The 138,758-nt window shown below is 36.5% G+C and overlaps 19 protein-coding genes across 34 annotated transcripts; 15 read left to right on the top strand and 4 right to left on the bottom strand.

Moving 5' to 3' along the window:
- Positions 1–2,887: 2,887 nt before the first annotated feature.
- On the top strand, positions 2,888–4,091 carry LOC113711003 (protein PHOSPHATE-INDUCED 1-like). The gene has a single exon (XM_027234119.2). It carries the CDS (start codon positions 3,003–3,005, stop codon positions 3,963–3,965), a length of 963 nt encoding a protein of 320 aa, XP_027089920.1. The 5' UTR covers positions 2,888–3,002; the 3' UTR covers positions 3,966–4,091.
- A 3,053-nt stretch (positions 4,092–7,144) lies between these two features.
- Positions 7,145–8,385, top strand: LOC113711646 (protein PHOSPHATE-INDUCED 1-like). The gene has a single exon (XM_027234809.2). It carries the CDS (start codon positions 7,290–7,292, stop codon positions 8,265–8,267), a length of 978 nt encoding a protein of 325 aa, XP_027090610.1. The 5' UTR covers positions 7,145–7,289; the 3' UTR covers positions 8,268–8,385.
- Positions 8,386–13,128: 4,743 nt separating this feature from the next.
- LOC113712056 (protein PHOSPHATE-INDUCED 1-like) lies at positions 13,129–14,347 on the top strand. Its single transcript, XM_027235337.2, has one exon. The coding sequence runs from the start codon at positions 13,219–13,221 to the stop codon at positions 14,176–14,178; it is 960 nt and encodes a 319-aa protein (XP_027091138.1). The 5' UTR covers positions 13,129–13,218; the 3' UTR covers positions 14,179–14,347.
- A 2,173-nt stretch (positions 14,348–16,520) lies between these two features.
- On the top strand, positions 16,521–17,730 carry LOC113711780 (protein PHOSPHATE-INDUCED 1-like). Its single transcript, XM_027234979.2, has one exon. It carries the CDS (start codon positions 16,632–16,634, stop codon positions 17,577–17,579), a length of 948 nt encoding a protein of 315 aa, XP_027090780.1. The 5' UTR covers positions 16,521–16,631; the 3' UTR covers positions 17,580–17,730.
- A 2,708-nt stretch (positions 17,731–20,438) lies between these two features.
- LOC113712053 (protein PHOSPHATE-INDUCED 1-like) lies at positions 20,439–21,660 on the top strand. The gene has a single exon (XM_027235330.2). The coding sequence runs from the start codon at positions 20,550–20,552 to the stop codon at positions 21,498–21,500; it is 951 nt and encodes a 316-aa protein (XP_027091131.1). The 5' UTR covers positions 20,439–20,549; the 3' UTR covers positions 21,501–21,660.
- Positions 21,661–24,207: 2,547 nt separating this feature from the next.
- LOC113711886 (protein PHOSPHATE-INDUCED 1-like) lies at positions 24,208–25,397 on the top strand. The gene has a single exon (XM_027235120.2). The coding sequence runs from the start codon at positions 24,318–24,320 to the stop codon at positions 25,287–25,289; it is 972 nt and encodes a 323-aa protein (XP_027090921.1). The 5' UTR covers positions 24,208–24,317; the 3' UTR covers positions 25,290–25,397.
- A 3,283-nt stretch (positions 25,398–28,680) lies between these two features.
- LOC113711107 (protein EXORDIUM-like 2) lies at positions 28,681–30,183 on the top strand. Its single transcript, XM_027234266.2, has one exon. The coding sequence runs from the start codon at positions 28,950–28,952 to the stop codon at positions 29,874–29,876; it is 927 nt and encodes a 308-aa protein (XP_027090067.2). The 5' UTR covers positions 28,681–28,949; the 3' UTR covers positions 29,877–30,183.
- An 8,030-nt stretch (positions 30,184–38,213) lies between these two features.
- LOC113711020 (F-box protein FBW2-like) lies at positions 38,214–40,816 on the top strand. 8 transcript variants are annotated; one of them, XM_027234154.2, is made up of 3 exons: positions 38,214–38,388; positions 39,341–39,654; positions 40,060–40,816. In XM_027234154.2, exons 2-3 carry the CDS (start codon positions 39,350–39,352, stop codon positions 40,661–40,663), a joined length of 909 nt encoding a protein of 302 aa, XP_027089955.2. In that variant the 5' UTR covers positions 38,214–38,388; positions 39,341–39,349; the 3' UTR covers positions 40,664–40,816. The 8 variants fall into 8 exon arrangements, with proteins under 8 accessions (XP_027089955.2, XP_027089954.2, XP_027089952.2 ...); XM_027234153.2 differs by having other exon boundaries at positions 38,215–38,384; XM_027234151.2 differs by having other exon boundaries at positions 38,215–38,384; positions 39,257–39,654.
- Positions 40,817–47,220: 6,404 nt separating this feature from the next.
- On the top strand, positions 47,221–51,048 carry LOC113712182 (phospho-2-dehydro-3-deoxyheptonate aldolase 1, chloroplastic-like). The gene is made up of 5 exons (XM_027235478.2): positions 47,221–47,934; positions 48,367–48,644; positions 48,983–49,259; positions 49,398–49,643; positions 50,600–51,048. The coding sequence occupies exons 1-5, from the start codon at positions 47,383–47,385 to the stop codon at positions 50,855–50,857; spliced, it is 1,611 nt and encodes a 536-aa protein (XP_027091279.1). The 5' UTR covers positions 47,221–47,382; the 3' UTR covers positions 50,858–51,048.
- A 4,050-nt stretch (positions 51,049–55,098) lies between these two features.
- LOC113712801 (lysine-specific demethylase JMJ21) lies at positions 55,099–63,708 on the top strand. The gene is made up of 16 exons (XM_027236383.2): positions 55,099–55,423; positions 56,036–56,146; positions 56,254–56,309; positions 56,391–56,533; positions 56,983–57,180; positions 57,255–57,454; positions 58,312–58,411; positions 58,542–59,078; positions 59,504–59,626; positions 60,178–60,258; positions 60,354–60,688; positions 60,807–61,064; positions 61,818–61,902; positions 62,048–62,264; positions 63,042–63,195; positions 63,517–63,708. Exons 1-16 carry the CDS (start codon positions 55,230–55,232, stop codon positions 63,656–63,658), a joined length of 2,934 nt encoding a protein of 977 aa, XP_027092184.2. The 5' UTR covers positions 55,099–55,229; the 3' UTR covers positions 63,659–63,708.
- A 5,435-nt stretch (positions 63,709–69,143) lies between these two features.
- On the top strand, positions 69,144–70,771 carry LOC113712014 (purine permease 1). The gene is made up of 2 exons (XM_027235291.2): positions 69,144–70,022; positions 70,130–70,771. The coding sequence occupies exons 1-2, from the start codon at positions 69,276–69,278 to the stop codon at positions 70,460–70,462; spliced, it is 1,080 nt and encodes a 359-aa protein (XP_027091092.1). The 5' UTR covers positions 69,144–69,275; the 3' UTR covers positions 70,463–70,771.
- Positions 70,772–73,803: 3,032 nt separating this feature from the next.
- On the bottom strand, positions 73,804–78,565 carry LOC113712749 (serine/threonine-protein kinase SAPK2). Of its 2 annotated transcripts, none has more exons than XM_027236300.2 (9): positions 78,042–78,565; positions 77,852–77,926; positions 77,164–77,265; positions 75,349–75,402; positions 75,167–75,259; positions 74,986–75,078; positions 74,784–74,888; positions 74,577–74,675; positions 73,804–74,196 (listed from the first exon to the last, which is right to left on the bottom strand). In XM_027236300.2, the coding sequence occupies exons 1-9, from the start codon at positions 78,159–78,161 to the stop codon at positions 73,927–73,929; spliced, it is 1,011 nt and encodes a 336-aa protein (XP_027092101.1). In that variant the 5' UTR covers positions 78,162–78,565; the 3' UTR covers positions 73,804–73,926. The 2 variants fall into 2 exon arrangements, with proteins under 2 accessions (XP_027092101.1, XP_071923854.1); XM_072067753.1 differs by having other exon boundaries at positions 74,577–74,711; positions 78,042–78,306.
- A 3,095-nt stretch (positions 78,566–81,660) lies between these two features.
- LOC113712285 (14-3-3-like protein B) lies at positions 81,661–83,989 on the top strand. The gene is made up of 4 exons (XM_027235627.2): positions 81,661–82,289; positions 83,238–83,360; positions 83,450–83,566; positions 83,685–83,989. The coding sequence occupies exons 1-4, from the start codon at positions 81,804–81,806 to the stop codon at positions 83,739–83,741; spliced, it is 783 nt and encodes a 260-aa protein (XP_027091428.1). The 5' UTR covers positions 81,661–81,803; the 3' UTR covers positions 83,742–83,989.
- Positions 83,990–87,842: 3,853 nt separating this feature from the next.
- LOC113712903 (VQ motif-containing protein 9-like) lies at positions 87,843–89,336 on the bottom strand. Its single transcript, XM_027236535.2, has one exon. The coding sequence runs from the start codon at positions 89,174–89,176 to the stop codon at positions 88,190–88,192; it is 987 nt and encodes a 328-aa protein (XP_027092336.1). The 5' UTR covers positions 89,177–89,336; the 3' UTR covers positions 87,843–88,189.
- A 9,620-nt stretch (positions 89,337–98,956) lies between these two features.
- On the top strand, positions 98,957–102,521 carry LOC113710997 (alcohol dehydrogenase-like 1). 4 transcript variants are annotated; one of them, XM_027234104.2, is made up of 10 exons: positions 98,957–99,108; positions 99,220–99,359; positions 99,450–99,496; positions 99,595–99,917; positions 100,215–100,297; positions 100,585–100,660; positions 100,755–100,819; positions 100,909–101,004; positions 101,677–101,838; positions 102,220–102,521. In XM_027234104.2, the coding sequence occupies exons 1-10, from the start codon at positions 99,057–99,059 to the stop codon at positions 102,334–102,336; spliced, it is 1,161 nt and encodes a 386-aa protein (XP_027089905.1). In that variant the 5' UTR covers positions 98,957–99,056; the 3' UTR covers positions 102,337–102,521. The 4 variants fall into 4 exon arrangements, with proteins under 4 accessions (XP_027089905.1, XP_027089907.1, XP_027089906.1 ...); XM_027234103.2 differs by having other exon boundaries at positions 98,984–99,108; positions 99,194–99,359; XM_027234106.2 differs by having other exon boundaries at positions 98,968–99,108; positions 99,189–99,359; positions 99,472–99,917.
- A 1,453-nt stretch (positions 102,522–103,974) lies between these two features.
- LOC113712919 (uncharacterized) lies at positions 103,975–107,682 on the top strand. Its single transcript, XM_027236557.2, has 5 exons — positions 103,975–104,151; positions 106,211–106,534; positions 106,627–106,709; positions 106,840–106,921; positions 107,281–107,682. Exons 1-5 carry the CDS (start codon positions 104,110–104,112, stop codon positions 107,332–107,334), a joined length of 585 nt encoding a protein of 194 aa, XP_027092358.1. The 5' UTR covers positions 103,975–104,109; the 3' UTR covers positions 107,335–107,682.
- A 1,008-nt stretch (positions 107,683–108,690) lies between these two features.
- LOC113712192 (serine--tRNA ligase, chloroplastic/mitochondrial-like) lies at positions 108,691–112,951 on the top strand. 3 transcript variants are annotated; one of them, XM_027235506.2, is made up of 10 exons: positions 108,691–109,064; positions 109,169–109,317; positions 109,672–109,765; positions 109,842–109,990; positions 110,081–110,173; positions 110,974–111,153; positions 111,315–111,481; positions 112,014–112,148; positions 112,262–112,355; positions 112,505–112,721. In XM_027235506.2, exons 1-10 carry the CDS (start codon positions 108,824–108,826, stop codon positions 112,517–112,519), a joined length of 1,317 nt encoding a protein of 438 aa, XP_027091307.1. In that variant the 5' UTR covers positions 108,691–108,823; the 3' UTR covers positions 112,520–112,721. The 3 variants fall into 3 exon arrangements, with proteins under 3 accessions (XP_027091307.1, XP_027091306.1, XP_027091308.1); XM_027235505.2 differs by having other exon boundaries at positions 108,695–109,064; positions 112,540–112,951; XM_027235507.2 differs by lacking the exon at positions 108,691–109,064 and having other exon boundaries at positions 109,177–109,317; positions 109,665–109,765; positions 112,540–112,951.
- A 275-nt stretch (positions 112,952–113,226) lies between these two features.
- LOC113712193 (thylakoid lumenal 29 kDa protein, chloroplastic-like) lies at positions 113,227–117,900 on the bottom strand. 2 transcript variants are annotated; one of them, XM_027235508.2, is made up of 11 exons: positions 117,619–117,900; positions 117,096–117,191; positions 116,678–116,762; positions 116,538–116,572; positions 116,371–116,436; positions 116,247–116,287; positions 115,741–115,871; positions 115,146–115,252; positions 114,427–114,564; positions 113,901–114,035; positions 113,227–113,544 (listed from the first exon to the last, which is right to left on the bottom strand). In XM_027235508.2, the coding sequence occupies exons 1-11, from the start codon at positions 117,883–117,885 to the stop codon at positions 113,434–113,436; spliced, it is 1,212 nt and encodes a 403-aa protein (XP_027091309.1). In that variant the 5' UTR covers positions 117,886–117,900; the 3' UTR covers positions 113,227–113,433. The 2 variants fall into 2 exon arrangements, with proteins under 2 accessions (XP_027091309.1, XP_027091310.1); XM_027235509.2 differs by lacking the exon at positions 117,619–117,900 and having other exon boundaries at positions 116,678–116,779.
- Positions 117,901–118,554: 654 nt separating this feature from the next.
- LOC113713006 (O-fucosyltransferase 7-like) lies at positions 118,555–123,803 on the bottom strand. 2 transcript variants are annotated; one of them, XM_027236692.2, is made up of 12 exons: positions 123,233–123,803; positions 122,679–122,774; positions 122,338–122,437; positions 122,150–122,217; positions 121,216–121,304; positions 120,879–121,059; positions 120,671–120,799; positions 120,452–120,585; positions 120,151–120,364; positions 119,653–119,837; positions 119,464–119,559; positions 118,555–119,134 (listed from the first exon to the last, which is right to left on the bottom strand). In XM_027236692.2, the coding sequence occupies exons 1-12, from the start codon at positions 123,374–123,376 to the stop codon at positions 118,981–118,983; spliced, it is 1,590 nt and encodes a 529-aa protein (XP_027092493.1). In that variant the 5' UTR covers positions 123,377–123,803; the 3' UTR covers positions 118,555–118,980. The 2 variants fall into 2 exon arrangements, with proteins under 2 accessions (XP_027092493.1, XP_027092495.1); XM_027236694.2 differs by lacking the exon at positions 123,233–123,803 and adding an exon at positions 122,862–122,977.
- Positions 123,804–138,758: the final 14,955 nt, after the last annotated feature.

The raw sequence follows: 138,758 nt of genomic DNA, 5'->3' as shown, positions 1-138,758 counted from the left end.
CGAAACAAAAGGATCGTAACTGGTTGTAAATCTAGATTAGGAAGGTGCAATTTATTGTAGGTAAGTAGGCAACACTTAGGCAGCTCTATTTGAAAGAGGATTGGATGAATGAGTACGGGCCAGCAGCATACCAGACTAGGTGTGTTTAGCTACAAAATTATTTCAAATACCATTTTACTTACCATGAATACGTTTGCTGATTAACCCATTTTTTTATATTTTGAATAATCATTTTTATGTCAGATATATCATGTAACCAAACGTGCTATATTAATTATTTTAAATAATTAATATATTATATCATAAAAAATACACTGTATTAATTATTTTAAATAATATTTCAAATAATACACCATCTAGACATACTCCATATTTGTTAGCAATGGTTGTGACCTCATCAAACCTTTAAAGACACTACTAGGAGAGGGAAGAGGTTCGGAATCATTGAAACACAGTTGTAATTTGAAGGTGTCCGACACCATTGAAATAAAGAAACAGCTCATGATGGGGAACCTTAAAGCATGCAAAGCCTAGATTCGATAGGCCTCGTCTCGCAATTCGCAAAACGCAGAGAGGAATAGAAAATTTCATCGATTATCTCTTGTGTTTGCGAATAATGAAGCAAGGCCTGACGCAGCAACTATATCCAGCGCTAAAACTACCCATCAGACCCGCTCGCTAAATTATTCATGCACATCTATCGGGGTTTTTGAGCATTGCAGGGGGACGTATTACCACCCAACATTATTAATTTATTGGATGTAGCATTAGCTTGCACAAACTACTAAGCTAATCCAAAAATATTCATTTGCCAATCCAAAGGCTTCATTAAAATTATGAGTGAATGCTTGCCTCATGGTGCATGCATGGCTCGATTTGGATATTTGTAGGAAACGAGACACTTGGGCCCGTTAATTTGCCTCTCCAATGCCAGCCATGATGACCTCACCTCTTGCAGCTCCCTGGAAAATTTTTCTTAAATTGTTTCTTTGAGATTTCAATAAAAATTGGAGCTAGGATCTCCTATGATAATTGGTTGAAGAATAATTTTTCTGAGATGCATCATCATTCATGGAATCACAGAAATATGTGAAACCATCTCAAACAATTGGATGACAAATGTTCAATCATCTGCGGAGTAAAGTGAAAAAGTGAGTTAGTTATATATTGACCTCTTGCTCATAACACCCCATCAGCAATTTAGCAGGGAGGTGTCTTTTAAGTTTAGAAAATCTTGGGAGGAAATATTTATTGTTAAAGGATCTACTTCAAAAATTTTCTAAAACTCATCAACTTCCATTTTAATGACTTCCACGTTAATGACAAAGTTAGTTATGCGTAAAATGTAATGCACAATAAGCATAAACCCACTGCCACATTCCCAAATAAACAATGAAAGGAAATTACAGAAATTCAAAATACTATATTTTAATTCAAATTAAATGCCATATACTCGAAAGGATAATTCAAATTAACACCACATACCGAAAAGGGCAAATGATAGAATTCCTATAATCTAATCTAAGCTAATCTAGCCTAATCTAGGAGGAGGGGAAAAGTGAGGGGGATCGATATGAATACAGACTCCATCGAAAAAAATCAATTAAAATCGTCACGTATTATGACAAATTTTAGTGGAAGGCATCGAGTTTGGAGGGGTAGGGGGAGGGGGACTTGATATGAATACAAACTTCATCGAAAAAAATCAATTAAGACCATCACACATATTATGACAAATTTTAGTGGAAGGCACCGAGTTTTGATTGAACCTTTGACCTTCTACACCACCAAGTTGGTGGTGACCATCAGGCCAAAGGCCTCGTGGCACTTGAGGAATATTCTATTACTATTACAGTGGTTTGTTTGGATAGTGTATTATTTGAAATATTATTTGGAATAATTACTATAGCACTTTTTGTGATATGATGTATGTGAGATAAAAAGGTGATTTGAAATATAAAAAGATAGGTTAGAAAATGTGTTTGTGATGCAAGCGAAATATTATTTGAAATAATTTTGATATTCAAACACTTATTTTAGTACTTTGTATACCCCTTCACTTTGCTTTATTTATACCTACTCTCCGAATTGGTTTATAGTTTATACACGCCCTTAGAATAGATTGATTGCCCGGGCGCGGCGGAGAGAAGCGCAAGACAGTTGTCACGTGAGAGCTTGATCCAGCTGGTGAATCTTAAATTCACGAGTAATTTGGGCGATGAGTAATATCCAAGCTGGAGCGTCCCCTTCACGCTCCTAGGATACCTTCCGCCTCACACATCTCAATACTGCCACCTCCCACCGTCGCTGACCCGCCAACTGTACTGTCCCTCTTACGCTTCCCCAAAACACTACTCCGCTGGCCATTTCCCCCATCCAGCCTGTAAACTCCGCTCCATTTTCCAAAAACACCCCTACCTTTCCAAAAAAATTCCTACCATTCACGATCCGTCCCATTCAATTCATCATTTCCCGCCTGTCCTATCCTATGGTCTTTATAGTAAATTTACAAACCCCCCATCCCCACAATTGATTTAGTAGTCCAACTTTTGTAAGTCTGGAGGACTGGACCAAAGCTGTAATCCCCTCTGTTCTGTTCTGTAGACTGTAGCTTAAAATTGGAAATCAAAAGCAATGAAAGTCCTGAACGCGTTTGAGGTAGCCGTTGGACCTCTCTCTTCTTTACCCTTTTTCCTGAACCAAATGCCCTTTTCTACTATTACAGATTCTCCTCACAAACACGCAAAATATTTATTAAACCTAACTAGGTTTGAACATGACCATGCACAATGTCGTATAATTGCATGTTTGAAATTTTTGGATTTCTTTAATGCTGGTCCAAATGGAACCCCCTTTCCCTTACTATAAATACCCACTTCTCAAGTCCACAACAATTCATCCATCCATCCATCCATCCATCCAAACAGCTCTTCTCAGTTCTCATTATTCTTTCCTTCCTAGCAGAAGCAAGTGCTGACATCTACAAAAATTAAGCTAGAAAAATGGCCTCTTTTGCTTCATCCCTCCGCATCCTAAAGCTCTTTGTTCTGATTTCTCTCTTCAGTTCATGTTTTGGTTCAAGAATCATTGGCAGAACATTGGGCCAAGACAATCAATTCCAGCTCCTGCATTACCACAAAGGTGCACTTCTCAGTGGAAGGATTTCTGTCAACTTAATATGGTATGGCAAATTCAAGCCATCCCAAAGGGCTATCATAGCTGATTTCATAACCTCACTTTCTTCATCCTCCGCCCCGCCTCAAACCCAGCCGTCCGTGGCATCCTGGTGGAAAACCACTGAAAAATACTACCACCTCGCGAATTCCAAAAAGCCCTCTTCGCTATCCCTCTATTTAGGCAAACAAATCTTGGACGAGAATTACTCCCTGGGGAAATCACTCACCAGGAAACAAATCGTGGAGTTGGCATCCAAGGGTGAACAGAGAAATGCCATCAACGTTGTTTTGACTGCAGCTGACGTTATCGTGGATGGGTTTTGCCAGAATACTTGCGGGTCGCACGGATCGTCCAAGGGGGCTGCAATTCAGGGGAAAACTTACAAATTTGCATACATCTGGGTTGGGAATTCAGAAACTCAGTGCCCAGGATACTGCGCTTGGCCGTTCCATCAACCCACATACGGGCCACAAAATCCACCATTGGTTGCACCGAATAATGATGTGGGCATGGATGGAATGGTGATCAATTTGGGTAGTCTCATGGCCGGTACTGCAACAAATCCTTTTGGCAATGGATACTTTCAGGGTCCAGCTGAAGCACCATTGGAGGCTGCCTCAGCCTGTCCTGGGGTTTATGCTAAGGGGGCTTATCCGGGCTATCCTGGGAACTTGTTGGTGGATCGCACGACTGGTGCAAGCTACAATGCACATGGTACCAACGGCAGGAAATATGTGCTACCTGCACTGTATGATCCATCAACTACCTCATGCTCGACTCTGGTCTGAGAGTTTAGGATGTACAAGATGAAGCTGTCATCTTAGGAGAATCAGTAAAATTATTGTAATTCATTGATTCATTTATTTATTCGATACATCCACTAATCAGAACAGCAAATTTCTTTGGTTTGCTAATTCGATGTATAAGCAGTCTACATTTTATTTATAAGCCTATACCCAATATATATATATATATATATATATATATATATAAAAGAGCTAAGCAGTCAGATTTTGAAGCATGAGCCTTGAAAATAAACATATTAGTGAGACTAAACTTTAAATTACTTTTAGTTAAGCGACCATGATTTTCTTAGTTTTGACTCTCAAAACTTTTCCCCTTTCTTCCTTCCTTCTTACTTCCTTCGTCCCCAAATTTTAGTCATATTTTGAAATTTTAATTTTTTATCAATAATATTTTAATTGTGATATATCGACTTTTTTTTTTCAATCTTACCTTTCAAAATTAAAATTTTAAATTTGAATATAATGTGTATTTAATTAAAAATTGGGACATTATTTTAAACAGATCAAATATTTTAGAATATTTAAAAGTAGAAAGTAATACTAAAATTTTAAAATGGAGGGGGAGGGCGTATAAGATTTGAAGTCTCTAGTTGGAGTGTTGGACAACTTAAAAAAAAAAAAAAAGGGTAACATACTCAAAATAAACAAAAGCTGGATATTTGCATTTGGGACATTTTGGACCAAATGCTGGCATCCAGCATTACACTCAATTCTGAACTGGCTGGAAAGCACCTTAGTTGCCAAAAATTCTGTACAAAAGCTGAATGCCCACTTGGGGACTAGGCCAATTGAGGAGCATCGCAAGAAACCTGCAAACAACGCCACTATAAATTAAACATCGCGTTGCCTAGCTGCCAATCATACTACTCATCATCAAAATCAAGTGCCTCAGGTCAATTTTCTTCTTCTAGGAACCATGCTACTTTGTATACCTCTAGAGTATATAAATATATAAAGGCCATCCACATGTAGAAAATCACTAACAAGATCCTCTATTTTCTAGGCAATTACTAAAGTATTGAATCAGTTCTCCAATTAGTTTCTTTTGGTAAATAGTGCTATTGTTTGGATAGGAAATTATTTGAAATAATTACTATAGCATTTTTTATAATGTGATGTATGTGAAATAAAAAAAAAATGATTGAAAAGATCCAAAACTTCTAAAGTTTGAGCTCCTTGCATATGAGATTTCACTGATATTTACGGAGTATTTGACTAGCTAGCTAATCTGAAGCAGGTTCCTGTACGTTGACAACAAACTAGATGCCAAATAATTCTGTTCATCTTTCAACCCCCCCAATCCATCTTATTTGGCAGAGGGGGAGGAAGCCAATGTGGTAAAGCAAAGGCCAGTAGCAATAAGTCCTCCCTACAAACAAAGCGTTCACCCTCGTAGGCAATTAGCCTCGTGTTTCTTTTCTTCAGCATGACAGCAGAAGATTTTCTCTCCCATTCTAAAATACGAAACTAGTGGATTGAAGGGATGGAACCCCATTCGAACCACGTACTTATCAGGTTGTGGATCATGGAGATAATGCTAGACAGGAATAGCCCATATTGCATCCTGCAGGTCAAGCTGAATCCTATACATTAGATTAGGCTCGGTTCTTTTTTCTTTTTTTTTTTTTTTTAGCGAAAATCACTTCATCACGTCCCCCCAGCTTTCCAGCTTTCTACCAAGTGCGCATACACCAAAACCTGGAATTCTATCATCATCCACAGCACATTGCAGAATTCCCATACTCAATTGAGACAAACTGGGAAAATGATTTGTTCTCCCAAATGAAGGTAACCAAATCAACTGGATGTGAGACTGATCCCTGTCTGGATTATTGGCAATCAAGCAACTCCTCATTAAGCTAGGATCAGAACTAAGCCAGGAACAAGATTATATCAAGAGCATATCAAGATTGAATTCTTTCCAGAATCCTTGTTTTGAAGTGTAAGTCTTAACCATCTGGGATTTCCAATTGGATTTTCCAGGTTCAACACAATATGGCAGGACCACCATGAAATCGATGTCGAATTCGCTGGAAGGAAATCCAGGAGGTCCCAATTCACCACCAATTAATGGACCAAGGCAGGCTTTCGGGAATGAGATGCACTGCCGCGTAACTGGATTAAGGACACGAAAATTGGAAGAGTTGATGTAAAGAATAAGACCATTGGAATTAATGCATTGAACAGGTCCTGCTAACGTAGGCATAAAAACCTGATGGTGATCCAGACCCGATTGAACGGTGGTTGGTCATGGTAAGGGAAGAGTCTCTCCTCTTTGTGATTTCTTTGTATAGTTTTACAAAATTTTCGTGTATTTTTATATTATACTAATAAATTTTCCTACATTTTACAAAGCATTAGCAACTAGTTTGGTCTCAATAATATAATTTAGGACTACGTTTGTTTCAATCGCGACATTAAAAATTAATTTAGTCGAAATTGAATATTTTAGGTAGGTAGGTACCCTTTTTTTTTAAGGTTGAGAACTAGAAATAGTAATTTATTTTAACTTTTAAATCTTGAGAACTAAAAGTGCATTTTTTTTTTCAGTTTGGTAAAATATGACGACTTTGTAAAGTTTAACACCTGCTTGAGAGGAAAAGTAAACACAGATGGTTTACTCAGGAATAGAAAAATAATGACAAGTTGGACAACAGAAAAGAACATTACAATGTACTATGTGTCTAGCTTGTGTACAGAATACAGTCTTGATCCAATTGTGATCCATGCCACTTAGACTAAGCAATAACTGTTAAAACTTCAAATTCATTCACAAAATGTAATAAGGTCTCCAAAAGAGAGAATGGCAAAGACTTTGAGAAGTTCCATTTGCAGTGGGCAAAGACTTGACGTACTCAAACTAAACAAAGCTGGATATTTGGAACTTTCTTGACTTTAGGCTGCCCATCCAGCGTTACTACTCAATTCTGCACAGACTGGAAGCCACCTCAATTGCCATAAATTCCATACAAAAGGTCAATGTCCACTTTGGGGACCAGGCCAGTTAAGAAGCACCCAAATAATGAAAGCACCACACCCATCCACTAATTTAACGTCGCGTTATCAAGCTGGCATATTGCCCATGAATTCTTCATCTTCTTAGCCAGGAACCTTCTTGTCTCGTTCTCACTCGGCCAAGTATAAAAAGACATTCCCAATGCTGATGTCCTCGCTCAAATCCAAAGCTATCTGATCATATACTAGCATATAAATTAACCCCCGCTTCAATTCTTCTCTAGAATTTCACCTTACGATTTTCATACTAGGGATTTCTTCCAGTTAGTATTATTACCAAAATCTAAACCAATGGCCTATACAGGGTATGCTACCCCAATCAAGATCTCCATCTGTATCTTACTTCTTTCATTATTGCTCAATTTTGCTTCTGCGGGGAGGCTGCTTAGTAAGACAGGCCAAGGCCAAGAACAAGATCCTATGGTCTTCAAATACCACAATGGCCCTCTTCTCACAGGAAAGATCTCAATCAACCTTATTTGGTATGGAAGATTCAATCCCTCCCAAAAGGCCATCGTAACTGATTTCATCACCTCACTGTCCTCCCCTTCCCTGTCCTCCCAAGTCCAACCATCAGTTGCCACGTGGTGGAAAAACATCGAGAAGTATTACACCAAAATCAAATCCAAGAAATCCTCCTCACTCCATCTCTTTCTGGGCAACCAAAATTTGGATGAAAATTACTCTCTGGGCAAATCCCTGAAGATGCAACAGATTGAACAATTGGCAGCAAATGGCGATCAAATGAATGCCATCAACGTAGTCTTGACTTCATCCGATGTCGTGGTCGATGGGTTTTGCTCTAGCAAATGTGGCACCCATAGCTCTCTCCGTTCGAGGGCCGCAATCAAGGGCAAGTACCCAAGATTTGCTTACATTTGGGTTGGAAATTCTGAGACTCAGTGCCCAGGTCAATGTGCCTGGCCATTCCACCAGCCTGTTTATGGACCACAGAGCCCACCATTGATTGCACCAAACAATGACGTGGGTGTTGATGGGATGATTATCAATTTGGCTAGTCTTTTGGCTGGGGTAGTTACCAATCCTTTTGGAAATGGGTATTTTCAGGGACCAGCTGTTGCACCGCTCGAGGCCGCTGCTGCTTGTCCTGGAATATATGGCAAAGGAGCTTACCCGGGCTATGCAGGAGATTTGCTGGTTGATGCTACAACTGGTGCTAGCTATAATGCACATGGCAGCAATGGGAGAAAGTATTTGCTTCCTGCGCTGTATGATCCTTCAACTTCTACTTGTTCCACTTTGGTGTGAGGGGAAAAAAAAAAACAAAAAAACAAAGTTATTGTACTGAACGATAGAGACACTGATATATAGGTGCTGTAGAATTGATTCATTCATTCTTTAATATCAAAATATTATACAAGCGAAACTACTCTACCACAGATTTTTTCAGCTTCTTTTGTCAATTTTGGTGCATGATCCTGGCTTTCAAAATCAACCAAAAAAATGATACAGAAAGAATAAATTGATCTTGGTCAGCCAAGTTCCTAGATAACTTCGACATGACTTGGCTAGGAATGCAAATAACTATTGCGGAATACTGGTCAAAATATGGTCTGATGGCTTGAAATTGCCAAGCTCATTCGGCGTTACATTTAATTTTTGGAGTAATACATGATTAAATGAGATTGAAATACTTTTTACACGGTTTCCATATTTGATGTTGCTGTAGATCAAGTGCCTGAAAGGACCTTGTATTACAAAGACAATTTAAGGGGGGGATCAAATTAAGAAAATGAAGGAAATGAGATCGTCCGTTTCTTTTTCTTTTCTTTTTAAATATGCAGATGGCCTTCCCTATGCTGTAATGTTCCAAACTTTTTTGGTACTTAATTAGCAACAAAAAGAACAACTCAAGGATGATTGGAAAAAAAAAGAAAAGTGAAAGAAGAAAAGCAAAAGAAATAAATGAAAATCAACTCAACCGAATGGAAGCTGGGGAAATTTATGTGTATTTTACGGATTAATTTTTTCTACATTAACAGTATACACTGTCAATATTGAATGAATGACAACTATGCAAAATTTGAATTTAAAATTCAACTTTTACACATATGTTATGGATTCAATGGTGATAGTATATATACTATTAGTGTATATAAAATTTAGAACAAATTATCTGGCTGGCCATTAAACTTTTGCAATCGTCGAGTTTTGGTCACTCAACTATTAAAAGTATGGTTTTGGCCACTAAAATGTATAAAGTTAAAACTCGTGGCTATTCTGTTAGATTTAGCCGTTAAATTTGTCGATCTGTCTGTTTACATGATTTCCAAAACAAAATTCAGGGTCAATTTAGGAAGTTAAAAATAGCACTTGCATCTCTTCTTCCTTTCCTATGCATCTGTTCTTTGTCCTCCTTTTGTTTTTGCGTAAACCCAGACATCAAACATTTGAGAAATGAACAAAAACGGTTCTTGGTGATTCATGGAACCACTCACAGCACCATTGCCAGTGGGAAGGAGTCACTTGTGGTACTCGACACCAAAGGGTCATTGCCTTGACTTTGAGGAGTAAGCAGTTGTCTGGAACTATATCTCCTTAGGTCAGAAATCTAAGCTTCATGAGGTTCATCCAACTTGGGGAGAATCAATTCCATGGTAGGATTCCCCAAGAATTCGTTCGCCTCCTCAGGTTAAGAGTCTTGAACTTGTCGAGTAATGCACTCAGTGGAAAAATCCCAGAAAATCTGAGCCACTGCGCAGAGATGATAGCTATTGACCTAACCAGTAACAAGCTAGAAGGGAAGACTCCAATCGATCAGCTAAGCAATTTGAAGAAGCTTAAACGGTTATATTTTACCAAAAGCAATCTGACAGGAGATATTCCCTCTCCCATTGGGATCTTATCATCATCATTGATCGGACTTGGCCTTGACTTCAACAATCTGGAGGGAATTTGCCTCTGGAGATGGGGCTTTTGAAAAGATTGGTTCAATTATTTCTCGAATGAACGGGGATTCAATCCACTGAGGCTTCTCTCGAAATGGATGTGAAGGCTCAGACTTCTTGCTATCTTCCCAAGCCAGTTAGTGGATCGAGAGAGCTCTGCCCAAAGAGTGCCTACAGCCCGTGCTAGCCCAAGATCCATCTAAGCATCCCACAGGTGATGAAATAGTACCGGCAACTGGTGGAGCTTTGACAGGTTGTCAGCCTATGCAATAATAAAAACATGCTCAAACTAAAAGTGATTTCTGTAGATAGCGGTAAGCAGGGTCGAATCCACAGGGACTGGGAGTAATTGTTCCTTTTCAAATTCACAATGACAAGGGGGTTTTTTATATTAGGAGTGACAATTAAAGAGATTCAAATAAAATCTAGGAAGTTACTAAAAATTAAATAACAAATTACTAAAATAAAATGGGTGATAGTTAAGGATCTAGCCAAGAAATAACTTCAGCAATGGTTCACCTAATTGATCATCGAAACAAAGGCAATTCCAATTATTTACCAATAAATAGGTTATAACTGCCAAACAAGCGATGACAGTCAACCCCTCCTTACTGTGTCAGTGATTAAGGTACGCCCGTTAATCACTGCTCTAATTGAGAAATAATCCTAGGTACGCCCATAAGATTTAATCCCTCAATTATCTTACGTATTAGAGGAGCCCTATTCTAATCAAATAACACACTACCAGGGTTATTTCAGATTAGCCTGCGTATCCCCCTAACACGAATCTAATCGTGCCAGTTGTCACTATTTCAGGACAATTAAACAATTACGAATTTAACGTCCCAATTGACAATAGATTATCAAATTAACTAATTATCCGGATCCAAAACAATCAATTAATTAAACAATCATAAGCACTGTAACCAGGGAATATGCGAATACCAATAAATAAAAGCAAAAGATAAAATTAAATCGATCTCACAATTTTAGGTGATCCAAAGCATCCGTTGTCCCTTGACTAGACAAAGAGATTTAATTCATCCCTTGTCTATTCCTACCGAAAAGAAAAGAAACACAACTGAAGATGAAAGAAAAAGTCAAAGGCTACAAAGAATACCCAATTACTTTCCTTTGCCTCCACATCCGATGGAAACAAAGGCACAATAAGACGAAAAGAGGAAAAGTCAAAAAGGAAGAAGAACTCCCCAAGAAAGTCTCCATCCTCTGCTATCTATCCCTCCCTCCGTTTTATGCCTAATCTAATTCCTATCTAAGGCCTCTTTTGAGAAGCTCTGCGCAGCGGCTCACACCAGGAAAAGGAAGCCCTATTTCCTGCTCTTTTCTTTTGAATTACCAAAATGGGCAAAAGTCTTTCTTTGCCAATAATGCCTCTGGGATAAGCTCTGTTATTTGGGCTCTGTTCTTGTTAAATTGACACTTGTTATCATATTTTCGTTCTACTTCCTGAAATAAATGCAAAATATCAAAAGTGAGTAGAATCTAGCAATTAATCCACATTAGGTTAGGTAATAGAGGAAATTAATAATAAAATAAATGATAAAATTGCAACCTATCAAGCTTCTAGGATCAGATCTACAGCTCCTTCTGTAACAGCTTAGGGTGGATTGGTTTGAATAGCCCTATTGACCAGGAGAGTCAGCATTCCGGCAGCTTTGACTCTGTTGCAGCAAGGACTACTTGGAGTTCCATACCATGACTTCCATGGCAATCTCCCAATTGATATGGGTCTCACCCTACCAAATCTGAAACTATTAGCTGTTACGGAAAACAATTTCTCTGGAATCTTTCCCACTTCAATCACCAATGCTTCTGGGCTTGAGGAAGGAACTTGAGGAACTTGCCCTAAGGAAGAAGATGCTATTTTTAACTTCCTAAATTGACCCTGCATTTTGTGTTGAAAATCGTGCGGACAGACAGATTGGTGAACTCAACGGCTAAATCTAACAGAATGTCCCTGAGTTTTAACTTTATGCATTTTAGTGGCCAAAACCAGACTTTTAATAGTTGAATGACCAAAACTCGTTGATTGCAAAAGTTTAGTGGCCAACTAGATAATTTGCTCTAAAATTTACTCATATTTTATGTGGTTAAATCTAACTATGAAATGACAGACTTTTAAACTGATAATTGTCCAGAAAAAGTTCTAATACTTAGAAAATTTTCGCTCTAGCAATATTGTCAGCCTTAATTATTTATCATCAAGTTTCTCTCTGTCTTCTTTTTTTTTTTTTTTAATGAATAAAAGGAAGTCTCCCTTTCTGCTCTTAGAGCTAGTTATCATCAAGTCCCAAAACTGGTTCAAATAAATTCAAGTTAATTTTAGACCAAAAGTTTGTCTGAACAAAAGAGGAAAAGAAACAAAAAACTTGCGTTAGTTATTTTGAATCAAGAATCAACTGAGACCTGTCATTTTCCCTTTTTGTTTTCCATTATGACCAATCTTTTAACTTTATCAGCTTCTGTTTTGTATGTAAAGTTTAGGTTGTTTTTTTTGTTTTTGCTCTTATTTTATAATAGCTTACTACCATAATCTCTCTTTGCACCCTTGCATGGCCAGACCGCCGGAATAGACAAATTTCTGAAGACAAAACAAAACTTAGAATTGGTACTTTCACTTCTTATTAAAAATTGATTGACCGGAGAAATGAGCGACATACTTGTATCAACCAACCCAACTTAATTAAAGCCATTGATTACATTTTAATACTATTTGACAATTCTAAATTGCCTCCAAAATTATTCATGTATATAAATGTCTTAATCAAGTCAAAAGTGGACAGTAAGGGAACATGCACAAAATTAAAAACAAGAAAACAAATTCAAATCACTAAGCAGCCAGAAAGAAACTGCCCGGATGAACCCAGGTGCATGCGGTCCCCTTGGATTCCACAAGTCGGCTGTTTCTCTTACTCAAATTCAAGAGGAAAGGATAAAGGATGAAGCTGATAGCATAACAATTATAGCCTTCAAGACCCCTGGCCCTCCTCAAATGTGCACTGGCAAAAGGCAAATTCATGTTGTTTTCCCGTGTAGCAGTCAACTATAGCAAAGATACAACCAGGCTTAACAAGTGTGTCATTAAACTAACAACGCGTTCTAATGCTGGCACTTCACTAAGGTTGAAAGCTCTAGAAACTCAAATCAATCAACTATATAAGGGCCTAATGGCCACATCCCAATTCATATCAACTTCTACCTCAGAAAGCAAATTACACAAATTTTATCTCTTTCAACTCCTATAAGGTTTCCATATTGGTCTAGCAGAGTTTGAATTGCAGAAATTACTTATGGCCTATACAAACATCCAAACCAGAGTGCTAATGCAAGTATTGTTGGCACTGGCCTTTCTAAGTGTAGCTTCAGCAGGGAGGGTACTGAATGGTAAGGAACAAGATATTGTGCTTTTCCAATACCATAATGGTCCTCTCCTTAATGGAAAAATCTCTATCAATCTTATTTGGTATGGCCAATTCAAGTCATCCCAAAAGGCCATCGTAGCCGATTTCATCACCTCTCTCATTTCATTATCACAACCTCAAGTCCAGCCTTCTGTAGCAATGTGGTTCAAGAACATTGACAAGTATTACACAGCAATCAAATCCAAGAAATCCTCTTCACTCCAGCTCTCTTTGGGTCACCAAATCTCTCTTCAAGACTACCCTTTGGGAAAATCCCTCAAAGTGCAGCAAATTGAACAGTTAGCAGCAAAGGGTGATCAAATGAATGCCATCAATGTTATCTTGACTTCATCGGACGTGGCAGTTGAAGGATTTTGCTCTAGCAAATGTGGAACGCATGGTTCTTTCCATTCGAAGACCTCCACTGTCAAAGGCAAGAGCCCAAGGTTCGCTTACATTTGGGTTGGAAACTCAGAGACTCAATGCCCAGGTCAATGTGCCTGGCCATTCCATCAGCCAATTTATGGACCACAAAACCCACCTTTAGTGGCACCCAACAATGATGTAGGATTGGATGGAATGGTGATCAACTTAGCTAGTCTCTTGGCAGGGACTATAACCAATCCTTTTGGAAATGGTTATTATCAGGGACCAGCTGATGCACCGCTTGAAGCTGCCTCAGCTTGTACTGGGATTTATGGCAAGGGGGCTTACCCAGGTTATGCTGGGGATTTGTTGGTAGACCTTACCAGTGGAGCAAGCTACAACGCACATGGTACCAATGGAAGAAAGTATCTCCTTCCTGCATTATATGATCCTTCCACTTCTACCTGTTCAACTTTAGTTTAGGCCTCTAGGGAAGTGGGCTGAGCCTGTGCTTTCTTAGTTTGATGATATATTCTAGTATTGATAGAATAGTCATGGTATTGTTTTATATTAAAAAAAATGTATATGGTATTGTAAACCATGTAGAGAAATAGCTTGGTTCGTTACTTTAATAATAATTTCTTCGTCGCAACTTCCATTTTCAAGTAGCTCTTGATAGAAAATGACGAAAGATTGATGGCTTAATTGTTTTATTTGGTTAGCTATCATTTCCTGCTCTCAACTGCAACCAATGGCAGTGAATAATAAACATGCGTATTAAGAAGAAAATTGAACTAACGTTAAAGATATGAAATGGCTATTTGCCGCCCGTAAGGTTAAGCTGCTTCTCTTCCTTGCTAACTGCAATTGCGCTTGTACTCCAAAGCTCATGGAGAATGAAAGGATTGTTGCCAAGAAATCACTCCTAATTAGTGACAGAGCCAAGACCTATGAATAGGGGGAGCAACAATTACTTGAGCCAATAATATATGAGTTAAGTTTGAATACTTGTTAGACAGAAGAAAAATTAGACAGGTTATTCTTATCTCATTTGTGCTTAGTTTCAAAAGCCTTCACATTCTTATCCGTTCAAGTGGTTTTTTTTTTTTTCACTTTTCAAATAGAATAGTAAATAATTTTTATATATTTAGGGAGGAAATACGAGAGTAAAAGAAAATTTTATAAAATTTAGGGGAGAGCATAGGAGGTTCAATTCAAAAGTTGTCAATTGCAAAAATTTTCAATCCTTCCCAAAGTCCCGTGTTTGAAGAATTCAAAATTACAATTGTCAGAACGAATTTTTGTTTGTGCAATGGGTACAACCACCTTGAAATCATTATCAAAATTCTAGTATACTTCTCTAGCAGCTTGATGGGTAGCCAATACCGAAACAGGGTTTAGGGAGCAAGGAAACATTCTCAGGATATTGGCTGGGAGGAAGAAATCCAGGAGAAGCTGATACTGCAAAATAATATTGAGCACTTCCATTTCGCCATACGAGTTTAAGAAGCAGGGTGTTCGAAGTGAAAACGATTGCCTCAAGATGGGATTAAAGACGTGGAAATCTGATACTTCCCGCAAAGAACAAGACCATTTGACGGACATCGAAGCCGACGGAATATCCTGGCAAAAATCAAGTCTAGTTACAAAGAGATCATCTCTTTTCTGGATACTATTGGTGGGCAGAAACGCAATATCCCAAACGAAATCGACAGGATCTCCTTGGGACAATGTCACGCGCAGGAAGGGAAATTGGAACCCCTGATTTCTTTTGCCAGGAGATGTAAGCCCGGCAAAACAAAGATCCCCGGGAGGATGCGACCCCATGTTTTGGAGATGCACTTGAATCTGACAATAAATTTTAGAGGGCATAGGAATAGAATTGAGATAATCAATCATCAGGCAAGTTTTCTTGGCTGCTGCTGGCAGCCTTTACGGTTGCTTCTTTTGCCTCCCATGTACACGAAAATTAAATTGACAAGTATTTACCAAGGCATTAATTTGTACTTCTGCTGTATTGGCATTACAGGAAAAGTAATGCTGAAATTTGCTTCCCTGTATAAAATTGGAGTCTTTTAGCTTAATCCCTGTGAATTTGTCAATGGAGATGGGAGCCGACTACAGTCCATAAAACCTACCTTGGAGAACTAGCATTTGAGGATTCCACGTGTCGACAAACATTGAAGTCTAACAGCGCTCAATCATTAAATTGGAGGCAGGCCCATACTGTATAATATTAAATGAAGTCCCCTTTTGACCTTTTCTTTTTCTTTTTGTTTTGTGTTGGAAGTTGGTAGGTGGTACTCTGTCGACAAATATGTCAGTCTTCTACTAAGCTCCAGGTGTTCGCAGAAACCATCAAAGCCAGTGGATTCTGGGGAATGAAAATTGTTAATTCAGTCACAGCCAAATTCTAGGCTATGGGTGGATTACAACTTGCTTAGTTGCTCGTACAATAGTTGTTTTTAGGGCATTAATTTTTTTATTTGAGCTTTCCAATTGAAAGTTGAAGGGCTTCTTTTAGTCAATCAAGTGTAGAGAAACATGCTATAGTCCAAGTGAAGAATATTATAAGTATTGCCTAAAACTAAAAGCCCATCCCCTTCAAATGTTTCTTTCTCTTAGTCAAAGGCCATCTCAGTTGGGGTCGACTGGAGCCTTTGAGTCTCTTATAGTCACAGCTGCCATTTATAAAAACCGTGTTGCAAAAGCTGGCTCTTTAGTGTTTCCTCGCAACTTGGGGATCTGCTTCAACATTTTCACCCTTTCCTGGACCCTTCTCAGCTCCCAGCAAACTCTTGGTATATAAACATCACCCCATCCCTTAAGTTCTTCACACCAAACCACAAAACCAATTCCTCATCTCCTCTTCCAGAATACTTCAAAAACTTTTGTTCAACATCTCACTTGCTAATATCCAATTTCAATCATATATTATGGCCAGTGTTAGTGTTCCCTCCAAAATCACCCTGCAATTCCTTCTCCTAGCAATGTCTCTCAATCTTGTTTTTGCGGGAAGAGTTCTCCAGGAACAAGAAACTATGCTTTTTCAGTATCACAAAGGTCCTCTACTCATGGGAAAGATTACCATTAATCTAATTTGGTATGGAAATTTCAGGCCATCCCAAAGAGCTATTGTATCTGATTTCATTACCGCGCTGTCATCTCCACGGTCTCAAGTCCAGCCCTCAGTGGCAACCTGGTTTAGTTCCACGCAGAAATACTACAACCTGATCAAGGCCACGAATTCAGTCAAGCTCGTAGCTGGCAGCCAAGTTCTGGATGAACAATACTCTCTAGGCAAATCCCTCAAAATGCAGCAGATCGAACAACTGGCAGCAAAGGGTGATCAATTGAACGCCATCAATGTTGTCTTGACTTCATCAGATGTAGCAGTTGAAGGGTTTTGTACAAGCAAATGTGGGACTCATGGTTCTCTACATTCAAAAAGCACTGTTGCAAAGGGCAGCAACAATCAAAAGTTTGCTTATATTTGGGTTGGGAACTCAGAAACTCAGTGCCCGGGTCAATGTGCCTGGCCATTCCACCAGCCCCTCTATGGACCACAAAGCCCACCATTGGTTGCACCAAACAATGACGTGGGTATGGATGGAATGGTGATCAACCTGGCTAGCCTTTTGGCCGGGACGGTCACCAACCCTTTTGGAAATGGCTACTATCAAGGACCAGCAACTGCACCACTTGAGGCTGCATCAGCCTGTCCTGGAATTTATGCTAAAGGGGCTTATCCGGGCTATGCTGGGAACTTGCTAGTGGATTCTGCAACTGGTGCCAGCTACAACGCAAATGGTGTAAATAGCAGGAAATACCTACTTCCTGCCCTTTATGATCCTACTAGCAATTCGTGTTCCACTTTGGTTTAAGAATTCGTGGTAGTTCAGTAATCTCGTAAGTATATACAATTTGGCTAGTGAGGACGGAAAATGGAATGTACATGCGTATATGATGGTATTTCATTCATTGATTTGAGATTATGCAGTTAATAATTATAATATTATGAGAGTTTCGTTTGCATATTTTCAGTCATCTAGGCCTCAGCACATAAACCTGTGCGAGAATTTTGATGACAGATTTTCATAGTCAAATGTTGCGTATACATTTTTAATGTGATCAGTCTATGGCGTTTGAAAATGCAAATAATTGTGAACTCTTCAAAGCTGGACATTAATTAATTACCAGTAACCTTTTCAGCAAATGAAGAACAAAACCATCATGTATGATTAACAATAAAAGCAGATAACAGCATCTCCAAAATAAATTTAATACTGCACATCAATCAGATCAATGGTCTTATCGAGAGGATGTAAATGCATATGCGTGCCGTGTGTATAGCACTTGATTTTACTGATTTTAAGCGACATTATCAAGGCCTAAACTAACATAATGATGAACTAAAAATTAAAAAAGGGTATGAAGGAATGAAAAGAGACCCAAAGCAATGAAGACACACCGCTGTAGTGTTTCCATTCTGTGTAAAACTTATGGCAACGACAGTGCATGCTAGCTAGAGTGATTGCTACTTCTATTCTTGAATCCCAGCAATGCCTTTGCAGACGTAGTTAAAATTTGGCTCTCATTACCTGAATGAATTTTAATAAATTCTTGAAACAGGCAACAAACTCAGAAAATTGAAACATCCAAAGCGTTCTTACTTAGAATATGTATCATTTGATTAACAAGTAAAAGATGATTTTACCACATTATTGAATGCATCAGCAAGGGAAAGAAGAAAACAAAAGTAGAGCTTCCAATGCTCCAAAATAACAAGTACAAGCAATAAGTAGTGGATTCAGAGGAAAGCCTAGCGAACTTTGTGCAAATAATGGTCCAAGAGGCTACACTCTGACTGTCCCATTGTCAAATACAGCATATTTAGATCCGCATGGTAGGTAAGAATCCACTCTTCTGGCCTAACCACTTCATCATATCGTGCTAGTGTTCTAGGAAGAATAGATATTGCAAATTCTGAAAAATCATCTTCATCCACTGCACATTGCAGAAGCCCGTCTCTAGTTTGGCACAGATCATGGGAGGGACAACGAGATGTAAGATATGTATACGTAGTTGGTTTAGGTAAGCTAATCAATAGCAAACGATCATTAGTCCTGTCTGGATCATATGCTACTATTAAGACATCCTGCATATATATGATGATTTGTATTCTAAAACAAATTTCTGGTTGACATCCGAGGGTCATCTTATTATTATTAAAGAAAACGAGAATACTACAAGACAAGGAACAAAGTTGAACCTACGAGCTTGGAAGATTTTTTAAATAATAAAAGAAAAAGAAAAAGGATTTTGACTTTAATAACTTGACTTTTCCCCAAATCAAATAGTACGTCTTTTTTTTTTTTTCCCCCAAATTGGATTAGCCAACATCACACATTCACATGCCAGTGGAGTGGAGATGGAGAAATCAGAAAACACTTCTTGAGCTGTTTTATTTTGGGGTCAAAGCCATAGCCATGATCAGCTCAGCACCCATCAGCATTCAGCCGCTGGTCGGTTTCTTGCCAACAAGAAACCATTAAAAAGTAACGCGTCGAGAAAAGAAAACAGGTGGATCTTTTCTCACAATTTCAGGTGTGGTGTCCACAGCTATTCACTTTCCTCAGTTTCCCCGACCCTTCACTCTTGCTTTTCTTCCATACTCCACAGTTTCTAATTCTTGTTCCACTTTGGTTTGAACCTTTTTGTAATTTGTAAGGTTTAGCTTGTATATAGAAATTGGGGATAACCCGAGAGATCCCTGTGACAATTTCACTTGGTTTTCCTGTGGTTGCAAATATTATGCTTACCAATACCGCCCATATTTTGAACCCATGTCCGTCAACACTTCATATAAAATGCTAAAAAGTATCTTGATGCTTGAAAATAGTTAAGGTCACAAGAATAAAGAAATTACAAATTCTACTTTTAAAGGACTTGAAATTATAATTAAAAGAGAGAGAGAGAGAGAGAGAGAGAAGGAATAGAGGTACTCCCTATTAGCAATAATAAAATAGGTCATATTATCACACCTTTTTTTTTTTGTAAGTTACACTATCAAACTTTAAAAAATCTAAAAATTAATACCTTAATATTACGAGCAAAATTTGATATTTTTCTTCAGTATTTCTTTGCACAAAATTTTGGATATTTTCTTTTGTCAATGATTTTGTTACGATGTTAGCCGGAAATAATTTTGTAAGGAACAACAACATTTCTTTTCTCTTTTTTTTTTTTTTGGAAAGAAACAAGAAACAACATTGAACCTAGGAACTTGGAAGCTGGAAAAGGAATTTCCATGAACCCACGTATGGGTGTGTATTATCTAATACTCAGATTATTAAAGAAATTGAATTTTGACTTTGATGAGTGCACTTTTTCCTTGATCCAAAACGTCGTTCCCTGGAATTGGATCGCCCATCCTCACATCTCAACTGGCCAGTAGAGTAGAGGAAATCAGAAACCACTTGAGCACCTTTTTTTGTGGTCAAATGGCCATGATCAACGCCCAGCCGCTGGTCGGTTGGAGAGACCATTGAAAACTTGCCAACAGGATATCGTTAAAATGTAACGCGTCAAAGGAAGGTTGGATCTTTTCTCACAATTTCAGGTGCTTGACAGTCCACAACAATTCAGTTTCTTCGACCCTTCCTTCTGGCTTTTTTCATACTCCACAGCTAGCTGCTGCTACTATATAAATGCCTCCCAATCCCACAACTTCGCAACAACAAACACCTACTTTCACTAGTACCTCTAACCCCGATCTTTCATTAATACAAATCCTCGTTCAGCATCAAAGTTTTTTTTTTTTTTTTTTTGTGAGTCTCCTCCAAGTTTAAAACATGGCCTCTAAGATTTTCTCTCAGATCACAATGCAACTGCTGATGCTTGCATTGGTTTTCAATGTTGTTTTCGCTGGAAGAGTCCTCCTCCAAGAAAATATGCTTTTTCAATACCACAAGGGCCCTCTCCTTACTGGGAAAGTCTCAATTAATCTCATTTGGTATGGACAATTCAAGCCATCCCAAAGAGCTGTTATATCTGATTTCATTACCTCCCTCTCATCGCCCCAATCGCAAGTCCAGCCCTCAGTTGCAGCTTGGATCAAGTCCACTGATAAATACTACAGCCTGATCAAGTCCAAGAATCCAGTCGAGCTCGCACTTGGCACCCAAATTCTGGACGAGAAATATTCTTTAGGCAAACCCCTGAAAATGCAGCAAATTGAACAGCTGGCTGCCAAGAATGGCCAAGTCAATGCCATCAATGTAGTCCTGACTTCGTCCGACGTAGCTGTTGAAGGGTTCTGCTCTAGCAAATGCGGGACTCATGGTTCTCTCCCTTCCGAACAAACTACAATTGTTCAGAAGAACAAAAGTAATGCTCAAAAGTTTACTTATATTTGGGTTGGAAATTCAGAAACTCAGTGCCCGGGTCAATGCGCCTGGCCATTCCACCAGCCCCTCTACGGACCACAGAGCCCACCGTTGGTTGCACCAAACAATGATGTGGGTATGGATGGAATGGTGATCAATCTGGCTAGCCTTTTGGCCGGGACTGTCACCAACCCTTTTGGGAATGGCTACTATCAGGGACCAGCAACTGCACCACTTGAGGCTGCATCGGCATGTCCCGGAATTTATGCTAAAGGGGCTTATCCGGGCTATGCCGGGAACTTGCTTGTGGACTCTGCAACTGGCGCTAGCTACAACTGCAATGGTGTCAACGGGAGGAAGTACTTGCTTCCTGCTCTTTTTGATCCCACCTCAAATTCGTGTTCCACTTTGGTTTGAACTTCTTAATTATAGGTGTGGCTTGTACATAGAAATTACGATATGTGAGGATGGCCAAAAAAAAATCACTTGTAGTTCATAGGTTAAAGAATATATTAATTCATTCGTTTATTTGGTTATGCAGTTAATACAACTTCAGTTATATTTTTTTCAAGTCAAATGGTTCCAGATTTTACAATTTAGCACCATCTTTGATGTATTAGTAATTTAGTATTACCGTCCGCGTTGTTACATTGAATGTTGTTCGTTAGTTTGGTGAAAGCCTTGAACTTTAAAAGCATTTAAAAGCTTGACGCTTTGCTTCTTGCAAGTACACCATTGAATAGTGGATTGAGTATACAATTTGGATGATAAGTGAGAAATGGATACGAAAATTGGGAACAGAAGGGAATCAAATTTTCAAAATTTTTTTGTAACTTCGCTTTTAATGGATAAAATTGACAGGTAAGGAAGGAAATGGCTTGAATTTTCATAAAATTTATTTATTCCTGGTTTCGGCTTGAAAGAAAATACGGCTATACTATGCTGATAATCACAAGGGGTCAACTGCAATCTATTGTAATCTAATACAACTGAAAATGTTTGTCTTTTATTGTAGGAAAAACCGAGCCAGAGAGTATATCACCGTGCTCTTCTGCCTCATTTTCCTCAGTTTTCGCTTAACTGTCCTTCTCCTTGGAGCTATATGTTTTCTTTCTAATCAGTCCCTTTGATTAAAAAAAAAAAACTTGTGCGAAGCATTCTAGATAGCTTTAATGTTCTCAACTTGTTCAAGAAGATCTATTTAAATTTCTTGTTTCAAGAAATAAGACAATTTTCATTCCAGGAAACCTGAAAACAAAAAGAGGTTCAAAAATTTCCGTTGGTGGTGCTTTTATGCTGGTACTTTCTAAGGATTAAATGAACGACCCTTATCACAGGAAATAAAGGAAAGGGAGAATGCAGCCCACAAGAGTTTAAAAAATTTTGAAATCCTCCCCATAATTTTAGTTGTCAATTAAAATTATATTACTTTGACTCCCCTAAACATAGTTATCAATAAGTCTTTCTCTTATTTTGTTTAATTTATTCTGATAAAGTGTCCTTTACCTAACTAACAATTAGTTTTCTTGTAAAGTATAACATACATCACATCATAAAAGTGTTACAGTAAAAATATTTCAAATAACTTACAATTCAAACAAGCAGAGTGTCTACATTATCATATGATTAGTACTATTTTTAAATAACAAATAGTATAAAAACAAATGTATTTCTTAGTTTTTTTTATTACTATAACTTTAAGACAGCAACTAAGGTAACATTGTACATTATACATAGGAAATTAAAGACAAAGAAAACAAAAAATATGTCTTTTAACTATCATACAAATTGAAAAAGTTTCAATCACGCTTTTGAACACTTCACAGTGATAGTAACTAAAATGATATAAAATCAAATTTTCACGTTTTTCTTTGTACTTTGTCTTTATTTTGTCATCTTTGCCTTACCAAAACTAAGGTTTAATGGTAGAAAATTCTTGATTTCCTACCAAAACATATAATTAGGTGTTTTAGATTCAATAGGTCAACAATGAGATTGCCTTGCCTCACACATTGAATGCATTTTCTACCATTATGCCTCAGAAAAGTAATAAAAAAATTCAGAAACTATCTAGTAACCTACAAATTACTAGGGGAGAGATGAATTGAGCGTTACGAGGGATGAAAACGTAAATGAGAGTTTTCGGATTTGAGACCTTTCATACACCAAAAAAAAAACTACAAATTGCTGAAATACAAGTTTTTATTTTCTTCAATGGGCTTTATAATTGATCAGGTACTCATCGAAACAGCAATTGTAGTGGAGAGCAACAAAACCATTTTTATTTTTGCTCATAGATGCTGCACCTTATACGTCCAATTACCTGGAAAGGTCGGGTGTAAGATTTGTGCTATTTACTCAAAGTCCTAGAAATTTGGAAGGAATGATTCTCTTTTTGCCCTTTGTTTAGGTTAGAGGGGATGAATTTGTGAAGCGAATATAAAGAATTAACCAAAACAATTAGTAAAATAAAGAAAGTGACTCAGATCTTTAGGCAAAGGAAGCACGATGTTCTTGACTGCAGCCATGTGAGCCATTCAACTGGATTAAAGTATCCTAAGCAATATGCCCTGGCAGGCATGACCCATTTTAAAAAGCTAAAAAACAAAAATAAAAACATAAAATATAAGGAAGAGAGAAGAAAGAGAACAAGAGCAAGAACTGCTTCGTTTTAGAAAAATCAGTTCATGTCTAGCTAGCACTGAAGAATGAGAGAAAAAGAGAACAAGGACAAGAACTTCAATTATGAAAATGAGTTCATCATGTCTACCTAGCACTGAAGAATGGACTTTTGTCACCATTTAGAATCCTCCCTCGAGTCTTGACTGACCGAATAAAACATCCCCTAAATCCTTTGCTTTTCTAGTACGCTGGCACATTCCTGTCCTGTCCAGCAAGTGCCCTTCGGCATTAGCTGTAATAACGCTGTGATCCGAGTGTAGATTCTTTGGCATGGGAGAGCCTACCCCAGCTCCCAAGTTCCCATGTCCCAATACAACACGTTATCATGCAGCTGTATCTTACTTTTTTGCTTTCGTGCACCTTCCTCCGGCCTTCTCCCCGGTGGAGTTTCGCCATTCCAAGCAACTTTTCAGCACTATATATATCAAACCAACGACGACTTCTTCTTCACACCAAGACTGCTTCACGTTCCTCGAGAACTCAAGCCAATAACCAAAACCCAATTGTCCTTTCATTCCTCTTCTTCGAAAATTTCAAGAACTATTCATTAAAATGGCTTTCTTTCACAGCCATCTATTTTTCCAACTCGCCATAATCGTTTCATTAGTCCATTTCGCAATGGCTGGCAGGCAAGTCCCCAAGCCCACCCAAGATGACCAAAACACGATGGTCTTTCAATACCACAATGGCCCTCTTCTTAGTGGCAAAATCTCAATTAACTTGATCTGGTATGGCAAATTCAACCCTTCAGAAAGAGCTATAATTGCAGATTTCGTTACCTCATTGTCCACCTCCTCTTCAAACCCCACAACCAACGAGCCATCTGTCGCCACGTGGTGGAAGGCCACTGAGAAATACTACCATTTGCTCAGATCCAAGAAAGCCTCTCCCCTGATCCTCTCACTGGGTACCCAAGTTATCGACGAGAGCTGTTCTTTGGGTAAATCTCTTACCAGGAATCAAATTGAAGAACTGGCAGCCAAGGGTGAACAAAAGAATGCCATCAACGTTGTACTAACAGCTTCAGATGTTGCAGTTGATGGGTTCTGCTCAAGCACCTGCGGGACCCATGGTTCACTGTTAAGTTCCAAGATTGCCTCTGCCAAGGGAAAGATTTACAAGTTTGCTTACATCTGGGTTGGAAACTCAGCGACCCAATGCCCTGGTCAATGTGCATGGCCATTCTACCAACCCATGTACGGACCTCAGGCTCCACCACTGGTTGCACCCAACAACAATGTGGGTTTGGACGGAATGGTCATCAATGTTGCTACCCTTTTGGCTGGGACAGCGACCAACCCCTTCGGAAATGGCTACTTCCAAGGACCTGCAAATGCACCGCTTGAGGCTGCCTCGGCTTGTACTGGGGTTTATGGGCGTGGGGCTTACCCAGGATATCCTGGGAAGCTCTTGGTCGACCCTACAACCGGTGCAAGCTATAATGCACATGGTACAAATGGCAAGAAATACCTTCTTCCAGCCTTCGTTGATCCTTCAACATCCTCATGTTCTACATTGGTCTGAAACACTAAATGTAATCGTACACAAGTCTAGGAGATGGAGATGTAGTCATGTCACAAATTCTTTGATTCTTTTTTGAGATCGAATATTAAAACACAATTTATATTTTTATACCCTTTATTTCCTTGTATTATATATCGTACTAATTTGGTTTACAGATCAGACGACTTCTTTATCACTCCTGACACGCTCTCTAACTTGCTTATATTTATTTTACAACAATGATGGGTGCGGTTTTTGTAACTAGTGTCACTGGGCATGTTTTCGGGATTATAGAACACCAATTCTTACAAATCATTCGATTTTTAGAATTTTTTTTTTTTTGGTAACTCGGAATTGAACTACAGTCCCATGCAGGAACTGCAGTCCCATGCAGCGGTTCCGGACGAGTCACAGAGGTGCAAATTTTCAAACCTAAAATCTTAAGAGCCACTTATTTGCTGGACCACCCATGTGAGGGCCACAATTTTTAGATTGATAGCAAAATTTGAGTATATAATTTTTTGTGAAAAAAAAAGTGATTCGCTCGTACCAACTGAAAAAAGTGTCCTTCTTGTCTGTCAAAAAAAAAAAGTAGCGTTTTTCTTTGCTGGTAGTTTCTCTTAGAAGGAGAGAGAAGGCTGGAAGAAGGATACAGGCAAAACGAGATCGTCGCTTAAAATGAGGAACGAAGGTGCTTTACTAATTGGCTATGTTCAATCCTAAGAAATGTTTATTGGAACAAATAATTAGTACCAAAAAAAAAAAAGAAACAAATAATATGAGTGGTACATTTTTCTTTCTAATAATAAAGTAGTGCAAGATATTATTATTGTTGCAAAACCTAACTTCTTTAAGTCCAGCGTAGAAGTTTTCTAGTCTTCAAGGGAAGATCACAATATTCATCATCTGCTGGTCCCTTTTTTGGGCAGGACGGCTTCTTTTGTTTGCAAGCGGATGTAACCGGACGAGAAAATCAAGTATTTCCTCCGAATCAAAGAAAATCAATCATTAAATGTGAATTTGAATTCCAATTGAGGATGAACAATAATCAGATACTAATGAAATGACCCAAGACATACTTTTTTTGATGAAATTACAAGAAACTCGTAATGATGAGAAGAAGAAACTCACATCTAGTGAAACACTAAGACTTGAACTTGGAATTTCTAATTTTGCCGCCACAAGATCGTGGGATATACTTTAAACCAGTATTAATGTAACAATATATACTGTAATAAATATACTAAACAACTTTTTTTTTTTTTTTTTTTTGGAAATGACTACTATAAAGATTTTAATTTAGCTTGTACCTATCTTCAAAACTAATTGTCATTTTCATGTTATTAGATTAAATCTTCAACTTCATCAACAAAAGGCAAATGCGAAATAAGTAAGCCGCCAAAGTAGCAATGTGTTGTATGCTTGCCAACATGTTGCTCCACTTTCACTAATTTTATCTTAATTTCAATGGAAGTAACAACCAACCTTCATTGACTTGGTGTTTGCCAAAAGGACAAATCTAATGTGGGGCTTAATTTGTTGGCAAGACAATATAATGCATTAACACAATAAACCAACGGAAAGGCATTTAACACTGGATTGATATACGTGAGTGAATTGGCTCACTCAACAATATCACGATCATGGTTCATCAATACAACCATGTGGATCTCAACTACGGGCTTTTCTTGCATCTGTTCAACTTAAATTTTGCCAACTAAAAGCTTTTAGTCCAATCTTGGAAATGTGGGGTTATTGTGATTGATTGCCAATTGAAGCCAGGACAAACGGATCTGAAAACAAATACTATATACTTTTGCTGTGTGAATTTGCATGTTTTTCAATGCCTTTCTATTTGAATTTCTTCTTTCTTTTCTTCTAGTGCTGTTAGTGTAGAAAGGCTGGGTTTGGCTACACGCATACAAGAATGGCGCGCGGAAAAGGGAAGGGGGTTCCATTCCCATTATGGCATCAAGAACGTCAGAAAAATTGAGAAACCTCATAATCTGATATGGTATGAAGAAGATGTGATGACTTCTCAGGCACTAAGGACAGTTTACCAATTTTTACTTGCCAAAAAAGATATTTAAAATAATGCACATTTTGATTTTGGAATTCCAGAAGAATAAAAAAAAAAAATCAATGGTACACCCAAGAGATAGCTGTATTGTTTTGTAGATCCCGTCCAGTAACGTCCTTAAGGAGTCTGATATTTTAGTTGAATGATATTGAGAAGTTCTATCAAGAAATGTCAGTTTCAGACTGGAATAACCATAAAAAGGGTCCCCCTTAGAAAGGTCAGAAGTGAAAAAATTCTCGGAAATAGAGTGTCGAGTAAATCAAGCTCGTGATTGACGCACCAAAATGTTCAAGCAAAATTGATAGTAAAATGTAGTACAAACTGCAAACTGTTCTCCAATTGTGGACTTCCAGATTTCCAGAAACGCTGATCCAACCGAACCCTAATGAAACCTTACCAGAAAAGAGAAGAATTGAGCTTTGATATAAAATATGCTTTTGCTCGTCAAGGTGATTTTTCATTTTATGTCACCAAAAGGATTACTGCTTAATTATTTTCTTGATTATTTGATTGTTAACTATTAGCAATAACCTTAAACTTCTTACGCTTGGCTTTCTTCCTTTGATTGCTGATAAACGAAGAAAGAAATGTAAGCATAACTGACTTGTTAAAAGTCCAATAAATTCCTTCACATCAGAAACATAAAGTTAAGATTTAATGCGACATTAATTAGAGAGCAGGACCACACAGCATTCTTAAACTAATCCAGTGTTTCGTGGAAGTTAATGAACTATATCACAGGCTGCGTTTGGATTGAACGATTTGACAAAAGATTTGAAATTCTCTCAAACCCTTCTTATTGTTTAGATTATTTAAGAGGTATTAGAATTTTATGAATCACAAATTATTATAACAAGAAGGTGTTTAAAATATATTTCAAATGCTTTTTAAATAACCTAAAACAATTAGGGTAATTTGGGTGGATATGATCATAATCGCATCAATTCTTATCCGCTGCAAGAGCTTTCGCAGCCCCTGCTGTCTCTTAGCTGCTTCCCTCTCTAGCAAATTGCGACTGCATGCACCAATAAAGCATCAAGGTTCACATTGCGAAAACGAAAGAAATGTATTAAATCTAACAACATGATTACAATGATGCTAACCACAATCTTATCAAGATTAGGAATCATCATTAGAATAGCTCCCCAATTGGCAGAAAAAATAAAAGCAAGTGAAACAGCTTATTCGATACGTTCCCTGAAAAAGACCTCCCTCTAGCTATTATACAATTATGTAATCCCATTACATAACCTTCCTAACCAGTCTAAAACCACCAACAACGCTTTTAATGGCCTTATGAAGTCAACTCCAAATTAAAACCTTAACTCCTAACGCGTATTCCTTTCCAACTCTATGGGACATGGCAATCACTAACTTTTAACAAGTTCACAACACCCCCGAAAACACCCCGAAAAAATGGCCTATATATATACATGCACGTACATTTTCCAACCAAACCAACATCCTACGATTTGCAGTCTGCAAATTCCTTAAGTTCTGTCAAACATTGTACAGTAGAAAGGAAATAAAAAAAAAAAAAAAAAAAACAACAACCAACCTTTCTTGAGAACTTTTGGTGTTCAAATTTCAGACAACCAAAAATGGTTGCTAACGTTCGTTTCGTTACCATTACTTTTTCTTTGTTCGTGCTCTTAGCAATATTGCCAGGTTCCTTCTCGGCGATACCAAGAAAACTGGCTTTGGTTAAGCCAGAACCAATTGTGCTCAAGTACCACAAAGGTGAGCTCTTGAAAGGCAATACGACAGTGAACCTCTTGTGGTACGGCAAGTTCACCCCTAGCCAACGTGCTATAGTTGTCGATTTTCTAAAATCCCTCAGCCCCACAGGCCGCCGCGGCCCACCGCCACAGACGGTGGCTTCATGGTGGAGTACCACCCAGAAGTACCTTGGAAGTCCATCCACCATCGCCGTCGGGAAACAGGTTTCATTGAATTACCCTCTTGGAAAGGAGCTGAAAGATTCGCAGATTCAAGCCTTGACCTCCAAATTTAGTCACGTCAATACCGTTAACCTGGTCCTGACGGCGTCCGACGTGGCAGTTGAAGACTTCTGCATGAACTCGTGTGGGACCCACGGGTGGACCCGGGGGAGCAAGGGGCAAAAGTATGCCTATGCCTGGGTGGGTAACGCCGTCAGTCAGTGCCCCGGCGAGTGTGCTTGGCCTTTCCACCGGCCAATCGTCGGGCCGCAAACGCCGCCGTTAGTGGCACCTAACGGAGACGTTGGGATTGACGGATTGGTGATTAATCTGGCAACGGTTTTGGCTGGGGCTGTTACGAATCCGTTTGATGGGGGTTACTTTCAGGGCCCTCCCACCGCGCCGTTAGAGGCCGTTTCGGCTTGTACTGGAATATTTGGATCGGGTGCCTATCCGGGATTTCCGGGTACGGTTTTGGTTGATAAGACCACCGGGGCGAGCTACAATGCTCGCGGGGCGAATGGCCGTGAATATCTGCTGCCGGCCATGTGGGATCCCAAAACGTCGACGTGCAAGCCACTCGCGTGAGACGAAACCTCCTGAGCAAAATAAAATACTATATATATATATATATTATATACTGACCTCAAGCAATTTCAATTTTTATAATTTTCCTGCTGCTGTTGATTAAACGCTTTGCAGAAGTCGTGAAGACCTGTTTGATTAATTTATGTTTCCGTTGATTTTCATTTTCGTTTATCTGACTAGATCTCAGACAATGCATTGTGTATTTTGATCCTGTCCAATGTTGTGAAATTTCACTTGTAACTTTCAAGCATTACAAGTTGTTCTTTAAAAAAAAAAAAAGAAGATACAATTTTTAAAAAGTTGTTCATGTTCTTTCTTCTTCTTTTTTTTTTGTTTTTTAATTCCATAGGTCATCAAGTGTAGTAAAATTTCTATAAATTAATACTCGATAAATTAATAGCATCTATTGAATAATAATTTTTTTTTATCCTGACTTGAGCTAACAAGTTAAAAATAATTTTGATAAAATAATAAGATAATAATTTTTTTGAAAATCTTATGTAATCCTTTGATCCAATTCATGTCACAAATTAATTATTCACTAAAATTACATACCATATTTTCTAAAATATATGAGTCTATTCTTTTTCTCTTAAAATTTAAATCTGCCTCTCTAACTTTTCTTATCGCATCTAAAAATTTTGGACTTGAATTCTCATCTTGTAATAGGAACTTATGAAGAGTTATTGCAAATCAAGTGCATATGGATTAGTTTATATTCTTTAAACTTTTAGCCTCGTTTTATTAATAAAATAATTCACATTTTTATAAAATAAAATGAAATTTTAGTTGGTTAAATGAGCATTTTTTTAATTGTAAGTATATTCGATAAATTAATAAATTATTAATTTATCGATTAATTAATACGTCCTTAACTTAATAGAATTTGTATGATTCTACAATTATTAATTTATAGAGATTTTACTGTAGTATAATTATATATATATTTTGTACAAAATTATGAGTGTTTTAATTGGGCCCCCAATAAAAATATGCAAATGGAAAGCCATTTATTTAGACCCGTCCACGACGTCACGGAAGTAGCCAAAACCGAACTCTTTTTTGCAGTTGCGAAAATTCTCTGTGTTTGCACCTTGCAGGATTGCAACTCCTATTCGTTATTTTGTTCTTGCCTTTTTCATCTAAGTTTCAAATATTCCATTTCTCCCTTATCTTCTTCTTTCCTTAAAATCGAATACGATAACTTCTTATTACCTCCTACCAACAGATATCTCCATTTTTATGAATAAACTCACGTACGTAATATTAGTTTGCCAAAAGCACCGGCTAAAGATAGAAGAAGAACCAGCCGGAGGATGCTTTCACTTTGAAGCAAAAGACAAGTCCTCAAAATTAAGAAGCAACCAACCGAGAAAGTAGTAACAAATTTGAGAATGAAGAAGTAACAGATGCTAGTTTAGACCTATATGCATTTCCAAAAGAAAGCTGTGTATTTATGGCTAATGGAAGAAGAAAATCTGTGCTGAACTTTAAAAATGTTCCAACTAGGCCACTATATTTTTCTCTGTGTTGTCCAACTCACTGAACCGGGCCATTTTGTCTAAAACCTCTCACACAAATCATTTATCTCTTCCATCAAAGTGGGATTATTTGCTTCCAAAGTTTCTGGAGTTTCCTAAGGCTTTTCTCCGAATGTAATCACTAACTGCTTCCCAAATATAATCGATGAAGAAACTCTGGTAAAATACGTAAATTTCTCTGAACCTTATGAAAACCTTGGGGGCAAATAATCTTGTTTCATATTTAGGTTGAAGGAAGAGTTAATCAACTGGTGAGAGGGGTTTTTATGGGAAAAGATGTAAATCTGCTTGCAAAATAGGAAAGCACGTCACATGAAATTTGTATCAGCATGTTTAGAAGTTTAATCGGTCGGGTGAAGCTTTTAGATGGTTTGCGACCTTACAGTTAGGGATGTAAGCGAGCTCAGCTACTCACGAGTAGCTTGGTCAATGGCTTGGCTTAAACTGAATTCGAGCCGAGTCTTGAGCTACTCAAGTACACATTCGAGTCGAGTTCGAGTCAGAATTTAAATAATATATATGTATTATAATTATAAAATGACCGTTATAGGTATAATTTATACTGAATTTACAAGTAAGATATCGAGTCAAAAAGCTTGATTACTCGACTCGATAAGACTTGACTAAATGTCAAGTTTTATCGAGTCGAGTCTCGAGCTTTTAAAGATTTTCTCGAGTCAAGCTCGAGTTTGAGATTTTTCGACTCTATCAAGTTCGAGTCAAGGTCGAGCCAAGTTATTTATAGGTCGAGTTGAGCTCGAGTATAACAATACTCGAGCTCGACTTGGCTCGATTACATACCTACTTACAGTAGTATAATAATAATAAAGGGTGTGTTTGGATCCCTTGTTTTTGGGGCTGTTTTTGAAAAACTGTTTTTCACATTTCAAATGCTATAGTAAATGTGTATTTCCAAAACAACTCCAAAAACACCATATCCAAATATTATATCAAAAACAACTACATATGTATATTTCAATTATGTATATTATATTATATTAATATAAATTGAAGTATACAAAATGAAAATTATATATATGATATATTATATAAATATTTATATAAATTAATATTATACATAATATTGTATATTATACATAATATAATATAATATACATAATATGTAATATTGTATACATAAATGTGCAAATATTTATACATAATATATTATGTACATTATATTATAATATATACATTATTAATGTATAATATTATTATGTACATTATTGTGTATAATAATGTATAATAATGTTATGTATAATATATAATATACATAATATGTAATAATGTAATAATGTATATTATGTATAATATATTATATTATGTAAATTATATTATATATATACAATATTATGTATATTACACAAATTGAAAATTATATATTATATGAATATTTATATAATGAAATATACAACAAATATTACAAATTGAAATATTATATAAACACCATATTTATAATATTATAATATTTATAATTAATATTAATGTATATTATATATTTTAAATATTTATATATTTATTTATACATATTATAAATATTTTTATATATTTGCATAAATATTATATATTATATAAATTATATATAATATAACATATATTATATATTATATATATTATACATTTATATAAATGTACATTTATACATAATATATATATATATATATATTAATGTATATTTGTAATATACATTTATATTATGTATTATATATAATATAATACATTTATACATTTATATTAATATACATAATATTAATTTTATATTTATACATAATATTAATACATTTGTACATTTATATTAATTATATTAATACATTTATACTTAATATTAATATATATTAATAAAATTATAATTTATACATTTCTATAATATTCATTTGTAATTTATACATTTATAATAATATAGACTTATACGTTTATAAATATATTTATATTATGTATTATATATAATATAATACATTTATATATTTTTATATAAATACATAAATATATTTTTAAATATTTATAAATGTATTATAAATGCATAAATGTATATTTATATAAAAATATATAATTTATAATTTATAATTTATACATTTATATAATATTCATTTATAATTTATACATTTACAATAATATAAACTTATACATTTATAAATATATTTATATTATGTATTATATATAATATAATAAATTTATAATACATTTATATATTTTTATGTAAATATATAATTATATTTATTTATAAATATTTATAAATCTATTATAAATGCATAAATGTATATTTATATAAAAATTATAAATTATAAATTGTAATTTATAAATTTATATAATATTCATTTATAATTTATACATTTATAATAATATACACTTATATATTTATAAATATATTTATATTATGTATTATATATAATATAATACATTTATATATTTTTTAGCGAATATATAAATATATTTATTTATAAATATTTATAAATGTATTATAAATGCATAAATGTATATAAAAATTATAAATTATAAAAATACCCAAAAATATGTTTTAAAAATTCCTCTAAAAACAATCCAAAAAACATTTACAGTAAAAGTTTTTCATATAGTTTTTGAAAAACAACTCCAAAAATAACTAATCCAAACGGACTTGTATTTAAAAAACAAAATGCTACAGTGCTGTTTTTGAAAACAACCCCAAAAACAGCTAATCTAAACGGAGCCAAAGATTTTTGTAACGAGCTCATTAATATATTTAGTATTCACCTAACCTATCACACACACACACACACACACACACACACATATATATACTAACAATTATTATTCTCTCTTGTATTTATGTACTTTTTCTATTTAATTTTGCTTACCTTCCGTTATATTTATTTATTTTTTAATTATTTTTTATTTTTAAAAATATAACACCTGAAATACATTTTAACGAGTGTCACCAGTTAGATAAACTGTAATAATAATAATAAACTAACAACAAAATGGCCTAAAAAATGGAGAAGTGATAAAGAAATATTTTCACTGGCAAGTTGAAAAGAAATGGATGAAAGCCCATTGATAGACAAAGGAATACGGGGCTGGATGGACAATTAGACATACAAGTAGAGACCAACATTAAACTGGACCTTGTTTGGCAGGCAAATTTTTTGTCAAGTTTGTCTACTACAAATTTTTTAAAAACTTTAACTACAGTCACTTCAAAAATTTATACACTTCAAAATTTTTTTTAAAAAAACTTCTACAGTAAACTACAGTAAAATTTTAGACAAACACTCAAAAACTCACTTGCCAAATGGGGAATTGGGACAGGTTAAATTCATATATGTTTACAAATGCAATTGCAGTTTTGTACTAACTTGATATACATAAATAAACATTCATGAGCATAATAAAATTATATAAAAAAATATACTACTGTATATTACCTATAAAGTAAAATACTACTGAATAATTGTATTAAAATTCAGATATCACCTGGTCATCTTTAAAGTTTAACCTAGTTGCTGGTGGTGGTGGAGAATTTCAAAAATGGACCCACAAATTGATATGCTACAAGGCCAAATATCTTGACTTTAGAGGCTGTCGTAGAATTATTGATCTCACCTTTTTCTCAATGACCTCATACTTTCCTTGTCACTGGCCTGTCCTTTGTTGCCCAAATTGTTGACAATAGTACACGCCTATTCATACTAGGATGTTACGGAAGAAAGGAAAACAGGGACCATTATCATCGTTGTGTTTCTAGCTTCGCCAGGTTAAACATTCCATTATTTTTAGCCCTGCCACAATTTGTCGAGGCCCCAAATGATGGTTCAACGGGGCTAATCAAGGCTCCAATAAGCACAAAATTGCCTGCAACTCCAAGAAAACAAACACAAGATTTTGTAACTGTTTCTCCTAAACATGAGTTTACAGCTTTAATCCAGTTTAGCCACAAGCAGAAGCAAGAATAATCATCAAATCCCTCGAGACAAAAAGGGGGAAGAGAAAAGGCGTGTAATTAATTACCCTCTGCACATGTTCCGGAGTTTAAACCAACTCTGGTACTATTTGATCGTCTCCTCCAACAAGACAGCCAGAAACGAAAGGTCGCCGAATTACTTTTGGAGAGGACTAAAATTAAAATGTCTGTAAAAAATATTTGCACCTGGACGACAGAAAGTCATTACAGTCAATGCAATTGATGATTCCCAAGAACAGCAACTAGGGGTGGCGGTTGGGCGGGGGATCCCCCAGCCCCAGCCCAGCCCGGCCCGGCCCGGCCCGTCTCCCCCGTCCTGTTTCGTTTTTCGTGGGATTTAAAAAATTATTAGAATTAAATTTAAGTAAATAATCAAATATTAAAATATATCATTAAATTATTATTTATTATAATTTTACAATTGAAATTCATAAAAATAATTAAATAAAAGTTATTTGAATATAATCTAATATGATAAAATAAATATAATTAAAATAATCAAATTTTTACTTTTGATATAAATACAATCACTAAATTATTATTATATTTTTTTTAGAAAAAAGTGTTATTGTATTAAGTATAGTTAGAAATTTAATATAAATGTATTAATAAATTTAGTATAAATAATTAATAATTTTTATTAATAGACATGTATAATTAGTAATATAATTGATAATTATCATTATATATATAATTATGCACATATATATATATATCTTTTTTTTTCTAAACAGGTGACCCTTCATTTTTCACCGTCAATAAGCCAATTGCCAATTGTGCGAGCAGCTGAAGTCGTTTGAATGTAACGGGAACATTTTAATCTTATCCCACTGATAGGATAGGGTGCACATTAGTTAACAAATTTGCGAATATTATTTTATAATTTTGGCCAAATATTGTATTAATTAATAAATTTTACTCATATTTGATTACGTATGTTAATTATAGAAAAGTTAAGCAAAAAAAAAAATTAAAAGCGATAATTTTTCAAAAGACTCTGAATCAATTTGCCGTGGTCTCACCTAAATCCAACCCTAACTTAGAAGCTTGTTTCCTTACCTAAGATGACTGATTTTCCTTGTTTTCAATTTGTAATAAGAAACAAACTTAGCTTATCTGCTGGCATCGGAGGGAATCTCCTCTATTTAGGTAAATTAGGCAGCGCTAGTTGGTTAGGAAAGTAAGAGACGTGGGGAAAAGGGGCTTTTGTCGTTGGCTTTAAGAATCCGTCTTTGTTTGTGGAGATGGATTGATTGGTCTCGAACAAAAAAATGACGAGCTTTTCTCTTCGCTCTTTCTTTTCTTTCTTATCATCGGACTTTCATGCGACTTTCATCAGCGAAATTGTCCTCAGCGATAACAACTAATTTTTTATTCTAATTAAGGGATAACTCAATGATGAGCAACTAATTTCTTATTCTAATGATGAGTAACTGTGATATCGAATTGTTTTTATTTGTTTTTTTATTCGTTAATATTCGTATATTTTCTGATTTAATTTTTTATAATTATTTTTTTATTTCAATATCATGGACCCAATATTTGAATTTGTTATGCTTATTTTGTTATCCGTTAATATTCATATGTTTTCTGATTTAACTTCTTATGATTATTTTGTTATTTCATTATCACGGACCCGATATTTGAATTAATCTAATAATCTACTGTCATATTAATCAATTAAATTCCTAATTATTTGATTAGTTGATATTAGTGACGATTAGTGTGATTGGGTTCATTTTTTTTTTGTTGCAAAAGGAATCAATTAAATTCGTAATTGTTTGATAGTTAATATTAGCGGCGGTTAGTGTAATCGGATTCATGTTAGGAAAATATATAATCTAATTTAAATAAACTTTGGTAGTGTGCTTATTGATTAAAACAGAATTTTTCTAGTTTTTTAACGCAATCAAAAAATTAATTTCTATGAACATGATTAGAATTATTTCTTGGTTAAAGAAGTAATTAACGGGTGCATTTTAACTATGGATACACATGGATATAGTAAGTAAAAACTGATTTTCATTGCTTGTTTGACAATTATAACTTATTTATTAATGAATAGATAAAATAATTATTGAACCAATGAACGGTTGTGTGAACCACTTTTAAAATTTCCTTCTTGGCTAAAGTTTGCTTATTATTGATTTAATTTTAATTCTCTTCCGTTTGACATTTTTTTATGTTGATTATTTATTTTAATTTTCCAAAACTCCCACTTAATTCTTGCTTGAAAGGAAATAAATTATTCAATTTTTACGGAGACAGTCTTACTCACCTACCGCTACACTAGCATCTAAGTTTTTAGAGTAAGAATTTTTTAATTTTGGTAATTTGACTTCCATCGCCACCGACAAGAATGACCCCAGAAAGAAAAGATAATTGTACTACTACCACAATTTGAACATTTTTTCGAGACGAATAATTTATAAACTAGGCATACAAGTAAAATATCTTCACCTGAACCTCATCAAAATAACCAGCTTTATCTCAGTGGCCACCATCTCTCCTGGTGGGGTGGGAGGTCAGGGTTCAACCTTGCCTTCCACTAAATTATCTATCTCTTATGGACAACTCGATTAATCTCAACAAGCCTCTTTAAGAACTGATGTTCCGTCAGCAAAAAAAAAAAAAAAAAAAAAAAAAAAAACCTCATCAAAATAGTGAAATCAATGCGGTTAAATGCTTTTCAAGAAAAAAGAACTCAACTTTTGTGATTTGACCATCAATAACTGTTGGCTCTCTTGGTAAGCCAAACTTTTCCTAATTACAATGAAACCACCGTCCACATGTCCTACTATTGTCATATTGCTTAAAGTTATTTTCACTGCCAGACACATGTTCCTACTGCACTAGTACATCATAGTATACAGAAGAGATGCAATATACAATACAAATAATCACACATTGTGGACTGTAGTAGAGTAGATTTGTGGCTTTTAGTCTTGTCTTCACTTGTTATTCTTGAATCTTTGCTTTCTTTTCTATCTTTTTCGTTGCAGATGGTGGGTGCATTACCTCTCTGAGCTGGTAGGTAGGCCTAGTTATTTCTTGCTTTCTCTTTTTTATTGGTGCATCCTTTTCTTTTCTTCTTAACCTCTGATGCCTACTTTTTCCTTTACCCCCTTTTTTCCTGCCGGATAAATCGGTGCCTCTTTTGTGGGATTTTTCTGTCTGAGGTTTTGCAGAGGTTTGGTGCTTCGTTTGGATTCTGGTAACTCAAATGACATTTTTATGTATATTGCTAGGAACCCTTATAAGATTATGTCTGAATGCTTAGCATTTGAGTTTTGGTAGCATTTGGAGTCCATATAACTGGCTGCCAAAATGTGTCCATTTCCCTTTCAAAATAAACGACTGTATAAATGAGAAGGTGATGTTGTTGTGGGGGGAACCCCATTGTAGTTGATTATCTTTCACTTAGTATTTTGGGGGTCTTATGTCTTTGAATTTGATTAATGTTTCTTCACAAATTTCTCTCTTACTCTCGCATGTGGAATTGAAGAAGAAACTGATTCTGTTACTGGCATTTCTGAGAATCAAGATTGCTACTTTGAAGTGAAAAAAGACCTGTTCTTGCCTTTTTTTTTCTCCTTTAGTGTAGGTTTATGCTCAACAAAGGGAATTTAAGGGAATGTTAATTTGAAAACAGTAGTGTTCTTGGTTTCTTATTTGGGGATTAAAAATAAAAATTTAAATAAACCTCTGCTTGAAGCCCTGTTTCCTGTTAAATAATTCTTTCCTACTATGCGACGGCTTATGGATGCCAAAATGTCTTTTATCTTCTCAAAGAACTATTCACAGCGGTTGAGATCTTGTACTTAATCTAGATTCTATTGCATGTCACATTCTTTTCAATTTACTGTGCCAACATGCATATGGAAATAAGATCTTCTCTTCAGGTTCTTGAGCAGAATTTCTGAAATTCACGGTGGTGATGTAGAAGAGTTAAACCTGTAATTAAGAAATCTATTTGTTTTGTGAAGAGTACTCCGATGGAAGGAACTGATTCTCGGCACTGGGAAGATCTTCTACCAGATGCACTTGGCCTAATCTTCCACAACCTCTCTCTCCAGGAGAAATTAACTGTGATACCTAGAGTATGTAAACCATGGAGCAAAGCAGTGATGGGCCCTTACTGCTGGCAAGAGATAGACATTGAGGAGTGGAGCAATCGATCTGAGTCGGTTGATGTTGATCGAATGCTACGAATGTTGATTACAACGAGCTCCGGTTCTCTGCGAAAGCTGTGTGTCTCTGGACTACAGAAAGAGAATGTCTTTGATTTCATTGCTGAACAGTAAGAACTGCAGCCCTTCATTAAATTATCTATCATCGCCAATATCATGTGTGCATAAGCAGATTTTCTGTGGAATTGTCTGTTCAATATGGATTATGTTGTTATTAGGAACTAGCATGCGTTTTAGGTTGTCTCGGGACATGGATCATCTAAAGAGGGATTAGATGACTTCATACTTGATAAGTGATTGTTCCTCTCTATTCCAATTTTTGACTAAATTTTTTTTTTGTTTTCAGATAGAAACCCTTTAGATTGTTCCTCTCTATAGCAAGGGTATTTTGATCTAAAATATCATTGATTGACTTAACCGAATTGCCCTTGTGTAAGATTACGAACATCTTAAGTAGACTGACATGTTATCCTTGCAGAGATTTGATTCAGACAATGTATTTTTGGTTTTGCTAGCGCTCGTTCTCTGCAGACCTTGAGACTTCCCAGAAGCGAAATGTGTGATTCAACAATGGAAAAGATTGCTGGGAGACTTTCTATTCTAACTTTCTTGGATTTGAGCTACTGCAGTAAAATTGGTCCGCGCGCTTTGGAGGCCATTGGAAAGAACTGCAAATTTCTCGAAAGACTGCGCCGAAACATGCATCCACTGGATGTCGAGGGTAAGCTTTTGCAGAACAATGAGGCTTATGCCATTGCAGCCACTATGCCAAAGCTCAAGCATCTTGAAATAGCATATCATGTTGTCGATACGATAGGTGTTCTAGAGATAATCACTAGCTGCCGCAAGCTCGAATTTCTGGACTTGAGAGGATGTTGGGATGTGAAATTTGATGAGAAGTATCTCAAAGACAAGTTCCCGAAGCTGAACGTTTTGGGGCCTCATGTGGTGGACCAGTATGAGAAAAATGCTTGGGAAGATTGCTCAGACTACTCAGATTCATTATATGATGATTATGAGAGTTCAGATGGGATGTGGGATGATGAAGAAAGCCTAGAACTGCGGTTTTATGGAGGATATGATGAAGCCTCTGTTTATGGATGGCCTCCATCTCCTTGAGCTCTCATACAGAAAAACTAGCTTGCTGCTTATCTGCCCTTCAAAGTATGTGTTGGAATATAAAGATGTCTGCTTGTTGGATGTATGATGGTATATTTGTCTTGTGAACTATACATTCCTAGTGAGTCCAGTACTGCTTATGCGCTCTTCTAATTCTTGATCATTGCAATAATTAGGGTTAATAACAAAAAAGCCTCCCTGGTATATCTAATACACTGAAAAGCTCTCGTGGTTTCAAAACACACAAAACGATACCTCGTGTTTTGAACTAAATTATAAACTAACAGAATTCGTTAAATTTAACGAAAATGATGGTTTTGGCTGTTTAACTTATCGGATTTCATTAAATTTATCGAATTTTGTTAAGTTATTCGTTAAGTTTATTGAATTCTGTTAATTTACAATTTAGTTTAAAACGTGAGATGTCATTTTGTATGTTTTGAAATCACGGGAAATTTTTCTGTGTATTAGGTATACTACAAGAGGTTTTTTTATTTTTAACCCCAATAATTATTTCAAAAGAGGGAGAGGAGGAGAGAATCAATTAGCACCATTTTTGGCTGAGTGCCTCTCAACCATTGCATGGATTTCCTTGTTTTCGCTCTTCTCCTTTCTAGTTAATCAAGACTGCAGTTCGATGATAAGTAAGATGATCTCTCCATAAAAGCAGAAATGCCCGATGAATGATGGAAGTTTTCCGAAAAAAAAATTTGTACGTTTCTTGTGGAACGCATTTTTCAATAATTTTTTTTTATTTTACACACATTACATATTTCTTTTATAAAACCCAGTCATGTTCGTTTTATTTAGATCGACATAATTAATTCTTGTCCACTTCTCAAAACGAAAAGGAAAAAAAAAAAAACCCCCCTTGTCCTCTTTGGCGGTGGTTAACGAATTGCTGCTGCACAGACCATTAATTGCTCTGCTCTGTGATGTAGAGCATGAAGGTTAAGTGTAGGGAACTAGGAATACAGACCCGGTATCTCTGTCCTCTAGTTTCATAGGCATAGCGACTAGGCTCATTTCCAGTGTTTCACCAGGTTGGATGTCCAAAGTATCTTTAATATGCGATCCAATGTGGACCATGACCCCAAGTGCCAAAATTTGGTGATGGATCCTGTGGTGGTCCAATACGCTAATACTGAGCAATTCAACAGTTCCGGTACATATTAGACCGCGATTCTTAGGTGAAGTATATAGTCTAATCGAGATAAGTACCTCTGAAAAATCTTCTTGTTTTACCCCTCGTTTTTTAAATCCTTTTCTTACCCCAAAAAAAGAAAAAAAAGTGTGTACACTAATGTATACAACACTGCATATGGGCCAGAAGCTTGCATGTATGCATGTATGAGTTTGTTCGTGTTTGGATAGGAGGTTATTACGAGACGTTTTTATAATGTGACGTAACGTGTATGATATAAAAAGATGATTGATTAGTAAACATGTTTATAATGCAAGTAAAATAGTATTTTAAAAAATGTCGGTACGCAAATATGGATTAGGCTCCTCTCCATTAGTTGTTGGAGAGGATCTTCTTGCCATTACGCCTAAATAAACATAATTATAATATTATTTTTGAAAATTAAAGCTATCCATATCATATTTCTTCAATTGTTTAAAGTGTATACAAAAATTAAAATTAAATCACTAAAATTTCACCGTTGGATCAAACTTTACAACTTTGATCACAGCTCTGACCTAATTTGCAACGTCAAAATGTTTTGTGCAAATTGAATGACCAAACATTCATAAATGAGCTTAATTTTTGAGTATGTCAATCTACTTGTGGATCTAAAATTATTGGCACAAATAGATTACTGTGAAAAAATTTTAGTTATTTAAATTTAAAAAAATGAATAGATAAATGGAGAGAAAAATAATGGAGAGGATCTCATCCCCCAAACACATCCATTTCATAGCAATATTTACGTGTATGGATGTAAATTTTGCACGTTTGTGTTTGTGTTGCAATATTAATCATCTTATCCTCGATCTTGCTTGATCGGTTGGTAGTTCATTGATTACTTCAGAAACTCATTTAAGTTCATTTCGTAACGTGTAAAAACTATATTAAAAAAAAAAAAAACTAAATGCTTGTAATTGCTTAGACGCCACACAGTGTGATGCAATCCTTTTTTTTCTTTTGATCTTCTCAAACGGCAAACACTTCACTATGATGCCAGCCTAACCTACACAAAATATTTGTTTACAAGGTGACCAACTGGAATGAGGAACACAAAGAGAGGAGAGGAAATTCAAACTTCCTCTCTCAGCCAGGCCTTAGCAAAAATCCAGTAGAATTGGACGCAAAACTATGCAACAAGACTCCCAAATTGAAATTGATTAGTCCACAAAAAAAAGAAGGTCTGCGAAGAGGTGTTGGCATAGCTATAAAACTCGGCCCGACCAGCAGCCGAATTGATCAACTCGGTGCATCGACTATAGGACAGAGTTGGGTTACTAATTAAACCAGTTAGGCAACAAATTTGTTGACCAATCAATGATTTGACCGTTTGACAATGAATCTAAAAAATACGTCGATTGAATTGTTGGTTGTGAATCATTAGTTTAAAAATGTTACTATTTTTATAATTTATAATATTTTATTATATTATATAATATAACTATAGTACATTTCACGATTGAACCGTTCAATCCACAATTAAACCGATAATCCGGGATCCGATCACTTCTCTAAGTTGAGTTTCGAGCTGGATTTAATAAATATGGGTGTTGGTCTATTAACAACAACTCCTCTATTTCTCGTTTTCAATCCAAATTGCATGCAAGTAAAAACAACCGTCCTATGAGGCAAAGCTCAAAATATCCCAGAGTTTCATTGTAAGAAGTTGAGCTTTAGTTATCATATTTCATTTTCCTATGAATATCTTGATTGTTAGTCCTTTCTCTGCATCGAGTCGGCTACCAGACCAGAGTACCAAACTCAAGTGAGAGCGAGACGTCTCCTGCTCCATTTTGCACGAGAAAAGTGAGAATATACCACGATGCCATGTTTGAATTCAAGGAAATATAAAGATGTGATGCCACCATAATTGCATAATAATAATTAAACACGTGTTCAGACTGAAGCCACAGGAATTTGCAATTCATTTATTGCCTGCTAAAATTTTAGGTGAAAAGCATAAATGATCCTCAAGAAATGGAGGGGGTTGGGCACGTGCTCAACTCATGGTAGCCCGTCCTTCTGAGAACATCCACAATGATTTACACTTTTTGCTCCAAAGAGTGTAATCTACGTCAACATTCCGCTCTCTCCTCTTTTATTACACTCTCACTCACAATGAATTATACTTTACAAGATGTAATAGCATGGGTCAACAATTAAATCAAATATTTATTTTAATAATGCATAACGCATATCCCATAAATAAATAAAGTAATTTTTAAGAATAATTTTGTTATTTTTAAAAAATAAAGTACTAACTTTCATTAAATTTTTTACCTTTTGAATTTTTTATTTTCTAAAAATGATATTATTAATTTTTAAGTTTGAATTATATATCTTTTTCTATCTCTCAAAAACAATATATTATTATTTTTTCAAAAATAATTATGCAGAAAATTTTTAAAAAAATTTGATACCTCAAATGTGAAGATATCATAATAATCCATACTTAATTAATAATACGGAATGTAATTAGTTGAACTCCATAACATAATATTACATAATTTAAATCAAATAAAATACAAATAATAACAAAATGAACGTTGCTGGCCAAATGAAAAATGAATGTTGCTGGCCAAAATTAGAGTCAAGCTCTTAAATTTTGTAGCGGAGGCCACCCGTTACACGCATCATCAACATAATGGATGGCCGCGTAATACCCCGGTGTAATGTCAGACATTACACTTGCGTTGGAGATGCCCTATTGTCTCCTTACATGAGTTAGTATCAACTCTGGCAAATGATCTTAGTTTTGATATATTTTCCATTTCTAACTTTCTGACAATCGGTGCCACCTAATCGGACTTGGCAATGGGCATACATTGACAGCTCATATTGATCTGCGATGATGTAATCCAAATTTAGACAATCAATTCTGAGAGAGAAAAAAAACAGTTTATTTTTTGAAAATAATTTAACGGTGGTCCAATTGACTCGAGACCGTCAATTGATCTCTGCAACCACATTTGTAATTGCATAAGTCTATAATTGGTGTTTGACAAAGAATAAAAGGTGGATAAAATACAATGGAGTGCTCCAGAGTTTGTGTATAGTGTATACAGGTCTTGTTTGGCAAGCAAGTTTTTGGTCAAGTTTATCTGCTATAATTTTTTAACAACTTTAACTACAATAATCTCAAAAAAAAAATTTCAAAAATTTTAAACTATATATTTTAAAATATTAAAATATTTACACACATCAAAAATTTTTTTCTACAACTTCTACAGTAAGTTACAGTAAAATTTTAAATAAACACTCAAAAAATTCACTTGCCAAACGGGATAGTTGGAAATAAGTGTGTCATTACAAAATAAATTCGTCCAAATAATAAAACACTAGTCTAGTATTAGGAGTCTTAATCCATTACACTTTCTCTCCACTTCTGTATACATACCATGGTCAGCACGGCAGACTTTTACTTTAAAATTTTTTTTTTTTTTTTTTTTTTTTACCATAAGGCTGGTAGCCAGTTGTTATATTGAAAAAAGAAAATCATTTTACTGTATAATTGTCCGACTTTTTTTTTTTTGACCAGTATATAGAAAAATTAGCCTAAATCTTTAAAAAACTTAGCACCAAAAACAAATCTAAGCGGGGGATAGATTATCTTTCTTCTTATACTTGTACAAAGAGCAGCAACTTGCAAGCCCGAAACTGGGAATCAGTAGTCTTCCTCGTGAATATGTAGCGGTAACTTTTTTAGAGTGAAAAACTACTGCTATTCCTAAGTTGATGGTATATATTATGCTTGATGGGGTGCGGAAGAGTTCTTGGATGAGTTGTAGGATTATTAGAATATTCTTTTGAAGCGGTAAAAAATTTTTGTACTGGAGAACTAAAACTGGTGACCTTCACTTAGAATTAAAACTGGACGAGACAACAACAATTAATTAATTCTACAAGCAATAACATTATTGTGCTCGCGCACAGCACAGCACAGGCCAGGTGGGATGACTTTAAGAAGGATACGTGGAACTGGAATCAATTTTTATTCCCAACTTTGGTCAAGGCAAACACATATTGACATATATACCCATCACTCAATTATCACAATTACAAAGAAATCTACATGCATGAATGAACTGGAGGACGACCGTCAATCTCACATATTGGCTGGTGTTAGGTAAATGGGAACGTTGTTAGGTGTTGAAGCCTGGACTTTCTTCTTTTTCCACAAGAAAGAAAATAAAACAGACTTGCATAGCTCTGTGAATGTTCTTGATAGAATAAACTTCCATAGCTTGAGAATATTCTTGATTTTGAAAACATAAATTGGTTCAGCATGTAAGAACAGAACGGATTATTTCATCGTAAAAGTCATGTGTTTAAATTTCGTTATCGATGTGATAGTTGTGTTAGTGGATTGGACGATTTATAAAAATTTATAATTTCGAGAGCATGTACTGACCTACAATAGTAATCTAAGCGAATCCACTCAAACATTTTTCTTACAGAATAAAAAAAAGACATTCTTGATTTTACCAATCACCGGTGCAAGGGGGGAACAATGCCTTTTTATTTTATATTTTCAAATAATATACTATTCAAACTCCATAATCTTCATGTTATTCGAAACCAATTCAGATAGACCCAACTAGAATACTCTATTTCATGCACGCTTCACCAAACTTTTCCAAGATACCAATGGATAACTTCAAAATAAATGTGTTTGTTTGGATAGGGATTTATTAGCCAAAATTTATTTGCTTACATCATCATTACAATTTTCAACGCACCTTTTTATCTTCCCAATTACCTTTTTATCTCACAGACATCACATCACAAAAAGTGCTACAGTAAAAATATCTCAAATAATTTACAATCCAAACAGAGCAATGCATATTTCATAATTTGATGTGGTTCTTTTAGCTGCAAATTAACTACCACACCCTCCAAAAAGGTTGAGAAACATACGATATTGTATACTAGTAGTACTTAAAGGTCATAAACCAGCCAAAACAGAAGAAGAAGAAAACCAAGGTGCGGGGAGGAGAGCAATGCTAGTTCAGCCTAATAAGGGGTCCTTATTTGCATTTGCTTTTGTCACGTAAGGGTCACAACTCACAATTAGCAGCACCTAACTAATGAACTGCCATTTGCCAACAGAGTAGGTAAGAGGGTCTAAAACACAATTGACTAATTCTCTAATATTTGCAAGTGAATTTACAAAAGTATCCCTCCCAACAACCACTCTTTTTAAATTTAATTAATCATTTTTCACTTTTCCCCTCTCTTTTGGCATGGGCTTAGCACAACTACCACCAGCAGGTCCACCCCTGTCCCCACCCAGTCCTCCGGCACGCCCACACACGCCCCCCCCCCCCCGCCCCCCAAGGCCCCCAGAAACCAGCTCCCAAACTCCCATCTAAACCTCCTTATAAAACCTCCTCTCACCTCTCCCCAGTCTCTTCAGGTACCACCCATTCATTCCCCTGCAACAAAGGTACCGTCTAAAGAAAACACACACACACTCACACTACACACATTACACACACCAAACGCACTTTCTCTGTTTTTCATCGTTCCTAAAATGGCTCTGACTAGCACCCATAGTTCCCTTCTGCCAAACAAGGCCTTCGTTCACCATCCTCAGCCTTCACCTAAAGCTCCCATTTTTATCACCAACCCATCATCCAAGCCCACTATCAGATCCATCCAACCCATCTCAGCCGTCCAATCAGCCGACAAGTCCCCGAAGACAACCCCACCGTCAGCCACTGTATCGTCCACCGCTGCTCCGGCTGCAACGCCTGCGGTGAAAGAAACTTCTCCGACAAAATGGAACCCGGAAAGCTGGAAAACCAAGAAAGCTCTTCAGCTTCCGGAATACCCGGATCAAGCGGAGCTAGAATCGGTTCTCAGGACTCTGGACGCTTTCCCCCCTATTGTCTTTGCCGGCGAGGCCCGGAGCCTTGAGGAAAGACTTGGTGAGGCTGCACTGGGCAATGCATTTTTGCTCCAAGGTGGAGATTGTGCTGAGAGCTTCAAAGAATTCAATGCTAACAATATTAGAGACACTTTCAGGATTCTTCTTCAAATGGGTGCTGTGTTGATGTTTGGCGGCCAAATGCCTGTTATAAAGGTCAGATTTTTGTCTTTTTTCCATTTTTTGGGTTTTATTTTTCATTTTTATAGTTTTCCGTTTTGAAATGTTGATAAAATTTTGCATTTTGAATAATATTTACTTGTCACTCCCGTAAACAATGAAGTGGTTTCAGGACGATTATCTGTAATGATGTTTTAAACTTTTAAAGTGGGTCTTTTTAAAATCTTGTTAATCTTGGCTTTTGTTTTTGTGGAAAATGGATATGATCCTTTGTTGCAATTTCTTGTTCAGCATTCATAATGAATGATAATTTAATTTTGATTCTGGTCACATGCACAAAATGAAAATTCTCAGTAATCACTATTTTCTTTTTTTTTTTTTTTAAGTCTCATTGGTTTTAATTTTAAAATTTAACCTGGATGGTTATGCTGGATAACTGAATCTGGAAATTGGGTAATGGCTATATAGGTAGGAAGAATGGCTGGTCAGTTTGCAAAGCCAAGGTCAGAGCCATTTGAGGAGAAGAATGGTGTAAAGTTGCCAAGTTACAGGGGGGATAATGTGAATGGAGATGCTTTCGATGCAAAGTCGAGGGCTCCTGATCCTCAGAGGATGATCAGGGCTTATTGCCAAGCTGCAGCTACTCTGAATCTGTTGAGGGCGTTTGCAACTGGAGGATATGCAGCTATGCAGAGGGTTACACAGTGGAACCTGGATTTCACAGAGCACAGCGAACAAGGTGATAGGTATGTTAGCAAGTAAATAGGGGTTTCCTTGCAATACCATCTAGTTTTGGCTCCATCACATACTTATTCTAGGATAAAGGAAGTAGAAATGTTGGATTATGTCTCTTTCATCTACGTCATTTATATGCTCTGCTTGCAAAAAATGTACTTTTGAATTGCATGATCATTCTTGGATCTTTTCTCGTAAATTTAATCTCACAGTAGCCTTTTTTGGACATTCTGAAAGTCCTTTCACTGATTTTTCAATTGTTACTTTCCCTAAAGCATATGAATTGCCTTTCATATATATCTATATATATATATATATTTGTAAATTTATTTACTATTGTGGGTTGCAGATACCGTGAACTAGCTCACCGTGTAGACGAGGCTCTTGGATTTATGGCTGCTACTGGACTTACAATTGACCATCCAATCATGACGACCACTGAGTTCTGGACATCGCACGAGTGCTTGCTCCTACCATATGAACAGTCTCTTACTAGATTGGATTCCACATCTGGCTTGTACTATGATTGTTCAGCCCATTTCCTTTGGGTTGGTGAGCGAACCCGGCAGTTGGATGGTGCTCATGTTGAGTTCCTGAGAGGAGTTGCTAATCCACTTGGGATTAAGGTGAGTGTTGGTATTGGTTTTTTATTTCAGCCATTTATATCAGACTCTCTAGTGACTTTTTTCGTCTAATTTTTATGTGTTAAATATGGATGGGGATCATAAGCTTTGATGGCTAATAAGTAATTTTTTTCATCACAGGTAAGTGACAAGATGGATCCAAATGAGCTAGTCAAGCTCATTGAGATTTTCAATCCTCAGAACAAGCCAGGAAGGATCACCATCATCACCAGAATGGGGGCAGAGAACATGAGAGTGAAGCTTCCTCATCTGATTAGAGCTGTCCGAAGGGCAGGGCAAATTGTAACTTGGGTTAGTGATCCTATGCATGGAAACACCATCAAAGCTCCTTGTGGTCTAAAGACTCGGCCTTTTGATTCTATCAGGGTAAGTTGCTGGTTTTGCCTCACCTTTCTTATGCTAGGAACATTGATAAAGAAGACAAATGTGAGAAAAAACGAGATAATACAACCTCTATCAATTATGTTGTTCATGCTGTCACTCAGCAGTTTTCAGTAAATTATGTCATGGATCCAATCTTTTCTTAGTGGAACATTCTATCTATATAAAAGAGTCAATCTTAGGCTAGAAACCAGTTCTTTTTCTTGAATCTGTAATGTTCAACTTCATGATCGAGTGTTGACAAATCTTTTTGGTGTCCGCTAGTTCAGCCAGCCTTTATGACAGTAAATGTCTATTTAGGTGGACAGCTTGTGTATTCATTTGTGAGACTAACCCGCAATTGATCTTTGGTTGAAAAGGTTAGAATAATTCTTGTATATCACGGATCTCATTCTATCTATATAAAATAGTCAATCTTAGGCTAGAAACCCGTTTTTTTTCTTGAATCTGTAATGTTCAACTTCATGATCGAGTGTTGACAAATCTTTTTGGTGTCCGCTAGTTCAGCCAGCCTGTATGACAGTAAATGTCTATTTAGGTGGACAGCTTGTGTATACATTTGTGAGACTAACCCGCAATTGATCTTTGGTTGAAAAGGTTAGAATAATTCTTGTATATCATGGATCTCATGATTTGGTGTAGAATTTTTTGTTAGGTAGGCTGGCAAGTGTCTTAGTCAAAAAGTAGGTATGGGGCCTTGGGACCATTTTTGGTTGGTAGGTGATGTCCTTTCTCATGACTTGTGCTATGCTACCAGAAGAAGAGAAGAAAATTCAGAGTATAATTTAAATTTACCATATGGTCTGGATGGAAACTTGAAGTAGTTAGATATGCTACAGTTACATCTGGTTCATTGTATCTGAATGTAAAACACTTGTGCTGTCTGCTTCATGAATTTGGCAAGCTGTTGATAGCCAAATTCTTCTATTTGTCTGCAACAGGCGGAAGTAAGAGCATTCTTTGATGTGCATGAGCAAGAAGGCAGCCACCCTGGAGGAGTCCATCTGGAGATGACTGGCCAAAATGTGACAGAATGCATTGGTGGATCGCGTACTGTGACCTTTGATGATCTAAGCTCGCGCTACCACACACACTGTGATCCTAGGCTCAATGCTTCTCAATCACTTGAACTTGCATTTATCATCGCTGAGCGACTGAGAAAGAGGCGGCTTGGATCCCAAAAGTCGGTAGCATTTTAGGTGCTCTAGAATGATTTTGAGGGCGTCAATTCTGTCTGCACCGTTCTGCATCACATGTTTCTCTGTATCAATTTATTCAACATGTTTGTTTCTGTATTTATAACTATATCATGTATTACTCTGTCAATACTGGTAGAAACTGATGGTTTGAGATTTTGATGAGGCAACAAATAAAGCAAAAACTTTTCTCCCCTCTTGTTGGTGGTAATTCCTAACTAATTCCAAACTATTTTCGCCTATAAATGCTAACATCAGTGTACATATCTTGGAAAATATAAATGAATTCAACTTCTGAATTCTGAGTTGAGACTTTAGCATGGTTGGTACTCTTCGAGGTGGTGTTGATTCTCTCCTTGTTTTTCTTGCCATTTTAATCAGTTGTCTCTAGATATCATCTGCCAGCCTGGAGATCAATGCAGAAACATTTTATCTCTAATACGCCGGATCCCGGATGCAATATAAAACATGGCAGAGAAACTGACGGTAGATATTGAAGGAAAAGATTTTGGAAAGCTCAATGAAACATGTGAAAGAAATTCAGAAACGACACTGAAGTATCTCGCAGGAATATACTGCCGACAAAATTCATTTTGCTGAAGCTTAACTTATGTTCTACTTGATCAAGTACCGTATGCATTTACTTTTTTCATCTTTTCTTTTGTTTTGGTTTGAAATTTTGGAACAGGAAAAGATAAGGTCGAATTCTCACAAGAAATGTTTTGACGTCCTTTTCGTTTTAAATGGTGAGGGAAGCTCATTTATCAACTTGAAATTTAAAACAGATATATGATGCCAAAGTTCATCTAATAAGAAGATTCCATCCTTCTTCCATCATCTTCTTTCACTTCTTTTTCTTTTGTCCCCCATAAAACTACCAAAGGGATCGCTTGTTTCCCTTTTCTTGATTCGTCTCAACCTAGGTTGCACATACATACAGGGAAATGAAAGGAAGCTTGGAAAGGTATAGTTGATGAAGATGACAATTGACTGAACCTACCACCCATGCTGTATTGTTTGTACCTAATTGGACTAATCAGACAACTCATTTCTTGCAACTTCTGGGGGAACAAGTGCTTGGTGGAAGTGTTGGTTATCTGGTGGGAAAAATGGTTCCGGTGATCCTGTCCTCAATGTCTATGAAAGCCTTTTTTTTTTTTTTTTTTTTGTCTTTCTTTTTAGATAAGTAAGAATTTATTAGTATTTAACAACAAAAACAACATACAAGATAGGTCTCAAGTTGACAACCCTAACTTATACAAATTACACATTATGCTAATCCCATACCAATTTGAGATACTCTGTACACCAAATATGAATGAAATAATTAGTGGCAACTAACACTCTGAATTTTCAATTCAAATAAATGCTCTCTGGTAACAATTAAATCCTTCGCAGCCCATCTATTAATATACGTCTTCTTGACTTTCTTGAAGGAGAACAATGACAACCTCTAAGATCTCTTGCAGAATAACTTTTGTATCCCTTCATTCATTCCTGAATTGCCTTGCATTCCCTTCTTTCCAAATGCAGCAAACAGCAGCTGCCAACAAAAGTCTTCCTTGAGTTTTAGGCTTTTAGCGAGATATTTGCCTTTCAAATTAACTCCAAATCAATCAATCAAATTGCTTCAATTGGTTTGAGGCCATTGAACATCACATATGGATTTGGAAAAACTCCAACTACTATTAATCATAGAGCAAATTAAAAAACAAATGACTATAGCCTTCCATGTGAATTCTAGAGAACGTGCAACTCTCATTTGAAATAATTCTCCAACTACGTAGTCTATCTTGAGTTGAGTCTTTGATGGATAGCCAATCATATAGTATGAATGCATGTACCTTTGCCCAAGGAGGACAGGGCCTGCAGCTTGAACATGCATGCCTGACCTCATGGACAGTACACGTTCATACACTGGTACAAATTAGTGCAGATCTGCTCGTGTGACATTTTCTCCTGTCATTCTGCAACACAAGTAGTCAAGAATCACCAGACTGCAATCTGATAAAACGGATAAATACTATCCAAAATTTATTCTGTGCTCAATAATTTCTTGATTTTAACATGTTCCCTTGATGTGCAAAGCTGCATGTGTCTTTTACAAAATCTTGCACTGATAATGAGGTGAGATGTGTTAGAGAGGTGATAATGCTTCTGTTATTTAGGTTAGAGAAGAACTGGATTTCAGGCCGTGCAATTCCATTTTCTGAACTTAGGAAAAAGGTTCGGCAAAACCCTTTTGTGTTCAAATGTACAAATGTTTTGTCTCAATGTACTTCATTCTGAAAGCTACGAGTGTGGCTACAGAAATGGACATATTTGCAGATTGAAAATTTTTGTTTGCATATGTGCTATAAACCTTTGTAGCCTTTTTTGAACTTTTTAGCAACTGAAAAGGAGGAGTTGCAAGGCCTGGGATAGGCAAAATTGAAGTTTTTTGTCCCTTTTTTCTCTTTTTGTTGGTTAATAAAAGATGAAGATTTCACTGCTAAACAGTAAACGACATACAAGATCCGCATGATCAAGGCTGCAATAAAATAAACAATCGTAAAATTTCAGAATTGTTTAGTAGCCACATGGATATAAATTTGAGAATTGTTTAGTGAGCTCACTGTTTTTTTTTTTTTGTTCAAACTATTGGGAGTGTTTTACATATTGGATTGTGAAAATGCGAGGTGAATCTATATAAAGTAATACGTTTGCTCCTACTTTGGCTTGGGATTTTTCTCTTACAAATTGCAAAAGGTGGGAGCAAATAAGCTAACAATTAAATTTGAGTTTGGAACCTTGTAAGGAACGCGTAGCAGAAATTTTTTTTTTTTCAGAGCGGGAATCTTGGCATGTTCAATTGAACAAGATTTTAGTGCATGAGTAGGTTGAAACAGAAATCAAATTACTTGATACTCTAATCGAATTTGCCTTGTTAAGAGCGTGTTCAAATTTTGTTCATGAATTAATCAAATCATATTAATGTACTGTATATGATAAATTTTCAAATTCAATTTGAGATCCGTTCGATTAGTATACAAGTGAAATTTTACTTGTAGAAAATTCAAATTATTCAATGTCGACTTGGGTTCGGCTCAAGAAGTAACAAGTCAAATTTGAACAAAATTTTAAGCTTGTCAAAATAATCAAATAAACTTGAAAATAAAGATATTTGGCTTGTGCAAACTCAATGACACTCTTATATATGAGTAGGGATTGAGGCACAAGCAAACGCCCCCATCCCCTAAACTTTGGAGAATTCGCAAAATTGGCATTGAAGTTCCAAAAAATGATAATTAGTTCCACATTTGCACCCCTCGAAATTCTCTTATATTTTCTTTCTTTCTTTGTATTGACCCCTTAAGTGTCGTTTGAAAACAAATAAAGAATGTTAAAACTTGGCATGTGTGAGCAAATGAACTTCACTTCACTTAATTTATCAAGAAGTATTTAAGTATTATGATTGTATCATGTTTCAACATTATCATTATCTCTAAAAGTATTAATAATTTTGAAAAGCATTAACATTACTACCGTACTCGTTATTTATATGCACAGTTATCTAACGTGTAATACTACTCTGTTTGGATTTCCTATTTTTGGAGTGTTTTTCAAAAACTAATTTTTTAAATATAATAAAAATTTTTAAAAAGTACTTTAAAAGGTAATCTAAAAATTAGTTTAAATTTTTTTAAAATTTTAAAAAATATCTCAAAATAAAAACTCTGCTACAGCAAAGTTTTTCAAAAATACTTCCAAAAACAGCTAATCCTGACTATTATACTACAACAGTTGCATTTAGAGTCTTGAATCCGTATGGAGTGTATTTTCCATGAGTTTATATACATAAATTAATTTCAAAATTACAAATTGTGCGTGGGTGTAACCAAACCTCGTAAGATTTACATAGAGTCAAGTAGAACCGAGCGCAATTCAACTGCTCTTTAATTTTATGTCCAAATAAGATAAAAAATGTTGTGAAAACAAAACCTTAATAATCCATGCATCAGACATGCAACTTCCCAATTTACCTCCGCGTATGCACGCGTTATCAACTCGCTTAAGATTCCGGAAACGAATATGCAACGCGCTCGTATATCGAATAAGAACTAAAGATGAAACCCAAAAAATAAACAATTTTTTTTTTGAAATAACGAATATATAGCCTGAAATATTACAGTAGTAAATGTAATTGTAGAAATTTTTTTTTTAAAAATCCGATTAAATAAATTATATTGGCATCAGCTAACTTTTAACGCGCCACAACGGTTGCAACACTTTCTGCATATTTACGCAGACCGAAGGATTCCCAAACTCCACAGAGGCTTTTGTAATTTGAATTCTGCTACCATTTCAATTCGGTTGGAAATTTTCTTATCTGGCTATGAATCCGATGGACATGGACGAAGCTCGCGAGTCGCAATTTCAACCAGCAGCTTCAGTTCCAGCGGCGGCGGTGCCCGAGGATCGGAGGTTTCAGGCGCTGGGAGACCTCCGTTTCCTTCCCGACGAAACTCTCTCCGCGATTTTAACTTATCTTTCTCCTCGCGACATCGGCCGCCTCTCCTGTGTCAGCAGGTTTATTCAATTCTCCATAAGTTGTCCGCCTTTTCATCAATTATTGTTTCGTTAGATTCTGTCTGGAAGTGTAATGGGTTGGGTCATATTTCATTTCATTGCAATCGGATTGTGGTTTTTGGCTTTCCCTAAAGTATTCCGAGCTTGGAGCTATATTAGTTTGTAATTATGTTATCTTCTTTGAATAAATGAAAAGTTGAGTTTGAATGTAATTTGAAACCGTAGGTGGAAATAAAATTGTTTGGCCACAATTCCTGAGGAAGATTGGTTTAAACATTTTAGACAAAATGAAAGTGCTAATATGCAGCAGTTAAATGTTGATTATGCATCTCAAACGGTTTGGTTTTGCTGCCCGCCTATTCAAAATTGACTATTTTCCCTCGATGTTCAGCTGAATTTTTTTTTTTTTTAAAAAAAAACTCGTATTTGTAAACACTATAGATTGAATAGGGAAATGCACGAAAAATAAGGAGATTATATCTTGTTATGCTCATGTTCAGTTTTTATTGCCCTTTTCTGGATCCAAGGTCAGCTGGCTCTTTGCTGTGCAGTTGGCTTGCATTTTTTTTTTTAATCGCACTTGCCTGAATTATTATTATTTTTCATGTGCAGTGTGATGTATATTTTTTGCAATGAGGAGCCATTATGGATGACTCTTTGCCTTAAAAATGTGAATCGTCAGCTTGAGTATAAAGGCTCCTGGAAGAGAACCACTCTTCATCAGTATGATTTCAGAGTTTATTCCCGTTGAACTTGTATATTTTGTTTCACCTTGTTTCTGTTGTTGCACGAATCTGACAATTTCCATGTGTTCTCTTATTTTTCGGCAGATTGGATCTTTTGACTGAATATGAAAAAACCCCAGCAAAGCAGCTGCATTTCAATGGTAATGATCCTGGTAGATGTTTGTTCTTTGATTAGTGATATGGTTCTGCATTTGCTTATGATGTTTCTTCCTATCCTCTAGGGTTTTACTCTCTGTTTCTTTATCGGAGGTTATATCGGTGCTACACCACATTGGATGGATTCTCTTTCGACAATGGAAATGTGGATAGAAAAAAGGACCTTTCTTTACAAGAGTTCTATGATGATTATGACGGGCAAAAACCAGTAAGTCATCACTTGGTCAGTTAGTATTTTGTTCCCTTGGTTTTTAAATAGTTAGCTGTGTTTCTGAGTGATGATACTCTTACTTTGAGCATCTACCTGAACTACAATTGGTCTTTGTGTTTCAGTGGTAAGGCCTCTATGATTCTGTAGAGTGAATCTTGGTCTTGTGGGGGACAGAAAATAGTTGGGTAGAGACGTTAATGCACGAAGGATTTGACTTTTCAAAATGGTTCACCGAATGGAGTTATTTGTAAAAGTTTTATGTGGAATTACTTGTTGATATTTCACTATACGTATCTAGAAATGAATAATGAGTATTTTATGTTTGTCTCCCTGTTTGTGGGAATCAAGTTGACAAACTTCCAACACTGGGCTAATAGAGGAAGAAAAGGGACCAGATTTTGGCTTCGTTACCTGTTCACTCTTGCTATCTTATACTTTTGTCACAGGTGCTAATTAGTGGTTTGGCTGATACTTGGCCAGCAAGAAATTCTTGGACGGTTGAACAGCTACTACAGAACTATGGAGACCTAGCATTTCGATTATCTCAGAGGAGTTCTCGGAAGGTTATGATGACCTTCAAGGATTATGTGTCATACACGCAGATTCAGCATGATGAGGACCCTCTCTACATTTTTTATGACAAGGTTCCTACAATATATGTGTTTTATTGCAGATTCTTTTTGGTTTTCTTGGTCACCTCTGATTACTGTTCGTGCAGTTTGGAGAAGTTGCACCTAAATTGCTGAAGGATTATAGTGTCCCGCACCTGTTCCAAGAAGACTTCTTTGACGTATTAGGTAGAGATGAACGACCACCCTTTAGATGGCTCATTATTGGGCCGGAGCGGTCTGGTGCCTCATGGCATGTTGATCCAGCTCTTACCAGTGCTTGGAATACTCTCCTATGCGGACGTAAAAGGTAATTCAAGACTGACCGCCCTATATTACTATGTCAGGAAAGAAGTCAATAAGATGAGACACATTTCTTTCATCACGAATGGCCCTTTCTGGCTCATCTTTGTTTAATGATGTAATAGCCTGCCCTTGGATTAATTACTAGTTTGGAAAGTTTAGTCGTTTCCATGCCAAAACAAAGAAGGCAGGGGGAAATTGGATGGTCAGTGGACTAAAGAGTCAAAGATTGAAGATTCAGGAGTCTTTATGTCCTCAATGTGATGAAGAGCAGTATCATGTCCTTTCTCTTACCTCAATCAAGCTCCTAGTAGCTTGAGGTTTATGCTTAAAATCTTCACAAAGATGATCTCTGTGAGCAATGCTAGCTTGTGGACCCATAGTTCCCAAAATGTAGAAACAAGATTAAGAAAATCAATCAAGTTAACACTGATGTACTTAGGAGCAGCGGCGCTATGATATTTACATACAAATGTCTTTTGGAATACTTTGGGTTGGTTTATTTGTCTCTCTCATTCGAAGTCAAGATGCATGCTAGGTAAGGTTGAAGTTCCTAACCAAATTGGGCTTTAGCTAGCTCAAGATTCCAATGGTTGAAGACGTTTAAATCGTTTATTTTTTCTTCTTTTCTCTTTTCTCGAAAAATAGATAAACTCCTAGTCCATCAAAATTTGGCCCAGATTTTAAATGGAAAGTTCTGGAAGATGTTTTTCTCAGCCACAAAGCAGCTTATTCTTTGTGGTGATGCATAACTGTCTCCTCCCCAAAATATGCAGTTACTTTGGTCCTGGTTGTGTTACTACTGCCACGTTATATTAATATTGTTTTGCTCTTAGAAGCTTATGTCTTACATTTTTTTAATAGGTGGGCCTTGTATCCTCCAGGAAAAGTACCTCTAGGAGTGACAGTACATGTAAACGAAGATGATGGTGATGTGAACATAGATACTCCATCATCCTTACAGGTAATTGAGGCAGAAATATAAAAATCTTCATGAACTAAGCCTGTGTTTTTCCCTTTCTTTCCCTAAATTGTTTACTTTTTCCATGCTGTTTCAAATAACCATTTTTCATTTTCTTTTTCACTTTATTCAGTGGTGGTTGGATTTTTATCCTCTTCTATCTGATGAAGACAAGCCAATTGAGTGTACTCAGCTTCCTGGTGAGACAATATTTGTCCCAAGTGGATGGTGGCATTGTGTGCTTAACTTGGAAACCAGTGTTGCTGTCACACAGAATTTTGTGAATTCCAAAAACTTTGAGTTTGTATGTCTAGATATGGCTCCTGGTTACAGACATAAAGGTCTCTGTCGTGCTGGAATTCTTGCTCTTGATGAAGGCAGTTTAGTGGATGTTAAAAATGACTCTTCATGTGAGGAAAATCATGTGAGCTGCTCAGACTTCATGAGGAAAGAAAAGGGAATGAAAACGCACCAGCCACCAGAGAGTGATAACCTAGAAAATGTGGAATTTGTTTATGACATTAAATTCTTATCGAGGTTTTTGGATCAAGAGAGGGACCACTATAACTCCGAATGGAGCTCAAGCAACGTCATTGGACAACGGAACATGAGAGGATGGCTGCAGAAGCTTTGGGTCAAGAGACCAGAACTTAGAGGCCTGATATGGAAGGTATTGGTTTGTTGTTAACTTCTTCATGATTAGAAGAGGTCTAGGGACTGAACAATTTTGTTTGTTTGATTGCATGAAGCAAACTCAATAACTTGTACTGCTTAAATGAACATTTTCTGGAGATGCTTTTTGAGTTCATTGTGGCTCAAGTATACAAGATATCTGACCCAGCCCGAAAATTGAAAGCTACCATCATAAAAGATAGCCCAAAGTACCATTGATAGTCCTACTAAAGTGACCTGCTTACAATAACTTTGTTTCCAGGCCATTAAATTGACGTTTGATTGTGTTTATCTGAGTGCCTGCCTCTATAAATTTCAAAATTTGTGCATGACATGGGTTGGATAGATGGTCAGATCAAGTCTTCTGAATTTTTATTTGTATTTTGAAAGCTAAATAACCTTCTTCTCTTTTAAATTGTCTAGGGAGCCTGTATTGCATTAAATGCTGGCAGATGGCATGATCGCTTGAGGGAAATATGTGCCTTTAATGACTTTCCTTTACCTACAGATGAAGAGAAGCTTCCTGTTGGGACGGGTAGCAATCCTGTAAGTAAAAGAAAGTTTGCTATGATCTAATTCGAAAGGCTGTTTTCATTAATATTTTATTTCTTTTGATCAAAGGAATGTACAGTTAATAACTGAAGGTTTCATTATCATGTATGACTCTTTTCATGTTAGCCTTACAACAGATTATATCTTTATGTGCTTTGATTCTGCGCATTACATTGACAGGACCTTGTTATCTTTAAACCACCTAGATTGGTTTATTGGGAAGGTTTGGAAATTTTTAAACTTAAGGGTACCCAATTTGATTGCAAAGAAATAACTTTTGTCCACAGAAATTGAGGTTATTATCTTTTCCTTTTCTGAAATCCAACTTGAAGTATTTGGTATTGGCTATTAATTAAGCATGTGTAAGCACACAGACACGTGAAAAGAAGTAGATCAGTATATTATAGCTTCTTCAAATATTCGAGTTAAAGAGGTGTGTAAAAACATGAATCCATATTTTTTATCCTTAAAAGTGATTGACTCCGTTCATTTGAAAATGCGATGACTTCATCAATTATATGGAACTCATTATTATTTTTTTATAGGTTTATCTGGTTGCTGAAAATGTGATAAAAATACTTGTTGAACGAGGGCTTGAAGCTTCTCTTTATGCTTTAGGCACCGAGGTATTATGTTAGTGTCCTTGATTTTGTTTGCCAAGAAACTTTGTCTTTTTTTTTTGGGGGGGTTACGTTCTTACTCTCTCTCTTGCTTTCAACAGCTTCAGTTTTATAATCTACTAGATCAAGTTAACTCTCCCTTGAAGGATCACATTCCTGTTGTTCTGGCTAGCGGGATTCTTTTTCTCAAAGATGGGTCGTGCCAAGTTATCCCTTGGGATGGCAAAGGGGTCCCTGCTGAGTTGAATGAAAACTTTAATATGGTTCCTGAAAACCATAATGAAGTTGATTATCCTTTTGGAATCTGGAACAAAAAGCAATTTGAATATCACAAAGTCAGGCTGTCATTGCTTGAATCAGGAAATCCTGAAGGATGCTCAACTGTGTGGCCCTATATAGTGTTAAAAAGATGCAGAGGGAAGATATTTGCCGACCTGTGAGTAATTAACATTGTTTATCCAGTTAAAATTAATGTTAGTCAGAGGGTGGCTTGGTGTATCGGTCATGGAAATGTCTGGTTTCTAGTTCTGAATCATTTTGGCTTTTCCTTGCAGAAGAGAGAGCCTCTCATGGAATGACATGCTAAACTTGGCTACCTTTCTGGGGGAACAGCTGCGCAACCTTCATACTCTACCTTATCCATCTTTTAATGTTTCAAATTTGCTAGTTAGTGAACAGAGAACAGAGCTTCCTCTGGGCAATGGCTTTCTGGATGATACTGCAGAAAAAACTAGCTTTTCTCCAGAACTTAGTACATATATAAAGACTTTAAACAAGAAGAAAGAGGATATATCTAGCCGTTTGACTAAGTGGTACACCATCTTATTCATTAACAGGCTTTCTAAGTATTACTAATCGAAGTATCATTTATTTGGGTGGCCATAAGTTGATCATCATCTGCTTATAAGTTATAATGCATATGCATGTTGCTTTATGTATTTTCATGCAATGAGCTTTTTCTGATTTAAAAGTCAGGTCTTTAACATGTGCAATAAGTGCCATTACCAAATGGTCTCGTAGTTGAATGATGCCTTTTATTGTCCTTAGATTCAGGTAATTCAGTGACCACAGAATCAATACAAAGATGAATGGCCTTGTTACACTTATTCTTTTGGAAGTGTTAATTGAGGATTCCATCATCCAAGGACTTTGATGTATGGCTTGGCATATTTTGTACTTGTAATCACTTTCAGAGTCTACATCTTTTGGGGTTCTTTTTCTTCTTTTGGGTATCTTTCACGATTATCATAATATAAGAAGATAGAGACTAGAAAAGATCTTCTGGATAGATATCTGCTAAGCTCATACTTGCATCTCTGGAGAGAGAAAATTTCTTAAATGATTGAGAAAGGAGTTGCTTTCATCTCCATGCATGGTTTAATTCCAATAAAACTTTTTTTGGTTGCATGCTTTTGCTCTTTGCAGTTTCTTATTGTTGTCTTCACCGATAGACAAAGGCACGCTTGTACTTTTTACTTATTTCTTGATAGTTTGACCCCATACATTGCATTTACATAATTCTATGTAATGTTTCATGAGTAAACTCATTTTTATTCGATATGCAGGGGTGACCCAATTCCTGTAACACTCATTGACAAAGTTGGTGAATACATTCCGGAAGATTTTGAAAAGTTTTTCAATATGTTTGAGGTTGATCAATTATATCCTTCTATTTCCTCTGAGAGATGATGCATATTTTCATTCTGTCATTCATCTTCTTCTCTCTTGTTGTTGTGTTCCTCTTTTTAATTTAGTTATTAATCACTTTGGTTGTTTTGTACTTTTGCTTTCCTAGGATGACAAGAGTGTTGCTAAACCTTACACCTGGATACACGCGGATGTCATGGATGACAATATCCAAATGAAACCATGTAACTTGACCTCTTGCTTGGGAGAAAGTACTCATGATCCTAGTCCAGTAAATAATGGATGTGCGAACGACTATAATGGCAGTACCAAGAGCAATTCTTGGCGTCCTTGCCACATTATTGATTTCAGTGATCTTTCTTTAGGTGAGTACATGTACGTGTTTTTGAAGTACTTGGCATAGTTTCCCCTTTCCCTCCGTTAGCATCTCCCTCTCTCTCTCTCTCTCTAAACATTTCTCACAATCTTGCTGTTGAAGTAAAAGAATGTTGCAAAAACTCTACCAACTATTTTCTAGGTGATTTAATAGAACGCAGAGGTTGCAGCCCGATTTTCCTTTAAGGTTTACCATCCCTCCCCCTCCCAGATAAGGAGGGGGAGGGATGGTATACAATCACTTGGGTTTGGTCAAAGAAAATTTTATGAAGTCCACTTTAACGAACTTCCAATCATTATCTTCTCATTCAGTAACGTGTAGGGGGCATTGTGCTCTTATTTGGGTGTCTGCGACTCTTCCTCAATTTCAACCGCCAAATTATGCTCTGCTTTCTTTTTCTTGTTTTTTTTTTTTTTTTCTATTGTGTAGACATATTGTCACATTGAGTAATATTTCGTGTATTGCTTCCTTGGCTCCTAGGCTTTCATGTTTATCATTATAATATAAGATGTGGGTCACTTAAGATATCTAAATTCAAGTAATAGAAGCGCCTATTGCAAATATATGAACTTTGTAAAAAGGATTCAAGCCGCCTTCTGCAGAAATGTATTTAATCATTGGTCTAAGCAACAAGCAATGAGTTCTTGTACAAGATGACAATGAAATAAGAAAATTGGTCATTGCAAGCTTAGCTTTTTAGCGGAAAGATTGCAGACTGTAAGTCTGTGCATTATAAGTATTCAAACTAACTCTGTTTTCTTTGTAGGACATCCAATTTGTGATCTGATACCAGTACATGTAGATGTCTTTAGAGGAGATTCCCGTCTCTTGAAGCAATTCCTTGAAAGCTATAAACTTCCAATAGTTGGGAGAAAATCAGCAGAGAATAGTAGGTTTGGGCGAGCATCATATTTGACAATGTGAGTTAATATCTGCTCACATGCTTTTTTTTTTTCCACAGTTTTCTTTCTAAACAGTTTTTTTTTCACCATCTTTTGTTTTTTTTTTTTTTTTTTTTAAAAAATTTTGCTTCATTGGATATGCAACTTATTTTCTTTTTCATTTTGGTCGTAGGTAAGAATTTTCATTTTCAGAATCTTGTGGATCCTTCTTATTCAGCCTATTGTTAATACAATTAATTTCTCCATGATTGCTTTAATGTCTGAAAAAAAGAAAAACAACACAATTGTTTTTGATCACTACTCTTGAGGCATAATTGGATGTTTTTGACTTGTAAACAGGTGTCTCTGCATTCTGCATGATGAGAATGTTGTAGGTGCTATTTTCAGTTTATGGAAAGAACTCAGGCAGGCAAAATCTTGGGAGGAAGTTGAGGAGAAAGTGTGGGGAGATTTGAATAATTACACGGGCTTTGATGATTAATGCTTCTTTGATCCTCAGGTTTGGAGAACCTGTATAAACTCTTTAGCGGCACTTCTCTAACTTCAAAGTAAGCCATTGACAGACTTCTGCTTATTTCACGTATCCTGTTCATTTGATCAATTCTTTCCTGATTATTAACGCCAGCCATGATAGTATCTGTCGGCAGTAGAACATTACTTTCTTTGCAACTGTTGTGAACATTGATTATTGTATTAATAGAAGAAAACACAAGTCGTATATCAGGATGCCTTCTTTGAGCTTTAGTTTCTTGATCTCCTTGCTAGTGGATGCTTTTATCTTTCACAGCTTTCTAGCCTATCCATGTTTAATGCGCTGGACCGCAGTTAAGCATGGACCGTGGATGAGAATTAGTGTTTTCAACGACAATAATTTGGGTTTGATCGGTGTAGCACCATAGGAGATTTATGTCCCGGAAAGATTTGAAGGTCCTCTTGTCAAGATAAGGGCCTCTTATGCCATCAATAATTCACTGGCCTGCCTTATTCAGTACAAAGAGACAATTCTTCAACAAACTTTCCATTATCTGTAACATGACTTTACGTAAGGTACTGTGAATATAGCTGCTTTAAAATTTGTCTCACAAAGCAACGTTGTTTAGTGACTCAGAAGAGAAAAGTGCAGTGACTGTTACCTCTTGTTGGTGATGCTGTAGAGGACAAATAGAGTACCAGTTTTAGGGCGGCACGCAAAGGCCCATTCAGCTCTATATACAGAGTCCTATAAGTGATGTTTATGTTGCCAATATTTTGGGTATCGGTAGAGTTAATATTATTGCTTTTTGCAAGGCCCATACATACAGGAGCTTTTATGTCCACCACTTGACTTCTAGGATCGAAATTCGCTTTAACTTTAATAATGAAAGCTATAATCTTTTGCTTTTTGGTTTGATGAGGATAACAGAGGATTTGCCTTCCGCGTACCGTTATTTTGGACCGTAATAATTAGGAGATGCTCTGTCTGCTTCTTGGGCAGCTACTTTATTCATTTATGAATTTCACTTTCTACCACAAAAAAAAAAAAAAAAAAAAACTGGTCCATGCTTGTCTATAAAAGTCGAAGGGATGATGGATATATCAATTCAAATCGTATACATGTAAACTGAAGATTCATAAAACACTAGGGCTAAAAGGCAAAAGGGCCTCATCTTTGATTTCGCCGGTTTTGTGACGCGTCCAATTCCCTAACTTTTGATATCAAGCAGGTCAAGGTACTCTTTAACCAAAAGAAGGCATAATTGTTGTTTGCTTTTTCCTTTCTATGGGAAAGTAAAATAATTGAGCCAGTCAGCTAGCATGGAAAGTACTACTGAATCCCTCATCTTGAAAGACTTTCTCATGCATTATTATTATGTTTCAAAAAAGGAAAAAAAAAAAAGAAAAAGGGAAAGACTCTCTCATACATACATACGTAGCACATACTAGCAAAAAGGCATCGTGTCTAACTTCTCACGAAACAGATAAAACAAATTCTACCAAAATTGTTGTCGAAATTCATAAAATGGCCATAAAAAATTTGTAACGTGCATCCGTGAGTTGTGCAGACCAAACATCTTTGAAATTACCCCTCCATGTATCCACCGGTAACTAGCCCCTCGGGGTCAGCTCAGCCGGTGAATCCTCGGGGGTATTCCTTGTGGGGCGCGGTTTGACTATGGCTTCACATATCGCCTGAGTGCTTTTGGGGGGCGGGGTACTCCAGGTCCAGGAAGATTAGTCTGGTCCAGGAAGATTAGTCTGGTAAAATTGGGATACTCCTTGAGTTGACCCCAAAAAAAAAAAGAAAGTATCCACCGGTAACCTTTCTTTTTTTTTCATACTTTCTCTCTTTAATTCGCTCAGTTTTTCGTACTCTTTAATCAGTCTTAAATTGTTAGTACTAGCCACTAATAGTGGAGTAAATTTTTAAATAGTGGTGAATTTATGAATGTCATACGTATATGGGTTGTTTAATTGTCCTTCATTTGTAAAGTACTTACTTTTGTTGTTTAGAATTGTCTCTATTGTTTTTGGGACTTGTTCGCTATTCTTTGGATGGAGTTTTACATCTTTAAACAATATTGAAGGGCTTTTTATTAAAAAAAAAATTTAGACTTTATATTCAATAGTTTAGATGTTTCCATACAATGATGCCAAATGCTCATTAACTATGCCTTGACCCAATTTTCATAGTAAAATTAAATTGTTGGAAAAATGTAAATTATTGATGTTTATGTCATTGAAACAACAATGCGCAGGGATGGAGCGTTGCAGAAAATTTTTTTTTTCCTAGTACCAAAACACTTGACCTTTTTATTTGGTTGGGTGCGGATGCACTTCCCTATCAAGCAAGCTTGTGGTGGAATTGCAGATTTGCACATCTATCCTCTCGACTTCTTGACATGTCTTTTTTTTTTTTTGTCCTTGATAGGTCTATTTGAAACTGTTTTCATTCAAGAAATCCATATCTTTTTTTTTTTTTAAAGTGTGGACAGAGTACTTAAATCCAACGAATTTACATAAAACTTGGGTTGTTAAGTCTACTTGCCCAAGTGCAACTTGGGGCCGACTATCTTGGCGGCATTAGGGGTGTACGCGAGCCAAGCTACTCGCGAGTAGCTTGGTCAACGACTTGGCTCGAACTCGGGTTGACCGAGTTCGAGCCGAGTTTCGAGTAGCTCGAATGAAAATCGAGTCGAGTTTCGAGTAAAAAATCCTCGGCTCGAGACTCGTCGAGCTACTCGTCGAGCCGGGGTTATTTAAATAATATATTTATAATTTAAATAATATATATGTATTATAATTATAAAATGACCATTATAGGTATAAGTTATATGGAATTTACAAAATACCCTTCGTTATCGAGCCTTATCGAGTCGAGTTTCGAGTTACTCGCGAGTACATCGAGTCGAGTTTCGAGTATCAATTTTTTTGACTCGATCGAGCTCGAGCTCGGATATATGAGTCGAGTCGAGCTCGAGTATAGCACTACTCGAGCTCGACTCGGCTCGATTACATCTCTAGGCGGCATAACATCCTGCCTCCTGGCAAGAAAGGGGAAGGAAATTGAGGCTGGGACCATTCATGTGGCTAGCCAAAAAAATCTCATCAAAAGGGTCGTATTTTTTATTTTGGAATGTCTCAAAATATTTAGGAAAGTCAGAACTTTTTTTAATCTCTTTTTTCAATATAATCCCTTCATTTAATCACAGGTATATTGTTATTTAAATTTAAATTTTGAATTTGTAAAGGTAAATTTGAAAAGATAAATACAAATATTACAACCGAATCACTATTTTAAAAAAGTTGAATTCCAGAAACATGATAAATAAATTGGGACAAAGAAGCAGCTTCCATCAAGTTCTAGAATGATAATAGAACATGGTCATTTTTTTTTTTTTTGGTTTTTTAGGCTAACATGGTCAAATTTGCTCTTCCAAAGAATTGAAATTGGTCTGCCTTGTTCCTCATTTAAAAAAATGATGAACATGTGCAGTTTAGTGTGTGGTGTGCAGTTGTTTGACTCCATTACATTCCAAATTTAGTCCACGCGGTACATACGTAATTAATACAAGTACAACGTTCAATTTAGGAAGTATCCATGAATAGGGATGGCAATGCGGCGGCACCCGCCCCGCTAGGGGCTAATGGCGAGGGGGTTGGGGCGGGGGAAATTTTTTCCCCCCATTTAGAAACGGGGCGGGGGCGGGGGAGTGTACCCCTACTCCGCCACTCGCTTTAAAAAAATAAATATATAAAGTATATATGTATATAATTATATATATAATATATAATTTAATTAGTTACAAACTTATGATAATGATATTATTAGTTATATGTATTATATAATATCTATTAGTATATATAATATAATTGATATTATTAATTATACTAATAATTATATATGTGTACTAATACAAATTATTAATTGGTTATACTAAATTTATATTTATACTAAATTCCTAATTACACTTAATACAATAATATTTTTTTCTTAAAAAAAGCACAAGCACAATAATGAAATAGTGATTGTATTTGTGTCAAAAGTGAAAACTTGACTACTTTAGTTATATTTATTTCATCATGTTGGATTGTATTCAAATAATTTTTGTTTGATTGTTTTTATAAGTTTAAATTGTAAAATTACAATGAATAATATTTTGATGATATGTTGATATTTTAGTATTTGATTATTTGCTAAAATTTAACCATAATAAAATTATATAACAAATTTTTATTAGTCCCGCGGGGACACCCGTGGGGGAAGTGGGGCGGGGGGAGCGGGGGACGGGGGATGGGGCGGGGGCGGGGAGAGTTTGTAGGCAGCGGAGCGAGGGATGGGGAGGGGTCCCCCGTCCCAACCCCGCCCCGTTGCCATCCCTATCCTTGAAGATAAAATAAACTCGCTTTTTGGTCCGAATCACAGATTATAACTTGACACTAAGGTACAACACTAATTTAGCAGAGTTTAAAACCCAGATCTATTTAATAAGAATTAACCTTTTATGCATTGGCAGGGAAAGTGTAGTATTTTTTTACACTAACAACTATAGATGTATGCCAAATATGTATGATTTAAATTTCAAATTTAAATTTCTATTATGTGATATAATCTAAATCTGTTAATATAAAAAAAATTATACCCTAATAATGTATAAAAAAAAAAACTTACTCGTTTAATAAAAAAGTGTCAAACATATGGCTAAGTCACTATATAATATGGGTGTGTTTGGATATCTCATTTTTTTTAAAATAATATTTTGCTTGTATCATAAATATATTTTCGAACTCATATTTTTATCTCACATACATCGCATCATAAAAAATACTACAGTAATTATTTCTAATAATACTCTAGGATAGTTAAAACGTTTAACACAGACCAGAAAACAAATTTAAAATATTTGTTTTGTGGTGAAACTGAGATTCAAATCTCACTATATATATGTCAGTTTCTTCTTGCTCATTAATTTGTAGTACCATTGAGTTGCTGTTTCCATCATCTGTAAGTTAGTTTGCCCAATGCAACGTATTTATGTATTATTTTCCCTATGGTTGGTTTCTTGCAATCTTATCAGAAAATAGCGTACCAACGAAAGGCATTTTATTTTGAGAAGAGGAACCACCCGGAAAGAGGCTAAAAAGAATGTGCTACTTATTTATGAGCGACTCATGTTTAACGTTTTCGGATACGAGTGTCGTGCCATGCAATCAAGTCAAACGACAACGTCATGACTATAAATATGCGCGGCTTTCATGTCGAAAGCAGCCAGCATCCTATAAATAGAGACCAAATGCAGCGGTTTTGAGTCAGATTGCAGACCACGAGATCAGTCATACAAGCCAGCCTAGTAGGACTTGCATTATTCAATATTCAACAATTCTTTTGCTTAGGTGCTTCGAGCATCAATCTGCAATATTATTTGCCAGTTCCTTCTTTGTATAAAGTTAGCCTAAACTCCCGAATCTTGCTTTATCCTCTTCTTTTTTTTTGGTGACACTTTGATAATATCGTGCTACAAAGAAACAACAAACAGAGAACTCTTGCCTTTAATTTATAGATACTGCTAGTTTGCTACTCGCTCACTACTGGGCTGTGGCCAGACAAATTTATCAGAAGCATGGACATGGAGGCTGCAATTCAAGGTGGAAAGCACAATATGCTTAATAAGTTCAAGATTTGCATATCCATGAAGACTCTGATGGTTCTCTTCAACTGCATCTTATTGGCCATTGGCCAAGTTGGCGGTCCATTGCTTGTGAGAATTTACTTCTTGCATGGAGGGAAAAGAAAATGGCTCACTGCTTGGTTACTCACTGCTGGTTTTCCCTTGCTTATCCTCCCAATTAGCATCTCATATTTTAAAAATCGATCCAAGGCTTCGTCTCCAAAGTTTTTGGTCCCTCCTAGACTTGTCGCCGCTAGTGCCTTCTTGGGATTTCTTCTGGGCATAGATAGCTACTTGTACACCTTTGGCATGTCTTACCTCCCCGTTTCGGTTTCTTCCCTTCTGGGCTCGAGCCAACTTGCCTTCACGGCAATTTTCGCCTACTTTGTAGTTAAGCACAAATTCACTCACTATTCAATCAATGCGGTGGTTCTAATGACCTTTGGATCTGCTATTTTGGGACTACACATGAACGGGGATCGTCCCAGTGGCGAATCAAATGCCAATTACACGCTGGGATTTTTCATGACCCTTGGTGCTGCTGCTCTTCATGGATTTATAATGCCAGCATTCGAATACGCACAGAAGAAGGCTGAAGTTACCGTCACGTTCGACCTCTTCTTGCAAGTTCAGTTCCTTGTGTCGATGTTTGCCACCCTGTTCTGTACCATCCCCATGATAATCAACAAGGATTTTCAGGTACTACTCAGACAGAAAAATTAATACGTTTCTTTTTTGAGTGATTTGACTGGCTATAATTAACTCTTTCAGCACCTTAAACTGATCTCATTCTACTGATGATGCAGGCAATTCCACAAGAGGCTGCAGAATTTGAACTTGGACCAATGAAGTACTACACGATACTGGTAATGGCAGGGATTGCATTGCAGTGTATGATGATAGGGAGCACTGGGGTTATTTTCAGCTCTTCATCCCTCTTTGGGGGAATTGTGACTTCTCTTTTAGTACCAGTCCAACAGATATTTGCTGTTTTTTGCTTAGCGGAAAGCTTCAGTGGCGAAAAAGGGATGGCCTTGGCGATGTGCCTTTGGGGTTTTGCTTCCTACTTTTATGGAGAATACAAAGTAAACCAGAAGCAGCCAGACGTTAAACATGAGCCAGAGCATGAGGAAGTTTGAATTCTTCATGAAACTTTTTTGGCTCAAAAGATAATTAAAAAACAGAAGAAACTCAAGTTTCTCAGACTAGAATCGGCAGCCACTGTGGATAGATGCAAAGGTTCTGCCACTTAAATTTTGTACCTATCTTTAGAATTTAGAAGTATTAGTGCCACCATTACGACAAACTGAAGTGGAAATTTTTTTTATTTGATTGTGGTACAACCAAATGGCTTGGTTTAGCCAATAGGCACTATCTTTTATTCTCAAGAATCTCCAACGAATGCTCTCTTAAGATATGCAAGTACCATTTTCGTGTCTTGTCTGCAACTCTGCATAAGCATCTCATCCGGCTTCCCTCCCCCTCGAAGAAGGATTCTTGACATGTTGTCTTCACGAAAGACTATATCAAATTTTAGGTCGATGCCTCGATGGAGCCAACCGTCAATGCAAAAGCTAACAATATGTCAACTCAATCTGGGAGTAATACTTTCTTTTGCCGCAGATTCGTAAGAATACACCAGAGAAATTCTTAAAAACTATATATTGAAGACCTGCACTTTCAGAGTGCACCACATGCAAATTAGGCGTGATTAGCAAATTACATGTGAAAACTTTGTTTGTCATATGCAGCACCTTCGTATCGTTTGCTCAGAAACCACTCAACTCTAAAGTCAAATAGAATTGAATCATGTAATGAATGTAAAGAGATGGAATTATTCTGCATCTGTGATCCATTGTTTCTATCTTTAGAACTCAGAAGTAGTGCGACCCAAATATCCAATAGCTTAGTTCATCAAGAGGCTAAGGATTATATCATTGGTTTGTCAAGAATCTCACGGTAAAAGCTCTTACAACAAAATGGGCGCACACAACATAGTGCTATCTGAATGGTCTTTGGTGCATGATTTTGTTCTTGGTGGAACATGATGATTTTCTCACATACATGTTATTGGTTTCCACCAAGTTTAACTATCAGTTTTTGGGATACTGGAGCAGACTATCACATCAAATCTTCAGCAAGCCTTATCTGCTATGGAATATACTTAGGTTTTACACACAAATAGTTTTTGGGTTAATGGAGCAGACCATCACATGATTGGCAAACCAGGTTTAGGACGAAAAAGTGATGTTGAAATTAATAAAAATCCAAAACCCAGTTAGTCTTGAAACTATTCCTATGAAATTTCCATCCACATTGCATAATTTGACAATGATGATTTCAGGAAGCAGAGAACTCAATATTTATCAAGGACTAGAATATTAAGTTCAAGAAAACTGAAGGCGTGGTTCTTTAGTGGGTGACGCCTTTATCCCTTTTTCTTCCCTCCCAGCATTAAGTTCAGTTTTAGTCATCAGTCCTCCCTCATCACCCATCTTCAAATCACAGAAAGCTCGAGGCTTCAAGCCTTTAGCTGCAAAAATTGCATGTCAGAATTCAAGGAAATTTTTGTTGGAACAAATAACCTTTATCCTGAGCTTCAAAATTTGGTAACTTGTTAGGTCTTTCAGCTTGTAGTTTAATCTTCTTGAAGTACTTGTATAGAAAGCCATATATGTGACATATTTTATGAGAATCTTCTAGTATCTAGGTAAACTTAAGGCTGAATTGCCTATCAGTCCAAGTTTACAACTTCTGTGATTTTCTTTTGGGCAGACGCAGAACTTCAGCTGTTGTTTATTGAGCTGGAAATTTGGTCTGACACTTGAATCAAGGAGCAGCCTTGATTTGATTGGCCGCATTAACTATACGATTTTAATTGAATTCATCAGCTGCCAATTCTACTAAGGCTGCCATAATGCAAACTAATACAAGTTTGCTTCTCTTCGTATTTAAAGGCTAGAGGGGCACAAACGGTTGCCCAACACAGCCATTCATTTAGAGTATAATATTTTTTTTAAAACAAATTATAATTCTTCACATACTATTTGTATAACTTTGTAAAAATCATCATGTTATTTTAAAATAGTGTATCTGCGCACGTTAATTACTTTAATGGCTTGTTTTAAATTATACGTTTCGAAAATTTACAATGTTGGCTAAATACTGATCATAAATCATTTGAATGATTGTATTTGACAACCATCCGACTCTTTCCGGCAAGAGTAGTGTTATTTAACCCCTCCCTCCCAATATATATATATATATGTGTGTGTGTATGTATGTATATGTGTGTGTGTATCATCCACGCTTTCATGTTCTCCCAGTCTTAAAGGAGCAATCTGGACTTATTGACTGTGTGTGTGTGTGTGTCTATATATATATATATATATATATATATATATATATAGCATCCTTTCTGAGTGAGAAGTTAATGCGTGGTTTCCGGAGTTACCAACGCCTTCAGCAGTGCATTTGGATGTTGATGTTTCCCACGGATTCATTACAGGTCGAAAAGGTTATATGAATTGGTATGTCGTACAATATACTTTCATTAGTGAGAGCTACGCCAGAAAATCACTCAAAGGCAGGTATGTCAGAGATGAAACAAGACATGCAACAATGGGTAAAGCGGATCCACATCGGTTCTTGGGGGGGTTCTTGGGGGGGTTGGGTTGGGTAGATATAAGTCTCTTGGGAGGCCTTCAAAAGTTGCCGGCTTTTGGAGGTTCTTCTGGGGTTTAGGTTTGTAAAAACCGTAACTCTAACTTCGGTTAGAAAAGGTCAAGAGAAGTAAAGCGGATCTCCACCAAACAGGTACAACGACAGGTTCTGCATGTAAACTCATCATTTCATGGCAACTGAAAACCAAGCAAAATGCTAATCGGGTTCCACAGATTATGTAACAAAGTGTTGCAATCTTTTCCAAAAGTTCTCTCAAGCCCTGCTTGATTTTGCTTGTATGGTTTCACGCCATCTCTGCTATTGTCCACAAAAAGCTTCTATTCATCCAGCACTACATTTTTAAGGGCTAAGCAGCTCCAGCTGCCAAACCCTACTCCATCCCAATAGAAAATTTTGAGATTAATGCACTTTCCTTTTGAAGCTTATCTTAGTCCTCCGATTTCGGGAAAAACTATTATACTACTATAGGAGGAATACTGTATGTGTGACAAATATTCAAGCAAGTCCCGTTTACTGGATGATATTTTTCGGACAAGAGTTGAGGGAAATGAAAGCATTACTCATGCTCTTGTCTGACTAAGATGGTTATGAGAAAAGAAAAAAAAAAATTCAATCTAAGATGGTTGATACTTGTAATGGATATCAAGAGAAGGATATTGGGTCCTGTAAACTAGTCAACTGCAACAACTTGATTTCGTGACCAGTTAATAATGACCCTAATGTTCCAACGGAAAGCTTATAACACTTTGTTCAATCGGGTTCCAGCCTTTAAAGCACAGATAAAACGATCACAGCGTCAGTAAAGCATAGCGGAGCAGTCTCGTTGCATTTCTTTCGATACAATGCCCACAACAAACACATGTCAGTGACAACAGGAGGATTTTACATCTAATTACAGTACATGCTTTTTCACACAGCCTCAGATGGAGCAGACAAAGTCACCGCTTGCTTCTGTGTCTTCTTCAAGGTCAGCATCATCCAAGTCATCAAGGTCCATGCTGCCAAGAGATAGCAGGCCAGCCTTGGCTACCTCAAGTTTTCTTGCCTCTTGTGTTATTGCCAACACTTCTTCAATGCTTTGCGCTGGGGTATTTATATCATTGCTTTGCAAGCTTCCAGCTTCCATTACTTCTACAGGCAAGTTTTGCAAGAACCAAGGGTGTCTCTTTATTTCTGCAATGTTTATTCTCTGCAACAGATGCATGAATTTACATTTAAGAGTTTTGTTATAGACTATCCAGAATCATACTGAACCAAGACACTGGAAAGGAAAATAAATCCAAGAATATCCTCTAGAAGAAACTTTAATTGCATGATCCATCTATAGTTGTCAGTTATTCCTGACATAACTTTTCAAAGGAAACTATTATCAGATAGAAATATCTATGTCCAATCATGGACCCTGTCTCGTGACTCAATTTTGCACCACAGGACAATAATTAGTGGACAGGAGACCCAATACTTAACGTTGTCAGCATCCTTAGATGCCTTGTTGTTCAGTTGGTTATCAAAATTTTAAAGCATTTATCATCAATGAGTCGTTATTTCGATAAAAGGAAGGTATGTTACCTTTTCAGGGTTGGCCACAAAAATCCGAGATAAAAGATGTCGACACTCAACAGAAATACGGACATAGTCAGGAATTGAGTAATGGACAGTGAGTATCCTCTGCTCGCAAATCACGAATCCATCAGAATACTGAAACTAATGTGCAATTGTATACATAACTGGATTAATTTTCTCTCGGGGACGGGCTGATTTAATGCAGTTACTCACCATTATAGTCTTCCTAAAATTTTTTGGATCAGTGGGATCTTCAAAAGGATAAGCTCCAACAAGCATCACATATAACGTGACTCCACATGACCAAACATCTGCGAGCTACAGTGCCCCTTAATTAGCTGAAGGAGGAGAGCATAAAGCAAAACAACAAAATAATGCAATGGTAATGGAGACAAAAAGTGATTTAGCATAGCACCTTCCCATCATATTCTTTTTTAGAGAGCACCTCAGGTGCAATGTAAGCTGGTGTTCCTACAGTTGACTTTGGCTGAGAATGAAACACTGCTGACTGCAAACAAGCCAATGAAATAGAAACAAAAATACATCAATACTTTCCATTGGAAAAAAACTTATCAATTCCATAGATTCTTACTTACCTTGGAGTACCCAAAGTCACATATCTTCACCCGTGGGGCTATACTTCCATCAAGTAGTGTATTTTCCAGCTTAAGATCTCTATGACATATTTGCTTCAAGACAAGCACAAGATTTTCTCATATTAGAGAGTCACACAGTTCTGGTTGCAGTACAACAAACAAGAAACGACAGTAGCTGATACCATTGAATGACAGTAGCTAACACCTGATATCAGTTGTTGAAAGAAAAACCTTGCCTGGAATAAATGAAAGAAACAACCAAAGAATCAGTGATTCAGTTAGAGGATGTGCAACAATGAAACTGGGCACTTGGTACCAATAGACATTAAGATGCATCAGAAAAGGATATTCACAATGTAGAAGTTAAAACTTTTCCAGTAAAATTTATAACTTCCACTCCACTAGTTGTCTCAGATGGAAGCTAAAAATTCTGATAGTCGTAGCCAGAGTGTTTGGGCATAATTGCTTTGTCATAGTAATGCTATGATAGATAGGCTTCAGACCGCAAACAATTTTGATAAACTTTTTGGCTTTACTGTTGGATAAGGAACACTACTAGACCAAATACTGGTGGTGACTACTTTTTGTTATTTGTTTATTTATTTATTTTTTTAAGGCAAGTGATGGCTACTCTATCACATACAGATTTGCTTTAGAGTTTCACTTCTCACAAAGAGCATTTTTTGCAATTTTCATGAAATGACCACAAAAATAACAGAAATTGATCATATGGAAACACAGAGACACTTTCAGAAAAGAATCTTGGAGACTGATGCAAACTTTAGATTCACCACATTTGTAAAGCTGGTCAAACAGCTTGACAAATTATGCTTCAGCCCATGCCAAAATAAGATCAACTTTGATCCACTATTTTAGTCCATGTCATAAAGATCCTATGAACCAAGTATCACTAAATTAGGGCTCTGAAGAGCAAGTTCCCTGTCTACCATGAATAAGGGCATTTACAAAAGCAATAGGAGACACCAAGAAAACAATAAGTAGATTTGCCAAACTAGGAAAGGTAGTTTAAATTAAAAGGAGTGGTTACCAAGTGGGAACCTAACTGTGCCTATAAGACCATGACAGACACTCTGTTACATGCAACTTATTGGCAATAAACCTTGACTGTGGCAAGAAAAACAACAAAATGTTCTAGATACGCATCTCATCTCCTAAAAGACATAATGCAGGAAGTTGTGGTGAAACTCAAATTCCCTAAAACCAGGCAGGCTATCTTTAACAATCAAGCATGGAACATCACAAGAATGCCTGGAGGTCAAGCAGGCTTCAGCAACAAAGCTGCAGATTATATGATTTCCATCCCTCTTCTATCCTCCAATGTCAAATTCATAAAGGTTACACCCAGAACTGAGAAATCATGCAACATATTTCTATATCACATGTAATTGGAGAACCCTCTGTAGTAGAGCTTCAACTGCTTTAACGCACAAGTTGTCAGGAAAACAATCTTGAAAGAAAGTCTGAGAGAGACTGGCACTCACTACTCACTGTATATTAATTTGTTGTTTAAGGACAACCTACAGGGAAGGGCCACAAAACACAAAATTTATGATAATCGGTAACATCTTTTAATTTTCCAGCAAATTCGCAAGGATGGAAACAGTGAAAAATTCAGTGAGCTAGTTTTATTCACAAGATCTGTGCATAAGAACAAATTAAAGATTCTAGTACCACATTACCACTCCAACCAGTCTGTGCACTAACACCACTACATAATCCAACATAGCACATCTAAAATTTGTGAGGACCCCTCATGAAGGGATGCTAATACTGAACCAACTTCAGCAGATATGCCTACTCCGGTTGCCATGCTAAAGTTCAAGGCGACATTTTGTCTCCCATTTTCACTACTTCATACAAACGAAAACACCCAAATGCACAACCATTAGTAATTACTAATTAGAAGGCCAACACAAACTCCTCTGATAGTTGTGCACAAAATATATATAGATATTTCCACCAATATGTGTGGTTACCTCATCTTCATTGAACCTTCCAGCATTGCATATCCTCGCAAAGAGTTCTCCTCCTGCCGCATACTCCATTACTATAGCTAGATGGGTAGGAGTCAGCAGGACCTGCAAGATTGTAGGACCAATTTCACAATCAAATCGAAGGACATAAATCAGGGAAATGAATTGGAAATGAAAGCTACTAGTGACATCGAAACAAACAAAAAACTGATATAATTTCAATATAATAGTTGGCAATCCCATTGATCAGACTGCTTAATGAACTTCGGGACTCATTTAACAGCTTTCATTTATGATCTTTTAACTTATCAAATATTGTTGATCTGTTGCAAATTGTATATCATGAGGGACTACCATAAAGGCTGACTATTCAAATCTCAGATGATTTACCGGAGAACTGCTTATTCACTAGGTAATGAGCTCAAGTTCACAACTGAATGGCCAGATTTTGCCATTCATTGCACGCTAAAGAGTCCAGGAGTAAAGAACAAAAGCTCCACTTAAATTTGATTGCCATCCTTCAAGTCGTCAAAAAATCACTCTGAATTCATTCTACCACTACCTCTAACTACAAACATGGTACAACCAATGAAGTGACCATTTAAAGAAACTTGATTAAAGATTCCTTTGCAAACTAACAGAACTAGAAAATATTGCCGACAAACAAAGGAGAAAAAAAAAAAAAAAGAACCTCTTTGAAGCGGATTATATTGGGATGCTTCAATGATCTATGGTTCATAATCTCCCGCTGCACATGTTCATCAATCTGCCACCAAAGTCAGAAGATCGAAGGCTCATTTTTTTTGTCGAACCGAACCGAACCAAACCAAGAAAAATCCCAAGTGAAAAAAGAACCAGCAGAATTCACCAAAAGCACAAACCTTTTGGCCTCTTTCAATAAACTTAACAGCAAAGAGCTCTTTTGTCCATCTCTCTCTCACAAGCTTGGCTACACCAAAGTTACCCGATCCAATGTCCTTAACAATCTCATACTTTTCCATAATTCCACAAAATCCCAAGAACCCACTTTTACTTTTCTCTCAATGCAATAGTACCCCTATCAACCTCCTGACTTCACTAACAAAAAGCGGGCAGGTTTCAGGATTTGAGGTGATGAAATTTTTGAGAATATCTTTTCATTAGTCGGACAAGACTCTTGAGTTGCTTTGTACTCCAGTTAAACTGAAGTACACAAGAAACGACAAGCAAGCGTGTTGGCGAGGTTCTTGACTGCGGTTAAAAAACGAGGGTACGTGGAAGATGATGAGTAGCATTAGAGGAAGACTGTCAAAATCGAGTGGTAAAAAAAAGTGTCAGGGAAAGACTAAAGAGCGGTAAGGAACTAAGGATAAATGGGCAGAGGGGCCAAGGAGGGATATAGATATGCTGAAGTATTCGACAGCTTACTACTCAAGGACAGGGAATGATTGTTCACATGAAGGTTTCCATGTGAATTCTCCTCAATCTTTTCTTTTTCTTTTTTTTTTTCGAAACGGTGGAATTCTCCCCGATCGTTGACTTACCAATTTGCTGACTCTCTCCATTGGGCCGTCATTTTTGTGTGGTCCTTGATTTTCTTTGCTTTTCCTTTTTTGGACATGGACACGTGTATTTTCAAGTGCCAATTTATCAGGTTTCATGGATGACGACATGACTCTTCATGAATATATACCTCTCCTCGAGTTGCATTCTTACCTTAAAATGCCCAAGCACATTTGGGAACAAAATTCTTCTTGTACAGTTGTAACAAGGAAAATTCTTGATTGTTTAAATTTTACTTGTCCTGATTTCTTGGAATATTGTTCAAAAATTAAAAAAGTTCGAAAAATATAGTTGAAAAAAAAATGTGTTTCTTTATCTATGCCATCTTATTAGTTGATTTTTGCCAAAAAAAAAAAAAAAGTGTCTCGGATATTTTTTTATTAAAAAAGAGCATTTTCTAATAGAAGTATGGGGGACAAGTAAACTTTTTTGCCCACTAAGGAAAGTGATTGTAGTGATTTTGGGTGGGGGGCTTATTTCAAAGGGACCAGTTGGCAGTGCCTTGCATCATTTAACTCCAATTGCTAGAAGAGAACATCATTAACGTAAAACTCCATATCTTGATAATTAAATGATTTAAAAAAATAAAAGGGAAATAATTTGAAAGATTGGGAGGAATTAATTGTAGGGTTAATCACATTTTATCCCATTAAAGAATACCTCATTTTTCAGTTTACCCCTTAACCTTTAATTTTGTTCACTTAACTCCCTTTAGAATAAAATTATCCTTGCATTATTTTGACTTTTCATTTACCTTTTTTTCCTTTCTTTTATTTCTTTTTCTGTTTCTTCTTTATTTAATTCTTCCTCTTTCCCACAAAATTTTTCACCTTAATGATTGAAATTAAAAAAGAGGAATTACAGAGATCTATCTTCTCCTTAACTGATTTAAAAAAAATATTCAAACCACTTTCCTAAAATACAATTTTTTAGCCTTTCAATTCTTTTAATTTTGAATTTTCCTCTTTCCTTTCTAGTTTCTCATTTTATTCTCAAGAAAATATTTTAAAATGAAATTGTGACCTGATTAATAATCATCAATTGAAATTTGTGACACGTGGCATCATACAAAAAATAAAAATTAGTTTTTTATGCCTTTTAAACATTCACCCAAAAATATGCAATTACAAATTCAAAACAAAAATTTTTGTTGAGATGGAATTTCTATTGGGAAGGATGAAAGAGAGAATAAAGAGAAAAAGAAATAAAAGAAAGGAAAACAATTTCATTTTATGATATTTTCTTGAGAATAAAATGAGAAACTAGAAAGGAAAGAGGAAAACCCAAAATTAAAAGAATTGAAAGGCTAAAAAATTGTATTTTAGGAAAGTGATTTGAAAATTTTTTTAATCATTTAAGGAGAAGATAGATCTCTGCAATTCCTCTTTTTTAATTTCAATCATTAAGGTGAAAATTTTTGTGGGAAAGAGGAAGAATTAAATAAAGAAGAAACAGAAAAGGAAATAAAAGAAAGGAAAATAGGGTACATGAAAGTCAAAATAATGTAAGGGCAATTTTGTCCTAACGGGGTTAAATGAGCAAAATTAAAGGTTAGGGGGTAAACTGAAAAATGGAGTATTCTTTAAGGGGATAAAATGTGGTTAACCCTTAATTGTATACCCCTAAAAAAAATGAAGTTGAGGCTGAGTTGCTTGGGCTTGGGAATTTAGAACACATGTTCGGCCCTGTAGAACCTTGTTCTCAAAGTGGCCCAGTTATCATTGGGCAAAATGGGTGTACAGATAGATCCATTGGCATTGACGGAGCAGGACACTTCCAGATTGTGGGCCTTTGCACCTAAAATCATGTTCCTCATCCAGTTTATACCAAATTTGGCCTGCTAGTGTTGTCGCCACCCACGGACCCACAAGACAGCCTTTTAGTCCACTGTCCAGCTAGATTCCCAACTGTCAAAGAAAAACTAGAATGATGAATCGAGCGGGCCACCTCCACGACTGATCACCTTTGACCGCCTCTCAATCCAATCCTGCCCCACAAATCTGACCCAGGCCTCACGCTTTTACAGTTATCGTTTTCATTGCAATTTTCACCGTAGAATATTTTCTCAATCCGACGAATCTGAGGCTTAATGCTTTTAACACAAACAGGCATAAAAGTTCAAAACAGCACAAATAGACCTAAATAAAAAATATATATATAGTTGAAAAAATAACCATTTGGATTAGCTATTTTTAGAAATATTTTAAAAAAATTTTACGATAGCAGAGTTTTTAGAGTATATTTTGAGATATTTTTAGAATATATTTTGAGATATTTAAGAATAGTAGAATTTATAAAATATATTTTAAAATATTTTTTAAACATTAAAAAAAATTTAGAATATTTTTAAAAAATTTTTATAGTATTTAAAAATTAAATTTTGAAAAACTAATAGATTCAAACAAATCGTTTGAAGTAACTGAAAAATGTGTTTGCGTAATGTAACTAAATTTTTTTTAACAAATAAAGCTTTATCCAAACAAACTCATTATATTATCAAAAAAAAAAGAAGTAAACTCTATCACTTATTAAAAATTGTTCGAGCAATCAATTTGATTCGTCTGAGGTCAAATTAGACAAATATGAGCAATGAATTGCATCCTGCAAATCTTGATATGGCAATTCCCTAACAATAATTGAACCAATTGCATGTCAAGTTGAAGTTGGACTCCGGGACAACATTTTCCAAGGTTAAATTCAGTTCAATCCTACCATCAAAATTTGAAAAAATAAAACAAAAATAATTTCCTTAAAGAGTTGTGTAATTTTTTTTCAGATCTGTAAAACAATGGGACATCAAAAGGCCCACCTACCATACCTAAACTCTTGTGCCCTTTGACCAAACCAAACCTTACCCACGCTTCCATACCTGTACCTGCTGCATCCTGAGTTGTACATGAGGAAAAACCGAAAAAGAGGAATAAAAGAACTTCCTTGAACCACTCCCCTCCTCTCGTTCCTCCAGTCAAATACAGAAACCAGACCCCCAGTCCTCGATCCTCCATCCCATCTGAAACTGAAGAAAGGAACCCAAATCTCAAATCTCCCCGTTTCCACAAACCCACAAAAGGGAGAAGGAGGGAAAAAAAAAAAAAGGTACCATGGCAGCACTGACGGCGCGTGAGGAGAACGTATACATGGCAAAACTGGCCGAGCAAGCCGAGCGGTACGAGGAAATGGTGGAATTCATGGAAAAGGTCTCCAAATCCTTGGGAGAAAACGAGGAGCTAACGGTGGAGGAAAGGAACCTGCTCTCAGTTGCCTACAAGAACGTTATTGGGGCCCGTAGGGCTTCATGGAGGATAATTTCATCAATTGAGCAGAAGGAAGAATCAAGAGGGAATGAGGATCATGTGAACACTATCAAGGAGTACAGATCCAAGATTGAGGCCGAGTTGTCATCAATCTGTGATGGGATCTTGAAGCTTCTTGATTCTAAGCTGATCCCATCAGCATCTGCTGGAGATTCTAAGGTTTTCTATTTGAAGATGAAGGGGGATTATCATAGGTATCTTGCTGAGTTCAAGACTGGTGCTGAAAGGAAAGAGGCTGCTGAAAGCACCCTTACTGCCTATAAGGCTGCTCAGGTTTGCTTTGACATTTATGGGTTTTTGGTTGTTGTTCAAAAGTTTTTATTTGTTGCATTCTTCGTGATTTAGATGCGAACTGGATTGGTTCAATTTGGATGCAATTGTTACCTTTTTTTTTTTTTGTGGTTCATAGATTTCCAAATCTGGGTAAGAAAATGTGGTTTTGGGTTAAAAAAGAGTTTTTTTTTTTTTTTTTTTGCATTTCCAATGTTAAAATAGGAGAAAATGGTTGTTTGAGCTTTCTGGCATCATTCAATGCGGTTTGATGTGATGGAAGGAAGTTCCATCTTTTTATCCATGTATAAGGTTTTACGCATTACGCTATTTTTCCCTCCATCAAAGAAAAGAAAAGAGAGTCTGCATTGGTTTTGTTAAGAAGCAGAGCTTATTCCACTGCTATAAAATAGTTTCCTGCGTCTTGTATAACCATATGCTATAGAAAGGTTTATAGGAAATTGGCAAGAATTGGAAGCTAACATCTAATATCCCTTCTTGTCATAACATGAATGGTTACATGTTTGATTCCCTTTTGTTTTTTTGGGTTGGGTTGGATGTGTTCTTTCATTGATGCTCAACAGAAGCTTACACGAGGGAAGGGGCATACCCCTTAAAACATTACAAAAGATAGACTAGTAAAACAGCAGAACAAACTCGACATACAGACCTATACATCAAATCGATAAGGAAATGCCAGCTCTAAGCATGCATTGAAGCATTGATTCAACTGTTGTTTCACTGAAAAAATGTAATGGGGCATAGATTTGATTGTTCTAACCATTTTAATAGTTCATCAGTATTTTACGTATGACTGAGAGAATTGTAGTCCTTGAATAATGATGATTGAGCATACAACTTCTTCGAGAGATTTGGCTCAAAAATGGTGTAGGTTACTGATTTTGCATCTTTTTGTCACACTTTCATTCTAATTGTTGTTCTGAACCGCAGGATATTGCAAACACAGAACTTGCCCCGACTCATCCTATCCGGCTTGGACTGGCTCTAAACTTCTCCGTCTTCTACTATGAGATTTTGAACTCTCCAGATCGTGCTTGTAATCTAGCAAAGCAGGTGAAAAATCTGGATGCAAAAATTTCCCTTATTGGCTTTGGCTAGGCAAGAATCTGGCTCATATTTTCTTTTTATATTTCCCTCCACAGGCCTTTGATGAAGCAATTGCTGAGTTGGATACCCTAGGGGAGGAGTCATACAAGGACAGCACCCTGATTATGCAACTCTTGCGGGATAACCTTACCCTGTGGACATCTGACATGCAGGTACTGCATTTTCTTTGCACACAAATTCTCCTCTTTTTGTAATATGGACCTCCTTGCTCGTCTTGCCATGGCACTTGTGTGGATTTTGAATTTTTAACAATCGCCTTTTTTTGTGCAGGATGATGGAGCTGATGAGATCAAGGAAGCCCCCAAGGCTGATAATGAACAACAGTGAGGATGTTTGCTCTCTGATTGGGGTTTCACTTATCGTCTGGTGGTTTTTATTCGGAGAAGTTACCTATTCTGATCGTCGTGCCTTTCTTTTTCTCCTCCCCTTTTACCAGTCTGGCCTTATTTTAGGTGTTCCCAATTGTTATTGAACCTCCTTTAATGTATCCATTTCGTCTTCAGTTTAGCGTTCTCCGGATCTTATTGGCTTTTAGCTATGTCATGGAAAGGTGGAAAGGAAAAGGCTTTTATATATGTTTTACATCTCTTTGTACTTAATGAAGTTGTGAATGACCAAAGATTGAATAAGGGGAAGGGGCCAATAACCAAAACTGTTTTCATCCCCTGTTTGGAACCCAAAATTCAAGGGATATGTCTTTGATTGATGCTGAAATGATTAGAATATGGATCCACTGTTAGCTAGAAAAATTGGCGTCATAAGTTGGTTCTTTGAAAGTCCACAATTAGTCTTTGATTCGTCCGACAGTGGGAGGGAGCACGAGGGGATATTCATTACACTGCAATGAAAGTGATTGAGGGCTTTCTCAATCGATGGAAGGAAACGAGAGTGATGTAAAAAGAAGAATTCTCCATACCTCAAGCCATTGGCAATAATGGATCTTTCGTTTCTCTTGCCAGAGGGTGAAACGAAAAATGTTCCTAGGTTCCCATATCGAAGAGGAGAGGAAGTGATGAATTCTCCAAAAACCACTGGGTTTGGCTCAGTGACAAAAAAAAAAGGATTAAGTATCTCTTCTTTGGATGGTTAGTTACTGGTTTGAAGTGAAAAAAGTTCAAATGAGATGTTAGAACATTCCTTTAGTGGATTCATAAACCTATTAACCTGTCATACAGTCTCTTTAACCTCCTCATTTTTGTAAAGTAGGATAAATTGAAAGCCTTCCTAAGCCCCCATTTCTTGTAAAATAAGATAGATTAAAGCCCTTTTCTGGCCGTTGAATAAAATAGATTATATTATATAAATATTATCGTTGCCAAAACAAAAAAAAAAAGAAGAAGAATTCTCCAAAATTTTCGCTCATTAAATATCTAGACAAAGATTGCTCCGTAGTAAAAAATTCAAGATTGCCTCTCCACAATGGCCGTACAATGGAAAACGTAAAGGAAGGGGAAATGACTCTCCTTCGTCGCTCCACGCCTCTATCTTGTTCCGTGGTGAGGAGACAAGTCCAAGTAAAGAAGAAAATGGGAAGAAACTAACGACAACCCCCTGTGTTCTGTTTATATACTCTATCCGTCCCACTTTGATAGTCTTGTTTTGCTTTTTCGTCTGTTTCAAATTGTAATCCACTTTCCCATTAAAAAATATAGTAATCTTTCAAATTGTCTAAAATACCCTTATTAAATATCTTGTTATTAATACATTGTTATTAACTACTAACCCATTACATTGAATACATTGAACTTTTCCAATACTAACCCATTAGCTGCAACTGATATTAATTGGCACTCTTCGTGATTAGCATAAGGGTATTTTAGGAAATTATTAATCTAAATTTATGTTTCCAACCAAATTAATTACACTTTCTTAATCTGTGTGAAAAAAAAAAATCAAGACTAACAAAACGGGACGGAGGGAGTATAACATAACGAAGTTTGGAAGGGGTAACAGAGAGACGAAAACTGCTCTAGGAATTGTACCGTTTAAAGATGCGAAGGCCAATCCACAATGGAGAAAAGACAAGTTCAAGATCAGCGGTGGCGGAACTTTTGATTTATATTATTAGCAGCAGCATAAAATAATCTATCTAATGGTGCAAAATTACACACTAATTCAACATTATGTGGAAGACTGCAAGATGCAGTTCTGGGATGCACAGTACGTGAGGTGGATAGTGTGTGTGTATACAATCAATCAAATTATTAAAATTTTCAACACCTTTGGGGCAATTGTGGGTTATACAACAAAATATAAATTCTTTGTAGGTTATTCTATATTTTCGAGAAAACAAAAAACATTTCTTTTGACGGGTTGCAGCTGAGGGCGAAGATACGTTATAAAGAATTAAAATCGCATTAAAATGGCATTAGTACTACCCTTCCTTTCTTTCATTTTACTCCTCTCCAACCAATCCCTCTACTTATTATGAAGCTGAAAAAGACTAATGTTAAGCTACTTTGACGGATAAACAAATCACATGAACCACAGGAAGAACAAGAAAAAGAACGACCAGGACAAGGCCTGACCACAAGAGTCTCAGGTTCTGAAACTTCTCGTTTTAATCATTGGGGAAAGAAAGCATATTCCTTCTTCCTTGAAATGTCTCAAGATTCCAGCCATAGGATGCTGCCAGTGTTCGTTGCAAAGGCACTCAAAATGGAGAAATTCTCACATCCGAAACCTGCAGTTGTGTCCACCATGATGAGGAAAAAGAAAGCTATGTCTGATTCTTACAAGACGCTCTTGAGGACGACTCCTTTGACTGGTAGCAACACTAACCATCACCTAAGCAAGAAAATTTCATACTCCTACAGAAGTATGAATATCACCACCACCAAATGTCAAGCTGGGCAACACAAGACAGATTTTCTACTTCAATAGAACGAAATTTTGCAAATGCACTTTTCTAAGTAATAATCAGCCAGGTAGAGAACTTCATATATTGTGAAACCAAAGACAGAATGACCGCTGAGAGCAAGTGGAAGTTGCGAATTTATAACAATGAAAAGCAGGATCAGAACTGAAGCTGCAACTTCTCCATAAGGCTGGCTGGTCAATGACACACAACCACCACCTTAGGCCACGAAGCCATAATCTTTGATCATAAAGGGTTCACGGGAAGTTCAACTTGTAATAAAATACAAAGTAACGATGCAACTTTTCCCAAAGAACTCTTACCTTTTCTAAGTGCAAACCAAGGTCGCAGCCTGTGTGTGTTCAAAGCAAAAAAATAAGCTGGATTCATACAAAATCCATTTGTTTATACCACATTCTCCATTAGGAGAGATGCCGCAGATGGTAACTTCTCCAGGAGTAGCACATGGGTTTTGAACTAAGCCCCAAATGTCAACATTAAAATGCATCAGGATCTACACTGATAGCTAACTATCATCAGAACTTCACAAGATTGTATCCACGGAGACAGCACTACATGCTCATCTAATCGCTGTATATACCAGCAGATAATAAAAACACTCGGTCAGCTCAGCTAAGACATAACTGAGGTGGTACGAACAATGGAGTGGGAAGCATTCAGAAAAGAGTTTGCAACCACTTCAACTGCTTGTTTTTGCCCTCTCCAAAGCATGAAGAGTAACAAAAGGCTGAGGAACATTTCTCTTCCTGTACCGGGATTATAATTTGTTGTCAAGAAGCACATACCTGGTAGCCTGATCAAACAAAAATCATCTTATCTTGGTCTGCCATCCACAGATCAAGCAAAAGCCAAAAAATTAACCTCCAAAGGGGGTATTCCCGTTTTGGCCAAGTAGGCAGGGAAGCGTGTGAGAGAGGATATTTCAGGAAGTCATCACAGTCTCTCTAACAATAACCTCTCATCCACTAACAATACATGCAGCTAACTAAAGAAGCGTCAATATTGTTATCCAAAAAGAAAAAAGAACTTATAACCGAAATGACACAAGCTGATTGTTCCAAATTGTGAAACCATCATCTGCAACAGTAAGTTTACCCGGTAACATTAAGGAATAGAGCTCCTCACAATTATACAAAGGCTAAAAGCCTAAAAGGTCATACCATTTTGCAATTGCTATTACTAAATGATGCAAAATTTTGATGTGAAAGGGCAGGCAATTGTGCCCCATAAATGATAATTCTGAACTTACATATAAGTACTAATATCGTATCATCCCACATAAGAAAGATCCACCCTTTCCTCCAAAACTCGTATCATCTTTTTCTAATACTTATGCCTCTGATCAATGTAAAACCATCTGATATCATCAACCAAGCATCAAACTGAAGAAATTCCAGCTCAACTGGTGCAAAGACTTCCATATGTTACCAGGGAAATGCAATACTCTCATTAATCCCCTCAAGAGAACACATATATTATACTCTCTATAGAGCTGATCAGAAATTAAAACTACATTCAACGTATGAAAAACAAACAAAAAAGCCTGCAAATTTCACAAATGTTAACATATGAACAAATGATCTTCAAAGATGTAAAGAACAATCCCTATAAAATTCAAATGAAAGACAAATTTTTTGAAGTAATCTTTGACTACCTTCACCATTCATGTACAAAACAAAATCTAAATGAACCAGTCACCACTGCCAGCTACTACCGCATCTTTGCACTCCTGCTTTTGATACAGACCATACGCCGCCCCCCCCCTCCCCCACCACCATGTACATGCCAATATTACATTTTTGACCCTATAACCTTTATAACAAAATAGTTGTAACTCCCAAAAAGAACAAAATTCTCCAAAATGATACCTTTTGACTCCCCTTTTTGTCAATTTTCCTCAAATACCCTTCCATCTCGGGCTCGGCACCGGCAGCGAAGGAGACAACGGCAGCTGCGGAAAACCTAGACCTGTCGGCGAAAATAGCAAGCTCGGGGACAGTAAAGCGTAGGGCGACCTCGGCGACGGGATACATCCAAAAGCCAGCGGCGAAGTCGGTGGAAGCACCGGGAACTGAGGAAAACCCTGCGGCGGCGGAGGAATGTTCTGCTGCTGCTGATGCAGCGCCGGTGGCGGCGGCGGCATCTGCGGCGGCGGAAGGTTGTTCCACTTGGGAGAAGCAGCCGAGGAGACCGAGCTCTGGAGAAACCGCATGTAAGCGGAGATCGGAGACTCCGCCGCCGCATGCACAGCCGGGAACGGAGGAAGAGGAGACAAAGGCTGCCGTTGACCGATGAGGAACCCCGCCGCTGACGCTGAACCTCCTCCTCCGGTGGGATTACCACAGGTCATCGGGTTATTAATCTGAGGCAAGGGAGGAGGGCGGTTGCTAATCTGGGCGAGGGGAGGAGGGCGGATCCGCTGCAGCCGTGAGCTGGGGGGCTTCGGTGGCTGTATAGGAGGAGGAGTCGAAAACCGCTCGTGAGCTGGAGAGCCCGTGAGACGCTGAACGACGTCACGGAAGTCATTCTTGTTAATATTATACACGGGCGGCTGATGCTGCTGCTGTTGCTGGGATTGTTGTGATTGAGCAGCAGGCGGCGGCGGCACTTGTGGTGGTGGCGGTGCTGAAATTTCCTGATTATTCTGATCAAACACGGGAGGCCGACGAATGGGTTTGGAGATTTTATGTGAGATTTTGTTGAGATGTTTCAGATAAACATCTCGGTTATTTGTATTGTTGCTGTTGTTGTTGTTGCTGCTGCTACTAATGGTGGTGGTGAGACTACTGGAAGTTGTAGTAGTAGCAGCACTACTGGCGGTGGTAATCGAAGAGTCACCGCCACCAGCCGCGCCACTAGAGGAGGAATGACAACTTTTTTCCATAAAAAAAAACACAGTCACACACTAGAACAGATATGGAGAGCCTTGGACAGCAGCAACTCTCTAGTCTCCGTAACTGTAGACTCATAGACCAGAGGGAGAGGAGAGGGGCCGTCTTTCTCTCTCTCTCTAGAAATGTTGTTGTGGGCTATGAGAGGGCCATATTATTTATATTATATATATGTATGTATGTAGTAATGTTGATGGAAATGTATGATTGTATGTGTATCCTCTCTTCCTTATCTTGCAGCATTGTGGGGTCCTTGACAATATCTCGTAGCAGGGACTTGAGACAAGAAAAACGTTAAATAATTTAATTACCAATTATAAGAAGGAAAATGCTGCCAAATACTACAAAAGGACTCAACCATTTTCGTTTTGTTCTATCTGAGATATATATATATATATATATGCGCAAATTATCCTGATAATCACAAAATTTTTTGAATAATAGAGAGTTTTGAGTTTGTTTGGATAAGAATTTATTTGGATGATTTATTTGATCCAGTTACTGTAGCACTTTTTGTGATGTGATATATATGAGATAAAGAGGTGATTGAGAATTGTGTGTATGATGCAAACAAAACAAAATCTGAAATTTTTATTCCAAATTCTTGTTGTCAAAACAAACTCCAATGGCCACTCCACTTTTAAAAGAATTTACTCACTCAACTATAAAAAATGTAAATTTTGAACCATTCAATCTATTTTCTTCGTTATGTTTGTCCAATTTGGTTATGTCTAATGACTTATGCGACTTCTAGATTTGTTAGATTTAACAGCAAAAACAGACGAAATGCCCAAAAATTTACATTTATAATAGTTTTGTAGGTAAATACATACTTTTGAAAATTAAGTAGTCAAAACTCTTCTATCATCCAAAAAGTTTAGTGACTTTCCAAATAATTCGCTCTAAAAAAAAGGTAAACGGACAAAGTATCGCGCACATTTTAACATAATCACATTAACTTTAGTGTGTTTGGATACATGCTAGCATATTGAGAAAAAAAAAAAACAATTCAGGGCACTCTCTTTTTCACTATTTTTTTGATATTTTAATCATTTTTTTATTTCACATATATATAATCACAAAAAACAGTTATAATACAAATAAAAAATATTATTTACAATCTATATTTTGTTATTTGTAATTCAATCATTTGTTTTATCATATAGTCTAATAAATAAAAATATTATGATTAAAATGATACTGAGAGTATGAATAACAAAGAGTGGAACGCAAATAACAGGTACCTAAAAATATTCTTCAACCAAATAACAGGTACCTAACAGGTACCTTTTCTAGGAGTTTGGAGCCTCTATAATTTCATACTATATCAATTAGCAACTCAAATACGGGTTCTCTTAAAAATTGACAAAAATACAAAACTTTTCGTTATGGGGTACTTAGGGGGTCTTTACTTTCTAGCAGCAGGGTCCCTGTGAAGGTTCTATCCCACATCGACTATGGGGGGTTTGGAGGGTTAGTTTATAAGTCCCCTGGACGTCTTCAAAAGTTACCGGCTTTTGAAGATTGTTCGGGACGGTAACTTTTGAAGATTGTTCGGAAATTTCGATTTATATGCTAAAAGTCTGAGTTCTCTCAGAAATTGAAAAAAAAAAATTAGCAACTCAAATCAGGTTGTAATTGATATAGCTTAAATAAATACATTACATCTAAATTTATTTTGTAATACATGTTGTTTGAGCAAGGACATTTAAATTTATTTTCGGGAAAAAATTTCAAAAATAAGTTTGAAATTTAGATTTAATGACACAAATTAGGCAACCTTAGACCCAACACCACGGTTTGGGCCATTAATGGCTTATGCACCTGCATCTAAATCCCGCTTATGTAAGGATTGAAGTTTAGAATTCCCAAATAAGCACGTTTTATGCGTAAAAACGGACATATGCCCGTATAAGTTGTAAAGGTTCTTTGTGAGATAGCAAATAGAACCATCAGCGATAAGCTAATGGCCACCATCAAGCCTTTAGGGTATTACGATCTTCCTAACAATCAGAGTTCGAGTTTCGCTGTTAACGTGTTCGGGGGATGGGGCCTCCTCATCCGGATCGGAGCGGGATTAGTCAGACCCCGTAAAAATTGACTCGGACATCCACTTCGTCAGAAAAAAAAAAAGAAAAAAAGATAGCAAATAGAACTCTCACGAGACGCCAACTTTGGTTGGTATGCATCATTTTCTAATGAGTTTAGCTTTCAACCTTGTCTTATTTTCTTTTTTCACGCACCTTCCCTTTCAACTAGTACATAATTTGTTGTTGGAAACTTATTGGTCTTGTCAAGCAAATTAGCTATATATCGCATTAGAAAAAGGTTGGATTTGATGATAAGACGAGATATCACTATTAATCGGTGATAATTCGCGCGTACTAATTCATATTCAATATGTGCAGGCAAGAAACCGACAAGCAATCCAAGATTTGAGAATACTAGTAAAAACTGCCAACTCTATACCAGCACATTATTGATAACCAAAAGCAGCCCGATAACTGGAATGGTATGAGCATCCATTGAACATCTCAAACGATCGAGATGGATACATGGCAAGAATAAGGAAAGATGAAAAGGTCCAAATTGCAGTAGTGTAGTGTTGGGTGCTTAAGCTTTATCTTTTGGTGGCTTAAAAGAAGAGAACGGACAATAATTTGTGATGTCTGACCCCTTAGAAGGAAGAAAAAGAAAAGACACGCTTGGGATCTCTCTTTCTCGAGTTTTCTTTGTAGCATCCTTTTTTTGTTGTTGTGGGCTGGAGAAATGAGATGCATTGCACCAGGTTTGCTGATGATGATGATGTCTATGCCTGCGAAAGCCGTCCTGAAACGGTATTTTTCCATATTTTGCAAATCGCAGCTGACATTTTTCATTTGTTTTTAGTACATGCAAGGTCGGGAACTGTGAAGAAGGGAAAAGACAAGAGGAGGAGAAAAAAGAAGGTTGGGGGGGGGGGGGGGGGGGTTGGGGATACAGAGAGATGAGTTATGAGAATGAATCTTCTTGTCGGTCTGATTAAACCTTTCCCTAATAGCATGATTAGAACTATGAAATCAAACGATTTATCATTATATGGCTAAGTGATAAAACGAATTGCCCACCTCACTCGCATGTTTTCCGTCGTATTTTTCACGAAAAATGTGTCTAATGCATCTCATGTGCTATTAACGTGGTGATCCTCAGCTCCTTTGAACTCAAATTTATTGAGATCCTTACTTAATAATTTTATTGAGATCCTTACTAAAAGTTGAGATACCGCATATTTTTGTTACATGGTATGTATCTAATACATCCTCATGAGTGTTGTAGCAAAACTTCCTCTTTTTGGATTTTAAATAATAATAATATTTTTTTGAATTAATTTCATATATAATAACAGCTAACGGCGTATATATATATATATATATGTCACTTATTTCAACTTTACTTATATATATGTATGGCGTGTACTAAAGGTGCTAATTGATCCTTATTTTTTTTAAATATGTTTTACAACCACCTTTTTTTTTCTTACATAACATACTTATACCTCAATTTTTTATTAAAAAAAAGTGTTTCAACTAAATTTCTCTATAAAAAAAACCCAAAAAAAAATCAGTCACTTCCTTTGAGTCGAGCATTTGAAGAGCTGAGTTGAGACGGGATGACTTGGTCATGTATTTATTTAATGATTAACTTTTGAATTGATTTTTTTTTTTCACACTAACAATCATGCATATGCGTAATATGTGCATGATTTGAATTTATGTTACGCGACAATAATCTAAACTTGCTATTATTAAAAAAAAAAAAATTATACGCTCACAATGTATAAAACAACACACTCTTACTTAATCTGAATTTCATCTAATCTAATATATGTTCAATTGGGGGTTCATGAGCTTGGTGCCGTTGTAAGTAGGGTCCAAATCAATAATATTATTGTAAAGCAAGTGATCGTGCGGAATACGTTTGATGCTTAGGTTCTCAACATGATTTGCACTGTACTGATGTGTGTATTAGGAGGAAGACCAGCGCATTACTCCTAAAGCAAGCGATCGTGTTTATTCAGCAGTTGGACTATAGTCTCACAGGTGAGCAACGAGGGACGAAAAAGATGCTTGCTTGCTTATAGGGCAAAGAATATAATAATCATGCCGATTCCAAATTAACCAAGAAATTATTGGTCGGCTCGACTTTTTTCAATCTTCTTTCGTTACTTTACCTATGAAGTAGCCGTTTTATCATGTTCTGATGGTAAATTTACGTTGTGTGCTTTACCCCTTTCCAACGACCTGCTGGTCATCAAGTGAGTTTCTTGATACTTGATACTACTACCACTACCGGAATACCTGTGACGGTGCCATTTTTTCTTTGTTTGTTCCATTCCAATGACGGTCGTTGCTATATGCGAAGACTGGTCAAACAATAGCTTGACCTGATATGATAACCAACAAATTTAGATAAAGATTTAACTAATGTAATCATTATCTATAAGTTTTTTTTTTCGGAGACGATAAATTTATTCTATCCTATACTAAAGGGGAGGGGATCGACCTAAGAAGGTCAAGAGTAATCCGAAGGGGACTGAATCACCATCGGATCAGACGGATGCACAGCACACCCGTCTGAATTTTTTAGAAACAAATCACTTAGATGTGACATTTTAAGGCTGGTGGTTCCATTATCTATTAGTCCATTAACACAGTTTCGATGCTTCAGCTTTCATACGTAAGAAGCTTTTTCGTGTATATTACATTGAGAAATCTACAAATTTAATCCATGGTCTCACATAGTTCAAGTTTTATTGCCCCCTTTAATAATTATGGTTGTGTGTTGAGGGCGGGGGGGGGGGGGGGGGTCATTGTCTTCTTTCATCTCGATTGGTGCTTATCCCTTGAAAGATGGGAGAACGAAAGGGAAATTGCAGCAAACAATGAAGGTATGGTTCCTGAGTAAAACTGCAAAATAACATGCAGCTCTTTTGAGAAGTGTAAGCAACCTTTCAAAAGCAAAAGAAAGAAAGAAAGAAAAAGAGAATTGCTTTGTGCATCGCTATCACCTTCCAAAAGAAACTGAATTTTAAAATGAGAACCGAATAAAGTACATGTACAAGATATAACGCTTGGCTACATTATGAATCTTTGAAATTCAAACCAATATATGTTGGTTCAATTGGTAATGACGGATCACGTTCTCATAAAAGATCTTATGTTTGAATTTTGCTGTCAATGTATATGCTTTAACTTGCAGTGACGATCGGAGTTGAATCCATCAAAAATTTTTTCTTAAAAAAGGAATTCCATTGTCCTTGAGATAGATGCTGATTATACAATAGAACGTAATTGTTTTTGTAAGTTACTTTGCTTTGCTTAGGATCTGGAGGGTTAGAAATTGCCACGACAAACAAGAACAGACGGAGGAAACAGTTCTATCATGAACTATTAATTTCAATGACGTTGTAGAATTAGTATGATTTAATTGCACGCACTCTAATCATCCATGTGATTTGCTGCTAATTTGACCATTGACTTTTTGCTTATCAGTTGTCGATTTGATGAATGTTAACAAAAATATATATGTGAATGTGCCAGACCGCCGATGCCGACATTGAAAAATTATTTAGCCAGTCATGGGTCAGATGAACTTCCAAAACACATATACTTTCATGTTACTTTTTTTCCTATAAGTTGCTATCCATGTCTTTGGGGCATCCCATGAGACGTGATATTATGACTTGTTCAACGGATGTTTGGATTCCGATTTTTTGTAAAAAAAATTAAAAAATTTTACGTTTCCCGTAAACATATTTTTCAATCACCTTCTTGTTACATCATATATTTCAAATCGTTATAATATATTTTTCTATAGAAACTCTTAAAAATAAAATTACAGTTTTATGGGCTAAATTGAAATATGACTTTTTGGAAGTTGGGTTGACAAATGACAAAGTTGAATATCTTGAAGAGCTTTGTTGGATCAAAAAATTGTGCTCAATTCTCTAACAATACGCCCTTTTACCCGAGTATAATAATCTGATTGAGACATACTAGCTCTAGCAAATGGTAACTTGAGACGGAAACCATGAATGAAACTCAAACGATGAGATGAGATGGTTTGAAAATCTCAATCATTGATTTAACTTTTCCGATTGTCTGCTTAACGGCTTGAGAATTTTCACACTCATATGATACAAGTCTTGGATAGTTCAACATCTTCGGCTTGGGCCGACATAGGTTTTGATTGCCCATATTGATGACCTTTGTGTAGAATCTCTTGCAAAGTTACAAGCGTCTAATACAAGAGGATTTAGGCAAATTTTGCTGGAGGTCCACGAGCTATACGAGTAGCTAATGCTAGGCTCTTAGCCCTTCTGTTTGTTCATTTTATGTCATGCAATGGTATTGGCATGCCACCTGATTTTCATATTACTTTGGTTTCTTCAATTACATAAAAATTGGGGTGGTTTAATAATAATCATGAAATAAATCGCACTTTTTTTTTTTTCTAAAATTTTGACATGGTTCTGTGTTAAATGTTCAAGACATAAATGCAACTATGAGAATTGGGAATCCTTCCAACTTCCAATTCCAAACACAACATTGTTAGCCAAGAGATATACTGCTTTTAACTGTTAGTAACTTCTCCATTGGATGCTGCATAATGAACGTTCTTTTCTAGACTCCTCTATCCTTATGCCCCCATTTTCCCCTTCCACTTAAAAAAGAAAGAAAAAAAAAGAGTGAAGAGGGAGAAGTTCTCCTTGTTTATAATCATAAATCAGGCTTAGATGTATATAGAGATCAGGCTTAGATGTATATAGAGTTTCGATGCTCAGCGGATTTTTTTTTTTTTTTTTTTGTGATAACAAAACATATTTCATTGACAAATTGCTGGAAATCGTTCAGAACGATTCATATACATCGTTGTCCTAATGGCGGATAAAATATGCACTAAAATTGTAGATCTGCAAATTAACAGATACAAAAGAATTGAAAAATTAGAACAGATCTAAAAAGTATCATCAATTTTAAAATCATCTCTTCATAGAATAAATCGCTGTAGTCCACTCTGTGCATGTTGCAATCGTCAGATCTGCTAATCAACAGTTGTAAGCTCCAATAAAGATGATGAGACCTGCCGACAAAGACTCTGAAATAAATTTAGATATGACAACCAGATTTGAAATAAATTTAAATTAACCAATAAAATAAAGAAAAATAACACAAAATCTCACTAGGAACTCCTAGAAAGAACAAAAATTCTCACTAGGAACTCTAAGATAAACAAAGGTCTCCCACTAAAAAAATTTAGGAGAGACTTTTTTTAGGAAAATATCAAAAACAAAACCTATGGGAGGGACTTCATGCCTCTCTCTCGAAGAGGAAGGATTTAGAGAAAAAGAGCAGTAGAAAGAAGTTAGAAAAGAGTAGCAATAGAGAGAAGTTGGAGATTTGATGATGCTTAGATGCTTTGCTACTTACAATTTTTTTGTATCATAAATTATAACTTTTTAATTATTTTAAACATAAAGCATTATTAACGATAGAGGATTGATTCCCAAAAGGCACCGTGAAATTTCTCCAACTCATTGGGTGAAATTCAAATGGCATGAATATTATTTTTGGCAGGGGAGTCGGGACCAAAGGCAATATTGGCAGCATTAAATTAGTTAAGCCTAGGATATTGATCTAATATACCGAATATTAATAAGGAGAATGAATGATAACAAATAAATTTATCAAAACCATATGAAAGTTAACTTTAAAAATTAAAGCTAGTTTCATTTTTTTTAATTTTGATTTTAGGGTGGGGAATCTGGGATTAATGAATTTGGCAAACACAAAGATGCAGCTGCAAACGAATCAAGTTCGGACCCGCTATTAGTATCACCAACAAATGCCCAGATGGAGAAAGCCCATCCATCTTGTGTTGTATCCTCTAAAGGGCAAGGGTGAAGGGCCAATTCGTCAAGTCCAAGTCTAGAAAAGATCAATGTAATAATTGAATCAAATTTCAGTTTAGGTTGACTACGTAGAATCAGTTAGGGATGGGCACGGGTCGAATACTCGTCCCTAATAAGATATGACTGATTTGACCTTAAAATATCGGATCAGTCATTTTATGACCCTAACTCGCTCTTAATATTTTCGAGTACCCGCTAATCAATCAGTAGTGTATAATCAGTAGTGGATCTTGATCTTCAACAAATGTTCTCAATAATCCCCAACAATGACAAGAAGGGTCCATCCCTCAGAGGTCAACCAACAAAACAATAGTCTTCTTCACTAAATCAACATAACAAATGTTGTCACTGCTTGGAAATATGTGTTTGGATAGTAAAAAATTACACTTTATTTACACCTTATTTACACACACACTGATTTGCTTGTGTCATCAATATATTTTTCAATCACCTTTTTATTTCACATGCATCGTATCAAAAAAGTGCTGCAGTACTTTTTTTACAAAATTATCTCAAATAATTTACAATCCAAACACTCTTTTCCATCTTTGGTAACGAGCTACTTCTTCGCACCTATTAAAAGTGTCATACTTTTTATTTTATGATGTTGAAAATGTTTGTCATATTATTAAAGTAAAATTTATTTTTGATTTTTTTAAAAAATATTATCCCTATCTTTACCTTTGCTTCACATTAGATTCAATTTTGAATTTCGAAGTTCAGAGGACAAAATTGAAATTAAAAGTACTAACATCACATCAATTTGGTCCTCCATATTTTAAAATTTTTTTTTTTAATTTCTCACATTTAAAATCAGTCAAAATGGTCCCTCGTATTAAAAAAAAAAAAAAAGGTCAAAAACCGGATGCCTGCATTACGTGCCCATCTCTGTGAGCATACGGAACATTTGAAATTATGAACAAGCGTGCGTTTCTGACTTGTTGGTTGGTACCTGGTGGCGCACATATCCAACTCAAAATTGCTTCTCTCTAATTCTCTCTCTCATTTTCTTTACCTTTTTCTTAGATCACGTACATCATAAATTAAATAGAACACCTTTCTTCATATTTTTCAGGGGATTGTCCTGCTAGCTAATAATTGATGACGTTATTCTATAGTACTTACATGCATAATTTTTCCGAATAATTAGTCATTATAAAAAGATTCCCCAAACAACCATTATAGCGAATTGCTGCTGCACTGCCCACACAACCATAGATTGCCTCCTAATCACTTTTTTTACACAATCAACGAGGAGATAGATGAACAAAACTATTAAAATGGGAGAAAGCAAGAGGAATATACGAGAGTTGCTGCCGACATTAGTGTCCATGAGCAGTCAGACAACACATAGCCGAAAGAGGAGCAATTACCCATATATATAACCAAGTACCATAAACGTTGTAAATCGAGCACGAACTTGAATTCGACGAGCTTCAAATTTAAAATCAAACTTGAGTTCGGATTTTATATCAAGAATTCGCTCACTTTGAAATTGAATTTGAGCTCAATGAAATTAAATTAAAATCTGATTCGATTAAGTCAAAACTCGACGGCTGACTGATTTACTGCTCTGGCCTGAGCTTCTGTCAAGGGCTATGGGGACTGCATTTGCCATTTAGGGTAGAAACAGTAACAGAGAAATAAGAAACAAGTAGCACGTGTACAAAAGGAGAAAGCATCGAAAGGTCAACTGCAACATGCGCTTCAGTCAAGCAGACTGTAAAACTTACTCGCGTTCACGGGAGGAGTAGTAGTTTGGGAGTAGTAGCCTAGTAGGTTGGACCATGGAGCTTTCAAATGCATGTGGCCCCCTTTTGTCTATATGTTAATAAAAATATTTTACCACACCCTATCAAACAGAAGAAAAAACGCACGGAAGCAAGGAAAAGGAAAAGAAAAGAAAAATACACCCAGTCGTCATGGAAGCCAAATTCCGGTCAGATACCGCAGGAAAGCCCATAAGATGCAGAGGTTCATCTAAAACTATCCGTTGAACTGTTCTGATTTCATTATTTTATCACGGTTCTTATATGTTAATTATGGCTAATTAGATCAGTTGTTGCACGATACATGATCCAACAGCTGCGGTATGCAGAGGAGCTGGAGAGCCCCTAGTGATAGAAGAGATTCAAGTGGCCCCTCCCAAGTCTGGGGAGGTTCGAGTCAAGATTATTTGCACGTCCCTTTGTCACGGTGATATTAGCTTCTGGCGATCAGAGTCCGTAAGTCCCACCAAAGCATGCTTATCTGAATACCATTTTTTAGTCTGAATGAATTTCTTTCTGAGGCATTATTTTCATATGATTTCTTAGGGGCCATTCTCATTTTTCCCAGGAATTTTTGGTCACGAAGCAGCCGGGTAATTATGCATTTCTTTCCCATCTCTGGAACTTGTTGCTTGCCACTAGCATATCTTCTTGACTGTGAAATCGAATTTTCTTGTGCTCTTGGTCATAGGACTGTTGAGAGTGTGGGGGAAAATGTGGTGGAAGTAAAAGCAGGGGATTTAGTAGTACCAGTAGTGCAGAGGAACTGTGGAGAATGCAGGGATTGCAAATTTAAGGGCAATGCTTGCACCAAATTCCCAGCTGCGTCACTCAATGCGATGCCAAGGGATGGAAGTAGCAGGTTTTTGGACAAGGATGGACAGCCTTTGCATCACTTCCTTTTTGCTTCTAGCTTTGCTGAATATACTGTGGTGGATGTGACGCATCTTGTGAAAATCAGCCCTGAGGTTCCGGTAGACAAAGCCTGCTTGCTCAGCTGTGGCGTGACCACGGGTTAGTCACATGATCATCGACTATTAGAATCAAACTTATCTCAATTCTGCTACTATAATTAGGCAATGTTTTGGTTGGCAGAATTTTCCATTTCTTTTGGCTTCCTCGTACGATCCGAGCTTTTCACGATGGAGAAGTCTCAAGAATTCCAAGAAATCAACATGCTTTAGTTTTAGTTATGTATGAACCTATATATAGGTCACCATTAATTCTTGCACAATCTCCGGGGAATTTGTTCCCAAAGGGAGAAGTTGAATGTAAGGTTTGAGCAATTTATCGATGGTCGACCTAATGCAGGAGTTGGTGCTACAATGAAGGCTGCACAGATTGAGGAGGGCTCTACGGTAGCAATTTTTGGACTTGGAACAGTGGGACTTGCGGTAGCATTAGTCTTGGCCTTCAACTCTTTAATCTTTTGTTCATGTATTTCTATTCTAAGATCTCACTTAATTAGTCTGAAGTTGATAAGAACTGTTTGGTCCCTTTGTTTTCTAGATCATTTATAGTCTGAAGTTGATAAGAGTTGTTTGGTCCAAAGTGTTCTTGGCCCCCCCAAACCATTCCACCCCTCCTCTTCTGTCGTTGCATTTTATTACTACCTTTTTCATTCCCCACTTGGTATCCATCTCAGTAATCTGAAGATGACAACAACATTAAATTGTAACAGGTTGCAGAGGGAGCACGGATACGTGGAGCTTCAAAAATTATTGGAATTGATAAGAATCTTGAAAAATTTGAAATTGGTTGGTTTGGTTTCTGATCCTGACATTCAATTTTTTTAATTCCTCTTTTTTGGTGTTCAATTCATTTGGCTCTGTACTGGTGTGAATTTGACAGCTAAGAAGTTTGGAGTTACAGATTTTGTTAATCCTACTTCTTGCGGGAAAGATTCAGTGAGCCAGGTATAAAGCATCCATTTTTAGCAGTACATGTGAAGGGTTTATCATCGGTAAGCAATATGATGATTGATTTCTTGAAAACAATGGAGCAGGTAATACGAGAGATGACAGATGGTGGTGCTGATTATTGCTTCGAGTGCGTTGGATCAACTTCCCTCATCAGGGAGGCTTTTGATGGTTCTCGGCAGGTCTCTCTCTCTCTCTCTTTCCCTCCTTTTTCTTTCATGTTTTTATCCATCTCCATATATCTCATTTGATAACGCCAGCAGCCTCTTGCGCTGTTGGTAGCATCAAAACTTGCCACTTAATTGTGACTGTCACTTAGATAACATTTTTGTTGTCGTTGCAACAAAAAAAAAAAAAATCTCATTTGACAACATTTTCTATGTCATGAAATTTTCAGAACTTGTATACATTTCATGACTCCTACACCATTCGTTCCCCCTAAAACATTAGGGGGAATTCTAAGTTGGCAAAACGGATACCTTATAAGTTACTAGTTACAACCAACTCAATCAAAGACGATAGCCCATTCATCCTTTTTCCTTTTTAAAGGAAAATCTAACAAATTTATTAATGGGATTCTTGGAAATTGTCTAGCACTATTTGCTTGATAAAAGTCGGAAGGAAATTCCAAAGAAATGTGTAAGACGGATTAGATAGTGTTGATTTTTTTTTTTTAATATATATACTAATTAAGACTACTGATTATGCATGATATATCGTAATTGTTTTACCATCATCTACCATTTTAATTTGCTAAACAAAAATTCCTGAAAGTTGTAATTGGGATGCAATGTATTGTGATTCAAGTGAGGAATGCAATGTGATGTTGATTTTGAGCATTGTCAATGGTTCAGGGATGTGGAAAGACTGTGATATTGGGTGCGGACCTTCATGGCAGCCCGCTAAGCATCCACCCTCTTGAGATCCTTGCGGGGAAAAGTATCATGGGAGCTACTCTTGGAGGCATCAAACCCAAACAAGATATTCCACACCTGGCTCAAAAGTATCTAAAAAAAGTAAGTTAATTTTAATTACGTAAATATCCCAAAAAGAAAATGTTGAAAAGTAATGTGGAGACAACCACCCCAAAAAAAAAAAAACAGTTTTTTGGGATCCCATCAGCCAAAAGAAAAAAAAGGGCTTTATTTTTATTAACCATTTAAAACTGATACCAGCACCAACGGAGGTACAAAATTTTACATGCTCATTTGTTTCGACCATTTCTAAAGTTATTTGAACGAGTTAGCGTTGATAAAAGAAATGGAGAATATGAACAACTTTTTCCCGCGTATGGTGAATGAAAAGCATTGAAGCAAAGAAAACAGGGCGAGAGTTAAGTATGTTCAAAGCAAAATGACAAGATGCAGTACTCTTTCTTCTGTTTGATAATTTGGCAGGAGCTACGTTTGGATGGTTTCATAACACATGAAGTCAGCTTTGAGGAGATCAATAAGGCATTTGATTTGCTTCTCCAAGGGAAGAGCCTTCGTTGCATTATATGGATGAATAGATAGAACCCATCCTACTGCAGTGTCGGCAAAAAGACACTTGAGAATTTGCCAATAAACATGATGGTATTGACGGTTGATATCTAAAAAAATTATGTGATCATAAACTGTACGTTCTCAATTTTGGCTTTCCGGGTTTCACTTTTATTTGATAATCCAACCCAAAAGGGGGGAGAAAATTTTATGGGTTCTGTTCATAGTTTATTTCGAAATTGAGGTGAATGCTGGCATTCAAAGAAATTGTCAGAACTATCGTAACCAGCTGAAAATCATCGATGCTTAACTACATGTGAAGCTGATTATGTCTCACCTCTTGTTGCCTGCCTGCAAAGTGGGGGGGGGGGGGGGGGGGGGGGGGGGGGGGGGGGGGGGGGGGGGGGGGCTGGTTTGGTTGAAGGCCGGATCTCAATGCTTTGGACCGTGATAGATTTCAACCATTTGGCTCCAAATTATAGTAATGTGATGCATCTGCAATCTCACCACCTCAGTGGCCACTAACAATCTAAAAGAATCATCATTTCCCTCCACCCCCCAAAATTAGCATTGATTCGGTTAGCACAAACCCAACTTCAAGGATATAAATACGATCTCCTTAACAACTCTAACAAGATCTATGTTAGTCTATTTTTGATATTAGATCTCTGTGTTTTTTTTTTTTTTTCCCAAATTGATTGTAGAATCTGATATTTCTTAGATCTAACTTGTCAGATTTTACCTTAACGCTTGGTTTTGAATTAGTTGATTGGTAGATCTGCAAGGAATCGTGTAGTACAGTTGGGAAGGATGTACAAATAATCTTGGAGTTACAAGTATTTTATCTTTAGATTTTTTGGAGTTTCCGTATAATATTATATTAAATTTCTAGATTCGTAGTATTAAGTATTTATTCTTCAGATTTGTTTGCATTTATGTATGATTGATATAATTTCTATCATTAATGTAGATTTTAATGAAATAATTTTTTTTTATAAAAAACCAAATTTAAAAAATGCAAAATCTGATACTCATAATTGCTATTCGTGATTAGTAGTGAATATCTTCCAGGTCAATACCGAAGTATAAACAAAAAAGGCAAAAGGCCGACCGAGGCTGCAATCTCGAGTTAGAGCTCGAGTCAACGTGGAGTTCAAACTCAGCGTTCATATATACGAGTCGAACTCGAGCAATCATTTGTTAGATTGGATTGCTCGACAAGCCGCTGGAAAAGTTTGAATTGATATGAAATTATAAAAATACCCATACATCAATTAAAATTGAGCTAACTTCGAGCTTCTCGTGAGTTAGAATGTCGAGCGAAATTCGCGTTGACGTCTCGAGCTGCTCGCGAGCCAAAAACAAGTCGAGTTTGAACTTTTTTTTTCTAAGTCGAATCGAGCTCGAATTTCATTTTTTTGGCTCGACAAACTCGAGTTCGGATATTAACAAGTTCACGTCAACTTGATAAGTTCAAAACTCGACTAAACTTGACTAACAACGAGGCCCATGTCAACAGGCATTAACCTAGGTAATAGTCCTGACTAGACCTTATCGCTCAATATTGGATTCAGGTGAAAACCCAAAGAAGTCCAACTCCAACCGGCCCAGGATTTAGTGAAACGTGGCTTGCAGTGAGTGGCCTCACCGGCTAACAACTACTAGGCTCGACCAGTCTAAGCTTCACTGCTGAATTTCCAGTAGAGCCTTGTGGATTTACTAACTTGTAGTAAAAACCTAAGGCAGCTCGATCGTCTCCATTCATCCAAACCAAACCGGCCCTTTTGTTAGCTGACTCAGAATTCAATGGCCGACGTTGGAACTGCCAAGCCCCCGTCCTTATCCGAGGTCTGCGCTTTTTTTTGATTGTTGTATGCTGCTTTTCTTTCGGGGTTCTTGAAATTTCAAATGTTGTGATGTTATTGTTGAATTCTTGATAGTTGTTGAAATGGGTATTTCTGGGAAATTGAGGATCTAAATTTTGTTTAGGTTTTTTATACATCTTGTTTTTATTGGGATAGGGAGTTGTTCTTGTGAAATTGCTAGTGTTTGCTGGAATTTGGGATTAGGATGGTGAGAATCCTCCTGATTGAAGTGTGTCCATTGCTTTAACTAAAAATCCGCTCTTGAATATGTGGAGATTGTAGGGAGAGGAGTGTTGAAAGGAGGAATGGTATTTGTATTAGGACAATTGTAGGTTTGTATTTGGATTAAAGAACTTGGATCTGAGAAAATGTGATGGAGGCCTAGTTTTGGAGTATAAGGACAGAAGATAAAAAGGGGAAAGAAATTGTGTTATGGGAGAACACAAAAAAGACAAAAGAGGGGAACAATTTGTTAGTATGTCTTGATGTTTGTTTGGTGGAAGACGTCAAATTTTAAGAATTTTAACGAAAAAGTCTTGCTTTCTCTGAGGATGGAAGAAACAAAATGAACTGCTGGAAAGTTTTTTTTTTTGAAGGTGTTTCCAATTATTTTTCTTTTCTCCCCATCTGAAAATTCTAAAGGAGTGAAAGTTTCATTTTTCTCTGCAAATCTTTCATTTCTTTCAGTTTCCTTCTGTCTAAATGAAGCGTGATTGTGTTGAAATCACGTTCTTTCTGAGACCACATGATTGTATTGAGGACAAGGGATCCAGTGTTTTCAAAGTAACAATCTTGTTGTCACTGGTTTAAACTTGATGCATGCTTAAGGTCATTGTTTGTATCCTTTAGATGCAATCCAAGATTGCTTGAGCAAACCCATAGTATCATAAATCATCCAAACAAGTGATGATTGAATGATACATTTGACATATCACCTGTACGATTGAATCTTTAAAATTCAAGTTGGAACATGTTTTTCCCTGCGATATTGCGGACTAACTGCATATGAGAAGTTCTGTAAGCAGTTTATCTGATAAGTAGGATAACAAGTTATATTTTGCACGATAACATAGTTTTTATGAAGTGTGCATTCAATCGCTCGTAGCCGTGAATCAGCCGTGTTTACTACTTGTACTATCTAGTACAAAGGAGCTTGTAATGCAATGTAACAAGCTTAGGGCATATTCCCTGAGCTGAAGATGTACTGTTTAATGGACAGTTTGCTTCCAGAATTGGTTTACAAAGATTTGGTCTTTTCGTGCTTTTCTGTTGGCTGAGCTGATGGTTATCCTTGTACAACTCAAAACAGAGAGAAGGTCCATATACAAAATATATCCAGAGAAATATTGAGCTTATTCAGTGAGCAGTTATAGATGAAAAGTATGCTTTAATAGTTGTTACTGAAAGCAAGGGTGCTAGCTGATATGTGATTTTAGCTGGAGCGCCCAAGTATCCTGAACTTACTTGACCTGAGTTTAGATAAATCTTTGGTTCAGTAAAATTGAGTGAATGGAAGTATGGTAACAGTAAATGCTTTTTTACTAATATCTTAGGAAGGAAAGATTCATGTTTGAGTAAAAGCAGGCAGACTAAGAAAAGAACCTGTTTCACTTTTACAATAAACCTCCAAATTAGTGGTTCAGGAACAGTTGAGAAGCTGGAAAGACAAGCTTTAGTTTTGGCTTGCCTTCTTAAATGCTTGTGTCCTTAAACTTTTCCTCTCTGTGTGACATTTTCCTGGCATAATGACTTCAGAATTTTGTGATGTCTTGAGCTTTCATCTTCCACGATGCATTTGTAATTTTCTTTTTTGCAAACTTAACATGCAGCTTTATATTACGGATTAAACCTTGTCATGCCTCCTTGACTCCATTCTAGTTGGTTAGTTTTCTACAGCTTCTGCACAATTGATGCCAATTCATTTCTTGTTGTTGCCGTACTTTTGTTTTGATGACTTGTGCATGTGGATTTGGATAGGCAACACTTGCTTTCTTTTGTTTCTCTGTGATACCTGATTGTCTGATAATTCTTTTGCCTAGCAGCAATATCTATTGAAGGGAAAAGAAGAAACATTTGAAGTCATAACAAAACCTGTGGAAGAAGCTGAAGTTAAAACTTCAGAAAATATTACTGTTGCAGAAGAAGTTGTCGAGAAAGCTGAGGATACTCCTGTCGTTGAAAATAGTGAAGTCCCTCCTACTGGTGCTGATGGAAGCAGTGAAGCTTCTGATACTGCTGCTGGAGAAAGCACTGAAGCCACTCCTGCTGCTGAGGCTGGCTCTGGAGATGATACACCTGCTAGTGAAAGTGCTGAAAGTGAGGTGGCAGGTGATCAAGAATCCATTGAAGATGCTCCACATTTTACGGTTGGTTTACTTGCTAATTGATTTTGACCTTTATCCATTGCTTGTATTCCCGATGTTTGGTTTATTCATCTCTTCATTGTCCTCGTTACCAGCTTGAGACCGCACCTGCAGACTTCCGTTTCCCAACTACAAATCAAACCAGGCATTGCTTTACCCGATATATTGAATACCATAGGTGAGTTGTTCTTGTTGGCATCTGCTCTATCTTTTACTTTTTATTTCGTTAGGCTGTGCAGACTGTGCTTGAGTTAGGCTAGTGAATTAGTCCGGGCATTCCAGCATCATAACCCAGTTTATTTTCTCAGGTGCATAGCAGCAAAGGGCGAAGGTGCCTCTGAGTGTCAGAAGTTTGCCAAATATTATCGTTCACTTTGCCCAGGGGAATGGGTATGTTGCTTTGCTTTCACAACTTTCTACTCATGGACAGACGGGATACTCTAGGATGTTGGTGCTAGAATCATAAATCCATGACACTGGTGACATCGTGCTTTGTCCTGGGCCTCCTGGCCTCCTTGCAAAGAAGTAATAAAGTAAACCCAGGAAAAAATGCACGGAGATTTCTGATAAAAATGATTTTGTTGTCTACTGGTTGGACACAATATCTTGCTACTTTGCACTGCTAGATCACGACTGCAATCTAGATGTCAAGAAAGCAATTCAAGTCTGCATGAACATTGAAAGTGCATTTCCTGGTTTCTTTCTAGTATTTGGTTTTTATGTTTCTGCATTATGTTTTAACCCTGCAGATTGATAGATGGAACGAGCAAAGGGAGAATGGCACCTTTCCGGGACCTTTGTAGATGATGCCAGCCAATCGAAGATGGTTCCTGGAGTTGACTTGCGAGATGCCTGCTGTCTTTCCATACGCATAGAGAGAATCCTTTTCAATCAACCGAGATAATAAAAATTTTGGCTTCTGTATTCTATATTGGAGCTTGTTCAAGCACGAAACTTGTTGCTCCTCAACCAATGAATTTGCCGCTGAAGAATGATCATACCTTTGAGTAGACCTCTCTTTGTTCCCTTTGTCAAGCTTGACATTTGTAACAGTGATGAATCATTGGGCGGATGCCCGGTTAGAACTTCTTACTGGGCAAACGATTTTTCTACGTGTCACAGAATAAAGCTTATTAGAACTTGTGGAACTATTTGGTAGTTACCATGCTAGATTTTCTAGACCAGTGACATGAGAAAGCAGACTGGTGCATGAATCTCAGTAGATGTATACAGATTGCTTATGGAGTTATCGTCAAGTACCCTCCCATTCCAGAACGAATTTGGTTTGCTTCATTGCTTGTTTTCGTCACGCAATGATGGAACCAAAATGCAAAAATTAACATAAGTTTAGAAAGCATGGTTCTAATATCGAAACAGCTTTTTAGGTGGTTAATTACACTTATCCACCTGAACTTGGGGAGTGAGTGACACTTTGCCCCCCAATACCTAGGTAATGTACACTTTACTCCCATGTTAACATCTTGAGGGTTCTGAACGACATCATCAATTTTCACTCCAAAACTTACCCCAACTGAAATTCTTATACATGGAGCACAATTTGTAATACTATCCTAATGGTCACTTTGTTAATTGTTGCTCAATATTCTCTACAAATTTGGCTATAGAAACCAAAGAAGCAACTGTTGAATCACTATACCATTTGATAAACATCCAGAAACCCAAACGAAATGCACAAACTACAAAAGCAACTAGAGAGCAGAAGATGCATAAAGCCTTATGCAACATTTAAGACATGCAGCTTTGAAAGCTTTAACCATTCAAACAATGAATTACATTTTCATGTACCTTGTTGAAAAAATTGAGTAGCAAAAAATTTAAGTGGTCTTGAAAAGATTTACGAGTTGAATCTAATTCATTTAGTTGTTAAAATACTTTTTTGTTTTTGCATAATTATAGAAGCTCTTACACAAAAGAATGTCAAAGCATTTTGTTTTCCCCTAAACATGCAATTGTATGCATTTATTTCAATGGGAAGCAAAACTATGTGAAGCTTATCGAAGTTTTCAAGTTACCAAGTTTTGTACTTTTACAAGAACAAAATGAAAATCAAACTCCATTTTTCCTTTGGACTTAACAAAGATATCAGATAACAGTTCACATCTGTCTCCTTTTCTACTCTTTTACTACTAGTCGACTACTTGCTATCACGCACCTTATCTTCTCTGGTCCTTTTTTTTTTCCCTCATAAAATTCCCGAAGGAGGCCTTGGATAAAAGCCATCCCTTTCTTGCTACTGCCCAGTTCAAACTTAGCTCCATCCTGCAGAAAAAAATGGGACTCCATTGTTGTTTAACTAAAACCAATTTTCAAACGTTAAAACTGGCTACAATCCCCTGCTCTTCCTCCTTCTCCTCGTCCGTCTCCCTCTCTCCACTCCCCAAAATCAGAACCATCGCCACCATCTCTTTTCCAACTCCCCGCCATTTCTTGTTCGCCAGAGCTTTCTCTTCTACCGCCACCCAAACCACCATCCCTCCTGCCGTCTCAGCCCCCGCCAAGGATAGCAACAAAGGTCAGCAGTACTTCAACTCACCTATATGGTTTTGTGCATCAAATTTTGTGCTTTGTTTTGGGAAAAAAATTGAGTCTTTGTCGTGGGTTTTTTTTAATCTTTAGCGGTGAAGCCTCAATGGAAAGCAGCAATTGATTTCAAGTGGATAAGAGAGAATAAAGAGGCCGTGGCAACCAATATAAGGATTAGGAACTCCAATGCTAATCTGGAACTTGTTCTTGAGCTTTATGACAAGTTGTTGAATGTTCAAAAGGTAAGGCTTTCTATCTTTTCATCTTTATAGGGAACCTTTTTTACATAATATATATTTTTGTCATGCGTTTTCTTGTTGCAAATTTTCGCTTCATTGCAATGCTAATTTTTGGATTGGGCCAATTAACAGCATTAACTTCTTTTTCCCCTCAGTTGGATTGGTGCTGCTGTTGTTTAATATATAATTTTGATCTTTCTGTTTGGGATGTGAAAAATCACCTTTTCAATTGTTAATCTTCCTATTGACATTGATGTCATCGAATGCTATTAGTTTCTCTTTCTGATTCTTGGATTAAACAAAGTTACTACATGCTGGTTTCTTCTCAATTTTAGCTAATTTGATCACAGATAACAGGAAGTTGAAAGGCTTCGAGCAGAGAGAAATGTGGTTGCAAGCAAGATGAAAGGAAAATTAGAGCCTTCTGAGCGTCAGAAACTCATAGAAGAAGGTTTGCATCATATTCTCTCCTGGAATCTTTCAGCTGGTAATACTATGATTCAATCTGCCTTGAAATTTTTCTATAGGAAAGAACTTAAAGGAAGGGCTTGTTACTTTGGAAGAAGATTTGTTAAAGCTTACTGATGAACTTCAGAAGGAAGCACAATCTATACCAAATATGACGCATCCAGATGTTCCAGTTGGAGGTGAAGATGCCTCTACTTTGAGGAATATGGTTATACACTTCTTCGCTGAGTCCTAGAATCACTTTGTTGCTGCTTTCTCTTTTTGGCTCATTCTTTGACTTCTCAATATCTTCTGGTAGGTTGGTGAGCCTCGTAAGTTCAGTTTCCCAATAAAGGACCATGCACAACTTGGAAAAGACCTAGATCTGTTTGATTTTGATGCTGCTGCTGAGGTATTCACTCTAATCTAAGGTGTTTAATTACTCTATCATCAGTTATTTGCATATTGCACCCTGCTTCCTATCTTCCATGAAGACGAGACTTTAGGACCTCCAGAGTGTGATTTACAGGTTTCTGACCCTGAGTTGCGTGTGGTTGCAATTCAAGTAACATATAATCTTTGTTTCTTGTCAATGTGCTGAAGCTCCTTTTCCTTGCAAAGATGGCCATAGAAAAATAGTTGCTATTTATGCTTTATTCTGTCTGTTGTCTGTTTATAATCTTTGTGCACTATACTCTCCCTTTTTTTTCCAGTTGTTGCTGTAATAATGTGCTTCCCCTCTCAAATAGTCTCATATTCAAGGTTTATAGGGTGTAGAAAGAGTTGGTTGTGCACTATTTTGCATGCTTCTTCCAGTTTATATGATATTTCTGCCTTTGTGGAAGAGTGGGGGATGAGCCTAGTGGGAAAAATGCTTATTATTGGGTTCAACACAGTCAAAGAATGCAGATTTTGTTTTGTCATCTCAGATAATCCGATTCCCCTATGCACTGTAAATTTGGAACTTACAAATTAAGCATATCCTGTAGAATTATACGTGGCACAGAACATGCTGGATAATCATATCTTTGCACATACTTATAGTTTGCACGATACACCTGATTTTGGCTGCTCTTTTTTTAACCGTCAAAATTTGGCTCCTGTGCTATTATGTCTTCAATCATTCCATAGTTGCATGGCACAAATGACGTTTGAACTTGATTACTGGTGCACTACTTTTGCATTCATGTATATATTATGTGTTTCTTGCAGATCAGTGGATCAAAATTCTATTACCTAAAGAATGAAGCTGTTCTGTTAGAAATGGGCCTTGTAAACTGGGCAGTCTCAGAAGTAATGAAAAGAGGCTTTACACCTCTCACAACACCAGAGATTGTCCGGTCCTCTGTTGTGGAAAAATGTGGTTTTCAACCACGTGGAACAAACACTCAGGTGATTAGAGATGGTGCCAATACAAATGACCTCCATTGTTGAATTGTCCAAATCTGGGAAAAGGATCTGGTTATTTCCTTCAATGTTGATAGTGTTTCATAGACAGGACATGAAGTTCAGTGGATTTATTTATCATTTTTAATTTTAACAAATACTGATAGGTTTACTCAATTGAGGGAGGTGATCAATGCCTTATTGGCACCGCAGAGATTCCACTGGGAGGAATTCACATGGATTCAATACTTTTAGAGTCATCTTTACCTCTGAAGTATGTAGCTTTCTCCCATTGCTTTCGCACTGAAGCTGGTGCTGCGGGCACTGCAACTAGGTAATAAACAAATCTTTCCATTGAAGATGATATTGTTCTTGCCTCTGATTTACAGTAAAATTTCCATTGTTGTGCTCTTGAAATAAAGTGTTGTGCCTTGTGTTGATCTCTTGTACTTGGTAATTAATATTGTTTCATTCATTGTTTAATTTTGCTTTAATGATTTGTTCGACGTTTTCTCCTTAACTTTACAAGTGAACTTTAACCGAGGAGAATGGTATTGCGGACATGACAGGCACAAAATGAGAGGATGAATGGGCAATTATCTAAAAATCCTTTAATGAGCTCGTTTCGTGCTTTATCTTTTTAAAAAACTTTTTTGAGGACTTCTCCTTTTGGTTGAATTTCAGTGTGTAATTTCAGTTGCAAAGCACTAATTTTTTTAATTTTAAAATGGGGGTCTAATTGGACTTCTTGCTAAACTGGGATATTTTACAACTGAAGTTATAGATTATAATGCAAAAAACTTCATGTCATGTAACTTATTTTGTTCTCACATCAAATTAATCATTGGGCTATATTATTGGAGCAGGGGTCTCTATCGGGTTCACCAATTCAGCAAGGTCGAGATGTTTGTACTATGCCGACCAGAAGAAAGTGATTCTTTCCATCAGGAACTGATTGAAATTGAAGAAAGCCTTTATTCATCACTAGGACTCCATTTTAAGTGCGATTCTAATTCTACTTGCAGTTCTGTTGTGCCTATAAACATCCTTTATGTTCCCAAGAGTTCAGCGAATTCACCATTCATCAATCTTTACATGTCAATGCATTTCTCAGGACATTGGATATGGCATCAGAGGATTTAGGTGCCCCAGCTTACAGGAAATTTGATGTGGAGGCATGGATGCCTGGTTTGGAACGTTATGGCGAGGTATGGGCATTATTCTTGCTTTCTTTAGCTGCCAAGAATTTAGTATTTCAACTATAGTCTAATTAGCTGCTTAGACATCTAAGCTGCAGTTTTACAATGCACTGATTCTCTTAGCCTTTCGTCCATATGTTTTTGCTATTGCGTTTTAGGATCTTCTGAGCTAGTTTGTTGGATTGATGGACAGATTTCAAGTGCATCAAATTGTACAGATTATCAAAGTAGACGACTGGGAATTCGATTTCGACCAGAGTCATCATCGTCTAGTCCCAGAAAGGGCAAAGGCAATTCCGCTCCCACACAATTTGTGCATACGCTAAACGCCACAGCTTGTGCAGTTCCACGGATGATTATATGCTTGCTTGAAAATTATCAGCAAGAAGATGGCTCTGTTATTATACCTGAGATATTAAGGCCTTTCATGGGTGGGCTTCACGTAATCTCCTACAAATATAAATAGGATACCTTTGCAATATATACATTCTTTTTCCATTCTTGACATTGTAAAAGTTGACTGATTTCGACATTTTACCAGTTTTCTAGAACGATGAGTGAAATTTATACTACCTGGGAAATTGAAAAAAGATGTAGTTATCGGACTTTTATCTTAAACTACTCAAAAAAAAAAAAAAAAGGTTGTTCCAAAGTAGGATAAATTTGCTGTCTCCGCCTGCAGGTCTCTCTCTAGATTGTCTCTTCATTTACCTTTTCCTTCTTATCAGCTTTTGTTTACGCATCCCCTATATGCTAAAGGCAGGAGTTGAAGAGAGGCTTTGAGAGTATTACCGCATCAAAATACATTATTCAAGCGTGAGTAGCAAATGATAACAAGACGAAAATAATAACCATCTTATATGGGCCACAAAGCAACAAATTAATCAATGCCAGGAGACTAGATTACGTAAAGTTTGCTAATTTGGCAAAAAGCAGTAATTTGTTCAGCCATGTCCTGCGGCAAATCAAACTCTGCTATCTGAAAACTGTGGAAGCAAGTCTGCAATACCTATTTGGTTTAAAACAAATTGTGTTCCTGCCAATATTTTGAACTCGATACTTAACTCACTGAAATTGGCGGTCACATTTACAGTTTGAGTTTGCTCAACTCAATTTTCTGGACAGGATAGGTATATGCTTCATAGTTGATCTGTTGGCCCAAAGAACTCAGTTTTGTGAGAGTTGTTATCAAGTCAACCTGAAAAAACAACCGATACCACTGTCAGCATACATCATGGACATGTAGCTTAAGCAAGAATCAGTAACTTGCAAGCATTTCTTGTCACAACATACAGCTTCACGATCAATGTGTATCATCAAAACCTATTTGTGATGGATTAGTTCCAGAGGATAAATTAACTACCAACAAGTTTGCCTGAAGAAAGACAACAGATTTGGTGCGTGATCTTGAGCCTGTCAAATTGTAAATTATCAACTTGCTAAACATTTCTTTGATATGGTACTTAACACAGATGCTCAGCCAAATACTTCTCTAGCTACACTTGTCAATCAATTTTCTTGGATAAGAAGAAGAAAAAGGGACATGGTCCTTGCCTCGTAGTCGGTTTGAGACACGGTCTCTCGGCTGCGTTGATATTTCTGAACCCATGGAGAAACATCTGGATCTGTTGCTAGCAATGCTTCGGTTGCAGCCTGATCAGGCCCCAGGAATGCAGACATAACAGCCAGCTGGGCAACATGACATGAATATGACTGTGTGATCAAAAAAAAAACCTCTTTTTTCCCCCAAGATACTTTTTCAATAGAAGAGAGTGGTGTTCAAATGCAGAGGATACAGCTATACGGGTAAACCAACTGGGCAAATTTGGGATTTCTGAATTTCTAAGATCACTATGACAATAACTAGATAGAAATGTAATAGGCATCTTGCAAAATGTGGTAAAGCATATGCTAATGGAGAGGAGGAAAGGGAAGATTCATTGAGTAGTTTCTTCAACAAGAAGCCTAAAGCTTACATGACTACAGTTCAAAAAACAAATAGGGGAATGTGCATGATATATTTGAAGATAACAGACTGCAAGTTTCCTTTTGTCTTTGTTTTAACTGAAACTCAATGTACCTGACGTGGACCAAAGCCGAGAGCAGTGAATTTATCTTTCATCTCCTGAACACTTGCTTTCTCCCACTGAGGTACCCTGCCCTCTGGATCAGGTTCTTGGGCATCTGACCGCCCAAATTCCCGATTAAACAGGCCCCACTTTATGGAGAAAGCGCACGATCATCAGGTAGAGCTATTTTCATTGTTTTCAACATTTAAATGCAGGAACACAAACATGGCGCATTTTAAAAGTTGTGCAGGTAATGATTGATAAGTAGTTCATCATTCTTCCTATGGTAATGACAACGAGGAAAAGAGCTGCCCAGCAAAGTTGCTGGGCCATGTACATTATTGCACTGAATTGGTAGTAATGAAACAAATGCTAACTTTTCCAAGAGTGTGTGAAAGTTTCTATTCTGCGACTTTTATCATGCTTGGAGCAGTTTTTTTCAGAGGAGTTCCAACTTCAAGAACGAATTCACCGCAGAGATAAAGCTATATGTATCATTCAATTTAATCTTTGCAGGTGCTTCACCTATACAGATGAAATTTCAGGGTGCTTGAGATATGCATTGAGATTGTTTTGATGTAAAAACTCAAAGGCTTTTACAACAAAAGAAAAGATTGAAGCAACTAACTTTTAATACTCTAGAATATTTATTTGGACTCCAGTTTACCAAAAAGGTAAAATAAAGATAAATGCTTTTGTGATATGCAATCTGGGGTTACACAAAAATAACCTGTCCATTTGACCCGTATGCAGTGTATAGCAAATTGCCTTTTTCTTCATTGCCACCACATTTTTTAATGGCGGCAGCTAGAAAGGTAGATTTTACTGCACTTTGTGCTGCACCAAGCAAGCAAATCAAATTAAGAAAGGAACATTGAGGCAATAACATGAAAAGATTTGAATATTTGTGTTTAACAAGTGATAGCAGTGAAGAAAAGTGATCAACTAATATCCATTTTTGTTAGAGGCATCTGAATAAATTCCTAGACTAACTTGACACTTTCATTTTGCTTTTCATCTTTAATGGCAGTTTGCAGTATTGTACTCTGAATCTGGACTCTGTACTTAGGATGTGCACTTGCTAACTGTACATAGCTTTTTCTAGTTATGTAAAAAGCTCCATGCTTTCAGAAAGCTAATAATTTTCTTGTTTTTTATGCTCTATCATAGTTCAATATTTTTGAATAACAGCTTTTTTTAAGTATTATTCTGGTAATGGAGCAAATTGTCAGTTGGAGTTTGTTTAACATTGAATGCTGTTCAAATATAATGGTGCGGTGCAATAAAATGCTGAAGTTCAACCATGTTCAACCTATATGCCTCACCTGCATATTGTATCAGATCTGCATATGACATTGGTCCCCCTTTGGAATATGAATCAATCTCCTTTTTGGCTTCCTCTAACAGGTTCAATGCAGCCGCAAGGCCCTTATTTTCTGGTCTGCTGATCTCTGAGCTTCAATCAAGGGAATAAAAAATAAGATGAATAAGGCTATCTGGCTTATCTAAGCAAGAAGTTAAGGTGCTTAAGACTATGGAGTTGAGAAAATCAGAAAACAAGTTTAGAAACTTAGCTATCCATATTTTTCTATTTTCCTATCCAATTTTGTGTTAACGGATGCTAGCGATTTCAGAGTTTATCTGCCTTTTATGGAGAAAATCAAAGTAGCAAGCATCTGTAGCACATGGAATATTAACATTGGATACACTGACTGAATAGCTCAAAAGTCATAAGATACTTCACTATTCAAGTAGGAATTCCGGGTAAGATAAACCCTACGGCTAGATTGAGGCCAAAAATAGCACTCTGCAACATGGAAATTACAACTACCTGAAACGAATTGATCCATTTGGACCGCCAGATTTTGTACTCTGTAAATAAGCAATTATGAATAAGCAAGTCATTTGTGCTTCCATTGAATAAATGTATGCAATTTACAAAACTCAACCCTGACCTTATCATAAGTCACAGAGTCATTAAGTGCTAAAGTCAGTATGGGTGGAATGAGATCTGGATTCCCCTGGAGAAAGACACAGACCGTACAAGTGATAAATTGCTCATTGACATAAGCTTAATCCATTCACGTGACATAATAACCATCATGAACTCAGCTCTTTTTACCTTTATAGCTGTAGCGAGGGTAGCCTTGACGCTTGCTAAGATAGCAATAAGAAGGAAAAAGAAAAGGACACAAGAGGTTCATCCAATGAAGAAGAGAAAACAAAGTGGATTTCAAAATGACACGAATATGGATAGCTCACACTGAAACTCTGAACGCTGTCTCCGTTGTATCAAGTCAGCCGCATTGGCCACTTCAACAAATAAGCAGGATCTGGCCATTACGTCCTACGGGAAAATTATAACTGATGGAAACTCATCATCAAATCACGCTTAAAGAAACAAAAACCACTTAATTTTTCCAGCTTGTTTGATAGAGTTTTACAATGCACTTTTTCCAATTGCACACACATTTTAACTATTATCAGCATACCTTGCTCTAGTACAATATCTCACTAGTATGTATGTGAAAAATATGATCCCTGCGGCTAGTTTCTTTTAGGAATGTTAGCAAGAATATATAAGCTTCTAAAGTTCTAAAGCAAAGTATACAATCCAAAATTAGAAGCCAACAACTCAAACATGGAAACCCTGAACAAATGTAAAACGAAAGAATCTCACCATGCCAATAGTAGCACCAATGCCGTGCAGCATATCTCGCCTACGAAAGCCATGTCGTTGCACATTATCCACTTCAATCTTGCAGCAAACTATGCCCTGAATACGACAAAGTCTTGAAACTAAGGCATACTACATTATAGCCATTTCTGAACAGAATCAAAACAGCATTATCATATTGACAGGGTCCAACATATAGTTATAGCGGTAAAGAAAAAGAATGTGAGAAAGAGAAACAACAATTAAAAGTGCTCCTGATTGCAACCAAGCATGCATGGACAGTTTTGCTTTAAATTGCAACAGATGTCAAAGTAATTAAGCTGAGTACACTGGGGGAGGGAGCGATGGGTTGGGTGGTTCTTGAGGAGGAGTGTAAGTGAAAGGTTTCAGATTCGAGCCCTTTCATTCACACTAAGAAAAAAAAGAAAGAAAGTTGAGTGTAGTGGTAGAAAAAACAAAAAAAAAAAAGAAAAAAATTCAAAACTTATTCAGCACAACAAATTAATGCAGACTGCTATGTACTTACAGCATTAACGGGGGGGTGTCTGGAGGTAGTGCTGGATGGTGCAGGTACTACTGCAAGGAAGGAAGGGACGGTTGAGACGAAGGAGACCATCCCCAGTTGATCTTTCTCGCAGTTTCTTCGAGAGGGAGGGGATGGATAGTAGTGTCTCTGTCTATGTACGTGAAGTGTGTGAAGTAGCGAAGAGGAAGGTGCAAAGGATATAGTATCATTACGGGGCCAATTGGGAGTCGACGTGTGACTGACTATGTACACTGCCCTCATCATCATATCTAAATGCGCTGTGGTGTCTAGTCATCCTCCTATCCTTTAAAACTTTCATTTCCTCAACCTTAGACATGCACCAAACTGGAAAAGAATGAAAAAAAGAAAACTCAAAAAAGGATGAAGATAAAGTATAATGACTAATGTCTAAGCATCTAACACATGGGGAGGAAAAAAGAAAATCTAACAAACAAAAGGGTAATTTTTTAAAAAAAAAAAAATTTTAGCTGGTAATTGTCAAATTCAATTGATAAGCTGTGATATCAGATAACTGCAAGACTTTTGTCAATTATTCGAATTTCCAAGATTCAGGAGACTCTTGTCTTCGCAATTCACCAAAGCAGCCGTGCCATTGGACCCATGGAGTAATTTCTTTCTCTTTTCCAAATTAGGTAGATCTATTAGTAATTCATCATGTTCGAAGGCTGGAAAAAACAGTAGTATCTAGAATTAAGCGTGTGATTCAATTTATTTGGCAAAAAAAAAAAAAAAAAGGTTATAAACAGAAAAGGATACCTAGCTCAAAACTATGCATGAAGGACATTAGCCCATTTGCCAACTTTGCAAGAGGAAAATAATACAGTGAAAGAGGAGCAAAATGTTAGCCACAAGATCAGAAGAAAAACCCTGGGAATCTGAACAGAAAACGAAAAGGCAGTTTAAGAATCAATCAAGTTCTTTGAAGGGAAAAATGATCTCCCATTTTTTATTGCATTGGACGAATATCCAAGAATGGCTAGCACACCAAAAGCTTAGCTTTATTGTAAACGAACGGAATGCTTACATTCACTTTGCGTATTGATCTCTTTTTACAAATGCCTCCTCTCCTATACTCCGCCGAACAAACAAATCCTATGCTGAACAAAATAAGTGCCGACCTAAAATGATCTCTCTTCTGCAATCGTTGCAAATGGTTTATGCGTATATCTATCAGTCAAGAGTCTCCCTGGATCTGTGTAAAAAGCCTATGCACATCCAATGATCTATAAATGGTGGCACCAATGGCTCGATCTTCAATAAATAATTACATGCACATTGTGGCGTTGATGCACACCCAAAGCCATCAAAGAACCAGAAGAATGTGTTCTGCACTTTCATTGGCTACCTTCTGATTCTTGAACTGTTTGTATATCGAGATTCCTTCTGACATAGACAATCTGGCAACGGGTTCACATAAAATGCCTCTTCTGACCGAAATCTATCAGTTCCCTTCGTTCCAGAAATTGGGCCTTTTCTCTTCCTCGGAGATCCTTGCCTGACAATCAGTATTAGACAAGTAACGTAAATATCGAAAACCTTATTCATATGGAAGTAAGTTTCTAATAGCATCAATGTGACGTAGAGCAACTGAATGCTCATAATTCACATAACTGCTACTTGCTGTGATCATCACTGTTACATTAGTAATTTTTACACATCTACGTACATGCACTTATTGTATAAGCACTCTAAAAGATGAAATGGATCTTCATGCAGAACGTAATCCTGATGCTTAATGCTAATAAAACTACCAGTTAAACATGACAAGCATAAAACTACCAGTTAAACATGTGCACCAAATAAGGGATATTTGCTTCAACATACCGCCTTTTGTGAATCTCAATGACTCGACTTGCCATGTTTTTCCCTTCTTTCATCGTCCCCAGCTCAATTTTGTCAAAAAGACGAACAAGTGCTTTGCTGATAAATCAACGGATATATACAAAAGCAGTTTTAGTCCTGCTGGGACTGGAAGTGAGATGCAAATTTTCAAAACCTAGACAAAATCCTTACCTATCCGGTAAAATAGTTTTTCTATGCCCAAGAAAACGTCGATGTCCCTCCACTGCCCTTGCCATGTTTCCAGAGTATGAAGGAATGAATATGTCACTCTCAACTGACACAATGTAGTCCAATGCAGCCATTTGAGAAGCATGATTAGTAAATGGTTCAAGCTCCTCGAAAGTGGCCAATGTTTCCTGCATAGGAACAATAAATCTAAACCAATCTGCACTTCATCAGAAGGTAGGGGGAAAATCATGCAAATTAAAGGCATCTCTCAACTTATCACAAGGAATCTGCTAGCCCCAAATTTTTTTGTACTTGAAGTCCAATTTAGTTAGAGGTGAATATCAAAAGGTAAGAATCTTCTTTTGTTTTCTTGGCAGGAGGACTTGAACTGAATAATGCACTTTTACAACGATCATTGTAAACTCTGCTATTCCACATGTATGGCTATTTTTAACTGGATAGCATACTTTTACAATTAAAGACATTTTTCTATGATTTTACCTTGTTCATCAATAAGGGAAAGCGTGACCTTAGATCAGCCATCCGGGAATCACCTCCATATATCTCTCCAGCAGCAATATATATAGGGGTGTTTGAAGAAAATCCAAGAAGACTAAGGAACATCCCAACCTCCTTTGGAGTCAATGGACAGTAACCTTTAGCTCTCTGCTCTATAGGATCAATCTCTTTTACTTTCCACCAGGTGGTGTTTTCTCTATAAATTTAATAGGATACGCATCAGGGAAGGCCATTAGTAGAAAGGCACAAGGACCACTTCATAGTCGTACATGATAAGATGTACCTAATTGCCGTTAGTTCCTCAGCTTCTTCTTGGGATAAATCATGCGTGCATCCACTAAAGGCAAGCATATCCTTCTCATATCTTAAATGCAAAGCAATGTAGGGACCAAAGGCCCTCATTCGCTCCACCAACAACTATGAGAAACAGAAGCTGATTCAGTATCATAGACGAGAAAAATAAAGCAACTAAAACTAAAGCAGCATTCAGCCTGGAAACAACCTTTCCCATTGCCTCAATTGTGGGAGCAAAACGGAGTGCTTGATAACAAGCACGACAACGCAACTTTTGAATATCTAGCGGCAAGTTATTATTTGCCAAACGAGAATCAGACTTTGCTGCTCTAATGACCTGCAAATATTAAACATTTAGTAGCAAAACAACAATCTATAAACCAGCATCCACCAAATTATATTTCCACAATATGCACCTGATATTCTTCCCACATGCTAGCTATCTCTTCCTCATAGTACTCCACACCAGACCAACTTCTGAAGTGCTTAACCGCTCTAGTAGCTGCAACAAGTTCTTTGGGAAGCTTTTTGATAACTCTTATGTCATTTGTGAGGGAATTAATGAAATGAGCTTCATCAAAGACATCAGAAAAATTGCTGCAGTTCAAGATAAAAGAATCAAATGTCAATATACCATGAACAGTTTAGTTATGTGAGATGTGTATCAATTAACATTAACATAATAAAGTGCCAGAAACAGTTTAACAATTCTCGTCCTAATGAAACAAAAGAAAGGGGGGGGGAAAAAGGTACCTAGAGTCCTGCCAAAAAGAGCGTTTGTCAAGTTCTGGAATCACAAGAGTTGCATTTATAATACGAGCAACAGCAACCATGTCACATATCTGCAAGCATTAATCAGGTTCTTCAACTTCCAATTTGGTTCCGGAATAAACATTCACTCATTAAAAGTATATACTTATATATGTGTAGGAGTTCTGTACTCCAAATTCATTGCGCAACTGGACAGAAAAGAAAAAAATTATTCTCACTTTCCCATGCTAAGTCCCACTGTGTATGTTAACAAACTTCAGTTCAGAAAGCACTTTTGTCTTAACTTGCTTGCTATTGAAAAGAGATCCTAGAAGAAGTTCAATATCATATGCATGGCACAACTTTGTCCCAGTTTTGTACCTTATGCTACATAAATTAGAATTAGTCAGACAAGTGCAAGTTGAGCAGGGGCGAAAAAGTTACATGACATTGAAATGGGATAGCACAAAAAGCAGAACAGTAGCCAAAACAAAGATTCATAGCAAACTGTTTCAATGGTTGATCACAGAGAGCTATTAGATTCAGAGGGTGAGCACAGAGCAGTTAAACTTTTCCTTTCCTAGTGCTGAAACAATTAAAGCCTTTTCAAAATCCTGAGCACAATTTGCTTATGTTCTTGGCAAAACAAATAAACTTTATCTAGCAGTCTAGGGAACTGACTTGTTAAAGATTCACAAGTATTTAAGCAACATCAACAAATAAATGCAAATTTGAAAAATTGAAAACATGTGATCCGGCAAAGAACGGTTCAATGTTAACCTGTCCCAGCCCCAGGAAAAAAAAGGAGCACAAAGAGAAAAAGAACACAAAAAAAGAGGATATTTGAAAAGAAAAAAAAGGGTCCCTGTGGCAAAAAGAAAGAAAGAAATGTGCAGACTGCAATTGCTTTTGAACAGGCTTAGGAGGAGAAACAAACCCCAGCTCTCATCTGATTCAGTCCACCATTTGCATGAACCAGCAGGTAACCACGAGGTTCCGGAGGAGCTGAAAAAAAAATAGCGTATTATTAAGAGTTGGTGCCACATCAAAGTCTAATATGAGCACTCAGATAACCACAACAATCTCCCCTTGTCTGGAATGAAGAAGAAAACAAAGGTTACTCACATGCGTAATATGGACTTGGGGCAACACAGGGTTCATAGTCCCGATTTGGTGGCGGCTTCCATAACTTGTCCAAATCCGAAGTACCACTTGCACTGTCCAACTGTCAAATCTAAAAGAGTGAAAACATGAAAGATGCATGACTACTTTTTATGGAACATATGCACACATACAACTACAGCACTCAAAATCAAGCCACATCTTATATGAATCACCACAAGCACATCAGTTTCTTTGTCGAGCAATAGGAAAGAATGCAACTTCTTTGCAATAGGTCAATTAAAATAGAAGGACAATAATGCATAAACCAAGAAAATACAGCGTTTCAAGGAAAAGCACAGTACCGTGCGAAAGCGAGGAGATTTTGGCAAATGAGGCGGAGAAAAATCTTGATTCCATCTTTCCTCTCTTTGCAGGTTCTGAGACATAATTTCATGTTGCTACAAGATTAAAATTACCCATATCAGTAAAATTCTTCAAAAACAGGACAAGCAACAATGAGAACTAAATTTCCACCATGATCCTACCTAACCTCAAATACAAAAGTACCAATGCCGATCTTTCACTTAATCGAATACCAGTATCAACAACCGGATTCCAACCGACATCCCAAATTCCTTTCTCTCTTCCTCCCACAACCCCCCCCCCCCCCCCCCCCCCCACAAAAAAAAAAAGAAAGAAAGAAAGATGCTTTCTACTGAATTAGGTTGGGAAAAAAAGGCAAGTAGCAAACAAATACTAATAGACTGAAAAATTACAAAATTACCTCAGAACCGGAAAAATGCAATATAGACATCATAAATGCTCTAATAACTTCAAACCCCAAAATTTCATTTGACAGAATCAATAAGTAATATCAAAAGAAAGTAAATGAAGAAAGAGAGTAAAACAGAAATACCGTTGTAAGCGACTTGGTGACAGCAGAGGGAGAAAGTCCCAGATGAACATGTACTGACATCAAAGCCACCAAAGCTATCGCACCTATGGCCAAAGTCAGCAACTTTCTGACCAACACCACCGTTTTCCACTTCCTCTTCTGCATCACTACCACGTCCTTCGAAATCCCTCTAAAACCCACCAAGAAATATCAAATGTTTACGCATTTTAGCATCCCATATGGGCAGAAAAATATGATGAAATATGGAAAAAGGGTCGGCTAATTTTGACACTTTCTTGAGTTTAGAGCCCAAATCTAAAAAGTTTTTGGTGTGTTTTGTGTAATGGTTCTATTGTCTTCAGGCCTTTTTGGTGTTTGGGTCGGTTATAGAAGTGGAGTTAGCATTTATATACAATTACTGAGATGAAACAGTGGCATGGTATGGTATGAAGTAGAGCGGAACAGGCCGAAGAATCCTACGGGGATGGACCAAACCAATTGAAAAAGAAGTTTTGGGGAGAAAATAAAGATGTCAAAATCAAGATTATGTGGGAAGGGAGAGGTTAATTATTGATTTCCTTTTCTTTTATTTTTGCAAGCTTTACTTCCAATAGTTGTGACTATGTCCACTTTATATACTATTGATGAGTTTCAATATTGCTGGAAAAAGAATACAAATGGTAGGGAATTTAACTTGGTGAAAATTGGTCCCCCAGTCAACATACAATAATGCATTGCAATTTTTGATACCCTTTCTCTATTTAGGCAGAGTGATATTGCTTAGCAGAATTGCGTAATGTTTTCTTTCAAAAAAAATATTGCATAATGTTTTACTTCACATTATGTTGTATTGTGCTACTGAAACATTTAAAGCGCTGTTTAATAATTCAATTTAATAGACTCAAATTTTATCATATTTACGCCCAAATAAAGTGACATTTTTAAATTTTTTCTGTAAGGGAAAGGTTCTTTTAGTTACAATCCCTCTTCCCTTACCACCTAACCCAATTCTCCCAAAAGAAAAAAAAAAAAAAAAAAAGGTGATAAACTATTCACTAGGGGTTTGTTCTCGATTAATTTTTTGATTTGTTTTTAGCTTCTAAATTTAGGGAAAAAATAGGAAAACAAAAAGTTATTTGATGTTCTTAATTGCTTTTTGTTTCAAAATATACCCTTTTTTAAAATTGAAATAAACTAAGGTTACAAAGTACTGGTATTTTGATTTCTGAATTTGGCCTCTTAAAAATCAGAATCAATTGAAAACAAATTTCTTAATATTTGTAGAATTTTGAATATCAACTTGAATTGGAATATTGGCATTCCTAGTTGTGCTCACTGATTTAGGTTGTACTAAAAATTTGAAAAGCTTTCCTTTTTCTTTTTTCTTTTTCAGGAGAAGTACAGGACTTTTGACGCCAATATATTCCATAGTGAATCATGATTAGAAATATGTGAGCTGTGCATCGAGATTGAACCAAAATTGTCACGTAAAATTTTCCACATGGTCTTGGCACCCCCAAAAAAAAAAAAATCACTAAAAAAAAGTTTATTAATTAGCACAAGCATTTAGACGGGAAGCTTTCACTATCCATCTTAACTCTGGCGGAGTTATTTGAGCATCGCCGACTACAACCCCTACCAAATTCTGTGGCACCGAGTAAGCCGTTGAAAGGGGTATCGGGGACAGCGGGTTCTTCTTTAAGGCTTAGTAGAGACTGCCTTACTAACTTTTCGTGGTCCCGCATCGTTTCTTCAGAGTTAGGGGGTTGGGTAGTTAAATCCCCAGATTTGCCTCAAGATCGAGTTGACGGCTTTTGGGGTTAAATTGGGAATTAGGTTTAATTAACTAACTTCAAAAGTCTGAAAAAAAAAAGTAAGCCATTGAAAATGCAGTGGTACCAAAAATGTTTGAAGTTTATGGAGATGTCACCTTTGAACGAGTGAATTAATTACTTTGGCAAGTTGGCATACTTCTCAAGGTTTTTAATGCCTCAATAGAAGAAGAGAAAAATTGGCATGACAAGGTATCAAAACTATGGGGGGGGGGGGGGGGGGTTTCACGGAAAATTAGTAAATTCTCATTAATACATGCGTTTCATAAAACTGAAGTCTACAAATTGAAATATGAGATCTGAGATGTATGAACCTATTAAATTATTAAGTATTAAAATCCTAACATTTAAGTATATTTTGCATTAAGTCATAGTTAAGTGAATAGATTATCAATTATTTGTTGGAGTAAGTCTTGCCTTAAAAAAATTAAGTGCCGCTTAATTAATTAAAATATTTTATTTTTGATTATTAAATTAAGATTTGAACTTATTAAATGAAATGTCATATAGTAGTAAATAAGCCGAACGATAATGTCTGGTGTCCCAAACAAAGTAGCAGTAGATTGTCTTTAACGAGTAATCTCTGATTAGAAGGGGTCCATGAAATGAGAAAACTATTTATTATTTTCATATGCCTAAAGTCGGATTAAAATACAAGAACGCAATGACATAATGCTGCTGCAATTTTGACTTTGGTTGCCAATTCTATGAACGTGAAATGTTACTGCCATGCCATGCCATGTCAAGCCCCAGTGGTTAACATGTCCTCCTTTCTCACCGGTTAACATAATAATAGTATTTGTATATATTAAGGCGAAGACTTGAAAGAGAAGAGCATGGATAGTATCAAGGTATAAGGTTAAGAAAGCAGCAGCATTGATTGATTAAGCATGGCGCCCAATGCATGCGCAATAGAAATCCTTTGTTATTTGGCCTGCAATCGGCCTGACTGAGTAGGTTTTTACTCGGTCCAATTCGTCGTCATTGATTGATATCCAGAGTTAATGACGGTACAGTTTGGTTATCTAGAAGAAATGAGGCTGACAAATAAACTGTAGTTGGTAATTGGCAATTAATTACCCTGCGGCCCGCTGGAAAAAAACAAAGAAAAATTTGATGCTATAGAAAGGATATAAAAAATAAACAAAGAAAAAGGAAATCCCTCCTCCTCTTTCACATAATAAGACCCAAGACTCCAAGAATATATAGGCAGCTATATATAAGTTGAGGAGAAAATTATAAGTTGAAGAGAAGGGAAAAGAAAAGTATAGTAGATGCTTCTTCGGCTTTTGAAATCTCCCTCTCAAAAACTTTCATCAACAAGAAAGTTTATAGGATAGAGAACGAATGAACATATATGATGCATAAACCCCGAAACATTCACAAATAATTGTCATCTCATCGGCTTGCATGGTATACAGTTTACAGATCGATTAAAGACAGTTATTATTTCCACTAAGTTAAATGTAACCCAAAAGATTTTCATTTATGAGACCGTGTATTTTTACTTCCTCCCTCCGTCTCACGCAGAGATAATATTCTTATTTCTATTTTCACACGGATTAAGACGTGAAAATTTGAAATATATATGTAGTCGAAGCAATTAAAATGTTTAACTAATGAAGCAGCATATTTGTTAATAAGATGCACGTTAAATAAGCAGCATATTTTCGATATTATTGTTCTGGATTTTGGAGCTTCATTAAGTTCGAAATCTCGATAATTAACATGTACGAGGTTGTAGCCAGTGTAGTTCATTGAATTCTGCAGCGGTAAAATAAGAAAATTTCGAAAATGTCGACTTAGATTTACGAACTAACTTCAGCATCATCATTCTGCTCTCCTCCAAAACAAAGGAGAAGAAGGGCACAAAAAAAAAAGCATGCATTTTTACTTTCTCGATTGTCGAGCACCTTAATTCGTTTAAAGTGAGAAGATCCCACTGCAATTGGGATTTCACATGATTTGATACGTCATGGACAGAAACTGCTGGTAATGTATATGATATCGACAAACAGAATAACTTTTTACGCAATCACACACATATAAAGCTTCAGGTAAATTCTCACTTCTTTCACTTTGGATTCATGGATCTTGATTTCCATCCGTTACTATTAAAGCAACTTTGCTACTCAAATTCATAGTTTTACTTCAATGGCGACACTTTATTTTCTTTCTCCAGTTAACTTAAGCAACTTTTTGTTTCATGATACTTCGCACAAAACCCAGGCTAGAATGAAATTAATTACAGGAGGAGCTTGTTTACTTCCTTTTTTTTTCAAAAAAAAAAAAAAAAAAAAAAATACCACCCAATCCAATCCTCTTCGAGCTTGTTTATTATGAATGTGTCTAAATTAATTAGTGGCATTTGTGTATGTTTGTGCGTAAACGAGAACTGATGTAGAAATCATCTTAAATGTGGCAACTCATCTCCTTCTCAATTAGTAGACAGGTTTTGCTTGCATTAACCCATGTAATGTTGTAATAAATTAACAAGAAAATTATCCATGACACATTTTATTAAAAAAAAAGTTTTGGTAATGATTGTCTAGCTAGCATGACTAGTCCCCAATTTAAAATTTAAAAAGAGAAAAAGTTTGTCCTGTTGACGTGTTTGCTAGGTAAGGCATCCTTTTGTTTTCGCAACAACAACAAAAAATTATTTCTGTTTGATGTTTTAGGGATTTTATAATTCCATAAAAAAAAAACCCCCAATTTTTTGAACACATAGAACCACATGGGAATTTCACTACACTCACAAAGTCATAAGTAGCAGTAGTTAATAGAGTGTTTGGTAGCCGCTAATTTTGTTAATCAATTTGTCTTAAAAATTAATGGGTTGGGTTTTTCTTTGTTGTATTTGCAAAATTTTAACGTCATTTGTATTACATCACCATGACTATATAACTCCAAAATATACTATATGACGTACGTATAAACAAACGGCAAACCTGCTCCATTTGAGTATTTTTACTATTGATGCAACTATCTTTTCTGAAGTATAAGGCCATTTTTCGGTGGGGTTCGTCACTCTTGTAACTTTACAGACTTCTTAATTTATTCTTAATAAGTTAATTTAAACTGCTCACTATACCTAATAAGTAAGTAGGCATGCAAGTTCACCAAACAACTCGGATTGAACTTATATGTAACTCGTGTTCGGCGTTGATTGAACTCGAGCTACTCGTTTGCCTGCACGAGTTTAGTTCGAACAATGAAATGTTGAAGATAGTAGGCTCATCAAGGTTAATTGGACTTCTAATGTATATTTATTTTTAAAAATTTTTATAATGATTAGTGTGAAATGTCAATTATATCCCTTATTTAAAACTATATAAAATATTAATTTATATTATGTAAGTTCGATTGGGCTCCCTTAAACTTGATTACTCTAGATTACACTTGAGCTCCAGCTTGATCTGAAGTTCGGATTTAGCTTTTATAAACTTGATGAGCTTAAATTTAGATATTTTATCTCGAGTTGAGCTAAAATAGTACACTATTCAAACTCGATTTGAATCGAACGCACTCCTATACTAATAAGCACCAACTAAGTATGTTAATTTACCCATTCAGCACCCACTTAATCTTGTTTAACCTCTACGTTATACATTCGCCTGTCCATTTCATAAATTTGTAGCACGTAATCAAAAGGTTTGCAAGTTTATAAAAACAAGGGGAAAAAAACTGTTGCAAAACTGTAAAACCAATTTCTATAAATTATCTATAATTTTTATTTGTTATAAAAACAAAATAATAAATCCCAATGCAAGTATGTTCATGGAGCCAAGAATTCAGAGTAAGTTTTCACAATGCCTTTTTTTACGAAGCTCTCAGTGTCATCCGACTAACATCCAAGTAATCACATCCTTCACTTCTCCATATCATATATCTAAACTGCCATCTTGCTTCTTTGGACGACTGCATGGGATCAAGCAACAGTCGGCAACATTCAACACTGGAACTGGACACCATTATCGCCCATGTTTTGATTTGTCAGAAGCATCAAAATTGCAATTTTCGGAGCTTTAAGAAAGCTAATCGAGAGATGATCCAGAACAATCGACCAGTGAACCTGTGAAGGCAACGAAATCTTGTTCAACAACGAAGAAAAATTGGATTTAACAGTACGTACAATTTTCCATTAGGCTGCTCAACAGAGAATCTACGAAATTATCTAAAACTTGCAATTGGGTCCTTGTATAGTGCCCCCAGAAGCTTCCGACAATGAGTTTCCATCAGGCCTCTCATATTTGTATTTTTAGACTGATACCTAACATGAAGATTATGCTAGGATCAACCTAATGTTGGGAAGAAATAAACATCAATTGACTAGATCAAAGGCCTTGGGTTTGGTTAGAAGTTGAAGTATTCATGTAAAATGGACATTAAGAGGTCATTCAATTTCCCTGTTTCTGGCCTGACTTCATGCTTTAAACCATTTTGATACCATATTTTTTTTATTACTAGGACAAGTATGGTTAATATGCGTTTAGTCCACAGAATTAATTAGCCCTGGCATTCTCTTGGCGTTGCTTTACAACTTTGATCAACTCATCCCTCAAGATCATCAAGAAAACAAGATTAACCAACTTGCAATTTTTGAACCTGTTTGGATTGCTATTTTTTGAAATTTCTGTAAAAAAAAATTATTGTAACAATTTAATGTATTTGAGGTAAAAAAGATGACTGAAAACTGTGTTCTCGAAAAACATAAACATTTTTTGGAGAAAAATGACAATCCAAAATTGTGCATCAAGATTGTCTTCTGGAGAGGAAAATTAATGATTCCCCGGCGTCCTTTTGAATTGTGACGTATACGGTATAACTTCTGGTACAGAACTTTGTCAAAGGGTTTTAAATTATAAGAACAAGCTTTTCTTGAGTACAATTTTCTTACCGATGAAACTTCTACGACTCTCTCAAGTTGATGTCCATTTATCGATGACCAGTCATAGGCACTTTTGTTTTTGAGTTTCAGGGTGATCAAGTCGCTAATCTACAGACTAGCTATCACATCAGCGACAAGATCACTTAGAAAAAAGCAGTGACTATCACCAGTTCAGATCAACAATATATGGTAAGAATTTATGGTTCCGAGTCATCGGCCCACTTCATTACAGCTTTGAACTTGGGAAGTTCTACATTTGTGCTTTCTGAGTCTATGTCTACCTAATGAGGTCGCATTGGCAACTTCCAAGTCTTCCATTTCATTATTTTATGATTGTCAAATGCAACAAGGTTAGTTGGAGAAAAGTAAACCATGCATTACTCTCTTTTGTATGTTTCCCCCCCATCAATTAGTCGCTCTTCATTAATTAATTATGTCAATTGTCTAGACTGGAGGCATCTGAGTCTTTCTTTCTGGTGAAATTTTCTTTCGGGACCTCCATTTGATAATGAACTAGTGGTTTCTAAGCCATCTCTGACGATTAATCAACAATTCAAAGTGCTTTTCTTGTGTCAATTCCGAATTTTGTTATCACTTTACAGGGGTACTCCTTTTGGCATCAAGACCAAATCATATAAATATAATCCAAGGGGTATTTGAGTTGGTCGTTGGAAGTGGAGAGAAGGCATAATCCTTGAATGTAAAATGGGGAGGGGACTGATTCAATCCACGCAAATTCATTAGTCATCATTACATAGGAGCACTTAACTTCCCATGTTTAATGGATGGATTCGTGAGTGTTTTGCCTTGGAAAGTAAGCCTCGTGTTCAGAATATATGTAACTTACCTAACTCAGAAAAGGACTGGAGATTATGAACGCTACTAGGAGCTCACCAGGTGGAACTTAGTGCTCAGTTGGGCACTCACTCTTTGAGGTGGGTTGGTTCTGCATACACCACTGAATAATTACATTGTCAATTTCCTATTCTAAGTTTTTGGTCTGGCACTGCTACTAATGTATTAAACTCTGCAGCCAATCCCTTTCATTGCTTCTGCAGTTACATTGGATCAAATTGATTGGTACATCATTGAGTGATTAGAGCTGAGTGATGATCTTAGCAAGTAAGGATGCTGAGCATATATTTGACGACTTCAAAGTTATGCGAATGCCTATACCGTTTATACATAAGATTAGAAGGTAATGAGCACCCCATAACCAGCCCAATTTTGCAAGTAAACGGTGAGTTTTGGGCCAAGTTTCACTCACAATTACAAAGTTAGATTATCCAAAAAGCCATTTCTGATTTGGTTTGGATCAGATTGCGAAGCTTATTTGCAAAGGGGGCACGATTTGTAAGATGGGCCTTTGTAAGATTTACTTGACGTAGAATCGGGACAATTGCAACTCACAAGACAGTCCAAAATATGAAAAGGCCGGTGGCCTTGTCATATACTGTGATTCCTTCTTGGGCAGTCAACTGGTCTCATTCGTGGGAACGGGCGCTTAATGGGCCTTACGGCCCTTGCATCATCGAACTTCCCCACTCCCCCATGCCGCACCAACCCCAACCCCCCGCCCCGGCCCACTTCAAAAAAAAAGATTATTAATAGGTTAATAAAGTTGTAAGTAAGAAGTTTTGAATTTAAATCCTTTCACTTAAAAAAAAAAAAAAAAAAAAAAACTTGATCGGTAGAAATTAAGGTCTTGAAACTACCTCTCAAGTTTCTTGTTTAAGTATAGACTTGAATCATAGTCATATCAAACATTTGAATTGATTATTTTTCTCTTTTATTTTTAGTGCATAATTTTTTTTTTTGAAAAAATTCAGCTTTAAAAAGTCATTTAATGCTTTTCACAACATATCTATGCTATAGAAACAATCGTCGTAGGGATAATTAAAAACTAGGAGGTGAGTCAATCTTTTATTTTGCTTCTATCTAATAGAGTTGTGTATGGGCTCTGTTTGGATTAGCTGTTTTTAAAAAATTTTGCAGTAGCAGAGTTTTTAGAAAATATTTTGGGATATTTTAAGAGTAGAAGAATTTATAGAATATATTTTGAAATATTTTTTAAAATTTTTAAAAAAATTTAAACCAATTTTTAGATTATCTTTTAGAGTACTTTTTAAAAATTTTTATTGTATTTGAAAAATTAGCCCACTATATTTCACTTAAAAAAAAGGAAAGCCTTTTTTTTTAACAAAAAAAAATGAAAGACTTTATTCCACTTATATACGCAATATTAGTCCATCATATAAAAAGTCCTTTTCTTGACTATCAATTTGACTTCTACTTGTATTAGCCCATACCTTGCTCTTCACGGTGGTCTTTTTGCGGGGGAACAAGCAAAAGAAATGGACACAAAAGGAAACAGAAACCATGTGAACACAAAGCAGCCGCAAGCCACAGCGGATTGTATGCAAATTGACCGCCGCACAAATTTTCCTAGACGAAAGCAACTTCACTCATAACAATAACAAGTTCTAATTTGTTCACATCCGGTACTTTTTCGCTGAATACACATTTGTCATGGAAAATTCGAGGAATTTGGTCAATGTATCAAATCTTGGCTGGGTTGTCAAAATCAAAATTTTCATTCTTTGCATATGACTTCGTCCAGCATCAAAAGAACTACTATTATATAAAAGGGTCTTCGTGTGAAGTTTCCTCGCGAGGGGAGTTGGTCATAATTCGTCAACATGCCAGGCAACAGCCTAGCAGTGGGTGGAGAATCTCGGGGTTCTTTCGCGGAATATTTTGTCTAATCGTATGATTTACCTACTAAAGACAAAACCAGTTGCTTCTTCTTCTAACCAAACAGATATTCCTATATGCTTATAAACTAAGGCACAAATTTAGAAATGATCTGGCTGTTTTGAGAACTAATATCTAATTTGACATGCAATGGATCTAAAGCATGCCACGTAGTTACTTGATAAAATAATTAGATTATACTAAAATTCTGAGTACCGTTCAACCTTGTCAAGTAATGTATTTATAACCTTGTCAAGTTACCAATTGGCTGGATGGTGTTGGTTTGTGGACTCCACCTTAGATTGTGCTTTGTATCAGGATTTCGATTACCTCTTGAGTATTAATCTAATTTTGTTGCGTTCTTTCCAGTAATTTCGATTGTTGAAAAAAGTAATGTATTTATAATATTATAAAACTTATTAAAAAATTTGAGTTTGAAAACTTGCTTAAACTCGACTAAGCTCGATTTGGTCGAGTTCAATCTCAAGTTCGAGTAAGGTTAAATAAAATCAAACTTGAGTTCGAGTTCAAACTCAACTTTGAAGAACTCGGTATGTTTGAACTCAAGTATTTTTATTCGAGTAGTGCACAATTTGGAATTGAAATAACTAGTTAGCAGCCCTGGTGCACATTTAGATGCATTCTACACATATAAAGTTTGGTGAAATATTCCTTATTTTCCCTTTTTTGTGGTGCAAAAAAGTTCGAATGAATTCGACTTCAATCATCACTACGGGTTAGAACATATCTTTTAGACTTATTTTTTTGTGATACGAAAAAGTTCAGATGGATTTAATTTCAATTATCACTGCTGATCAGAATGTGCCTCTGGAGCCATAAGTCATTTACAGAGATTTTTACAGATCATCCACCAATTTAACTCTCATATCGAGAATGAAATTCGAACATACGACTTTTTGTAAGTAAATAATTGATCCTTATCAGTTAAACCAACTTGTGCCGGACTTATTTTCCCCTCTCTGTGTCCGTAGATGTCACTCTGTATTTGAATTTTGAATCCTCAATTGTCAAAATCTTGTCTTGAATACTTTACCGTGGAAATCAATGTACTTTTTTGCACAGCTTTTGAAAAATAAGTTCAGTCAATCACGTTGTTATGACTTCAAGTAATACTTTGACCAAAAAAAAAAAAAAACTTCAAGTAATACACCTAAGCTTTGAAACTTTACAATTAAAAAGGAATTTTTTTTGAGGAGAACTGTGCAATTAAATTAAGTCATAGGCTGGAACTTTTTTCTAGAAAATTTCTGATCCCTGCTTCCAATTAGTTTCGGACAACTGAATGAAATTGCATCTGGTCCAAATCTAGCCCTCTCTTCTCTGGTGTTCTTTTGGGGCTCCAGGCCGATGAACCACAATCTAAACTTATAGAAATTAGAATCCCTTTTGTAACTATTAGAACTCTTCCTTGATAAAAAAAAAAAAAAAAAACTATTGGATCTCTTCCATCAATTGAAATTTCATTCGAAAGATAAATTGAAAGAAATGGTTTCACCGTAATAAAGACCAAGGAATTAAACACAGGGAGGGTCATATACCAATGGTGAAGCAGGCAGCTCATGCTGAAAATAAAGGGTGGATGTGATTAACGGATAAAAGATGATTAATGAATAGCTCCAGATGTACGTACGTATGGCAATACAGATCTACTCTAATTTCTTTCATTAATTCCATATATAATGAATCACAACATGGATGTGAAAAGAAGAACAATTTATTGTCTTCCTTTAATTCTGATCTATGTATTTACTCTATCTCCTGTTGTGAAAAGAAAGAAAAAAAAATACCTAAATTGTGAAATCCAAGTTTGAACACTATACATTCAAAATCGGCAAAAGATTTTTTTTTTTTAGAAAAAATGGTATAAAGAATCAAGGAATATGGTATGCCCATCAATGAACTCTCGTCACAGTCCTTGAATGAACCAAACCCTCATCAGTCCTCTTGCTTCTTGGCCGTAGCAATTTCGACCAAAAGCCACTCTTTTTCTTGCCATGATCCATCGCAATAACCTCGCCTGCATCTCTCCTTCTTGTGATAAAAGCCACTGATCTACTCTTGGTGAGCACATTTCTACCACTTCTAAAAAAACTCAAGGAGGACAGCCCTCTTCCATCCGAGGTCATTCGATAATGATGGCTATGCACGGGGGAAGAACAAGAAGAAGCGCTAGCGGAATAATGAGACGACGACAAGGATGACAAGGAAGAAGAGGAACAAGAAGAATCAACCGTGGTAGCAGTAGTGTTACTACGTGATGAACTTGAGGATAATTGCGAGAGCTTTTCAGTCAAACAAATTGAGCAAACACCTGGTGATTGTTGATGTTTTGGATGCTTGTTGCACATCCCATTTGGCCTCGTTGATCTAGCAGTTTGTTGATGCCTCGGCCTCCTGAATTCCATGGCAAAAATGTGGGATTTTTTTGGTTGGTCATAGAAGATAGGTCATGTATATTTATAGATGGTCTTTGGTATTCTCCTTCTCGTTGATTTTTGCATGGTGTTATTTCCTTGAGATTTCATGGGAGGTTCGCTGGTGTTTCACAAGTCACAACACAGCTTCTTTTGACGGGTCGTGTAGGTTTGAAAAGTCGGGTGAGGACTAAATGCACGGTTGGATGGGGAAAAGAAGTTGGCAGTGGGGCCGTCGCACAAGTTGAGTCGGTGGCTGAGATGATTTCGGATTTCCTCATTTTGAGCGAGGAAAGTAGAAAGTTTTGGGTGCTACGCACGGATTTGTTTTTCACTTTTTCTGTGTGGGGCGGCGTGGAAATGTACACGACCACGCATGTACAACTTAATCTAGACGATTAGCTGAATAGGAACTTAACAAAGACCAAGCTCCCACGACTCCTGTTTCTATTCCACCATTTTTTCTTAGATTTTTCTAACAGGTGCCCAGTTAACACCCCTAGTATTCATTTAACCTATCATATATATATATATATATATATACTTACTAATAATGATTATTCTCTTTTGCATTTATATAGTTTTTCTATTTAATCTTATCTATTTTCTCTTGTATTTATTTATTTTTTTTAATTAATCTTATATTTCAAAAAATATAGTACCTGAAATATACCTCAACGGATAGCACACGTTAGACAAACTGTTTTTCTTAATATAAAATATCATCAATTTGATTAAATCTTCATTAGTGACAAATGTGAAATAAGGCCACCAAGAGAGTTTTAAAAGCTCTACTTAGATGAAGATCAATGGATCAAATCTCCTTGCCTACATTCCAGAAATCCAGGTTTCCTGCGTACTCATTTGACCCGGTGGTGGTTCAATCCCTTTCAAAATGTTCTTGAATCTGTTCAGGTCCCCTTCCCCTTAGTATAGAGTAGTGTAGGTCTATCGTATCAGACAAAAAAAAAAAAAAAAAAAAAAAGAAAAAAAGGGCAAATGTGAAATAAGGAAGATCAGAAAAATTGAATATAAAACAAAAGGTTGCATTTTGAAGCTCTAAACATAATTTCAAGAACATCTGTGTATGTTGCAATTGTCAAAGCTATATAATGAGATCCCGTTCTATTTCTTCCTAGTGTGATATTTGTTTAACAGTACAAGGGAAGATTTTGCGAGATTTTTTTTAATGAGAAATTAGTGAGAGTTGAGAAAAAATACAAAGTGTGACCACTTTCTTCTTTTTTATATTTTCAGTTGAGTTGGAAAATTGTTGTCGGATTATTGATCATTATTTTTTGTCAGTTTTCATGGTTATGAGGGACTTTATATATTTTGCCACAGTTCAGTTCATCTTTTAACTTTGTACAGTAGGAACTTTTTGTTATATATTTTGCCACAATTTGTACTTCAGTAAATAAATGTCATTTCCATTTAACCTTATGAGCTAATTTTGTACCGTTATAGTGCATTTATTTCCAGAGAGAGAAACATTAAAAAAGAGGGGCAACAAGAATTCCCCTTATTTAACTCTTTTTGTCACACTCCCAAAATTTCTCTTGAGTTATTTGAAAAGCCATAACAATTACTGGGAAATTACTTAACATGCTGTATTTTGGGTTCAAAGCAAGACTATGAACATATTAGTCATTAAATCTCATCCTGAACATTCTTCTTCTTCTTCTACCTCCCCACCCCCCCCCCCCTCCTTTTTTTTCTTTTGACATCAACATTGCTCCATTTGTTTGACAAGAAAATTGTGTAAGAAAGTGCGTAACAGGAAAAGTGAAAAAAGTGAGGTGAAGTGATGTAAAGGAAAAGGAAACTAAATTTCCTATATGTATTTGATAGACAAGAAAATAGTGTAGGAAAATTTAAATTGTTGTATTTGGTTGATAGGAATATTACAGGAAAATTATTTAAACTTCTTGGATAGATATTATCGAAGTACTAGTGCGCATTGAAATATAAAAATACATTCATTTGCTAAAATTATTACCTAAAAGGAGCATAAAATATGTAATAACATATTTAATTGCATAATTATTTCAAAAAAATAAATAAAAACTAACATGAAAATAAAGTTGAATGCATATACTTTTATACTATTAAATCTAAGTAATTTATTCAAAGTCATACCATGAAGAGAAGAAGATATGAAGATGAAAAGGAGAAAAAGAATGATATTTTTTGTCAAACAAATCAAAACAAAAAAAAAATGCAAGAATTCTATTTTCCCTCACTTTTCCTCTACTTTCCTTGCAACCAAACGCTATCGAAGGTTTTTCAATAGGAGATGATCCCTTTCCACCAAAGTTTCAAACTCTCGATGGGAAACAGTCTCGTGTTTTCAATAGATTTTTCCAAACCAAACGAAAGTTTTATGGGCTTGGCAAAAGAATAGAGTATAATCCACAGCAAGGATATTATAGTTTGCTTTATCCCAAATACAGGAGGCTTTTGAACTATAGGATTAGCGAACAAACTTCAAGCTTTGGTCTGCTTTATGCAAAATCAGCCCACCCCAGGTCTAGGCTGTCCTGAAGGGCCTGCTTCAGAGTATGGCCCAATGATGAAACCTTGCCCATAGGTCAATGCACCACTTTCCGTTCTTGACATTATACATCCCTTCTGTAAAATTTTTCGAAAGAATATGAATCGATGGATTGTCATCAGTACCACAATTGATAATATCTAAATAATTTTGTTTCGTCCCAAAAGCACTAAGCAGCTAATTAACACTCTAACATGTTATGTGAAGAAAAATAAAGCATATGCTATTTTTAAATCGGGGAGTGCAATGCTCTTGCTTTGATCAAATAACCAAGTTGATTGTCATATGTCTCCGATCTTCATTTTCAAGAATGAGAATTCTATAGATAGTAGTAGTTGTGTTTGATCTTTGATGAGGGCCATGTTTCTTGCATGCGTTGTCATTTGTCACTGCAATGTTAGCAGACCTTGTATTCTTGATGATTCACTACTTGTCCACTTTCCTTCTCTGCAATTTTCAAGCTCTTTTCTTTCTGCCTTCCTCGTTATCAATGGAGTCTGATTCAAAAGCTTTATTTTATTTTGTCCATTTTCAAAACTTTAAGCCTACCCTATTTATCTCACGCCACTGCACTGATCCAAGTTGCCAGCTCTTCTGGACCATATGAACTCGAATTTTTATCACACCCGAGCGCAAACAAAACAAACTCCTCAGTCCCTTCATTGAACTCGAATTTTTGTCGCAAAGATCACAGGTTTCATGAGGGGCCAAGAGGCAGTTTAGACACGGGAGTATAATAGAACTTCACTCTAATACTGGCGAGTATATGGTACTTGCAAGGCAAAGTCTATTCATTTCTTTGTTTTGACGCAGGTGCCTCAGGTTTGCAGGTTTTAAACAGAGGGAATCTCAAATCTTTATACATGGGCCTCTTTTGTCGCTGGATTTAGAGTTATCTGAAAAGCAGAACATTGAATTTGATGGCATTCTTGGATGGTAATCTAATTAAAGTGATGGCTACCCGGATGAAGCAACAAACAAGTGTGGCCATGACACCACCATTTCTTTCCTTTCCCATTGAAATTGGAACGGACAAAAAGTGGCCTTGGCCCTTCGGCTTTGGGTCCCCTGGCTCCTTTTT

This window comes from Coffea arabica, chromosome 10e, assembly GCF_036785885.1.
Source record: "Coffea arabica cultivar ET-39 chromosome 10e, Coffea Arabica ET-39 HiFi, whole genome shotgun sequence".
In the NCBI taxonomy this organism is placed as follows: domain Eukaryota; kingdom Viridiplantae; phylum Streptophyta; class Magnoliopsida; order Gentianales; family Rubiaceae; genus Coffea; species Coffea arabica.
This window is presented reverse-complemented; position numbering and strand designations above follow the sequence as displayed.

Excerpts from the sequence above, each read along its gene's own strand:
- LOC113711003 (XM_027234119.2), top strand. The coding sequence starts at position 3,003 with ATGGCCTCTTTTGCTTCATCCCTCCGCATCCTAAAGCTCTTTGTTCTG.
- LOC113711646 (XM_027234809.2), top strand. The coding sequence starts at position 7,290 with ATGGCCTATACAGGGTATGCTACCCCAATCAAGATCTCCATCTGTATC.
- LOC113712056 (XM_027235337.2), top strand. The coding sequence starts at position 13,219 with ATGGCCTATACAAACATCCAAACCAGAGTGCTAATGCAAGTATTGTTG.
- LOC113711780 (XM_027234979.2), top strand. The coding sequence starts at position 16,632 with ATGGCCAGTGTTAGTGTTCCCTCCAAAATCACCCTGCAATTCCTTCTC.
- LOC113712053 (XM_027235330.2), top strand. The coding sequence starts at position 20,550 with ATGGCCTCTAAGATTTTCTCTCAGATCACAATGCAACTGCTGATGCTT.
- LOC113711886 (XM_027235120.2), top strand. The coding sequence starts at position 24,318 with ATGGCTTTCTTTCACAGCCATCTATTTTTCCAACTCGCCATAATCGTT.
- LOC113711107 (XM_027234266.2), top strand. The coding sequence starts at position 28,950 with ATGGTTGCTAACGTTCGTTTCGTTACCATTACTTTTTCTTTGTTCGTG.
- LOC113711020 (XM_027234154.2), top strand. The coding sequence starts at position 39,350 with ATGGAAGGAACTGATTCTCGGCACTGGGAAGATCTTCTACCAGATGCA. Across the intron at positions 39,655-40,059 it reads TTTGATTTCATTGCTGAACA|CGCTCGTTCTCTGCAGACCT; the intron begins GTAAGAACTGCA and ends TGGTTTTGCTAG.
- LOC113712182 (XM_027235478.2), top strand. The coding sequence starts at position 47,383 with ATGGCTCTGACTAGCACCCATAGTTCCCTTCTGCCAAACAAGGCCTTC. Across the intron at positions 48,645-48,982 it reads CACAGCGAACAAGGTGATAG|ATACCGTGAACTAGCTCACC; the intron begins GTATGTTAGCAA and ends TGTGGGTTGCAG. Across the intron at positions 49,644-50,599 it reads GGCCTTTTGATTCTATCAGG|GCGGAAGTAAGAGCATTCTT; the intron begins GTAAGTTGCTGG and ends TGTCTGCAACAG.
- LOC113712801 (XM_027236383.2), top strand. The coding sequence starts at position 55,230 with ATGAATCCGATGGACATGGACGAAGCTCGCGAGTCGCAATTTCAACCA. Across the intron at positions 56,310-56,390 it reads AAAGCAGCTGCATTTCAATG|GGTTTTACTCTCTGTTTCTT; the intron begins GTAATGATCCTG and ends CCTATCCTCTAG. Across the intron at positions 59,079-59,503 it reads TTAGAGGCCTGATATGGAAG|GGAGCCTGTATTGCATTAAA; the intron begins GTATTGGTTTGT and ends TAAATTGTCTAG.
- LOC113712014 (XM_027235291.2), top strand. The coding sequence starts at position 69,276 with ATGGACATGGAGGCTGCAATTCAAGGTGGAAAGCACAATATGCTTAAT. Across the intron at positions 70,023-70,129 it reads TAATCAACAAGGATTTTCAG|GCAATTCCACAAGAGGCTGC; the intron begins GTACTACTCAGA and ends CTGATGATGCAG.
- LOC113712749 (XM_072067753.1), bottom strand. The coding sequence starts at position 78,161 with ATGGAAAAGTATGAGATTGTTAAGGACATTGGATCGGGTAACTTTGGT. Across the intron at positions 77,266-77,851 it reads ATATAATCCGCTTCAAAGAG|GTCCTGCTGACTCCTACCCA; the intron begins GTTCTTTTTTTT and ends ACAATCTTGCAG. Across the intron at positions 74,197-74,576 it reads TTGTGGCCAACCCTGAAAAG|AGAATAAACATTGCAGAAAT; the intron begins GTAACATACCTT and ends CATCTGTTGCAG.
- LOC113712285 (XM_027235627.2), top strand. The coding sequence starts at position 81,804 with ATGGCAGCACTGACGGCGCGTGAGGAGAACGTATACATGGCAAAACTG. Across the intron at positions 82,290-83,237 it reads CTGCCTATAAGGCTGCTCAG|GATATTGCAAACACAGAACT; the intron begins GTTTGCTTTGAC and ends TCTGAACCGCAG. Across the intron at positions 83,567-83,684 it reads TGTGGACATCTGACATGCAG|GATGATGGAGCTGATGAGAT; the intron begins GTACTGCATTTT and ends TTTTTTGTGCAG.
- LOC113712903 (XM_027236535.2), bottom strand. The coding sequence starts at position 89,176 with ATGGAAAAAAGTTGTCATTCCTCCTCTAGTGGCGCGGCTGGTGGCGGT.
- LOC113710997 (XM_027234104.2), top strand. The coding sequence starts at position 99,057 with ATGGAAGCCAAATTCCGGTCAGATACCGCAGGAAAGCCCATAAGATGC. Across the intron at positions 100,298-100,584 it reads TTGGAACAGTGGGACTTGCG|GTTGCAGAGGGAGCACGGAT; the intron begins GTAGCATTAGTC and ends AAATTGTAACAG. Across the intron at positions 100,661-100,754 it reads TCTTGAAAAATTTGAAATTG|CTAAGAAGTTTGGAGTTACA; the intron begins GTTGGTTTGGTT and ends TGAATTTGACAG.
- LOC113712919 (XM_027236557.2), top strand. The coding sequence starts at position 104,110 with ATGGCCGACGTTGGAACTGCCAAGCCCCCGTCCTTATCCGAG. Across the intron at positions 106,710-106,839 it reads CGATATATTGAATACCATAG|GTGCATAGCAGCAAAGGGCG; the intron begins GTGAGTTGTTCT and ends TTATTTTCTCAG. Across the intron at positions 106,922-107,280 it reads CACTTTGCCCAGGGGAATGG|ATTGATAGATGGAACGAGCA; the intron begins GTATGTTGCTTT and ends TTAACCCTGCAG.
- LOC113712192 (XM_027235505.2), top strand. The coding sequence starts at position 108,824 with ATGGGACTCCATTGTTGTTTAACTAAAACCAATTTTCAAACGTTAAAA. Across the intron at positions 109,318-109,671 it reads AGTTGTTGAATGTTCAAAAG|GAAGTTGAAAGGCTTCGAGC; the intron begins GTAAGGCTTTCT and ends CACAGATAACAG. Across the intron at positions 111,154-111,314 it reads CACGTGGAACAAACACTCAG|GTTTACTCAATTGAGGGAGG; the intron begins GTGATTAGAGAT and ends AAATACTGATAG.
- LOC113712193 (XM_027235508.2), bottom strand. The coding sequence starts at position 117,885 with ATGATGATGAGGGCAGTGTACATAGTCAGTCACACGTCGACTCCCAAT. Across the intron at positions 116,573-116,677 it reads ACAGCGTTCAGAGTTTCAGT|CAAGCGTCAAGGCTACCCTC; the intron begins GTGAGCTATCCA and ends TTGCTATCTTAG. Across the intron at positions 116,437-116,537 it reads CCCTCGCTACAGCTATAAAG|GGGAATCCAGATCTCATTCC; the intron begins GTAAAAAGAGCT and ends GTCTTTCTCCAG.
- LOC113713006 (XM_027236692.2), bottom strand. The coding sequence starts at position 123,376 with ATGCAGAAGAGGAAGTGGAAAACGGTGGTGTTGGTCAGAAAGTTGCTG. Across the intron at positions 121,060-121,215 it reads TCTTTTTGGCAGGACTCTAG|CAATTTTTCTGATGTCTTTG; the intron begins GTACCTTTTTCC and ends CTTGAACTGCAG. Across the intron at positions 120,800-120,878 it reads GCATGTGGGAAGAATATCAG|GTCATTAGAGCAGCAAAGTC; the intron begins GTGCATATTGTG and ends TAATATTTGCAG.